The following is a 126,536-nucleotide window of genomic DNA, read 5'->3' as shown; positions in this document are numbered from 1 at the left end:
CTCCTGGCCGCAATGCATACTACAGCTCCCAGTATATATCGCCGCTTGCATCTCCTGGCTGCAATGCATACTACAGCTCCCAGTATATATTGCCGCTTGCATCTCCTGGCTGCAGCGCATACTACAGCTCCCAGTATATATTGCCGCTTGCATCTCCTGGCTGCAGCGCATACTACAGCTCCCAGTATATATTGCCGCTTGCATCTCCTGGCTGCAGTGCATACTACAGCTCCCAGTATATATTGCCGCTTGCATCTCCTGGCCGCAATGCATACTACAGCTCCCAGTATATATTGCTGCTTGCATCTCCTGGCTACAATGCATACTACAGCTCCCAGTATATATTGCCGCTTGCATCTCCTGGCTGCAGTGCATACTACAGCTCCCAGTATATATTGCCGCTTGCATCTCCTGGCATGCATTGTGGCCGGGACTGTGCTTTTACGGTAGGATTCTGGTTGGTTGAGATAGTGAACATCACATGGAATGTGGGCTTTATGAGTAGCCCTCAGTAGGTAAACAATGGTGTAACCCCTGGCCTCCCAACAGCATACTGAGATGCAAACCTCACGTATGGCGGATTCATTAAAAAAACATTTTTTTTCTTCTGCACTGATGCTCGGTGTACTTTCAAGTGTACAAGCATTTATACTTGGGGCTTCCTCTAGCCCCTCGAAGCTTTTGTGCTCCCTCGCTGACCTCCTGGGCTGCTTTGTTCCTCTGCTGGCTGGAATGGGTAAAGCCATGACTGGGCGCAGTCATGATCCAATGTGTATACCTGGCTGCGTGCCCCCCCAATGGTGCTTCTGTGGTCCGTAGCACACTGTACCTGCGCAGAATGCTCCTAGCCACAGGAGTATGATCAAGAATGTGCATGGCTGCAGATTTCCAGCACTCCCAGACTACCGAGCTAGACAGTGGAAAAATGGGCGGGACTGGGATGATGAGGAAGCTCAAAGCCTATAGGGGCGCTGGAGGAAGTACTCAGGTAAGTATAAATGCTTGTAGTTCTTTGGTTTCCTTTAGGCCTCTTTCAGACAGGAGGCTGAACTGTGCGCTTGTTGGGTAGTTCAGTCTCCCATCTGCTGCCAGTCAGGGCATTTCAAGTACAATTTAAACACAATTGCTGTGGTTCTTAGATGACGTTTGTCAAGCGCTAACATGCAGCGGTGTTACGCAGCAGAAGAGCACCGTGACATGTTGAGTCTGAGCATGGCTGTAGCCACGCTTAGATCTGACTCCAGTGCTGATACCGAGGCGCTAACAGGTGCCCATCTGGTGCTGGAGAGCAGCTGACAGGCAGTGAATGAAACTCCTGTCTGAAAGTGGCAGTTTATGGTATTTCTGTGGGGGAATACAACTGCTGCTATTTAGTGGTAAACCGGTGCAGAGGGGCTCCTGATCTTCCAGGACCCTAAAGGCTCATACACACATTAGACCAAAGTCTTTGGAAAATGAAAGATCACAGCCCAATTTTACCCCCTTCCATGTAGTATGAGAGCCATACTCTACAGTCCAGGGGCCTCAAATTCGCGGCCCGCGGGCCTTTTGCGGCCCTCGATACAATATTTTGTGGCCCTCGCCGGCAAAAGCTTCCTTATAGTTTGCTTCAGTGCTCTCGTAATCTGCCGCATCCCCGCTGCTAAATGAGGGCTGCAGAGCCCCCAAATCGCCCGGGGGGCAATCCGCTGGCATTTCCTGGAAGGGGCAGAGCTTTCAGCTTCAGCTCTGCCCCTCCTGACGTCAATCGCCGCACGGATCCCCGCCTCTCCCCGCTCCTCTCTGTGAAGAAAGAGTGAGAGGGGCGGGCAGAGGCGCCGCGATTGTGAAATTCCTTATGCGGCCCAGCCTTATCCTGACTTTGCCTCCTGCGGCCCCCCAGGTAAATTGAGTTTGAGACCCCTGCTCTACACAGTCTATTCTATGGAGCTGAACTCCCCATCAGACAGAAATCTTAGCAAGATGCTGCACACATTCAAAAGATCAGTATCTACAAAAGATCTGTTCCTGCAAAATGCATTCATAGTCTATGAGATCTGCAGATCCTCATACACACCTTATGTAACAGACATTCATCTGCAGATTTGAAGATCCATCCTGGTGGATCTGATCTGCAGATGAATGTCAGTTAAACAAGGTGTGTATGAGATCTGCAGATATCATAGACTATGAATGCATTTTGCAGGAACAGATCTTTTGCAGATACTGATCTGTTGCATGTGTACAGCATCTGTGTGTGCAGCATCTTGCAAAGATTTCTGTCTGATGGAGTTCAGCTCCATAGAATAGACTGTGTAGAGTATGGCTCTCATACTACATGGAATGGGGTAAAATTGGTCTGTGATCTTTCATTTTCCAAAGACTTTTATCTCAAGTGTGTATGTAGCCTAACCACTCCCCTGGTCAATGAAATGGTAACCATTCTCTGATGTCAATTTTGTGCTAATTGTATGCAATGTTTGCTGCTTAGAATTGGACCAATAAAATATAGTCAGTTTTTGTTGAAGAGCTCCTGACTAGGGGTCATCAATGATAAGCAAATAATTCTAAGCTGGTGCAGGATTATGCAAGTTTTACATACAAATCTATGAATCTTGAAAATGGACCATGACCTTGGCAGAATTAATTTGTCCCATTTCCAAGCTGCATATATTTGCATATAAAATTGCATGATTCTGCTTTAACTTGGTAGTATTTACAACTTATTGCCCCTCCCTACTACTGCATTGGGCTCTATTCATAAAACATTTGCAGTAAAAAAAATCTTGGAGGGAAAACACTGCATCGGTATTTTACACTTTTGTGTGCTAATTCATATAAATGTTTACACTTGCGATAATAGGTCGGGGAATTCCCGCACTAAACTAGCGGTGCTGCTGAGTTGATACATTTTCTCCTGCAGAGACAGGTTAGTATAAAGGAGGCAGCCCCAGCATCCCTTTACATGTGCATTTTTCTGCCTCTCCTCCTGAATTTGCACTGAATCTATTAGTCTTCCTAATCAATCTATTTAATTGCTGCAGCTTAGAAGAAGTTCCAGAATTGTTACACATGCAGGCTTTCTGATGTGACATTTATCTGAAAACAGGTACCCAAGGGGTTAAAAAAAAACCACAGCCTTGGTATTCCGGAATGCCTTGTCTGCTCTCCTCTCACTGCAGCTGCCTGGGAGGTCTCTCTCCATTAGCTTGCCTGTATGGCTGGCTTATAGCCTTAGGCCACATACACACATCAGACTATAGTCTTTGGAAAATGAAAGATCACAGACCAATCTTACCCCCCTTCCATGTAGTATGAGAGCCATACTCTACGCAGTCTATTCTATGGAGCTGAACTCCCCATCAGAAAAAAATCTTTGCAAGATGCTGCACACACAGATGCTGTACAGACACAAAAGATCAGTATCTGCTAAAGATCTGTTCTTGCCAAAAATCCATTCCTGCAAATTGCAATGATGGTCTATGAGATCTGCAGATCATCATACACACATGATTTAACTGACATTCGTCTGCAGATCTGCAGATCTGAAAATCCATCCTGGTGGATCTGATCTGCAGATGAATTTCAGTTAAATCATGTGTGTATGATGATCTGCAGATCTCATAGACTATCATTGCAATTTGCAGGAATGGATTTTTGGCAGGAACAGATCTTTTGCAGATACTAATCTTTTGTGTCTGTACAGCATCTGTGTGTGCAGCATCTTGCAAAGATTTTTTTTCTGATGGGGAGTTCAGCTCCATAGAAAAGACTGGGAAGGTATGGCTCTCATACTACATGAAGGGTGGTAATATTGGTCTGTGATCTTTCATTTTCCAAAGACTATAGTCTGATGTGTGTATGTATAATAAATTATATGACGCCTGGGGTCCGGGTATGTTTGATTCTTCATTGCTGTATTGGTAAAATCAATTTATCATGCAATACACAATATCAACCCCTTCACCCAAGCTATTGCACCAATCCCTTTAAATATATGGAGTGCCCCGCTAGCATTGACCTTGTTGTGCTTATAGGAAGCACTAGCCCTCAGGTAGAGCGTCCTTAACTGATATCCTCTATGATTGATCAATCATGCATTTAACAGTTCATACTGCAGTACCGCAAGCCACATCATACATAGAGGCATTGGACAATGCAGTTGTGTCCCGGAGTGCGGCGGTGAGCGGTAACAGTGAAGGGGTGTTGTCATCAGAGGGATGGACCCAATTGTGGTGAGCCAGGAACAGTTCACAAGCGGTGATGGAAACCGGCAGCATTACTAAAGAAGCTAAAGGGGCATACAGACATGCGACTAAAGTCGTTGGTAACGAACGACTAACGATCGTTTATAACGACGATCGTTACAAAATAACCGCTAACGATCGTTAAGGGTAACGATCAGCGACTGAAGTCGTTGCAAACTGGAAATCCGTCCTGGCGGATTTTTTGTAACGACGATCGTTAGCAAAAGTACATGTGTATGCTGATCGTTACAAAAACGATCGTTCGTTAAGTACCGTACATGCGCAGACAGAGAGAGAGAGACAGAGAGATGTGTGTATATATATATGTATATATATATATATATATATGTACGCAACTTCCTCTTTCCTACTGGCCATTAACAATGACGTTCGTTCCGGGTTCATTGATCTGAATAACGTTTAGCATACTAGATGCGCTGTATCATACGTTCGTCACTTCCGCATCGTTCGTTCGGAAACGATCTGATCGTTTCCCACTTTCAACACCTCTTTACTAACGACCTTTTCATTTCTCTCCTTAATTGATCGTTCGTCGTTGCTTACGAACGATCGTTATCGCATGTCTGTACGTAGCTTTAGTCCCGGGCAGCGTGAGTAAGAGCATGCTTCAAAAACAGAAGACACTCAATCTTCTATACTGCAGTATGAACTGTTAAATGCATGATTGATCAATCATAGAGGATATCAGTTAAGAACGCTCTACCTGAGGGCTAGTGCTTCCTATAAGCACAACAAGGTCAATGCTAGCGGGGCACTCCATATATTTAAAGGGATTGGTGCAATAGCTTGGGTGAAGGGGTTGATATTGTGTATTGCATGATAAATTGATTTTACCAATACAGCAATGAAGAATCAAACATACCCGGACCCCAGGCGTCATAATTTATTATAAGTAATATTGTGTGCAGCACAAACAATAGGAATGTTAATGATGTGTGTATGTGGCCTTATCTAAACAGCCGTGTTTCTCCGCTCACATTCCACCTGTTCTCATCTTTATGAATTAACCTTCAGTGACATGTGGTGATCTCCGCACAAGGCGGTAATTTCCAGCACTGCACAGGAATGTCAGATTTTCATGCGGAAACAGCCTTTATGAATGCCCACTTTGCTAACTGGTTGGGAAAGTCAGCTGTTTTGAGCGGAAAACTTGCAGTAAAATTTTATGAATAGAGCCCATTGTGGGCGTTCCTGCCCCCTGCACACTGGTGGGCGGGCTCCTTAGCTCAGCCTGTAAGCTGTTTTCTGACCACAGACCATCAGTCTGTCAGTGTGTAAGTTCTTGGGGGTTTTTTTGGTAGGGGTAGGTTATCAAGAAGAATACATGGTGGATAATGACAGGTCAGATATCTAATATAATAAAACCCCTGTGTCTCTGCGTCCTGTCCCTGTGCGTGTGTTTCCCTGCTTCCAGACCTGACAGTTTGCTGTCCGAGAACCTCACTGCATTGTGGTAAATAACAGCCTTTTCCAACTGCCAAGCATGCAACTTCTCCCTGTGTGCATATACTGCAGACAGCGGTGGAGGACGGTCGAGCGGAACACGTCTGCTCGCGTTGCTGGGAAGGGGGGGAGGGAGAGCGCCTGTAGCTTAGCGCCCATTTTTTTTTTTTTTTTTTTTTTTACTAGTAGATGTATAATATACTTTCTATTGGTTTTAGATATTCCAGGCTTGCATATTTGTATGTAGGGATGAGCAGGCAAAATTCTCTAACTTGATTTTGTAATTTATTTATTTATTTTTTTTCCTCCAATACCAGTTGCTTGGCAGAGCTGCTAATTAGGGGTGGTCAATCAGATGCAAATCAGTTTGAGTTGGTGCAGTGTTTGTTTTACCCCTGTAATATCTATATCTGTTATTAAACCTTTAATGACTGCCACCTGTAGTGATCAGTAGTTATTGCTAAGGCAATAGTTTTGGGACCCAGTGCTGTACAGATGCATTGCTCTGACATTACCTAGTGATGCATCTGTACAGCACTGGGGCACCTGACCTGTTGCCCTAGCAATCACATCTGATCACCACTGAAACTGGAAAAGTGGTTTGTGCAACTCCCCCCCCCCCCCCCCCCCTCCCTCATCAATACTGTTCACAGCATGTTTTGTATTGACATGTATAACCGTCAATACCGCTAGGGAGGTTAACAAATATATATTATCTCTATCTGGAAATTGTTTGGACCACTGATGGACAAAAATCTCCTAACCAATCATCAGGTTAATTAAATCTCTATCTGATTTTTGGATCCATTCGATCAATCTGATTGAATTGGTTAGATTTTCAGATTCCTGAATGCTTATGTGAAGAATTGATTGTAAACAATCGTCTGGCAAATTGTACCATTATTGGTCACCTTTTTAAAGACTTGCTTATCCTCACTTAAAGGGATACTTAAGTCAAGGGGGGAAAAAATGAGTTTAACTCACCTGGGGCTTTCCTCAGCCCCCTGCAGCCGATCGGTGCCCTCACAGCCCCGCTCTGATGCTCCTGGACCCGCCGGCGGCGACTTCCGGTTCGGCGACAGGCTGGGAACGCGGCTGATTTTCCGCGTTCCCAGCCGCTGCTATCACTCTCTATGCTGCTATAGCGTATATATATATATATATATATATATATATATATATATATATATATATATATATATATATATATATATATATATATATATATATATATATATATATATATATATATATATATATATATATATATATATATATATATATATATATATATATATATATATATATATATATATATATATATATATATATATATATATATATATATATATATATATATATATATATATAATATATATGCTATAGCAGCATAGAGAGTGATAGCAGCGGCTGGGAACGCGGAAAATCAGCCGCGTTCCCAGCCTGTCGGCGGCTGTCGCCGAACCGGAAGTAGCCGCCGGCGGGGACAGGACGATCGGAGCGGGGCTGCGAGGGCACCATCCAGCTTCGGGGTGCTGAGGGATGCCCCAGGTGAGTAAATGTCATTTTTTTTTTTTTTTTTTTTTTTTTTTTTTTTTTTTGACTTAAGTATTCCTTTAAGGGGTGAAGCAAGTACAAATGACGCCTGAGGTTTTGGCGTTGCCATAGGCCGTAACAGGAATTACAGCTAAAGTGTCACTCAGACAGTAATTTGGGTGCCGTCAAGGCCAAATTACTTTAATAACCATGTAATAAAATGTGGCTGTCAGCAGTAGCTTGCAGCCAGGTTGCGCATTTCCCCACTGTCCACGGCGACCTGGAGGGGGAGTGATAATGCCACCAGAATGTTTGCAGTAGGCGGGTGAGCAGTTTCTTTACCCTGCGCCCAAATGACCTGCTGGCTTAATTTATATGTGCGTTAAGGGGTCCACCTGCCACCACCTCACTCCCCCCCCCCCCCTCCACTACAGCTTATCATAAAGGCCACAAGGGGGTGCTAAATGTAATGGGGCCCTAGCCAGGCATCCTCCGCTGCCTGGATCCGCCGGTACCGGGTACCGTAGTTTCGGCCAGTCGGAGTCAGCATGCGGCCAATTGTCTGCATCACCGGGGCTCCCTTCATATCCTTACGCGTGCGGCTGCATACTGCGCTGCCGCATGCATAAGGGTATGGCGGGAGCCCCTGTGCATGCGGAAAATTGGTCGCGTCCACTGGAAGTGACGAGACCCGGTATCAGCGATAGAGGCAGCGGTGGATGGCGGCGTGGGAGCGATCCAGGCTTTTGGGGCTGGAAGAAGCCCCAGGTATGTATAAAAGCTTTTTAATTTTTTTTCATTATCGTTCATCTCTGGTTCCCTTTTAATCTGATTCTATGTAGTAATGAATGTGTACATTCAATGTAACTTTAAAGGCCCAGTGTCACAAACAATACTGTCAAGTCAAGCAGTGACGTGTACAAGCGCGCAATTCACCAGGATTTTTTCATTTGTGGACAAAATGTATAAACTTCCTGAATCAATCCTGTGCCTGTACTGGTGTTGGGATCAGGGCCGGGCCGAGGCATAGGCTGGAGAGGCTCCAGCCTCAGGGCGCAATGTAGGAGGGGGCGCACAATTCATTCAGCTGTCATTCCTAATTGTGTTTGAAGCAGAAATAAATAAGAAAAGGGGATACATAGCAGTGACTGCAAGCCAGATAACTAGATATTAAGGTGTTGGGGAGGTTGTGGGCCCTGAGGACCTCTTAGTCTAATAGCAATCAGTGTGTGACGGCTGGGGTGGGAGGGATGGAGGGGCGCACTTTGGTGTCTCAGCCTTGGGTGCTGGAGGACCTTGTCCCGCCTCTGGTTGGGATGCACTACTGCTGTGCAGGGGGAGCATAATCACCCAGCTGATTCATGTATGCTCCCCCAGCCTACATAGACCGTTCTTAACCAGCGCTGCACTTGGAGACTCCTAAGTGACTCAGCTGGGTGAGAGGCTGGCTATGCTCCACCTACACAGCTGGAGTGTGTCCCGACGCCAGAACAGGCACAAGATTGATTTCATGAAGGTTATTTTCCGCACCACAAGTTTAAAAAAAAAAATAAAATCCTGGTGACTTGCAGTAAACATCACTACTTGGCACACATTTGTTATTGACATTGGTCCTTAAAGTAAACCAAAGACTAACAAATAGAGGGAATTGATACTTGCCCAGGCCTTCCTCCAGCCCCATAAGCACATGTGAGTCCCTTGCCATCCTCCCCGCAGTCTGCTGTTCAGCTGCAATCAGCCCCGGTAAGAGGCTCAGTCGTGTCAGTCCTGATCTATTGCACATGTGTGGAAGACCCAGACTGGACCTGACTGAGCCAGTTACTGGGGCTGAACGGCAGACTGCGGGGGTACAGCGAGAGACTCGGATGTGTTTATGGGGCTGGGGGAAGCCCAGGATAAGTATAGATTAGTTCTATTTGTTAGTCTCTGGTACACTTTAAAGGGACACTGTAGGGGGTCGGGGGAAAATGAGTTGAAGTTACCCGGGGATTACAATGGTCCCCCGCAGATATCCTGTGACCGCGCAGCCACTCACCGATGCTCCGGCACAGCCTCCGGTTCACTTCTGGAATTTCAGACTTTAAAGTCTGCAAACCACTGTGCCTGCGTTGCCGTGTCCTCGCTCCTGCTGATGGCACCAGGAGCGTACTGCGCAGGCCCAGTATGGTCTGGGCCTATGCCGTGTGCTCCTGGTGACATCAGGGAAAGCGAGGACATGGCAACGCAGGCACAGTGTTTTTCAGACTTTAAAGTCTGAAATTCCAGAAGTAAACCGGAGGCGGGGCCGGGGCATTTACCCCCCCCCCCCCCCTACAGTATCCCTTTAAGGAAAGGGACACACTTGTCTTTCAGTTTTCTGAGCATGTTTTTCTGCATGCCATGTGTGTTTGTATGCAGGAAAAAGTTTTTTTTTTTTTTTTTTTCCCTCCTCCCCACAGCCGCTAATGTAACTGTTAATAATTCTGCAGGATGATTCTGCAGTTTTCTTTATTTTTTTTTCACGCGCAAAAAGCGCATTGTGAACTAGCCATTGATTAACCAGTCCCTCAGAACTCATTCAGAAAACATGCATGAAAACAGTTGTGTCCCCTGCCTCAAGGCTACTCGCACTAAAGACCCATACACACGGGGTACGGCCATCGCCGCAGCCACGTGGCACGCCCGTGTTGCGGCGACAGGTCGCCCGTGTTGCGGCGACAGGTCGCCCGTGTGTATAAAGCGTGCCCCCGAACCGTCGCCCATCGGAGCTGTCGCCAGGCGATTGACATGTTCAATCGCCGGCTACAGCTGTCGCCACGACTTTGCCGGAACTGTCGCTAGTCCCGCGTGAGTACGCGGGCTAGCGACAGGAGACCTATGCGAGTGAATGGAGCATCCGGCCGGGGGATGCTCCATTCACAAACTGCTTCCACACGCGAGACGTGTGGACAGCTGTCAGCAGGGAGCTGTCGTCGCTCCCTGTTCATGTGCGCATGCTACGGGGGACAATTGTCCCCCGTGAGTATGTAGCTTAAAGGGATACTGTAGGGGGGTCAGGGGAAAATGAGTTGAACTTACCCCGGGCTTCTAATGGTCCCCCGCAGACATCCTGTGTTGGCGCAGCCACTCACCGATGCTCCGGCCCCGCCTCCGGTTCACTTCTGGAATTTCAGATTTTAAAGTCTGAAAACCACTGTGCCTGCGTTGCCGTGTCCTCGATCCCGCTGATGTCATCAAGAGCGCACAACGCAGGCCCAGTATGGTCTGTGTCTGCGCAGTACACTCCTGGTGACAGCGGGAGCGAGGACACGGGCGTTCAGGCGCAGTGGTTTTCTGACTTTTAAAGTCAGAAATTCCAGAAGTGAACTGGAGGCGGGGCCGGAGCATCGGTGAGTGGCTGCGCCAACACAGGATGTGTGCGGGGGACCGTTAGAAGCCCTGGGTAAGTTCAGCTCATTTTCCCCTGACCGCCCCCCCCCCCCCCCCTTACAGTATCCCTTTAAGGCATTGTGACATACGTTTAGGCTCGGTTCACATTGAGTTACGTTCTGCTCTAATGAGCGGCAGCAATGCTTTCCCAATGGGAAAGTTCACATTGGTCCGCTCCTGTTCCGCTCATCGGAGCAGACGTTCCCGGCATGTCGGGACTTTGCGTTTCCGCTAACGGAACGGCAGCGCCGGAGCCGGTGCGCTCCAATGTGAAGCTGCCCTTACAGTTGCACTGAAGCATATTTTTTAACTGCATCTAATTGAATGTCACACTGCATGTAATGTGCAATGGAGCTTTCCCTCAATTGGTGGTATGTTTTAACCAGGGCTGTGGAGTCAGTACAAAAATCCAGACTCCAACTCCTCCGTTTAGGATTCCTCTGACTCCTCTAATTTGCATATTACAATCTTGTTAATTGAAAGTATGTAAAATGAAATTAGTCCATTAACTACCAACTATTAGGAATTTTAAAAGACAACTGAAGTGAGAAGGATATGTAGACTGCTATATGTATTCCCTTTAGTCCTAGGCTAAAACTAGTATTTGTGAAAGATACAGACCGGAACAAAGAACATCTATCAGGCCCTAGGCAATGTAAGTTTGGGTACATGTAAGAATGATGTGCAGGTACTCTGCAGGGGAATAAGGAGATTCTTCCTCTATTACACATTCTTCCGGGACAATCTGAACAAGGTTTATGGGTGATAGATAACACCTCTGTGTTCAATGTGCATAACATTCTCAGTGGATTCCCTGCAGCTCTGTGGGGAGTGCATATGTAGAGTATAGTACTACTGTGTAACAAAGTAAACCTGAGACCGATGAAATTAAAGTTTTTTTTTTTTGTTTTTTTTTATACATACCTGGGGCTTCCTCCAGCCCCCTTCAGGCTGATCAGTCCCTCGCTGTCCTCCTCTGCCACCTAGATCTTCTGCTATGAGTCCAGGTACTTGAGGCAGTCTGGCGTAGTGCGCATGCACACACTCCGCCACCAGGAGCGTACTACACCTGCGCAGCACTATTGCGCAGGTGCAGAATGTTCCTGGCTGTGGGAGCGGCACGCGGCCGGACAGCGCTGACTGGCTGAATTACCAGGACTCATAGCAGAAGATCCGGGTGGTGGAGGACAGCGAGGGACTGATTAGCCTGAAGGGGGCTGGAGGAAGCCCCAGGTATGTATAAAACTTTTCTTTTCATCCATCTCGGGTATCATTTTAATTCGTAGTCACCAAACCAAATTCTAACATATCAAAATATTTGATTTCATGAGCAAAAGGAGTGCATACATTTGCATAAATCGACATTGGCGCATATTTATTTCCATCTCATTGACGTCTATATTAGTGACACTGCTATAGTGTGTGTGTGTGTGTGTGTGTGTGTGTGTGTCTGTCTGTCTGTCTGTCTGTCTCAGGCCGAGGCATAGGCTGGAGAGGCTCCAGCCTCAGGGCGCAGTGTAGGAGGGGGTGCACAATTCAGTCCGCTGTCATTCCTAATTGTGTTTGAAGCAGAAAGAAATAAGAAAAGGGGATACATAGCAGTGACTGCAAGCCAGATAACTAGAGATTAACCCTCCTGGCGGTTTGTAAAAATCCGCCAGGGGGCAGCAAATACCCCACCACACACACACCCCAACACACACACCCCAACACACACACACACACACCCCAACACACACACACACCAACACACACCACCACACACACACAACCACACACACCCCACCCCACCACACCCCACCCCACCACACCCCACCCCACCACACCACACCCCACCACACCACCACACACCACACCCACACCCCCCCACACACCACACCCACACCCCCCCACACACACCCCGCCACACACACCCCACCACACGCCACACACACACCCCACCACACGCCACCACACGCCACACACACACCCCACCACACGCCACACACACACCCCACCACACGCCACACACCACACACACACCCCGCCACACGCCACACCACACACCACACACACCCCGCCACACACCACACACACACACACACCCCGCCACACACCACACACACACACCCCCCGCCACACACCACACACACACACACCCCCCACCACACACCACACACACACACACCCCGCCACACACCACACACACACACACCCCGCCACACACCACACACACACACACCCCGCCACACACCACACACACACACACCCCGCCACACACCACACACACACACACACACACACACACCACACACACACACACACACCCCGCCACACACCACACACACACACACACACCCCGCCACACACCACACACACACACACACACCGCCACACACCACACACCACACACACCCCGCCACACACCACACACACCCCGCCACACACCACACACACACCCCGCCACACACCACACACACCCCGCCACACACCACACACACACCCCGCCACACACCACACACACACCCCACCACACACACACCCCACCACACCCCACCACACCACACCCCACCACACCACACACCACCACACACACACCACCACCACACACCACACACCACCACACCCCACACCACCACCACACACCACACACCACCACACACACACCACCACCACACACCACACCCCACCACACCCCACCATGCACACCCCACCACACGCACAACACACGCACACACACACACTTTCCCTCTTTAAAAAAAAAAAAAAAAACTTTCTCTGGAGTGTAGCAACATGGGGGTCTCAAAACAACTTTCAAATGACCTGAAGACAAAGATTGTTCCCCATCATGGTTTAGGGAATGGATACAGAACGCTGTCTCAGATTCCAGCTGTCTGTTTCCACAGTTATGAACTTAGTGAGGAAATGGAAGACCACAGGCTAAGTTCAAGTTAAGGCTTGAAGTCGCAGACCAAGAAAAATCTCAGACGGAAGCAACGAATGGTGAGAACAGTCAGTCAACCCACAGACCAGCACCAAAGACCTGCAACATAATCTTGCTGCAGATGGAGATGATGTGCATCGTTCAACCATTCAGCGCACTTTACACAAGGAGATGCTGTATGCGAGAGTGATGCAGAGGAAGCCCACAGCACAAACAGAGCCGCTTGAGATATGATAAAGCACATTTGGACATGCCAGCTTCATTTTAGTATAAGGTGCTGTGGACTGATGCTAAAATTGAGTTATTTGGGCATAACAAGGGGCGTTATGCATGGAGGAAAAACACAGTATTCCAAGAAAAACATCAGCTACCTACAGTAAAATATTTTGGTGGGGCTGTGCGGCCAGTGCAGGGACTGGGAATCTTGTCAATGTTGAGGGCGCATGGATTCCTCTCAGTATCAGCAGATTCTGGAGACCAATGTCCAGGAATTAGTGACAAAGCAGAAGCTGTGCCGGGGGCTGGATCTTTCAACAAGACAACGACCCTAAACGCTGCTCAAAATCCACTAAGGCATTCATGCAGAGGAACAAGTACAACATTCTGGAATGGCCATCTCAGTCCCCAGACCTGAATATAATTGAAAATCTGTGGTGTAAGTTAAAGAGAGCTGTCCATGCTCGGAAGCCATCAAACCTGAATGAACTAGAGATGTTTTGTAAAGAGGAATGGTCCAAAATACCATCAACCAGAATTCAGACTTTCATTGGAACCTACAGGAAGCGTTTAGAGGCTGTAATTTCTGCAAAAGGAGGATCTACTAAATATTGATTTCATTTATTTTTTGTGGTGCCCAAAATTATGCACCTGCCTAATTTTGTTTAAACAATTATTGCGCACTTTCTGTAAATCCAATAAACTTCATTTCACTTATCAAATAACACTGTGTCTCTCCTATATGATATATTTAACTGACTTTTTTATTGTTGCAACCAACGATTTATATAGGAAAATCGTGACTTAAAAAGGTTGCCCAAACTTTGGCATCCCACTGTAGAACACAAGATGGACTGACTAATCCCTCTCTCCACTGCTGTGTATATTTTCCTGTGGTGGGATCTCTTTTCATTGGCTGTTGGGTTTGTTCAACATGACGCCCACTTCACTCTTCCTGGCAAAATTTGGCACGGTTACTGGCTGTCTCTCTTTGACCACCCGTTTAACAAGATGCCAAATGAACCTTTTTTTTTTCCCATGTGTGATATTTATGAAACAAAGGTGAAACTCTATGTGGGTATACTGTATGCTGCTGTTCTTATTCATTAGAGAGGTGTATGATTGGCCCCACATTTATTCTGCAGCAGGAAAATAAGCCCACAAATACAGCCAAAGTGATTAGGAACCATGTTTAGCATAAAGAAGTCTTTGGAAGTGATGGTTTGGCCCCCACAGAGACCTGATCTCCACATGGAGTGTGCCTGGGATTACATGGAGACAGAGGTTAATTTCTCCATTGATGATTGGAACAACCTACCAGGTGAGCTCCTTCAAAAACTGTAAGTGTACCTAAAATAATTGACGCTGTTTTGAAGGCAAAGGGCGGTTACACCAAATATTGTTGAAGATTTCTTGTCTGTTTGTTCACTGCATTATTTTAAATGATAAAAAAAAAATAAATCCCACTTGGATTTATAAAAATTAATTTGTCAGCAATTTTTTTTTGTTTTTTTTGTTTTACACCTGCCTTAACCACTTCGGGACCACAGTCTTTTCGCCCCTTAAGGACCAGAGCCTTTTTCTCCATTCAGACCACTGCAGCTTTCACGGTTTATTGCTCGGTCATACAACCTACCACCTAAATGAATTTTACCTCCTTTTCTTGTCACTAATACAGCTTTCTTTTGATGCTATTTGATTGCTGCTGCGAGTTTTACTTTTTATTATATTCATCAAAAAAGACATGAATTTTGTCAAAAAAATGACTTTTTTAACTTTCTGTGCTGACATTTTTCAAATAAAGTAAAATTTCCTATACATTTGAGCGCGAAAGTTATTCTGCTACATGTCTTTGATAAAAAAAAAAACATTCAGTGTATATTTATTGGATTGGGTAAAAGTTATAGCGTTTACAAACTATGGTGCCAAAAGTGAATTTTCCCATTTTCAAGCATCTCTGACTTTTCTGCGCACCTGTCATGTTTCATGAGGGGCTAAAATTCCAGGATAGTACAAATACCCCCCAAATGACCCCATTTTGGAAAGAAGACATCCCAAAGTATTCAGTGAGAGGCATGGTGAGTTCATAGAAGATTTTATTTTTTGTCACAAGTTAGCGGAAAATGACAGTTTGTGACAAAAAAAAAAAAAAAAAAAAGTTTCCATTTCTTCTAACTTGCGACAAAAAAAAATGAAATCTGCCACGGACTCACTATGCTCCTCTCTGAATACCTTGAAGTGTCTACTTTCCAGAATGGGGTCATTTGTGGGGTGTGTTTACTGTCCTGGCATTTGGGGGGTGCCTAATTGTAAGCACCCCTGTAAAGCCTAAAGATGCTCATTGGACTTTGGGCCCCTTAGCGCAGTTAGGCCGCAAAAAAGTGCCACACATGTGGTATTGCCGTACTCAGGAAAAGTAGTATAATGTGTTTTGGGGTGTATTTTTACACATACACATGCTGGGTGGGAGAAATATCTCCGTAAATGACAATTTTTTTATTTTTTTTACACACAATTGTCTATTTATAGAGATATTTCTCCCACTCAGCATGGGTATGTGGAAAAATACACCCCAAAACACATTATACTACTTCTCCTGAGTACGGCGATACCACATGTGTGGCACTTTTTTGCACCCTAACTGCGCTAAGGGGCCCAAAGTCCAATGAGTACCTTTAGGATTTCACAGGTCATTTCGAGAAATTTCGTTTCAAGACTACTCCTCACGGTTTAGGGCCCCTAAAATGCCAGGACAGTATAGGAACCCCACAAATTACCCCATTTTAGAAAGAAGACACCCCAAGGTATTCCGTTAGATGTATGGTGAGTTCATAGAAGATTTTTTTTTTTTGTCACAAGTTAGCGGAAATTGATTGTAATTGTTTTTTTTCACAAAGTGTCATTTTCCGCTAACTTGTGACAAAAAATAAAATCTTCTATGAACTCGCCATTCTCCTAACGGAATACCTTGGGGTGTCTTCTTTCTAAAATGGAGTCATTTGTGGGGTTCCTATACTGCCCTGGCATTTTAGGGGCCCTAAACCGTGAGGAGTAGTCTTGAAACCAAATGTGGCAAAATGACCTGTGAAATCCTAAAGGTACTCATTGGACTTTGGGCCCCTTAGCGCACTTAGGGTGCAAAAAAGTGCCACACATGTGGTACCGCCGTACTCAGGAGAAGTAGTATAATGTGTTTTGGGGTGTATTTTTACACATACCCATGCTGGGTGGGAGAAATATCTCTGTAAATGACAATTATTTGATTTTTTTTACACACAATTGTCCATTTACAGAGAGATTTCTCCCACCCAGCATGGGTATGTATAAAAATACACCCCAAAACACATTATACTACTTCTTCTGAGTACGGCGATACCACATGTGTGACACTTTTTTGCAACCTAGGTGCGCTAAGGGGCCTAACGTCCTATTCACAGGTCATTTTGAGGCATTTGGATTCTAGACTACTCCTCACGGTTTAGGGCCCCTAAAATGCCAGGGCAGTATAGGAACCCCACAAGTGACCCCATTTTAGAAAGAAGACACCCCAAGGTATTCTGTTAGGAGTATGGTGAGTTCATAGAAGATTTTTTTTTTGTCACAAGTTAGCGGAAAATGACACTTTGTGAAAAAAAAAACAATACATATCAATTTCCGCTAACTTGTGACAAAAAATAAAATCTTCTATGAACTCATCATACACCTAAAAGAATACCTTGGGGTGTCTTCTTTCTAAAATGGGGTCACTTGTGGGGTTCCTATACTGCCCTGGCATTTTAGGGGCCCTAAACCGTGAGGAGTAGTCTTGAACCCAAATGTCTCAAAATGACCTGTGAAATCCTAAAGGTACTCATTGGACTTTGGGCCCCTTAGCACAGTTAGGCTGCAAAAAAGTGTCACACATGTGGTATCGCCGTACTCAGAAGAAGTAGTATAATGTGTTTTGTGGTGTATTTTTACATATAACCATGCTGGGTGGGAGAAATATCTCTGTAAATGACACATTTTTGATTTTTTTTACACACAATTGTCCATTTACAGAGAGATTTCTCCCACCCAGCATGGGTATGTGTAAAAATACACCACAAAACACATTATACTACTTCTCCTGAGTATGGCGATACCACATGTGTGACACTTTTTTGCAGCCTAGGTGCGCTAAGGGGCCCAACGTCCTATTCACAGGTCATTTTGAGGCATTTGTTTTCTAGACTACTCCTCACGGTTTAGGGCCCCTAAAATGCCAGGGCAGTATAGGAACCCCACAAGTGACCCCATTTTAGAAAGAAGACACCCCAAGGTATTCCGTTAGGGGTATGGTGAGTTCATAGAAGATTTTATTTTTTCTCACAAGTTAGTGAAAAATGACACTTTGTGAAAAAAACAATAACAATCCAATTTCCGCTAACTTTTGACAAAAAATAAAATATTCTATGAACTCATCATACACCTAACAGAATACCTTGGGGTGTCTTCTTTCTAAAATGGGGTCACTTGTGGGGTTCCTATACTGCCCTGGCATTTTACGGGCCCAAAACTGTGAGTAGTCTGGAAACCAAATTTCTCAAAATGACTGTTCAGGGGTATAAGCATCTGCAAATTTTGATGACAGGTGGTCTATGAGGGGGCAAATTTTGTGGAATCGGTCATAAGCAGGGTGGCCTCTTAGATGACAGGATGTATTGGGCCTGATCTGATGGATAGGAGTGCTAGGGGGGGTGACAGGAGGTGATTGATGGGTGTCTCAGGGGGCGGTTAGAGGGGAAAATAGATGCAATCAATGCACTGGGGAGGTGATCGGAAGGGGGTCTGAGGGGGATCTGAGGGTTTGGCCGAGTGATCAGGAGCCCACACGGGGCAAATTAGGGCCTGATCTGATGGGTAGGTGTGCTAGGGGGTGACAGGAGGTGATTGATGGGTGTCTCAAGGTGTGATTAGAGGGGGGAAATAGATGCAAGCAATGCACTGGCGAGGTGATCAGGGCTGGGGTCTGAGGGCGTTCTGAGGTGTGGGCGGGTGATTGGGTGCCCGCAAGGGGCAGATTAGGGTCTAATCTGATGGGTAACAGTGACAGGTGGTGATAGGGGGTGATTGATGGGTAATTAGTGGGTGTTTAGAGGAGAGAATAGATGTAAACAATGGATTTGGGAGGTGATCTGATGTCGGATCTGCGGGCGATCTATTGGTGTGGGTGGGTGATCAGATTGCCCGCAAGGGGCAGGTTAGGGGCTGATTGATGGGTGGCAGTGACAGGGGGTGATTGATGGGTGGCAGTGACAGGGGGTGATTGATGGGTGATTGACAGGTAATCAGTGGGTTATTACAGGGGAGAACAGATGTAAATATTGCACGGGCGAATTGATAAGGGGGGGGTCTGAGGGCAATCTGAGCGTGTGGGCAGGTGATTGGGTGCCCGCAAGGGGCAGATTAGGGTCTAATCTGATGGGTAACAGTGACAGGTGGTGATAGGGGGTGATTGATGGGTAATTAGTGGGTGTTTAGAGGAGAGAATAGATGTAAACAATGGATTTGGGAGGTGATCTGATGTCGGATCTGCGGGCGATCTATTGGTGTGGGTGGGTGATCAGATTGCCCGCAAGGGGCAGGTTAGGGGCTGATTGATGGGTGGCAGTGACAGGGGGTGATTGATGGGTGGCAGTGACAGGGGGTGATTGATGGGTGATTGACAGGTAATCAGTGGGTTATTACAGGGGAGAACAGATGTAAATATTGCACGGGCGAATTGATAAGGGGGGGGTCTGAGGGCAATCTGAGCGTGTGGGCAGGTGATTGGGTGCCCGCAAGGGGCAGATTAGGGTCTAATCTGATGGGTAACAGTGACAGGTGGTGATAGGGGGTGATTGATGGGTAATTAGTGGGTGTTTAGAGGAGAGAATAGATGTAAACAATGGATTTGGGAGGTGATCTGATGTCGGATCTGCGGGCGATCTATTGGTGTGGGTGGGTGATCAGATTGCCCGCAAGGGGCAGGTTAGGGGCTGATTGATGGGTGGCAGTGACAGGGGGTGATTGATGGGTGGCAGTGACAGGGGGTGATTGATGGGTGATTGACAGGTAATCAGTGGGTTATTACAGGGGAGAACAGATGTAAATATTGCACGGGCGAATTGATAAGGGGGGGGTCTGAGGGCAATCTGAGCGTGTGGGCAGGTGATTGGGTGCCCGCAAGGGGCAGATTAGGGTCTAATCTGATGGGTAACAGTGACAGGTGGTGATAGGGGGTGATTGATGGGTAATTAGTGGGTGTTTAGAGGAGAGAATAGATGTAAACAATGGATTTGGGAGGTGATCTGATGTCGGATCTGCGGGCGATCTATTGGTGTGGGGGGGTGATCAGATTGCCCGCAAGGGGCAGATCAGGGGCTGATTGATGGGTGGCAGTGACAGGGGGTGATTGACGGGTGATTGACAGGTGATTGACAGGTGATTGACAGGTGATCAGGGGGGATAGATGCATACAGTACACGGGGGGGGGGGGGTCTGGGGGGGGGTCTGGGGAGAATCTGAGGGGTGGGGGGGTGATCAGGAGGGAGTAGGGGGCAGATTAGGGACTTAAAAAAAAAATAGCGTTGACAGATAGTGACAGGGAGTGATTGATGGGTGATTAGGAGGGTGACTGGGTGCAAACAGTGGTCTGGGGGGTGGGCAGGGGGGGGTCTGAGGGGTGCTGTGGGCGATCAGGGGGCAGGGGGGGGGGAAATCAGTGTGCTTGGGTGCAGACTAGGGTGGCTGCAGCCTGCCCTGGTGGTCCCTCGGACACTGGGACCACCAGGGCAGGAGGCAGCCAGTATAATAGGCTTTGTATACATTACAAAGCCTATTATACACTGTTGCAGCGGCGATCCGGATGCCAGTAACCCGCCGGCGCTTCCGAACGGCCGGCGGGTTACGGCGAACGGGGGGCGGAGCCAGTCCCCGGCGGCTGATCGCGTCACGAATGACGCGATCGCCGCATAGCCACTCCCGCAGCCGCCCCCGCCGATGGGCGTATTGCGGTCGTTTGGGCCCAGACTTTGCCGCCGCCCATCGGCTGGGGGCGGTCGTTATGTGGTTAAACTTTAGCACACTACTGTGTATATGCAAATGTGTAAAATATTGAATTATTGATACAATTTCAACATATTCCATATAGTTGGAAATTACACACATATGTAGAACAGAACAGAACAGAACAGAACAGAACAGAACAGAACAGAACAGAACAGAACAGAACAGAACAGAACAGAACAGAACAGAACAGAACAGAACAGAACAGAACAGAACAGAACAGAACAGAACAGAACAGAACAGAACAGAACAGAACAGAACAGAACAGAACAGAACAGAACAGAACAGAACAGAACAGAACAGAACAGAACAGAACAGAACAGAACAGAACAGAACAGAACAGAACACGCGGTCCGCTGCGTCGGGGCCCCAGGCCTCCGGCCTGTGGGCCCCTTGCAGGACCCGACCCGCGGTCCGCTGCGTCGGGGCCCCAGGCCTCCGGCCTGTGGGCCCCTTGCAGGACCCGACCCGCGGTCCGCTGCGTCGGGGCCCCAGGCCTCCGGCCTGTGGGCCCCTTGCAGGACCCGACCCGCGGTCCGCTGCGTCGGGGCCCCAGGCCTCCGGCCTGTGGGCCCCTTGCAGGACCCGACCCGCGGTCCGCTGCGTCGGGGCCCCAGGCCTCCGCTTTTAAATTGGCTAAAAATGTGTAGGGAACAATTCCAGTGAGCTTCCTCTACTTTTGGAGCAATTGGATAAGTGTGTCACCCCCGGTATGTTTGTTAAAGGGAACTTGAAGCAAGTGGTATATTATGGCTGCCTTATTTATTTTTCTAAACCAGTTGCCTGGCTGTCTCTGCTTATAATGCTTTTAGCCATAGACCCAGAGCATGCATGCCTTGCAGCAGATCAGGTGTGTTTTGACATTGTCAGATCTGACAAGATTAGCTGTATGGTTGTTTCTGTTGTGATTTAGACTTTACTGCAGCTAAATAGACCAGCAGGTCCGCCCGGCAACTGCTATTGTTTGAGACGAAATAACACAACATGTTTAGTGTCTAGAGTTAAGAGAGTAAATGGCATGGCCTCGAGTCTCCTCTTAGGCCCGTTAACTGGGCCATGTGGGTGAAGGGTGGTAACGGCCGTCTAGCTACTTGTACTGGAGGGTTAGCTGGTAACAGCCACCCGGCTACCTGTGCTGGAGGAGAAGGTGGGGGCTGCTGCTTTTCAATTAGGAGGAGAGATACAATCGCTGTGCTGTGTGTGGAAGGAATCCATTCCTTTCTGCTGATAGTGCCAGACCACCTATTTGCTTTCTGCATGACCTGTACTTTTTTTGTGTCCCCTACAGCTCTAGAAGCAGACCTGAGCGCTTTATTTAGCCTGCAGCCATAGTATTCCTATTGTGTGGGGGTCGGGCCTGGCGTAGTTCTATCCTAACACTACAATGTATCGTTGTGTTTAGTGTATAGTCAGTACATAAATCTCTCTATTCCTCTGGGGTCACATGGTGTCTGATCTCTCCTCTCTGCAGTAAGTGTAGCAGTAATGATGATTCGGTCCTGTCATACACCAGCGTACGCAGTAACAGCTCCTACCTGGGCAGCGATAAGATCAGGTGACCTCTCATTCTAATGTTTGTAACAGGGCTGTGGAGTTGGAGGAGTAGTCGGAGCAATTTTGGGTACCTGGAGTCGAAGTTGGAGTCGCTAGTTTTATAAACTGAGGAGTCTGAGTTGGATGATTTTTGTACTCCACTCCACAGCCCTGATTTGTAAACAGGCTTACCCCATACACACGCTCAACAAAAAGTCTTTTAAATGCACAATTTTATAAAACAAATTGTTTCCTATTGTTCAAACAACTGATAAGACCCAGCTCAAGTCAATCCAACTGTTGCAGTGACTTGAGCTGGGTCTTATCAGTTGCTTGAACAATAGCAAACAACCTTTTTGGTTTGTTTCAGCAAAAGTTGTTTGATAATTGTGCATTTAAAAGACTTTATTGTTGAGCGTGTGTGGGCCTTTAGTGTTATAATTGCAGGAAATGTTTTTCATCTATTCTACCACTTAACGACCACCTAACGCCGATAGGCGTTGGCAGGTCGCAAGTGCTTTCCCATGGAAACAGACGTTCGTTCGAGCGGCCTTTCCATGTCCGTTCATTGAGGGTGTCTCCGTGAACAACCTGCGAGCCTCCGATCGCGGCTCGCAGGCTAAATGTAAACACGGGGAAGAAATCCCTGCTGTTTACATCATACGGCGCTGCTGTGCAGCAGCGCCATAAAGGAGATCGGCGATCACCCGCCTCTGGCCGGGGATTACCGGCATCTAATAGGCTGAAGCCTATCCTAGGCGGCGCAGGATGGATTTCCATCCTGCGCAGCCCATACCGAGAGGGAGGGAAGGGCAGAGAAGGCGGAAATCACTGCGGACGGGGGCTTTGAGGAGCCCCCCGCTACTGGCAGCAAGCCTGCAGCGATCAGACCCCCCCCCCCCCCCAGCAGGACCTCCCCCTAGTGGGGAAAAAAGGGGGGGGGGAGTCTGTCTGATCGTCCTAGCACAATCCCGATCTGTGCTGTGGGCTGGAGAGCCCGCTCAGTACAGATCACCGCAGCAGAGCCTGGTCCTTAAGTGGTTTAAGGACACCCGAGGTGAAAATAAACAAATGAAATAAACAATTGTATTCATCCTCCTTCTCCTAAATATGAATTTTTATTTATATTCCACAGTTTTATTTTATATTTAAATCTACTTTTTAATTTTATTTTATTTTTTTTTTATCGTTTTTGCTCAATGACACATTCAATGAAGTATGCCAGAACTAACTATTGACCCTTTTTATCTCTTTCCAATTGCAGTGATATGAACAATGAAAACATGCAGTTATGTTACAGACAAGGCTAAGGGTAGACAGTCATACACGGGTGCTGGGATACCCCTTATCAAAATCCGAATTGATCCAGATACCCAGATATACCGATCGGATATCAGAATCCGAACTTTGCCGTATCCGCGTATACATGGATATCCGAACACATTATCCAGGTGGATTCGGATATCCGGATAGAAAACCGGAAGTGGCCTTTAAATTGCTTCTAAAACGTTTTTTAGGGTAAATGAGGCCTGTAACATCATGGTTTGTGTTTTTGTTTTTTTTAAAGGGAAACACTAATTATGTGGAAACTTAAAATAAAAAATGGCGGTAAATTAACATCAGGACTACGTTCCAGACAGCGGTCGTGCAGCACACATTGGGCTTGATTCACAAAGCGGTGCAAACTGTTTAGCACGAGTGTGCTAAACAGTTAGCACATGAAGTGCCGTTCGTGGACTTTTTTTGTGCGCGCAAAAGTCCATGAATGGCACTTCACGTGCTAACTGTTTAGCACACCCGTACTAAACAGTTTGCACCGCTTTGTGAATCAAGCCCATTGTGTCCAAAGTTCAACCACACAACGGGGACATCAGTTTTCAGCTCAGACATCTCAAAAAAAAATGAAAGCTATTGTAGTGGCGTAATGGCTGGTGGCAGTGGCAGGCTATTGTGGTGGCAGTGGCAGCAGAAGATATAGTTCTGTATGGACCCTGGTGGTGTGGTGGGTACCACAGACAGGAGCAGCAGGAGTAGGTAGATGCAGCTATTGTAGTGGCATAATAGCTGGTGGCAGGCTATTGTAGTGGCGTAATAGCTGGTGGTAGTGGCAGACTGGCAGTGGCAGCAGAAGATATAGTTTTGTGTGGACCCTGGTGGTGGTGGGTGCCACAGGCAGGAGCAGCAGGAGGAGAAGTAGGTAGTCATGTAGATGCACCCTGGTGGTGGGAGCAGCACAGGGAGCAGGAGACAGGAGGAGGAGGAGAAGTGTAACGTGTGGCAGGCTGCATAGATATTCCACCATGGCACCTAGTTTTTGTACCATGGCACAGTTAATACATTACAAAGTAGAGGTTCCAGAAAGCGGTCGTACTGCCACAGTTGGGGCCTCCCCACAACTCGGGCAGCACAGCTATCAGCCCAGACACCTCCCAAAAAAATTACACAGCAATTGTGTTTAGATAGACCATGGCACCTAGTGTGTTGGTACCAAGGCTGTAAAATTTTTTTTTTTAACCAGGCTTATTACTCAAGACGGAGCCTGGAGGTTGAGGTGGTAAAGTGTGGTAAGGCAGGCATAGTGATTTCCAGCCACTTCATTTCCCCCTCTTGCCAACAACAGGGGCCAGGAATTCACCAACCACCCAAGTCTGATTTATTTTCATCGCAGACTGGGTGGACAGACGAGAGCGATTCTCATTGACCACGCCACTGGCCGCGCTGAAGCACCTCTTGGGCAGCACGCTGGAAGGGGGGCAAGCAAGGATTTCCAGGGCATACTGCTCCAGCTCACTCCAAATATCCAGGTGCTTGACCCAGTAATCCAAGGGGTCTACAGGAGTGTCGCTGTCAAGCCCGCTGTAGGATCCCATGTAGTCTGTTACCATCCGGGTCAGTCGCTGGTTCTGGTTTTGATAGCCACATGCTGCTGCAGGCACCTCCTCAGTTGGCAGCTGTACCGGCGTGGCATACAGCGCCTTTGTGAGAGACAGCAGGTTTGATGGGCGCTTCTGCTGCTGGATGCAGGCACCTGCTGCTGTGCTGCCTGGACTGTGACAGCAGGGGGGGGTGGAAGTATGGGGGAAGGCTTCCTCCAAACGCTGAACCAGGGACCGCTGCAAGTCTCTCATTTGACGCACAAGTCTCCTTCTGCAGGCAAGAACTGATGCAGCTTCCCATCAGGGTGCTGCATCAGGGTGATCAAGATGTCCTCCCGAGCATGCATCTGCTTCATCCTTGGGTCACTGCGCAGGCACTGCAGCATGTGCGCTGCCATGGGGAAGAGGGCTGCCATCTCTGCTGACACATAATCTACTCCCCCAGTGCGGTCCTCCTTGTCACGGTCAGTTACCTGTTCAGGCGAGGCGGCTGGCACATACGGGTGCTGCCAGTCATCCTGGGGGGTTTCGGCGGGCTTCCTCACGGGGCGGCCTGTCGGTGCTCTCCAGCGCGCGTTGCGTTGCACGACGTAAGCATTGGCGTATCAAGACGCGGATGTGAGCGTTGTGTGCGCGCGCAAGGGGTAAACTGTTTTATGCATGTCTCTGGTTGTTGTGCGCGCGTGTGTGTGCGTGTGTTTGCGCATGCGCGTGTGCGCATGCGCGCGTTTCACGTAGTGCTGCGTGCGCGTGACGCGCGGAGTTGTGCGTGCATGACGCACTGCGCTGTGTGCGCGTGACGCGTTGCGCAGTGCGCGCCAAACGGCCTATAAAAGCCTGGAGAGTGCAACACTGCGGTGCTGTAGTATTGCAGCAAGTTTGCACTCCTGTGACGTGACTTTGAGTCTGCCCGTTTACTTGTTCCTGATTACTGATGCTGAACCTGGCTTGTCTGATTACCTGCTCTGGCTTTGACTTCTGCTTCGTCCGACTACCTGCTTTGTTGCTGACCCCGGCCTGTCTGAGAATCCGATTTGTTACCGACCCATTGCCTGTCCGAGAACCTGCACTGTTGCCGACCTCTGCCTGTTTACCTGCTTACCTGCTCACTGGAATCCAGTCTGTTCCTGCTACCAGCTACAAGCTGAGTCCTTGCACTACCCGACTCAGCCTGCGGGGGCGCTTCAGTTCCAGTGTGGTCCCGCCATCGGTTCTGTTAGCGCTCCTGCCCTTTGTTCACTGGCCGCCTCTGTACCCATTCCAGGGCTACCAGTTAATAAGTCGCAGGGGTTGCTGTCCTCAGCACATCGGTCTCCTCCCATCAAGGTACGTGACAGAATACTACAGCCAAGAGATGGAGACCGCTGAGGCAGCAAATGTGCTGGGTACCCTGTGCAAACAAATATCAGCATTAACGGAAGCTATCAAGGAGCTGCAAGCTGGCCATATACAATTGGAAGGCCGAATTAATGCTATGGCTAGTAGCAACCCTCCTGTAACCTCTCCTCCCGCTCCAGCAGTTTCCCCCAATCCAGCTCCAGCGGACTCGGCATCTAGATTTACCCTGCCTGCCCCGGAACCACGTGCACCACTCCCAGAACGCTTTAATGGTGACCGATCCAAGTTCCGAGCTTTTCAGCACTCCTGCCAGTTATTTTTTGCTTTGCAACCTCGCACCTTCACCGAGGAATCAACTAAGGTGGGGTTCGTGATATCGTTACTCCAGGGTGAACCCCAAGCTTGGGCCCATCAATTAATGGATCAAAAACATGCATCACTGGCTACGCTCCAACTATTTTTTGAAACCATGGCGGTGCTATATGATGATCCTCAACGCTGTACCACGGCCGAGTCAGCCCTTCATAATCTGCGGCAGGGACGTCGGGCCGTGGAAGAATATACCTCTGAGTTCCGCCAGTGGGTACCCGACACGAACTGGAATGAGTCTGCACTTAAATTTCAATATAGAATGGGACTCTCGGATTACATCAAAGATGAACTAGCTCGTACCGGCATCCCAGCAACCCTAGATGAGCTTCTACTCACAGCTATCCAGATAGATAGACGTCATCGAGAGCGGCAGATGGAAAAAGTCGGTAATCCCACCAATCGATCTATCTGGGTTCCTAGTGTTCCTGTTTCCACACCTGCTAGTTCACCTCAGCCTGACCAACCTGAACCGATGCAACTGGGAATTATTCGACCTGCTCTTTCTAATGAAGAAAGAACAAGACAACAGCATCTGTGCTTTTATTGTGGCGGATCTGGTCACTTCATCAACAGCTGTCCAGTACGGCCATCTGGTAAGGGAATTTCTACCAGTTTCCGAAAAACAGGTTTTTCCAACTCAGTATCTAACCATTTCTCTATCCCTGTTTGTTTCCAGCTGCCCGGAAGAATCCTTGAAACCACAGCTATCCTTGACTCAGGAGCATGCAGTTGTTTTATGGACATTCATTTTGCCACTACCCATCAGATACCAGTGCAAGACAAGAAAGAGCCTCTTCATATTCATCTGGCTGATGGAACCACCATCAGCTCCGGACCCGTTGTTAAGGAATCAGTCCCAATCAACACTTCCATATGTAATCAGCATTGTGAACTTCTCAAGTTTGATCTGGTTTCATCTCCAGTATGTCCTGTAATTTTGGGGTTACCTTGGCTCAGGGCCCACAATCCAACTATAGACTGGTCTTTAGGCTCAATCTCCTTCAACTCTGTTTATTGTGGCATTTGTTGCTTTTCTGCAGAGGGCTCATTATCATTACCCACTGGCTCATTATTATGTACATCATCTCTACAAGAAATCATTCCAGAACAGTATCACGCATTCTTGGATGTATTCGATAAAAAGAAGGCCGATCAATTACCTCCACATCGGCAATATGACTGCCCTATAGATTTACAACCAGGAGCAGCAATTCCATTTGGAAGAATGTTTCCACTCTCTGAACCAGAACAAGAAGTTCTCAAGCAGTACATTGAGGATAATTTAAAAAAAGGCTTCATTCGTCCCTCAGCCTCTCCTGCCGGCGCGGGAATTTTTTTTGTTGAAAAAAAAGATGTCATTACGTCCATGCATTGACTATCGTGAGCTGAACAAGGTTACAATTAAGAATAGATATCCACTGCCACTAGTTCCAGAGCTCTTTCAAAAGTTACGTGAAGCAAGAGTTTTTACCAAGCTGGATCTCAGGGGCGCATATAACTTGGTCAGGATTCGAAGGGGAGACGAATGGAAGACAGCCTTCAGATGTCGTTTTGGTCACTTCGAATACTTAGTCATACCTTTTGGACTATGCAATGCGCCAGCTACATTTCAATACTTCATTAATGATGTTCTTAGAGAATTCATCGACCACTTTATCATCGTGTATTTGGATGATATTCTAGTATTTTCCCCTTCCCTAGAAGTTCACAGAACTCAAGTTTGTCAAGTATTAAATCAGTTAAGAGTAAACAACCTGTATGTGAAAGCAGAGAAATGCGAATTTGAGAAGCAAGTCATACAGTTCCTTGGTCTCATCATTTCATCTGAAGGTTTCACCATGGACCCACAGAAGATCCAATCAATCCTTGACTGGCCGGCTCCTAATAATAAGAAGGCAGTACAAAGATTTGTGGGTTTCGCAAATTTTTATCGCAGGTTCATAAAAAAAATTTCTGCAATCATTTTACCTATTACACAGCTCACCCGCCAACAGGCGCAGTTTCACTGGTCCACAAAGGCACAAGCTGCCTTTGATCTATTAAAGCAGCAGTTCACCTCCGCTCCAATCCTGAAACATCCTGATCCAGAGTTACCCTACACCTTGGAGGTAGATGCATCAGAATCAGCTGTTGGTGCAGTATTGTCACAGAGACATGGTCCCAAGGCATTGCTTCATCCAGTGGCATTTTTCTCGAGGAAACTTACAGAGCAGAGAGGAACTACGATGTAGGTGATAGAGAGCTTTTAGCGATCAAGGTGGCATTGGAGGAGTGGAGGTATCTATTGGAGGGTGCTACTCACACAATCCTGATATTCACGGATCATAGGAACCTGGAGTACCTAAAGACGGCAAGAGACTCAACCCCAGACAAGCCAGATGGGCATTATATTTTTCTCGATTTTCATTTCACATTACCTACCGGCCTGGATCAAAAAACATTAAACCCGACGCCCTGTCCCGCATGTTTCCAGATGATGACTCAAGGACTTCACCTGATACAATTCTGTCCAGTCAAAATTTCCTTCTCATTCAACCAGCTTTGGCTGACCAGTTACGCCAAGTATCCATGGAGCTTCCTGCTAAACTCAAGACTAAATTAGTTCAGAAGGATGGTTTGTGGTGGTACAAGGACAAGGTTTACGTACCTGAAGAATCTCGTGTTACAGTTCTTAAACTGTGTCATGACCACTGTCTAGCGGGTCATTTTGGAGTATTCAAGACTCAAGAGTTGGTACAACGTAATTTCTGGCGGGCTGGTCTTAAGAACGATTGTAGGAAATACGTCGAAACCTGTCGAATATACAACCAATGCAAAGGATCTAAGCTCAAGCCCTGGGGTCTACTGGATCCATTGCCTGTTCCTCCAAGACCTTGGTATTCTATATCAATGGATTTTATCGTAGAGCTGCCATGTTCAGATGGATTCACCACAATATTTGTTGTTGTGGATCGATTATCCAAAATGGCGCATTTCGTGCCTATGCAGGGGGCTCCATCAGCCAAGTCGACTGCATCAGCGTTTGTGAAGGAAATCGTCAGACTTCATGGAGTTCCATGTGACATCACTTCTGACAGAGGTACACAATTTACCTCCCATTTCTGGAAAGCCCTCTGCAAACTGCTAAACATACAGCTCCACTTTTCATCTGCATATCATCCCCAATCGAATGGCCAAACAGAGCGCACAAATCAAACACTGGAACAGTACCTCAGATGCTTTATAACCTTTTCTCAGGATAACTGGTGTCAGCTACTTCCATTAGCAGAATTTGCATATAACAACTCCATACATTCTTCCATTCATCAATCACCCTTCTTTGCTAATTATGGTTTCCACCCATCTTTTCTGCCTAATCTGACAAGCGAAACTTCAGTTCCTGCTGCTGGAGAAATGGTTAGGTTCTGGTCACAGAATAACAAGATCCTTCAAGACACTATGTCACGTGCTCAGGAGGGTTTTAAGAAGAAGGCTGATGTTCACAGAAGAGGTGATGTGGAGCTCAAGGAGGGAGATTTAGTATGGCTTTCCACGGTTAATCTGAAATTGGCTTGTCCATCCCGGAAACTTGGTCCCAAGTTCATTGGTCCTTTTCCTATCAAGAGGAAGGTGGGTCAAGTAGCTTATGAACTTGTATTGCCAGCTACTCTTAAGATTCATCCAGTTTTTCACGTGTCGTTACTTAAAGAGAATCTGTATTGTTAAAATCACACAAAAGTAAACATACCAGTGCATTAGGGGACATCTCCTATTACCCTCTGTCACAATTTCGCCGCTCCCCGCCGCATTAAAAGTGGTTAAAAACAGTTTTTAAAAGTTTGTTTATAAACAAACAAAATGGCCACCAAAACAGGAAGTAGGTTGATGTACAGTATGTCCACACATAGAAAATACATCCATACACAAGCAGGCTGTATACAGCCTTTACTTTTTGAATCTCAAGAGATCATTTGTGTGTTTCTTTCCCCCTGCATCTCTCATGCACTGAGGTTTCAGGCTGCTCTTTTCTTCCTGCAAACAGCTTTGCCCTTGTCTCTAATTCCTCACTATGTGAAAGCCCAGCCAGCTCAGAGGAAGATTTATCCAGCTTGTAAAAGATAAGAGAGAAGAGAGAAGCTGCTCTAATCTAAATAACACACAGGCAGTGTGCATAGAGGGGCCTGAAGGGGGAATTCATAGCAGAACCACAACACTGAAGAACTTGGCTGCGTGCGCGTGACGCGCGGAGTTGTGCGTGCATGACGCACTGCGCTGTGTGCGCGTGACGCGTTGCGCAGTGCGCGCCAAACGGCCTATAAAAGCCTGGAGAGTGCAACACTGCGGTGCTGTAGTATTGCAGCAAGTTTGCACTCCTGTGACGTGACTTTGAGTCTGCCCGTTTACTTGTTCCTGATTACTGATGCTGAACCTGGCTTGTCTGATTACCTGCTCTGGCTTTGACTTCTGCTTCGTCCGACTACCTGCTTTGTTGCTGACCCCGGCCTGTCTGAGAATCCGATTTTGTTACCGACCCATTGCCTGTCCGAGAACCTGCACTGTTGCCGACCTCTGCCTGTTTACCTGCTTACCTGCTCACTGGAATCCAGTCTGTTCCTGCTACCAGCTACAAGCTGAGTCCTTGCACTACCCGACTCAGCCTGCGGGGGCGCTTCAGTTCCAGTGTGGTCCCGCCATCGGTTCTGTTAGCGCTCCTGCCCTTTGTTCACTGGCCGCCTCTGTACCCATTCCAGGGCTACCAGTTAATAAGTCGCAGGGGTTGCTGTCCTCAGCACATCGGTCTCCTCCCATCAAGGTACGTGACAGAATACTACAGCCAAGAGATGGAGACCTTTCTCTCCCACTTCCAGCAGAGCATAGAGGGCCTTGTCCAGCATGCACACCCGGGCACCCACTCACACAGTGGCGCACGGTCCCGGCTGACCATGTTGGTGGCCTCCAGGAAGGGTGCCAGCACCAAGCACACCACACCATTTTGCCCCACTCCACTCAGCACTGAAGATGATGTCTGGGAGGTGGGTGGTGCCGGTCCTGAACACTGTGGTGGCTTTGGCCAGGTATTGGTTGACAGCCTGCCTTTGTTTAACCAGACGATCCAACATGGCCAGGGTGGAATTTCACTGTGTTGGAACGTCTATGATGAGACAGTGCCGGGGCAGGTTCAGTTCCATCTGCATGGCTTCCAGGGATGCTGAGGCACCACCCAAGCGACGGAAATGACCCACCGTTTTCCTAGCCGCTTTCAACAGGGGGTCCATCCCCTGGTAGATGCTCAAAAAATTCTGCACCACCAGGTTCAGGACGTGGGCCAGACAGGGGATGTGGTTGAGGTCTCCCCGGTGGATGGCAGCAACAAGGTTGGCCACATTGTCGGACACCACCTCTCTGACTCTCAGGCCTCTGGGGGTCAGCCAACTCCTCTTCTACTCTTGGAGTTTGGCCAGGACATGGTCTGCTGTCAGTCTGTGCTTCCCCAGGCTGACCATCTCCAGCAGTGCTTGGCAGTGGCGGGCCTTCACACTGCGGCTGAGGCAGGGGTGTTCGGCAGCAGGTTTGCCGGAGGGTGGAACCGGATTAGAGGAACCTGCTGCACTTCCCCTGACCCTGCTGCGGGGTGGCACAACCCACTGGCTTGATGAAGCTGCTGTCCCCTCCTCACCTCCTTCCACAAAACTGACCCAATGAGTGGTAAAGGACAGGTAGCTGCCTGTCCCAAGCCGGCTTGACCATGAGTCCATGGTCACATGGACCCACTCCTCCAACACGTTCCACATTGGCCATCGTGAAGAGATGCAGTGCTGGGATGGCTGTGCGGGAAAAGTAGTGCCGGCTGGGGATAGGCCAATCCGGCGATGCACACTGAAGGAGCGCATGCATGTCGCTCCCCTCCTGCACAAAGGAGTATGGGAGGACATGGCCCGTGCAAGCAGGCCGTTCAGCTGGCGGATGCGACAGCTGCCAGGAGGCTGAGCCTTGACAACAAATGACTCGCTCAGCAGGGTCTGGTGGCGTTTTTTGCTTGCACGGGATGAGGAGAAGGGAGCAGAGGAGACCGCTGAGGACTGGCTGCCTGAACAGGCCTCAGTGTCGGCAGGAGTGGCAAAGGGGGTACTGGTGGTGCTTTTTGTCAGAACACTGCCCGCGCCAGCTTCCTTTAGCCTATTTAACTCCTTATGCTCAACATAATGCTTTTTTGCCAGATGGTTGAAGCTGGAGGTGCCGTAGTTGGAGGGGTTGCAACCTCTGCTCAGCTTCATCTGGCACACGTTGCAAGTTACAAACGGGCTGTCCACTGAGGGCAGATCAAAGAACTGCCAGATTGGGGATAGAAATTTGCCCTTACGCCCTGAATGAGCTGCGTTGTTTTTTTTGTTTTTTTTTCTCCCTGCGGTGGTTGGGGCCTGGGGTTGAGTGGTGCGGCTGGTGGTAGTGGCAGAAGATAATGCTGCAGGCTGTGGGTCCCGCATTCTACGCCCACTGCTGCTCCTGCCAATGTCAGCAATGCTGATCCTCCTTGACAGACCCACAGACGCATTCTCCTCCTCAGAATCAGAGCTAACATCCCCCTCCCGTGGATGGTAGTCTTGGTCCTTCATCTCGTCATCATTATCAGCATCATACTTCCCCCCCCCCCCCCCCCCCTCCTCAAACAACTGCTGGGATGTTGCTAACCTCCCCCCCCCCCCCCAAACTCCTCTTCTGCTGACACATCAGGCACGGACTCCCCCCAACAATCACCGTCACCATCTGTGACTCCTCAACATACCCCATTGCGCCCAGAATATCCTCCTCAAACTCATTGGTAACAGCCCTGATTGCGCTCGCGATGCCTGGAGTAAAGAGCATGCTGACTGAGGGTAGGCTGCCCGCTGGGGTCGACATGATGGCCGACGAGTCCCCATGCACTGCTGGGCGGCTGCAGCTTCTCCTGTGAACAGGAGTGGTGGTGGAGCTCTCTGTTGTACAGCTGGTGGTGGCTTTCTCGTCCACCATCAGCTGCATCACAGGGTTGGCGTCTTTCTCCTCCAATTTGTGGCACCGACCCTGCTGAAAAATGGCAGCTACACGCTGCTGCGCCTCTGCAGCGTGACTCCCCCTAACAGCTGGGCGCCCAGTGCGTCCACAGCCAGTGGCTAGCGGTGGAATGGACACTGGTGCGGCAGAACTGCTGGTGGTGACGGTGCCAGCAATGTTCCCTCTCTTCTTGGCCTTGCTGCCCTGCCCCTGGCTGCCAGTGCCAGCAGACAAAGGCCTCAATTCACTAAGATCATGCTGGAGATACTAAGGCAAGAGATAACTTACCTCCACACAGTGAGAGAGTTATTTTATCTCTTCATTCCTTAAGTTACCTCCTCTGTAGTTAATTTACCTCCTCTGTAGTTTATTTACCTCCTCTGTAGTTATTTTCACAAGCAGTTAATAAACAGCCTGTCTTTAACTCTGGAGTTATTTTAAGGATTGAAGAGTTAACTTAAAGACTGAAGAGTTAACTTTAGGTTTGCCTGAGGTAAAATGTTTCCAGAATACTACATGCCTTATCACCATGGTGATAACTCTAGAAGAGTTATTAAAGACAGGAGATAAGCTTAGTGAATTGAGGCCATAGTGCAAGTTTGTGTGATGATGTCGCCAGATGGATGTGGGGTACTTGCACTTTATTGAAATCGGTGTTGGACTTTAATGAATCTGCATGGACAGCAGAGTAGAACACAGTGTGTACACGAACTGTCTATCTCACACACACTGACACTCAGAGTCAGCAGCACAGCAGAAATGCAGTAATCTGTAGTAGCAAGCTAACACAGACAGTACTACTCTAACAACTAGCACTGCAGTACTAAACTATGAAGAGTAGAGATCAGCAGCACCATGAAGATGGGTACTTTCCCTTGTCTAGGATGTCACATGTGCAGCCTGATTTTTAAGGGAGATAAGTTCAGGCATCCGTCTAAAGGTACCGAGTTCAGCATACGTAGACTTTATACAAGTGATTCTTCATATGTAGTTTATGTATTAAAATGCCCATGTGGGCTGTTATATGTGGGAGAGACCACCCGGCGTCTGCGTGAACGTATCTCCTCGCATAAATCTGCTATCAGGGCCGGGAATATGACTCCATCTGTCTCGGCCCACTTTACTCAATTCCACCACTCTATACCACAGCTCCGGGTACAGGTTATAGATGGGGTTCCTGCTCATTTTAGGGGTGATGGGGAAAGAGAATTATACTTAGGCGGAAGGCGGGTTGGATCAGGTAACTGGGTACTCTGGGAGGGGGTGGACTCAACCGTGAGTGACTTTTCCTTTTGCATTTCAGGGCCCGTTTCCACTATCGCGGTTTCCGCCACGATTCCGCAGAGTTTCCCCGCGAATCGCACGGGGAAACTCTGCCATAGGGGATAGTGGCGCCGCGGCCGAATCGCTTGCGGGAGCGATTCGGCCGGAACCCCCCGCAGAATTCGCGGCAGAGGCTGCGAATCCCATAGCCGTGCATGGCACGGCTCATGGGATTCGCCTGCGATCCCACCCACCCGCTCAGTGACGGCGTGCGTCTGCGAGACGCACGCCGCACTAGTGGAAACGAGCCCTAAATTGGATAGAATGTGTATATATTGTGCCTCTGCTTGTATGTGTGTGGTTAGTCATACTGGTGTTGATTGCTGGGTCCAGGTGTGTGTGTGTGTTTCCCCTACTGGGCTACACTATTAGTACACTGGGAGTTGCTGTTTTCTGATGTATGATTCTCTTTATTACTATAGTACTTTGTACATCTGGTACCATGTTGAATTATTTTGAGAGGTCTTTTACCTATTATGGACCCTCAGCTCTACTATACCACAGCATTTCGGCCTTTTTTTCTATTTTTTGTTTAATGTTTTTGTCTTTATTAGTATTTTATTATGATGTTATTGCGTCTGTACGCGTCGGTTTGCGTGTTTATGCGTTTTGTTCTCATACTTGAGAGCAGATGTACGGTTCCATATCGGTTTTCCGCATTGATTTGCGCGTACATTTCTACGCATCATCAGGATGGTTTTACGCATGGAAGCGTCTGACATCATGACGCTCAGGTTCTGTTTTTTTTGTTTCCTTTTCCGGTTTCCGGCGGCTCGCATCTTCCATTGCCCTCTGGGAGATTGGGAGGAGCAATACGACTAAGCTGTGGTTCCCCATCAGGTCCTCCTGGGCTGGTGAGTGCTGATTGGTCCATATGGGTCTGACACTTTTTTAAAATTGTGCTGTTGCAACAGCTACTCATTTAAATATCTGTCTTTCATCAGGTCCTCTCATTATGCTTTGTTCTATGATTGGACACTGGTGTTTACATGTATCCTGGTGTTATGATTGGTCCATGTGACCTTATTGAGAATGTATATAAATGCTAGTGGTTGTTGTTTCTCTTGTGTGAGCCTATACAGCTTGAGGAAGGAGTTTATCTCCGAAACAGCGTCTGTCGCTGTCCCTGGGCTTTATCTTTTATGCAATAAAGAGCTTAAATATACATCTTCGTGGTGCTGCTGATCTCTACTCTTCATGCTTTGGGAGCTGCTGAACTACAGCGCCACATCAGCCTAGCACACGTCTACCCTCACTAGGGTGCCTGTCTAGTGTGGTGTACTAAATAACTACAAATACAGTAATCCTATTCCCTAAACTGTACTGTAGTTAAGGCTAATAGCACAGGCCTGGCCTGTGTGCACAAACAGCAGACACAGACACAGACTAGCAGAGCTGCTGCAGCAGAGACTGTCACACACACTAACTAAATACAAACAAAATACAAGCTAACTAACTAAACAACAATCCGAGTATTGTAGTACAGGTGTTAATGTGCAAAAACGCTAGGTTTAACACAGTAGAAAGCACTTGCTTTAGCCAAACAGCACTGGAGATGTCTCTCAGTGAGCAGTCACAAAGCAAGGACGAGTTCCTTCAGCATGGCCGCCTCTTTATATACAGGGGGGGCTGGCCAGAGTTCTCCCTCTGTGATTGGTTGCTAGGGCTTCTGCTGGGAGCCCTCTGATTGGCTCAATGACCTCATGGACGTCATCTCCATGGCTTCAGTACCCGGATTTGGATATCCAACAGATATCCGACCAGATATCCGGGTTGCGGATAAATATCCGCGTAGTGCTATTCGGATTTGCGAAGGAATCCAGAAAATGCACACAAAACAGTCAATTGTGTCCCCTACTTCAAGGCTAGCCACACTAGGGCAGACAGATACATTTACAGTTGCATTGAAGCATACTGTTAAATGCTTATAAACTGCTTCATAGGTAATGTGCAATGGAGCTTCCCTTCCATTGGTATATTTGTACAGGATACACAATGTGAGTCTTGGGCTTGTCCATGGCATGGAGGGGGAGGAGTTAACATTTGGGGAGGGGTGGAGTTAACTAGGGAAGATCAATGAGATGCAAATGTCTCTTAACATTTAAATGACTTGTAATTGCATTAATCCTCCTGAAGAAGGCTAACGTATTATAGCTGAAACGCGTAGAGGTTCTCTTGTAACTGAACAAGCCGTTTCTGGAGCATTTAGGAACTTAACTGGCTGCAATAGCGCTTAGCGACCATTTGCACATCAAAGGATCCTATTGCTTTAAGGTGACGTCACCAGAAAGAGCAGCTTACGGCTTGCTGGAACAGACAGCGGGCGTCACGTTGAACCTGCCAGCAGGAAGTGACCTATGCGACCAAGCATTGCCGAGAGCTGAACGGAAAAGGGAGCTCTGAAGTACCCGGCTGAGTTTACAGCTTGAAGATCGGGGAGAGGAGCTTCTAAGACATAGAGGTACATAGTTTGCTGTAAAGCCACGCTTGAAAAAGCGCTTGTAAACGAGACGGTCAGCACATACTAAACGGGCTGAACCCACTGAGGCTGATCTATGCATTGTGACTTATAAAGTCTTAAAAGGTGCTTGTGTGAAAGACTGACAGCACATATCAAACGGGCTGAATCCACTGAGGCTGAGTGATGCACTGTTGGAACTGACACCTGCCCATTGCACAAAATTGATCAACTCTTCTCATGAATAGGATCTTCATACACAATCTATTTTTGGAATAGTTGCTGGAAAGAAAGAAAGGAAAAATCTTTTTTTATCTATGCTCCAGGGATCATATGCCACTAAGGACTACCAACAAGCTATCTAGAGTCTAAGTGTAGATTTTAATTTGTTCAGGTTGGGAAGAGGTTTTTAATACACCTGATGAATGTATGGTATGATTGCTAATACATACCTCCCAACATTTTAAACTAGGAAACCGGGACACTGGCCACACCCCTAACCACACCCCCTAACCACACCCCCATCAGACGCCTACCATCGTTTTTTGAAGATTTTTTTTTTTAATTTATATTATGCCCTTATATATTTTTTTACTAAACATACCCTCATACACCCTGCCCGTGGGTGGGGAGGAGGGTAAGGGTGCCCGTGGGTGGGGAGGAGGGTCAGGATGGGTGCCACTGCAAAAAAAAAATGATCGAGGCGCCAGCCGCACCTATATGGTATGCGGGATGCGGCCATAGCATTATTACCTCCCTCCCTCCTTCCCTTGAGATCTGCCCCCCTGTGTCCCCGTTAGCAGAGTGCGCAGCGAGCGGAGCGGGCTGTCATTACCTGCGTCCATGCACGGGTACCGATGTCTGCATCCAGCTTCCTGCTTCCTGTGACGTCACAGGAAGCAGATTGAAGCTGGACATCGGTACCCGTGCATGGACGCAGGTAATGACAGCCCGCTCCGCTCGCTGCGCACTCTGCTAACAAGGACACAGGGGGGCAGATCTCAAGGGAAGGAGGGAGGGAGGTAATAATGCTATGGCCGCATCCCGCATACCATATAAGTGCGGCTGGCGCCTCGATCATTTTTTTTTTTACTCGCTGCCCACTGCCGCCCGGGACTTGGGGGGCTCATACCGTGACAGCGGGAGAGCCCCCCCAAATCGTGACAGTCCCGACGAGATCGGGACGGTTGGGCCCTATGCTAATAGCCTGAAAGGCATGAGTGTTTTGTTATAGGTGTGGTTTTAGTATATTTCCTATGTACATGAGAATTTTATAGATTATGGCTACTTGCGCACCAAGACGTTGCGTTAGGTGCTACGTTAAGGTCGCATAACGTGCACCTAACGCATCGTATGGTACTGCAAGAGAGGACGGTAGAGTGAGCCGTGTTAGGCGGCTCTATCCATATAAGGTCTCCCAGAGTGGCGCTGAATGGCCGGCGGGACCACGTGATGCGGAGCGAGACACTCCGCATCACGTGGTCCCGCCGGCCAATCAGCGGCCGCCAGTGCAGTGAATATTAAGTAGTCGTGTGCGGCTACTGTAGCAGCATCTCCCCGCCTCCTCTCACCCCCCACTGCGCATGTGCAAACAGTCTAACGCGGCTATAGCCGCTCTAACGACGTAGCATGCTGCACTTTCCTAACAACAAACAGCGTTACATGTAACGCAACGTGGGCAGTGTGAACAGCCCACTTGTGTTACATTGCTGTGCATTGGGGGAACGTTACAGGCGCACTAACGTGCGCCTGTAACGACCCTGTGTGTAAGCAGCCTAAATCATGATCATTAGCGCGTGTTCCTTTTTTATTAATTGTTTATAGTTGTTTTTGAGGGTTCTGGGATCCCCTCTTTGGAACGTGCAGCTTAGGTGTCCTAGTCCCCTTAGCGCCAACTTCTGCTAACAAAATGTAAATGACTTGTAAATGTTATATGCAGCTTGAAGTTGTACCAATCAGAATAACATTCTGTCAATTTTTATTTTGTACAGATTCAAGCTGTATAATTTTCATGAAATCTGAATGTTAGAATAAAATATTTGTATCTCATGACGGTAATCATTCCCAGAATTCACACACAACAGAATAAACCATAGAAGAAATCCCAGCCATGCCAAAACCACTCCGCTGGTGAGTCTCAGGAGGAAGGGAGGAGCAAGTGAGATCTCATGAAACGCAGATCTGTGCTGATAACACTGTTGCCATGCATTTAGCTATGATAGGCAGATTTCAGCATGAAGTTTTCTCAGGAATCCGTCCGCAGCTGTTCCCCAGTGTGTAAATGTACCCCCTGTGTGTGCGCATTTATACATGACCTGTCCTGTGTCGTCCACCACGCCGATTTCCATCCATCTTCGGAATTTGCCGCTCTTCCATACACACCACGGACACACGGCATGCAGTGGGTGACGTCACACAAGCATTGTGTGCTATGCGCTGGCGGCATGTATGGAAAAGCGGCGCATTCTGAAGACTAATGGACACCGCGTCGTGGGCGACATAGGACAGGTCATGTATAAATGCGCACACACACAGGGGGTACATTTACACACTGGGGAAAAGCACCCGGGATTTCTGTTGTGCCTGTTGCTCATCCCAATATCACTCGCCATGACCGCTGTGCACCTGATTGGCCATTGCTGACTGACATCTTGCAGCATGTTCAACTGGGCATGCTGTTGGTGGCACTTTTTGTCCCCCCAATTTCATAATTATGGACGGCTGCTCATCGCGGACTAATTACGAGTAACCACGGTGGTTACTCATGGTTCAAATGAGCTTTCATTGCTGTGGCTAGATGTGGCAGGGTTGATTACCCATAATGCCGCTCTCCGGCCAGCATTTCAATGAGCTCACAAGTGTCCTGATGGACGCGTTGCAAGCCTCGCTATGGAGCACTTCCTCCTTCCGGCTACGCGTCCATTAGGACACTTGTGAGCTCGTTGAAACGCTGGACGGAGAGCGGCATTATGGGTAATTAACCCTGCCGCATCTAGCTGCTCAGCTGCAGAAATTAAAGCTCATTTGAATCACGAGTAACCACTGTGGTTACTTGTGAGTAATCTGTGATGAGCATCCTTGATTATGGAATTGGGATGGTCGATAGCTGCGAGATGTGTCATGTATGGGTACCTTTTTACTATGTTGCAATCTCTTCCTGGCTCTGTCTACCTCCTTACTCATAGAACACAAGATGGAGTGACTAACCCCTCCCTCCACCCTTGTATATATGTGCTGCCTGTGGTGGGATCTCTTTTCATTGGCTGTTGGGCCTTGCTGTGCTTTCTGTTGGGTTTGCTGAAGCTGATGCCCACTCCACTCTTCCTGCCAAACTTTGGCACTGTGAGGCCTCATTTCCACAAACAGTTAATAGTAGGGATGGGACGACGAATCCGGCGAATCCACGAATCCCTCGAATATCAGGAAATATTCGAGATTCGTGGATTCGAATCCCGACGCCATTTTCTGATCGCCGAATCCGCCGCATCCCGACGCTGCATCGCCGCGCATCCGCCGCTTTACCCGTCCGCAATTGTCCTCCTTCCTCCCCCTGCAGCCTCCTCCGCTCGCCCGCCGCATAAATAAGAGGAAGCAGCCTCTCACCTCCAGCGTGGAGCTCGGAGCGGCAGACCTCCTCCAGACTTCCTTATTTCCCCTAGTGACCGGCTCTTACTACGCGTCATCAGTAAGAGCCGGTCAGGTGGCCACTAGGGGGAACCAGGAAGTGAAGGGAGAAGTCTGCCGCTCTGGGCTCCACGCTGATGCTGGAGGTGGGAGGCTGCTTCTCCTTATTTATGCAGGGGGACGAGTGGAGGAGGCTGCGGGGGGAGGGAGGAGGATTACCCAGCTACCTATACTGCAGCCCCTCATAGCCTGCTACCTATACTGAAGCCCCCCATAGCCTGCTACCTATACTGAAGCCCCCCATACTGAAGCCCCCCGTAGCCTAACTATACTGAAGTCCCCCATGCTGAAGCCCCCCATAGCCTGCTATCTATACTGAAGCCCCCCATAGCCTGCTACCTATAATGAAGCCCCCCATACTGAAGCCCCCCCATAGCCTGCTAACTATACTGAAGCCCCCCATAGCCTGCTAACTATACTGAAGCCCCCCATACTGAAGCCCCCCATAGCCTGCTACCTTTACTGAAGCCCTCCATACTGAAGCCCCCCATAGCCTAACTATACTGAAGTCCCCCATACTGAAGCCCCCCATAGCCTGCTATCTATACTGAAGCCCCCCATAGCCTGCTACCTATACTGAAGCCCCCCATACTGAAGCCCCCCATAGCCTGCTAACTATACTGAAGCCCCCCATACTGAAGCCCCCATAGCCTGCTATCTATACTGAAGCCCCCCATACTGAAGCCCCCCATAGCCTGCTACCTATACTAAAGCACCCCCATAGCCTGCTACCTATACTGAAGCCCCCCATACTGAAGCCCCTCATAGCCTGCTAACTATACTGAAGCCCCCCATAGCCTGCTACCTATACTGAAGCCCCCCATACTGAAGCCCCCCATAGCCTGCTACCTATACTAAAGCACCCCCATAGTCTGCTACCTATACTGAAGCCCCCCATAGCCTGCTAACTATACTGAAGCCCCCCATACTGAAGCCCCCCATAGCCTGCTAACTATACTGAAGCCCCCATAGCCTGCTCACTGTATTAAAGCCCCCCCGGAGCCTGTTACCTATACTGAAGCCCCCCATAGACTGCTAACTATACTGAAGCCCCCCATAGCCTGCTACCTATACTGAAGCCCCCCATAGACTGCTACCTATACTGAAGCACCCCATAGCCTGTTACCTATACTGAAGCCCCCCATAGCCTGTTACCTATACTGAAGCCCCCCATAGTCTGTTACCTATACTGAAGCCCCCCATAGCCTGCTACCTATACTGAAGCCCCCCATAGCCTGTTACCTATACTGAAGCCCCCTATAGCCTGCTACCTATACGGAAGCCCCCCATAGCCTGTTACCTATATTGAAGCCCCCCATAGCCTGCTAACTATATTAAAGCCCCCTATACCCTGCTACCTATACAGAAGGCCCCTATACCCTGCTGCCTATACTGAAGCCCTCCATAGCCTGCTTCCTATACTGAAGCCCCCTATACCCTGCTACCTATACTGAAGGCCCCTATACCCTGCTGCCTATACTGAAGCCCCCCATAGCCTGCTACCTATACTGAAGCCCCCTAAACCCTGCTATCTATACGGCCCCTATACCCTGCTGCCTATACTGAAGGCCCCTATACCCTGCTGCCTATACTGAAGGCCCCTATACCCTGCTGCCTATACTGAAGGCCCCTATACCCTGCTGCCTATACTGAAGGCCCCTATACCCTGCTGCCTATACTGAAGGCCCCTATACCCTGCTGCCTATACTGAAGGCCCCTATACCCTGCTGCCTATACTGAAGGCCCCTATACCCTGCTGCCTATACTGAAGGCCCCTATACCCTGCTGCCTATACTGAAGGCCCCTATACCCTGCTGCCTATACTGAAGGCCCCTATACCCTGCTGCCTATACTGAAGGCCCCTATACCCTGCTGCCTATACTGAAGGCCCCTATACCCTGCTGCCTATACTGAAGGCCCCTATACCCTGCTGCCTATACTGAAGGCCCCTATACCCTGCTGCCTATACTGAAGGCCCCTATACCCTGCTGCCTATACTGAAGGCCCCTATACCCTGCTGCCTATACTGAAGGCCCCTATACCCTGCTGCCTATACTGAAGGCCCCTATACCCTGCTGCCTATACTGAAGGCCCCTATACCCTGCTGCCTATACTGAAGGCCCCTATACCCTGCTGCCTATACTGAAGGCCCCTATACCCTGCTGCCTATACTGAAGGCCCCTATACCCTGCTGCCTATACTGAAGGCCCCTATACCCTGCTGCCTATACTGAAGGCCCTTATACCCTGCTGCCTATACTGAAGGCCCTTATACCCTGCTGCCTATACTGAAGGCCCTTATACCCTGCTGCCTATACTGAAGGCCCTTATACCCTGCTGCCTATACTGAAGGCCCTTTATACCCTGCTGCCTATACTGAAGGCCCTTTATACCCTGCTGCCTATACTGAAGGCCACTATACTCTGCTGCCTGTACTGAAGGCCACTATACCCTGCTGCCTATACTGAAGGCCACTATACTCTGCAACCTATAGTGAAGGCCCCTATACCTTGCAACCTATAGTAAGGGCCCCTATACCTAGGTAGCTATACTGAAGACACCTTTACCTAGCTACCTATACTGCGGGCACCTATGCCTGGGTACCTTATACTGCGGGCAACTATACCATGGATCGCACAATTCTTATGCGCAGGATTCGTTAGATTCGGGATTCGAAAGGTTCGAGATATTCGAGAACCTTTTTAGATTCGGATTCGGATTCGAAGAAATTGTGGATTCGTCCCATCCCTAGTTAATAGGCAGTGAGATTTCTCTCAAACTCTTCCTGAGCACACAGTTCAACTGCCCCTGGAAAAGAGGCCTGAGGGCCCGTTTCCACTTGTGCGGTGCGAATTGCCGCGGTAAAAATTCGCATGCAGATGCGAATTTCGCATGTGGGTGTATGCGAATGACGCTGTATGCGAATTTAACCATGGTAGTGCCGGTGTGCTTTTCCATTGATTTCCATGCGAATTTGCATGAAAATTCGCATACCAAAGCCGCAGGCGATTTCCCTATTAAATACATTAGCGGCGATACACATGCATTCCACACGCAGGCGAATTCTGAGAGCTCTGCCGTGCAGAAAAATCCTGCACAGAAAAACGCTCAGGAAAACTGACAAGTGGAAACAGGCCCATTCACTTGTATTGGCTATGCGAATCTGTATGCAGGAAACGCATGCAGATTCGCGATAGTGGAAACTGGTCCTTACTGGATGTTGCTTTGACCACTAGTTTGGCAAGATGCCAAGTGAGGCTTTTTCATGTGATAGTTCTGTAATTGCGAAAGGTGAAAATCCTGTACGTGGGTGTATGCTTTTCTCATTATCCATCAGAGAGCCGTATGATCGGACCTAAATGTATTCTGCAGCAGGACAATGATGCTAAACATACAGCCAAAGCGATTGAAAACTATCTTCAGCATAAAGAAGTCCTGGAAGTGAAGGTATGTCCCCTGCAGAGACCTGGGCCTTGATTCACTAACCGGCACTAACGGTGCACTGATGCACCGTTTAGGTTGCATCCTATGCGACCTTAAGGTCGCATCATGTACAGTATAGCGGGTGCGGGGTGCAGTGCGCAATGTAGCTTTGTTCATCTTTTAGTGTGCACAAAGCTACTTAAAGAGAACCAGACATGAAGCACCCTCTTGTATTTTACCTTATAAATCAGTGGGAACATGACAGTAAACACCTAATCTGCTCTTTGTTTCATTGTTCTCTGTTTAATCTGACTGTTATCACCTCTGATAAGAATCCCCGACTGAGCACTCAGTCTAGCTTTGCTACGGAAAGATTATAGCTGAGTCTGTCTTCTCTGGTGTCTTTTCAAGCCCAAGCCTGCCCCCTTGTGGCTCTGCTGCCTATGACTCAGCTATAATCATTTCCGGCAAAGCCAGACTGAATGCTCCCTCGGGGATTCTTATCACAGCTGATAACAGACACTTTTAGCAGTGAGAATGAAACCGAGAGCAGGGTAGGTGTTTTCTCTAATGTTCCCACTGATATATATGGTAAAATACATAAGGGTGCTTCGTCTCTGGTTCCCTTTAAGGCACACTAACCTCAGATAAGGTTAGCGCTGTAGTTTGTGCCCACTAAGTGATAAGGCACAGTAACCAGCTTAGTGCCGGTTAGTGAATCGAGCCCTGATCTCCACATGGAGCGTGTCTGGGATTACATGAAGAGACAGAAGGATGTGAGGAAGCCCACAGCCACAGAAGACCTGTGGTTTATTCTCCCAGATATCTGCAACAACCTACCGGCCGAGTTCCTTTGAAAACTGTTTGCCTTCAAAACGGCATCAATTCTTCTAGGTACACTTGCAAAGTATGGTCACACCAATTATTGATAAAGATTTCATCTGTTCATTCGCTGCATTTTTATTTTTTGTTGAATGATGAAAATAAATACTTGCGTCTATAAAAGCATTCTTTGACAGAATTTTTTTTCACACCTGCCCTGAACTTTAGTACACTACTGTGTATATGTATGTGTTTGTATATATGTAAATGTGTAAAATTATTTTATAAAATGTGTGTAGATATAGATAGATAGATATACACACACCACGTACCACACACACACCATACACTAAACACACACACACACACTACACTACACACCTGTATGTATACACAACACATGCGTGTGTATATATTTACATAACTCAGGTTTGTATATGTGTGTAGGAAGTATGTATACACTGTTTGTGCATATGTAGATATAAATACATATTTTGTATGTGTAGATAGTGCTGCCCATAATTATTCATACCCCTGGAAAATTTTGACTTCAAGTTACTTGTATTCAACCAGCAAGTAATTTTTTTTTGACAGGAAATGACATGGGTGTCTCCCAAAAGATATGACGATGTACAAGAGCCCTTCTTCAGGGAGGTACAGTACTGGAAGGAAAAAACTAAGACAACCAGGAGCCCAAATGGCGCAGTATATCATGAGTATTAAGTATTGGAAAATACTTCTATAGAAATGTACTCACAAAGGTGGGTTGCACCAGGGGGCAACCAACCACTTTAGGCACGTGGAGTGTCTTAAAACCTGACTCCACTCAGGTTTCCCACTCAGTCGCTCTCTTAGCAAAAAACCTGCCCTCCTTAGGTGGGTGCGCAAGGCCCCCCTCCAGGAATAGGTACATTAGAAGGTAAAGAGGCGCCTAATGGATATAAAACACTTTAAAATCAATAAAATGAAAAGGATTGAGGTGGCTTACCTCATAGATGACAAACTCATTTTAGGTAAGGAAGTTTAATAGAATAATAAGCACAGAATACGTGTTTCGTGGGTCTATGCCCACTTCCTCAGGCCATAGTGCCTTAATAGTCTATATGCCGCACTTGGGGTCCCTCAAGTGCGGCATATAGACTGTTAAAGGAGAACTGTAGTGAGAGGTATATGGAGGCTGCCATATTTATTTCCTTTTTAAGCAATACCAGTTGCCTGGCTATTCAGCTAATCCTCTGCCTCTAATACTTTCAGCCATAGGCCCTGAACAAGCATGCAGCATATCAGGTGTTTCTGACAAATTTAGACAGATATGACAAGATTAGCTGCATGCTTGTTTCTGGTGTATTTCAGACACTTCTTTAGGCAAATAGACCATCAGGGCTGCCAGGGAACTGGTATTGCTTAAAAGGAAATAAATATGGCAGCCTCCATATCCCTCTCACTACAGTTCTCCTTTAAGGCACTTTGGCCTGGGGAAGTGGGCATAGACCCACAAAACACGTTGTCTGTGCTTCTTATTCTATTAAACTTCCTTACCTAAAGTGACTTTGTCATCTATGAGGTAAGCCACCTTAATCCTTTTCATTTTATTGATTTTAAAGTGTTTTATATCCATTGGGCGCCTCTTTACCTTCTACTGTACTTCCTTAGGGAGGGGAATTTTTCTTAGCATAGATCTTCGACGCATATATGCACATCCCTATCTTTGGGCCACTTCAAAAGTATGAGATTTGCAGTTAGGTTGGGTTCCAGCATCCATCATTTTCAGTTCCAGGCTCTTCCCTTTGGGATAGCTCCGGCTCCTCGCATCTTCACAAAGGTTCTGGCAGAGGTGATGAGGGTGCTAAGGCTTCAGGGGATCTCCATTATCCCTTATCTGGACAACATGTTGATCTATGCGCAGTCGGAACAGGTTCTGGCGCACAGGGATCTAACTGTCACAAGCTTACCTTCCAGCGACAGGTCCTGCGACCGCTCTGCCGTGGTCCGGGCGAGCAGCGGGACTGCCACGCTGGAGTCCTCTGGCGACATCCCTGGCTTCCCTCCGGCGGTGTCTTCCGGCTCGCGGGCGACCCAAAGGTTGCATCGCGCGAGTTCTAGTGAGCCTTATAGGCTCAGGAGGAGGATTTAGGATGACAGCAGGTGATGTCATAAGTGACATCACCTAAATGGAAGTGGCTACTGATTGAGGAGTTTTGTATTTAAAGAGAAACTCCGACCAAGAATTGAACTTTATCCCAATCAGTAGCTGATACCCCCTTTTACATGACAAATCTATTGCATTTCACAAACAGACCATCAGGGGGCGCTGTATGACTGATTTTGTGATGAAACCCCTCCCACAAGAGGCTCTGGTACCGCGGTACTCTGGGCAAGCTGCCACAATGTAACAATGTTCACAGACAGGAAATGGCTGTTTACAGCTGTCTCTAACGGCCAAAACAGCTAGGAGCAGCTTACATAATCTGCCCACAGTAAAAATGTCACCATGTAATAAATGTCAGAATGTGAATCTGGGAGAGGAAAGATTTTACAATGAGCAAACACTGACTAAGTCCTTTATACATAATTATGGTGAAAATGAAGCACTTTTTTATTACATTATTTTCACAGGATTTCCTCTTTAAATCCAAGAGCATTCAGTGCTCGCTGACCTTGATACTAATCAGTTCGCTGGTTCTTGGTCTAGTTAGCTACTTTGAGCTACATTAATATATTGTGTAGACACACACTATATATATATATATATCTTCTCAAAAAATTAGCATATTGTGATAAAGTTCATTATTTTCTGTAATGTACTGATAAACATTAGACTTTCATATATTTTAGATTCAAATATACACAACTGACGTAGTTCAAGCCTTTTATTGTTTTAATATGGATGATTTTGGCATACAGCTCATAAAAAACCCAAAATTCCGATCTCAAAAAATTTGCATATTTCATCCGACCAATAAAAGAAAAGTGTTTTTTAAACAAAAAAAGTCAACCTTCAAGTAATTATAATCTGAGAGGAAAAAAGCAGGTTGGCAGACGTGCGCGAAACGGCCGTCAGGCTTAAGCACCCAGCACCCACCGCACCACTACAGGTATCCTACCAGCTACTTGAACTTTGTATTTATATTGTATCACAGCGCTCACAGCCTGTTTTTGCATCGCATGTATCATTAATTTATTAGACAATAAATACAGCTTTCAGCAGTGCCGGTTTCTTCTACTTCCTGCCTCCTCTGACACTTCAAGTAATTATGTTCAGTTATGCACTCAATACTTGGTCGGGAATCCTTCTGCAGAAATGACTGCTTCAATGCGGCGTGGCATGGAGGCAATAAGCCTGTAGCACTGCTCTGGTGTTATGGAGGCCCAGGATGCTTCGATAGCGGCCTTAAGCTCATCCGGAGTTTTGGGTCTTGCGTCTCTCAACTTTCTCTTCACAATATCCCACAGATTCTGTATGGGGTTCAGGTCAGGAGAGTTGGCAGGCCAATTGAGCACAGTAATACCATGGTCAGTAAACCATTTACCAGTGGTTTTGGCACTGTGAGCAGGTGCCAGGTCGTGCTGAAAAATGAAATCTTCATCTCCATAAAGCTTTTCAGTTGTTGTGATGACGCCCGGCGGATCGCTCAGAAACCGCCGTATCAGTCCGCCGACAGTGCGTACACACGCCGGACTGTCGTTGGAATGCCCACCCAGTGGGAGGTGACGACGGACCCGTCGTTGCCTCCAGTCCGGTGTGTGTACGGACCTTAAGTGACAAGATATACTCCGTACAATGCTGCGTAATGTCGGCGCTATATAAACAATAATAATAAATAATTTTTGTCTATGGGGGGTAACGCATCTGCCCTGGGCTCAAGTAGATCATCATAGCGAACACTGCACAACCTGCTCCTGCTGGTCACATATGATTTGCTGGGGGAGACACAACCTAAAACTGATAGAAAACTGATGCAAAACTGACAGGACTGGACTGGACTGGAAATGTACAGATTTATGTGTGAACCAAACCTAACTGAACGTGGTTTATTGCAAGCTTTTGACTTTCTTCTTGAGGCATTATACAGAAGGGGATAACGATTATAGAATATACCGTAACATGATGTAATGCAGTATAATGTAATCTTCCTCATGGCTGCTCAGAAGTAGGAATGATCGATGAAATGAGAATTTTTCTGAAATTATGCAAATTTCTATGCAAATGTATGCAGTTTGAAAACGGACCAATCAATTTAAACCCAGGTTTAAACTGATTGGTTCATTTTTAGAGATGGCCCGAACGGTTCGCATGCGAACTTATTCGCGCAAACTTCCGTGGTTCGCGTTCGAACGAACGTGAACTTTATGGTGGTTCGACACGCCCGCTATATTACATCATTAGGGTCAACTTTGACCCTCTACATCACAGTCAGCAGATACAGGGTAGCCAATCAGGCTACACTCCCTCCTGGAGCCCCCCTTATAAAAGGCAGGCAGCATCAGCCATTTCACTCACTCGTGTGGCTGCAGTAATTGGAGAAGGGAGAGAACCTGCTGACATAGGGAAAGCTTAGTTAGGCTCTTGTGTTAGACTTATTAGCTTGCTCCTTGCTGATACTTATTGCTAAAAAGCACCCCTCAACAGCTCTTTTGAGCGCTAATGTTGTTCTTGTGATCAATTTTTTTTTGTGTGTGTTCCATACACAGCCTTGGTAATTCTTACTGTGTGTGCCACTGCCAGGCCCAGCACATTCAGTGACTACCTGTGTGTGTGACAGGCAGCTGCACATTTGTAATAACAATCACTGCATACCCACCTATTATTATTATTTATTGTATTTATAAAGAGCCAACATATTACGCAGCGCTGAACATTAGGTTACAGACAATATTTAGGGGTGACATACAGCAATATGACAATACAGGATACAAGAAAGACCAGATCACACAGCACAGTATGAGTACCAGGTAATGCTTAGTCAGTCACTGGAGGGGAACATGGAGATTAGGCAAGTTAGGTTCACTCAAATGCATAGCTCCCAACTGTCCCTTTTTGGGAGCCCTGTCCCTCTGTCCCTTTTTCATCCTCATTTGTCCCTCTTTCAGGACTTTGTCCCTCTTTCTATGTAAATATGTATATTAATATGCTAAAAATGTGTTTAATTGACTCTAAACTTTATTTCCATCCTTTAAATTAATATATTACTAATTTTAAAATGTTACTATAAAGGAAAATTAACCAAGATAGAAAGGACCAGTGTGGTTTGAATTATAAAACAGCATATTTTTCTTATGAAATCTTTATGGTATGTGTGACTAGGGGCGTGGTGGGGGGCATGACAAGGGGTGTGACAGGGGCGTGGCTTAAGTGTCCCTTTTTCTCATCTCAAAAAGTTGGGAGGTATGCAAATGCATAGCATGGGTGCACAGTAATGGAGGTGCATGATCAGGTAGGACACAAAAGGAGGAGGACCCTGCCCAAAGGCTTACAATCTAGAGGGAGGGGTAGGGACATGAGAGGTAGGGGACCAGAGTTCAGCTGTGGGTTTAGAGCAATTGTGAGGGGTGGTAGGCCAGAGTGAAAAGGTGAGTTTTGAGGGCCTTCTTGAAGGTGTTGAAGGAGAGGGCTGCCCTAATGGGTGGAGGTAGGGAGCTCCATAGTGTTGGAGCGGCTCTTGAGAAGTCTTGGAGGTGTGCATGGGACTGGGTGATGCGGGGGATGGTCAGGCAAAGTTCATTGGAGGAGCGTGTTGTTGTTGTTCAGTGCACCTACCCACCTACGTGACCACACCTGTTCAGGGTACCTGTGTGTGTGTGACAGGAAGCTGCACATTTGTAATAACAATCACTGCATACCCACCTGTTGTTGTTGTTCAGTGCACCTACCTACCTACGTGACTGCACGCAGTGTCACTGCACCTGTTCACGGTACCTGTGTGTGACAGCTGCACATTTGTAATATCAGTCACTGCATACCTGTTCACTGCACCTGTGTGACCGCACGCAGTTTTATATACCAGTCCGTGCATACCTGTTAACTGCACCTGTGTAACCGCACATTGTTGTACCAGCAGTCACTGCAACCTGTTCACTGCACCTGTGTAACTCTACATTGTATTAGTCAAGTCAGTGCATACCTTTCACTTCATCTCCCCCCCCCCCCCCCCCATTATGGACAAAACAAGAGAAAAAGCCAGAGGCAGGCCACCCGGCAGGTCTGTTCGAGGTCGCACTGTCGTGATTTCGTGCGGCTCTCGACCAAAGTACAGTGTTCAGAAGAACACACGTGCCATCAACCCTCAATATTGTCAGGACGTAGTTGACTATTTAACACAAAACGCCTCATCTTTCAGCTTCTGCACGGAATCGTGACATATCTTCCCCCTCCTGCTCTGATTCTGGCACCCCACTTAACACTCCGTCTGCAGCCATCCCGAAAGTGCCATCATCACAGGGCTCAGCAGTGTGGACATTTTTTTATGTGTCTGCCTCAGATGAGAGCAATGCCATCTGTACTCTCTGCCACCGAAAATTGAGCCGTGGAAAGACCTAGACCCACGTAGGGACAACTACCTTACGAAAGCACATGATTACAAAGCACAAACTGCAATGGGATGACCACCTGAGGGAAAGCAGCACACAAAAGCAAATCCACACACCGTAGTGTAAGATACCAGGCCACAATTATTTCTCAAAAAAGGCGATACCTAAACTGTACCGTGATGTTGAAAGGCAAGTGGTGTCATCTCTGGCACACAGCGGTGGGTCAAGGGACCATCTGACCACGTGGTCTGCAAAGCACAGTCAGGACTCTCCGAAGACTAAAACAGTCCCCACACACAGCATCTCTGCCCGACTCAAGACTAAGTCGGTCCCCACACAGCATCTCTGCCTGCAGGCCGCTATAATCATTTTTCTGGTGCGTGTACATGCCTGCCTAATTTTTCTGGCTGCACTGCAGCTGCACCAACAAAACAAAAGGCCTGTACATGTGTCAATTCCCCTTCGCGATCATTACCTTGCCGCGGTGAAGGGGCTTGCGTATCACAATGAAGCAATGACCGGCTACATGAGTGTGTCGGTGGAGGGGGGCACACCTGACCCAAGAAGATAATAAGGTCGCTGCTTCATTGTGGACAAACCAAATTCGATCAGCTGGACACTTAGTCACTGTTGCTCTTTCATTCAGCTACCTCAGCCCGACCATATGGGCTTGAAAACCGCCATTGCCTGCTGTTTGACGGCATGATCGCCGTCTATTTACTTGTACAGCGCTGCAATCAGCAGCAGCGCTGTACTGGGGACAGTCGTGTGACACCACTGTACTGGGGACAGCCGTGTGACACGGCTGTCCCCCTGGGAGACAAGAGAGCATGATTGGCTGGGTGCAGGGAGGGAGGGAATAACAAAAAACGAATTTTTTTTTTTATAAAAACGGAGATATATCTATATTTATAAAAAAAAAAAAAAACTTTGGGGCGATCAGACCCCACCAACAGAAAGCTCGGTTGGTGGGGGGAATCACTCATGTGCTGTGTTGTGCGGTCCTGCAGCTTGGCCTTAAAGCTGCAGTGGCCGTTTTAGTTAAAATGTACCTGGTCTTTAGGGGGGTTTACCACTGTGGTCCTCAAGTGGTTAAAGCACTTTAGGCCTGCTATTTAGCAATAAAATTTGATTTCTGCCCTTAAACCCTGCTGTGTGTAAAATCCGGATTATAATTTGCATATTTAGTAGGTGTGCATTGTGGGTAACCACAAATGTTCATTTATAACTGAATTATTGCAAATTTCCTTCTGTTTTAAGAAGGCAATTACACCGACTTTTGGTGTGTATCCCACTCCGCCATGCCCCCCTCCAGGTGTTAGACCTCTTGAAACATATTTTCCATCACTTTAGTGCTTCATTGTGGACAGACCAAATTCGATCAGCTGGACAGTCACTGTTGTTCTGTCATTGAGCTACCACAGGTAACTGGTATTGCATAAAAGGAAATAAACATGGCAGCCTCCATATGCCTCTCTCTTCAGTTGCCCTTTAACCACTTCACCACTGAGGGGTTTTACCCCCTGACCACCAGAGCAATTTTCACCTTTCAGCGCTCCTTCCATTCATTCGTCTATAACTTTATTATTACTTATCCCAATGAAATGAACTATATCTTGTTTTTTTCGCCACCAATTAGCCTTTCTTTAGGTGGGACATTATGCCAAGAATTATTTTATTCTAAATGTGTTTTAATGGGGAAATAGGAAATAATGTGGGAAAAAATTATTATTTTTCAGTTTTCGGCCATTATAGTTTTTAAATAAAGCATGCTACTGTAATTAAAACCCATGAAATGTATTAACCCATTTGTCCCGGTTATAAAACCATTTAAATTGTATCCCTATCACAATGTTTGGCGACAATATTTTATTTGGAAATAAAGGTGCATTTTTTTCAGTTTTGCATCCATCCCTAATTACAAGCCCGCAGTTTATAAAGTAACAGTGTTATACCCTCTTGACATAAATATTTAAAAAGTTCAGTCCCTAAGGTAACTATTTATGTTTTTTTTTTTATTGTATTTTTTTTTTAATTAAAAATAAAAATAAAAATTGGAGTGTGGGAGGTAATGAGTTAATTTAGTGTGTAAATGTAATGTTTGTGTATGTAAAATGCTTTTAGGGTGTAGTTTACTATTTGGCCACAAGATGGCCACAGAGTGTTTGTTTACATGCGACCTGTAAGCGTCCGGAAGGATGCTTACAGGAAGCAGGAGGAGGCTGGGAGATTCACAATGATCTCGCTGTTTCTGAAAGAAGCAGCAGATCATTGCGGGGGCTAGATCAACGAACGGGAATGGATTTTCCCGTACATTGATCCCCGGGCGAGCGGGCGGCAGCGTGCACGAGCGGCGGGTGCGCGCGCACGAGCGGCGGGAGCGCGGACAGCGGCGGTAGCGCGGAAGGTACGGATTTCTCCGTCCCTGGTTTTTTAGGTGGGAAAAAAGGGACGGAGAAATTCGTACCGCCGGGGGTAAAGTGGTTAATACTGAGGTTACTCTGGCTACCCACTACTAAGGTGCATCTGTAGCTACCTATGACGGGCAGGGGAAGTAAGGGAGAAGTGACAGCTCGGACAGCCAGCACATTTGTGCTGTAGTTTGGCGGTTTGTGAAGGGTGAAGTCTAAGGTGCCAGGACATCTGTGCCTATAGGCTCCTTTGATGTAAATCTGGGAGTCAGAGCACCTGATCTGCATGCTTGTTCAGGGGCTGTGGCTAAATGTATAATTAGAGACACAGGATCAGCAGGAGAGTCAGGCAACTGGTATTATTTTAAAAGGAAAAATCCACATCCTTCTCAGTTTAGGTTCCCTTTAAACATCAGGTGTAAGTGGCAGTTCCTGTCTAAGTCAAACAAATCAAACAAATTGTCTAAGTCAAGACTGGGTACAGCCCTACAGTGTGACCCTTACTGATAAGAAATTACAATCATAAGACACTTTCCTGGCAGAAAATGGCTTCTGAGAACAGGAAAGAGATAAAAGGAGCCAATAGTTCATAGATTTTAGCTCTGGCATACTTCAATGAATGTGTCATTGAGCAAAAACAATAAAATAGAAAAAATGTAAAAGGTAAATTTTAAATAAAACTGGGGAATATCTTAAAACTATTTTTTTAGGAGGAGGATAGATTCAATTATTTCATTAGTTTATTTTCACCTCGGGTGTCCTTTAATCCCGTGCTCCCCAACCCTGTCCTCAAGGCCCACCAACAGTGCATGTGTTGTGGAAATCCACAGAGGTAGTTAATCAGCTCTGCTGAGACACTAATTATCCCACCTGTGCATGTGTGTGGTTTCCTGCAAAACATGCACTGTTGGTGGGCCTTGAGGACAGGGTTGGGGAGCTCTGTTTTAATCCATCTCTGCTACATGGAGGTGGTAAAACTGGTCAGTGATTGTCCAATCACAATCGAGGCTACTTTCACACCAAAAAGTTGCGTTTTAGGGGGCGTTATGGTCGCATAACGTGCCCCTAACGCAATGCATGGTGGTGTTGGATGTGGACGTCATAGCGAGCCGCGTTGTGCAGCTCACTCTGGCGTCCGTGATGCGTACTCTTGGACGCATGCGGCATCACGTGGTCCCGCCAGCCAATCACCGCACAGAGCGGCCGCTCCAGGAAGTAAACACTGCACTCGTCACAAAGTGCAGTGAATATTAATTAGCCATGTGCCTGGCCGCTCTCCCCTCCTCCCCAGCATTACTGAGCATGTGCAATTAGTCTAACGCGGCTCTGCCGCTTATAAAGTACTGCATGCAGTACGTTGTCTTGACGTCTTGCGTTACAATGTAACGCAACGTGGGCACTGTGAACAGCCCATTGATTTTTCATTGCTGTGCGGTGGGCTGCGTTACAGGCTGCTCTAATGTGCGCCTGTAACGTCCCACTGTGAAAGCAGCCTTAATGTGTGTAGCAGGCTTTAGTGCCCTTGATTATAAGCCTGTCGCTGAGCACCTCTAGAGCAGATTATCTGTTCCCGCAGAGTGAAATCACCCAGAATGCCTCACAGGGGGGTGTCTATAAAAACACAATAAACAGCCAGATGTGAAAGAGACATAAAATAATCAGTTTTTATTGAATTCCAGTACAAAGCAGCAATACTTGTCTTACATTATTGGTGGCAATAACACAGTATGAAGATATCACACAAGCTGGGTCAGGCAGACGGACAATCACACGGCACCCGTGGGTGCTCCATCATCTCTCCCCGTAGCCATTACAGCCCTGCCACATTCATTCATCAGGAAGTACCCCCGATATCGGCTACTCCTCTGGGCTCATTCCATGGGGTCACTAGATAAGGCCACTCGGGAGAAATCACTACACTTACATCTGTATATATTCCGATAGAATGAGCTCTGTACAGTGCTGGCCAAAAGTTTTGGGAATGGCACAAATATCTGGATCTCCTAAAGTTTATGGCTTCAGTGTTTTTAGATCCTTTTTTTTTGCGTTCCCTCTGTGGTGTGTTTAAGTATAATTACAAGAATTTCCTAAGTTTCAAAAGATTTTATTGACAATCACATCAAGTTTATGCAAAGAGTCAATATTTGCTGTGCTAGTCCTTTTTCAAGACCTCTGCAGTTCACCCTGGCATGCCGTCACTCAACTTCTGGGCCAAATCCTGACTGATGGCAACCCATCTCTTGAGGATTGACCAGTAATTCACAATTGGATTAAGGTCTTGGGAGTTTACTGTCCATGGACCCAAAATTTCAATGATTTGTTTCCCGAGCCACTAGTCATCAATTTGGCCTTATGGTGCGCCATCATGCTGGAGAAGGCATTGTTCTTCTATATAAAAACAATACCTGCGCCAAAAAACAGTAAAATACCGTAATTCTTTATTTAAGAACCAATCAGAATAAATTAATTACCAATCAGAATAAATTAAAATTCACCTAATAGATGCTACTAAAGGAAGAATGACACCTTAATGTTGGATAAAATCATATTGATACTACCACCAATACACTCCTGTATGATTCCACACTCTGGCGGTTTCTATCTGCCTATATTGCTCTATCAGGATGTCACCGAGGCTCACTTATACGTAATGGTCCAGGAGAGCCCTGAGGAAGGTAGGCGTGCCTACCGAAACACGTCGGCTGATTGGCTTTTGTGAGTGGTGACGTCACCCGAAACGTCCGGTAGAGTACGCCGGAGGTTTGCCAATCTGTTTGGGTCCGGACTGTGGAAAACGGCGGAAGCTTAAGCCGTAAGAACGCCCGGGTGAGTCTTCGGCCGGGACTCATTACCGTTGGAAGATTAGAGGAACTCCGATGTCTGCAAGTTACGGGAACTCTGATATTCTCTCCCCTCTCCTGGACCATTACGTATAAGTGAGCCTCGGTGAAATACACCCCCGCAAGTATCAATGATTTCTATTTACTATTGCAAGTTTTACTGAACACAGTGGATGAACGTTTAATAGTGACTGTGAAAAGTGATATATTCTGCAGAGCATACAGCTGAAGAAAGAGGATATATTGACAAGAGGATTGTGATCTATTAATGAGAACTTTTTAAGTGGACATCCTGATAGGGCAATATAGGCAGATAGAAACCGCCAGAGTGTGGAATCATACAGGAGTGTATTGGTGGTAGTATCGATATGATTTTATCCAACATTAAGGTGTCATTCTTCCTTTAGTAGCATCTATTAGAATAAATTACCAATCAGAATAAATTAAAATTCACCTGATTTGGTTCTTAAATAAAGAATTACGGTATTTTACTGTTTTTTGGCGCAGGTATTGTTTTTATATATAATTCTCTTACGTAGGGGTGGAGGGCTTAACCCCTTTTATATCTTGCAGCCTGATTTTAAAGTTAATCTGAAGCGCTACAACTATAAACACGAAGGCATTGTTCTTCACCAAACTGTTCTTGCATGCTTGGAAGAAGTTTCTGTTGGAGGATGTTTTGGTACCATTCTTTATTCATGGCTGTGTTCTTAGAGAAAATTGTGAGTAATCCCACTATCTTGGATGAGAAGCAGCCCCACACATGAATGGTCTCAGTATGCTTTACTGTTGGCATGAGGCAGGACGGAGTGTAGTACTCACCTCTTGTTCTTTGGACAATCATTTTGCCAGATGCCCCAAACATTCGGAAACAGGCTTCATCAGAGAAAATTGACTTTACCCCAGTCCTCAGTAGTCCAAGCTCTGTACTTTTTGCAGAACATCAGCCTGTCCCCGATGTTTATCTTGAAGAGAAGTGGATTCTTTGCTGCCCCTCTCGACACCAGGCCATCCTCTAGAAGTCTTTGCCTCGCTGTGCGTACAGATTCACTCACACCTGCCTGCTGCCATTCCTGAACAAGTTCTGCACTGGTGGCACCCCGATCCCGCAGCTGAATCATCTTCAGGAGACGGTTCTGGTGCTTGCTGGGCTTTCGTGGGCATCTTGAAACTTTCTTTACAACAATTGAACCTCAATCCCAACCTCGAATCTCCTTGAAGTTCTTGGTGATCCAATAAATGGTTGATTTAGGTGCAATCTTAGTAGCTGCAATAACCTTGCCTGTGAAGCCCTTTTTTATGCAACGCAATGACTGCATGTGTTTCCTTGCAGGTAACCATGGTTAATAGAGGAAGAACAATGATTTCAAGCATCACCCTCCTTTTAAAGGCATCCAGTCTGCTATTCTACACTGGGGACTTTTGCATGAGAGGGTGCTCGAGTTTAGGAGAAGGGTAGCCTGAGGGAAGATAGAGTTCCTGTGCCTGGGGGTTCTGGTGGAGATGGTTCTGAGAAAACGAACAAAGGGGAGGCAGTTGAAGTAGTGCCTGGTGGGGGGAGGAGGGAGGGGTCGTTTAGTATCTTGTTTGCTCTGGACCTCAATTGGATGGTGTGTAGGAGGTCCAGGGGTGACCCGATGACCTTCTCCACAGTGTTGTTAGCTCTTAAAGGATACCCGGGGTGACATGTGAAATGATGAGATAGACATGTGTATGTACAGTGCCTAGCACACACATAACTAGGCTCTGTTCCTTTTTTTCTTTCTCTGCCTGAAAGAGTTAAATATCAGGTATGTAAGTGGCTGACTCAGTCCTGACTCAGACAGGAAGTGACTACAGTGTAACCCTCACTGATAAGAAATTACAACTGTAAAACACTTTTCTAGCAGAAAATGGGTTCTGAGAACAGGAAAGAGATAAAAGGGGTCAATAGTTCATAGATTTTAGCTCTGGCATACTTCAATGAATTTGTCATTGAGCAAAAACAATAAAACAGCAAAAACTTAAAGTAGATTTAAATATAAAATAAAACTGGAATATCTTAAAAAGTCATTTTTAGGAGAAAGAGGATAGATACAATTGTTTATTTCATTCGTTTATTTTTCACTCTGTGTTGTGCCATTCTAAAAACCTTTGGCCATGACTGTATAAACTGCTCTAGTTTATTATCACAGGTGTATAAAGTGGCAGTGGGACTTGAATTTGCCTCTTCTGCTGCCCTGATCCAGAGGCACTGCTGGGGAGGCATTGGCTGAGGGAGAGGTAGCTAGATTTCTCTGAACCCGGACAGCTCAGTACCCGACTAATGGTGCATACACAAACAATCAGTGTCACCTGTAATGATCATGGCTCAGCTATAAAGGTGACACTGCGAGGAACAAGCACTGTACAGACTTGCAGCCCAGCTACGACCCAGCGGCATGTCCTGTGCAATGGAGAGGGGATGAGTGGCAACAACAGAGCAGCTACATGATGTCAGAGGCAGCTACACACGTGATTGGCCGAGACAGCTGTGAATGACTGCCTGGACCGAGTTCCCTGCAGCGTGTGTGTGAGGCTGAAGGCACTCTGCGGTCTGTGGTTATTGCAGTCAGGTCACACTGACAATCACATAGAGCCGTTGGAGAAGGGAGCGGGGAGGATGAGCAGGAGGTGCCTCTCTTAAGGTAAACAACAGGACTGGTCCAGCTTGGCCAGGCACGGCAGCAGCCAAGGCCACCAGTATCTTCAGATGCTTGAATACACTAGGCTTTCACCCAAATCTTATCGTGAGCAATTGTTTCCTGCTACCAAATTCTCAGGTGTGTGTTTAGCTAAAAGCGGAGAGGAGCAGAGAGCAGAAACCGCCATGTGCTCATTACACAGGAGCCAGCATCCGTCAGCAGCATGGCCCGGAGCCTGGGGGAAGGTGAGTATACCTGGATCTCGCACAGCGGATTCCGCTTCCTGCCCTGACAGCCAGTTTGATGGCCACATAAACATTCACATTCCATCTCCCATATATGTCCTCTGAATTAGAATAATTATGTCATGTGATTTGTATCAGGATTGGGAGACGCAGCAGCAGCAGGAGGAGGAGCCTCAGCGGACGCATTTTACGCCATGTTGTGCACCGCCCCCGCCTTCCTCATCAGCCGCTCTGTCAGGGGGGAGTTGGGCCTCATGGCGTCTCTTTCAATTAAAAGGCATCTGTAAAAAAAAAAGAATGAGAATTAATCGGTAATCTGGAAGCGTAAAGATTAGACAGCGCAGATTTGTTTAACGCAGTGTAAAGTCACCAATCCCATCCCAGCTTGTGGGAGACAAACAGGCGCGTAGCAATAGAGGGTGCAGAGGGTGCGACTGCATCAGGGCCCTTGAGCCAGAGGGGCCCTTCCTCAACTACAGTATTAGCTCTCTATTGGCCCTGTGCTCATAATAATCACTTCTATAGATACTTTGAATATTGGTAATCATTAACAAGCTGTTCTCCATCCCCTTCTTGCAGCTCTGACACTGTAGTTGCCATTGGCAGTTTTGGTGCACCGTATCACTTACTATGTATAAAGTGCTTGGGGGGGCCCAATGTAAGACTTGCATCGGGGCCCACAGCTCCTTAGCTACGCCACTGGAGACAAATCACTTTGACTATATTACTATCGGCTCACACAGACTGGTCAGGTTGTACTGGATTGTCTCCGATTGGCTCTAGCTCTGAGACTGCAGCGATGCACGCAGCCCCGGATTTACTTCACAGGATTGTATAGGCACAGATGTTCTGGTGCTTTAGACTTCACGCTCCATGAACCTACAAACACCTGCCAAACCGCACTGCAGGTGTGCTGGCTGCCCAGCTGTCACGCCTCCCTTACTTCCCTTCCCATCACAGGTAGCTACAGGTGTCCCTTCGTATTAGATAGACAGAAGTACCCTCAATATGCTCCTGACTGAAGGGGGATCTTGTCTGTGGAATACAAAGAGCAGGGTGAGTAACCTCTCATTTACACGCTCGTCGGGAGACTTCATAGGGAAGAATGGAGGGAGGGACTTGGGGAGGGGAGTGAGCCGCCCTTCCATCATTAGGTGCCTGTAGGCAAGTGCCTACAGTACCTTATGGTAAATACAGCCCTGGATGCATGAGGAGGATGGACATACCTGGCCAGATTCTGGTGGGACTTGGAGCCGCTGGTCATGGCTGCTCGGATGAGGACCTGGCTGAACACATCTCTCTGGAGAACACAAAACAGTGATCATCGTTAGACATGCTGCGTGTTGTGACACGTGACTAGGGCCGATTTTACACCTGATTTTTGCGTTGAGGTTGGGATGGGATGCCCTTTCCGCATCCCACCGCAACACAAAACATGACAAACCTATAACCTTGCGGCAGAGTGCGGCAATAGGGTCATATGCATAACCCCGCCCCCCCGCTCAGTGACGTACTCCATGCTGGGCGGGAAGTACGTCACTGGGATTCCCGTCAGTCCGGGCATGCACGCCGCGCTCCATCGATTACACTACATGCATCACCCATAGACTTTCATTACCCCAAGCACCGTACCTGGAGGCGCTGTTGCCCTCACATCAGTTCGGATCCTTCCGGCGCACCGCAACAGACCGCAATAAGTGTAAAAATATCCATAGACTTTCATTGCTTTGTGGCCGCTTGCGCCAAAACAGGGTAAGGCAACGCAGGTTTAGTCTGCTAGTGTAAAAGCGGCCTCAATACAAGACACGAGTGGCTTCCTGGAAGCGTCACTGCATAGTTCTGCATTATAATATATAACCTGAAGGGAAAAGAGAGTGTACCTTGGGAAGGGGCTTCCCCTGTCCTCCTCCGCCAGCCCGGTCCAGCGCTGGGACTACCTGAAAAAAAGCTTGCGGACAGCTTGTGCAGGCGCACTAGTACAGAGCTGCTCAGGTTTGGCTATTTCCGCCCGGGAGGGTGCAAGTGCGCATGCGCAGGGAGGCCAATCTTTGTGGGCTGCCAGCGATGGAACGGGGCTGTGGAGGAGGACGGGAGAAGCCTCTTTAGGATCCAGAGGCTTCCTCCTCCTGAGGTAAATATCCATTATAATAGTCCATTATCCATTATAATAGTCACCGGTTAAAGGGACACTGTACAGGGGTCGAGGGAAAATGGGTTGAACTTACCCGGGGCTTCTAATGGTCCCCCGCAGACTTCCTTTGCCCGTGCAGCCACTCCCCAATGCTCCGGCCCCGCTTCCGGTTCACTTCTGGAATTTCACACTTTAAAGTCTGCAAACCACTGCGCCTGCGTTGCCGTGTCCTTGCTTCCGCTGATGTCACCAGGAGCATACTGCACAGGCCCAGTATGGTCTGTGCTTGCGCAGTACACTCCTGGTGACGTCAGCGGGATTGAGGACATGGCAACGCAGGCGCAGTGGTTTTCAGACTTTAAAGTCTGAAATTCCAGAAGTGAACCGGAGGCGGGGCCGAAGCATTGGGGAGTGGCTGCGCGGGCACAGCATGTCTGCGAGGGACCGTTAGAAGCCCCGGGTAACTTCAACTCATTTTTCCCCGACTCCCCCCCCCCCTACAGTATTCCTTTAACTTTAAAAGGTTCCTGGAAGCAAACTTTGATAATAATGATACTTACCTCAGCAGAGGGAAGCCTATGGATATTCAAGGGGCTTCCCCCGCCCGCCTTGAGCTCACCGCTCCAGCGCTGGGACCCCGCTGAACCTATAGGGCTGGTCAAATAGGTTTGCGTGGCCACACTCCTGTCTGCGAATGAGCATGGTCGCATTGTGCAAGAAGGCCCGCACCTGCAGAGTGGCTTTAAGCCGCTCATGCACAGCTTTTACCTCCATGCACAAGGGGCTCCATGCCACTGCGCAAGGGGAGGGGGGCGTCAGATCGCCTGCGCAATGCAGCTGCACTCGTTCACAGACAAAAGAGCGTCCGCAGAGATGGACAGGGTCCCGGCAACCAGCAGTGGGCTCAAGAAGGATCAGAAAAGCCTCAGGAGGATCCCTCTACTAGGTAAGTATCTAACAAAGCGGACCTGAACTCAGAACTCCTCTCTGCTCTAAAAGATACACAAGCATAAAAACCTTTAACCACTTGAGGACCGCAGTGTTAAATCCCCCTAAAGACCAGGCCATTTTTCCATAAATAGGCCACTGCAGCTTTAAGGACTCGCTGCAGGGCCGCACAACACAGCACACAAGTGATTCCCCCTTTTCTCCCCACCAACAGAGCTCTCTGTTGGTGGGGTCTGATTGCTCCTGCGTTGTTTATTTTTTAGCAATATTTATGTTATTATTTTTTAAATAAAAGTGCCTTTTTTTTTTATTTATTTTACATTCCCCCTCCCTCCCCCCCATCAGCCAATCACTGTGATTGGCAGCGGTTCACGCCTGAGCCTACCAGGGAGACCGCCGTGTCACACAGCTGTCCCCAGTACAGTGCTGCCTTAGATCGCAGCGCTGTACTAAGTAAAGAAGACGGCAGTTTCGCTGTCTAACAGTCTCCCAGCGGCGATCGCTGCTGGGAGACTGAAGGCGCGTGCGATCTCCTGCAATCCCTGTCCCCAGGACCTTACACCGATTAGCGTTAGGCGGTCCTGGGGCTGCCGCCGCGTCCACGCCAATTCTTTAAGTGGTTAAACAAAAACATTTCTTTGTTACAGCTGGTACAAATCGTGCAATAAATCTGCACTTTCTACTTCCTGATTCATGGAAGCAGACATATTGTGTACAGCCTGTGCTTTCAGATGGGCTAATCTGCCATAGGCAGTCATGTACACAGGAGAGAGTTCAAATTACAACTTGTGATTAGACACAGATGAGGGGGAATCAGAGAGGCTAAACTCTCTGAATACATACAGGGTGCATTTCTCTCTGTTTTCCTTCTGTCCTGTGCAAGAGTTCAGGTCCACTTTAAAGGACAACTGTAACAAGAGGGATATGGAGACTGCCATATTTATTTCCTTTTAAACAATACCTGTTGCCTGGCAGTTCTGCTGATCCCTTGCCTCTTATACTTTTAGCCATAGCCCCTGAACAAGCATGCAGCAGATCAAGTGTTTCTGACATTGTCAGATCTGACAAGATTGGCTGCATGTTTGTTTCTGGTGTTATTCAGACACTACTGCAGCCAAATAGATCAGGAGGGCTGCCAAGTAACTGGTATTTAACAGGAAATAAATATGTCAGCCTCCATATTCTTCTCACTACAGTTATCCTTTAACAAAAAAGAGAAAAAAATATCACAGGTTTGCTTTAAGAGAAGTTCCCCATCTTAACAGGAAGTCACAAATACACATCTGTCAGCCAATCACACAGCTCAATGCAAAACAAATGTCAGACCGCAGCCATCTAAAGCTGGCCATATAAGCACACACACTTTCTGCTGATGTCGCTAACCAATCGATCACTTCTGATCACTATCTGATCGGATTATGATTGATCACTTCCACACGCAGTACATCAATACTTGCAGAAAATCTATCAGACTAAAGTGATGTACTGTTCAATGCGGTGCCAAGCTAGCTACGGCCCATTGATCAACTACTGCTCCTGGCAGTTTCAATCAGGATGATAGAACCGGGACAATCGATGCATGCCTTGATTGTTTAAAACGCTTCCTGCCCCTCCCCAACGTGGCCACGGGTCTGTCCTCTGGGTTGGTGCAGAGTCCAGGGTGGAAGTGTGACTTAAAGAGAACCTGAGGTGTGTTTAAAGAATGTTATCTGCATACAGAGGCTGGATCTGCCTATACAGCCCAGCCTCTGTTGCTATCCCAAACCCCACTAAGGTCCCCCTGCACTCTGCAGTCCCTCATAAATCACAGCCATGCTGTGAGGCTGTGTTTACATCTGTAGTGTCAGTCTCAGCTGCTCCCCCGCCTCCTGCATAGCTCCGGTCCCTGCCCCATCCCTTCCCTCCAATCAGCAGGGAGGGAAGGGATGGAGGCGGGGACTGGAGTTCTGCAGGAGGCGGGGAGAGCAGCAGACTGACACTATAGAGATAAACACAGCCAGCTTTGACAAGCTGTTTGTCAGCAGAGTGGCTGTGATTTATGAGGGATTGCAGAGTGCAGGAGGACCTTAGGGGGGTTTGGGATAGCAACAGAGGCTGGGCTGTATAGGCAGATCCAGCCTCTGTATGCAGATAATATTCTTCAAACCCACCTCGGGTTCTCTTTAAGTGTCAGCATCTTTTTATCAGATGTATAACAGTCTCAATTTAAAGTGGACCTGAACTCTTGCACAGGACAGAAGGAAAACATAGAGAAATGCACCCTGTATGTATTTACAGAGTTTAGCCTGTCTACTTCCCCCTCACCTGTGTCTAATCACAAATTGTAATTTAATCTCATTCTGCCACCTGACTGCCTCGGCAGGGCAGCTAATTGGTAAACACAGGATGTTACAAATATGTCTGCTTCAATGAAAGTAGACACATTGCAGATGTATTGCAGGATTTGTAACAGCTGTAACAAAGAAAGGTTTTACATTAACCTCCTTAGCGGTAACCACGAGAGTGAAAAAAACATGCCAGGAGCGGTATCCCCTAGCTCAGTGATGGCTAACCTTGGCACTCCAGCTGTGACAAAACTACAAATCCCATCATGCCTCTGCCTCCCCAAGTCATACTTGGAGCTGTCTGAGTATTGCAATGCCTCATGGGACTTGTAGTTCCACCACAGCTGGAGTGCCAAGGTTAGCCATCACTGCCCTAGCTGAACTCGTGATAGCCGCCTGAGGTCTATGCAGAGCAATGTGTGCAGCGGGCGTTTATCACTCACTTCCCGGGGGATCCCGACATGCTTCTTCCTCTCCTCCGAGGCTCTACTTCCCACAGTGAGATTCCTGTCTTATCATGACGACAGTCGGCAATCTCACTACAAGGTTACAGTGCCACCTGGAGGATGGAGGGAAAACTGCAGCGCTGGATCCCAGGGAGGTGAGTGCGTGCTGAGCTGCTGCAGATCTCCTTAGACCCCGGTTTTAGGGTCTAAAAACATGCAAAAGAATTGTACCGCTCTTAGACCCTAAAATCCAGAAAGAATCATACCACCAAGGAGGTGAAAGGTTGTTATGCTGTTGCTAATCTTTTAGGGCAGAGAGGAAGTTCTGAGTTCAGGTCCTCTTTAAGATGACAGTTGGCAGATATTGTGCAGTCTGGCAGACTGTGTCGTTCAAATGTCGATGTCCCAGAGTATGTGTGCATTGTGCATGCCCTTGTTTGTGCTGTGCCGACTTTAAAGGGGAACTTCAGCCTAAACAAACATACTGTCATCAAATTACATTAGTTATGTTAATTAGAATAGATAGGTAATATAATCTTTTACCAATCCTGTTTTAAAAGAACAGGCAAATGTTTGTGATTCATGGGGGCTGCCATCTTTGTCATGGGGGCAGCCATCTTTTTGGTTGAAAGGAGGTGACAAGGAGCAGGAGATACAGTTCCAACTGTCCTGTGTCCTGATCACCCCTCCCAGCTGCACACGCTAGGCTTCGAATGTCAAATTAAAAATGTAAAAAAAAAAAATTGCACCAAAACAGCAGAACGAGAACAACAACATCAGAAATCCCATCATGCTTTGCACAGCATAAGGGGAAAACTGCCCGGGCAGTTTTCTTCTGTGCAGCTAAACTGAGGCTTGTATCAGAGAAACAAAGTTCTGATGCTGTGAAACTGTTAAAGAAAAATTAAGCCTTTTCAGTGCTGCTGAGTCGATTTTTAGTCCGGAGGTTCACTTTAATCTAGTGTGTGTACAGACCTTTAGGCTCAGTGGGGATAACAGTCACATGTCCGTTATCAATACTCTTTACTAGACGAAAAAAACATTACCTGAGCATTGCTGCCTCCGATGTCTACAATCTGGTACCGAATTGGATACATCAGCTGTACGGCTTTCTCACAATTGCCGCTGTGAAATTGAACAAGTGCCTGAGAAAGCGGGAGGCCGAGGTGATGGAGGAGGGAATGCTGATGATTTTCACCTGGTGATCTGAAACACAGAACAATCTTCTCATTTATACTGGCAGCACAAGAGCGGTAATGCTTGGAATACACTGTACAATCTGTAGTTATACTGGCAGCACTAGAGCCGTAATGCTCGGAATACACTGTACAATCTGTAGTTATACTGGCAGCACAAGAGTGGTAATGCTTGGAATACACTGTACAATCTGTAGTTATACTGGCAGCGCAAGAGCAGTAATGCTCAGAATACACTGTACAATCTGTGGTAATACTGGCAGCACAAGAGCAGTAATGCTTGGAATACACTGTACCATCTGTAGTAATACTGGCAGCACTAGAGTGGTAATGATGAGAATACACTGTACTGTCTGTAGTAATACTGGCAGCACTAGAGCAGTAATGCTTGGCATACACTGTACAATCTGTAGTAATAAGAGCAGCACTAGAACGCTAATGCTCAGAATAGGCTGTACAATCTGTAGTAATACCGCCAGCACTAGAGCGGTAATGCTCAGAATACACTGTGCAATCTGTAGTAATATTGACAGCACTAGAGCAGTAATACCGGTACTCGGAATACACTGTACACTCTGTAGTAATACTGGCAGCACTAGAGCAGTAATGCTTGGCATACACTGTACAATCTGTAGTAATAAGAGCATAGCTAGAGCGGTAATGCTCAGAATACACTGCACAATCTGTAGTAATACCGCCAGCACTAGAGCGGTAATGCTCAGAATACACTGCAATCTGTAGCAATATTGACAGCACTAGAGCAGTAATGCTCGGAATACACTGTACACTCTGTAGTAATATTGGCAGCACTAGAGTGGTTATGCTCAGAATACACTGTACATTCTGTAGTAATAAGAGCAGCACTAGAGCGGTAATGCTCAGAATACACTGCACAATCTGTAGTAATATTGGCAGCACTAGAGCGGTTATGCTCAGAATACACTGTACAATCTGTAGTAATACTGGCAGCACTAGAGTGGTAATGCTCAGAATACACTGTGCAATCTGTAGTAATACTGGCAGCACTAGAGCAGTAATGGTAAAGCTGCATGCAGTTTACAATAAGTAATGTATATGGGTGACATGTAGCACACACTGCAGGTCTCCTGTAAGACTCAGCTACATACTTAGCGATCTCCTCCATGGTTTCCAGCAGCCGCCCCATCATCTCATTGTCCTCTGCGCCCAGGGCGGACATCAGGAAGTGCAGATCATTGAATACCAGCATGTGGTCATCCACGTGCTTCTTTGTAATTGGGGTGAGATTTTTCCATCTGTTTCCCACGTCCACACCTGGGAAAGCAAGAGAATATCACCTGAATCATTCACAGGGAGAGTACAGTGTGCTTTATAACATTCTTATAATATATTTATACTGGGTGCTGAATGCGGTATGTGAATAAAATAAATATTAAATATTACAAATAAACATTTTTTTAAAAATTAACTTTGTATTATTCTGTAAGCAGAACATTCCGTGGACGTGGGCCCTGCAGCACGGAATGATTCACATGAGATACGCTGGCCATACACTGATCAATATCAGCCAATATGACAAATGGGCAATCAGGGAGAGTCAGAATGCCTGATCTGCATCACTGCAAGGTGAACACAGGCTTAGGCCTCTTTTCCATGGACTGTTGGGCTGTGTGCTCAGCAAGCAGTTGCCAGGCAGCAGTGAGCAGTTACCAGGCAGCAGTGAGCAGTTACCAGGCAGCAGCAAGCAGTTACCAGGCAGCAGCAAGCATATGTGGGAGTCCATGGACAGTTGATAGGCATTTCAATGCCTATCAACTGTCCATGGAAAAGAGGCCTTACTTCAGTGCATACCTGCATGACATCAACTCCCATCAGGCGCTTGTAGGTATGGATCCTCTTTGCCTGGTCATCCACCACAGAGAAGTCCATTGTGATATCCTGTGCTTGTGACCCAGCCACAGATGACTGGAGAGTTCCTCAGAGTCCACAATTGGATTAAAACTGGAGTTTTGACGAAGTCTGTTGAAGCTAATCTGATTATATTTCAAATTGGTTGTGGGAAATACCGAAGAGCTTCATATGATTTAAAGAGGAACTCCAGTGAAAATAATGTAGTAACAAAAGTGCTTCATTTTTTACCATAATTATGTATAAATGATTTAGTCAGGGTTTCCTCATTGTAAAATCTTTCCTCTCCCCGATTTACATTCTGACATTACATGGTGACATTGTTACTGTGGGCAGGTTATGTAGCTGCTCCTAGCTGTTTTGGCGGTTAGAGACAGCTGTAAACAGCTATGTACAATTTTAGGAGCACTTTTGTATATACAGAATGGAAAATGTAGTGGGGTCGAGATCTACCATGAAGTCCTTCGCGATCTACCTAATGGGCACCCCTGATTTAAACGCTACATCCACCTGGTCTCTGAGGTGTCAGCTATTTGGTGAGTGAATACAGTTATGGGGGAGCGGTGTGTGTGCTCTCACTGTGCAAACACCCGTCACCTATCACCCATCACTTGGTTTTTCATTGCATGTTCTGTTTTCAAACCGTATTACACTATTGTGAGCTTTCACTCCTATAGGACATGTGTGAAGAGCGCAGCAGGAAACCTTTTTGGTTATGATTTTATGTTTAGACACTAATTTGGTTATGACCTCAGTATTCAATCCATAAGGCCTCTTTTCCACGGACTGTTGATAGGCAGTGAAATGCTTCTCAAACTGCTCACTGCTGCCTGGTACTGTAACTGCTCGTTGCTGCCTGGTAACTGCTCGTTGCTGCCTGGTAACTGCTTGCTGAGCACACAGCTCAACAGTCTGTGGAAAAGAGGCCTTAGACTGTAAGGCCTGGAACCCACTGAAATCAGCAAACGCAAAACGCAACCGCTAGCGTTTTGTCTGAGCGGTTTGCAAGCGGATTCATGCGCGTTTTTGGTCGTGTTTTGCAACATTGTATTTTTTTGCCCAGCGGGTGCGTAGCGTTTTGCGTTTTTATCCTGATTGGTCCTGTGAATTATTTTTAATTTTGTTACAGTGTGCTGAACCGCAAAACGCTAGCAAAACCGCTCAGTTTAGGTTTTGCTGAGCGTTTCTGCTAGCGTTTCAATACTTTACATTGAAGCGCTAACGCTCCCAAAATGCTGCAGGTCCTGCGTTTGCGTTTCTGGGAAACGCAAACGCTCCTGTGGAAGTTGCCCCATCCATTAACATTAGCCCAGCGTTTTGGCAAACTGCTAGCGTATCGCAGTGCTGCCAAAAGCGCTCCTGTGGGTTCCAGCCCTTAGGGCTCTTTTCCATGGGCAGTTGAACTGTGTGCTCAGCAAGCAGTTACCAGGCAGCAGTGAGCAGTTACCAGGCAGCAGTGAGCAGTTGTGAGAGTTTGAGAGGCTTTTCACTGCCTACTAACTGTCTGTGGAAAAGGGGCCTTATTGTGATCTGGAAGTGCAGTTTTCTTTCTTTATGTATTAAACAATACTAGTTGCTTGGCTGTCCTGCTGATCTCTTTGGCAGCAGTGGTGTCTGAATCACACCAGAAACGAGCATGCAGCTAATCCTGTCACACTCCAGTCAGAGCACCTGATCTGCTGCGTGCTTGTTCAGGGGCTATGGCTAAAAGTATGAGAGGCAGAGGATCAGCGGGACAGCCAAGCAATCTGCATTGTTTAAAAGGAAGTAAATATTGAAGATTCCAGCAGAGCATTGCTCTCACTTCAGGTGTACTTTAAGGCTGCTTACACACTAAGACTAACGTGCGCCTGTAACGCTGCCCCAACGCACAGCAATGTAACACAAGTGGGCTGTTCACACAGCCCACGTTGCGTTACATGTAACGCTGCACGTTCTGCCGAAAGTGCAGCATACCATAGCATTACAGCGGCTTAAGCCGCGTTAGACTGTTTGTACATGCTCAGTCATGTTCAGTCATGTTGGGGAGGAGCGGAGAGCGGCCAGGCACATGGCTAATTAATATTCACTGCATGTTGTGACGTGCAGTGTTTACTTCCTGGTGCGGCTGCTCTGTGCGGCGATTGGCCGGTGGGACCACGTGATGCCGCATGCGTCCAAGAGTACGCATCACGGCATCACGGACGCCAGAGTGAGCTGCACAACGCGGCTCACTCTGATGTCCACATCGAAGAGCACCAGGCCTTGCGTTAGGTGCACGTTATGCGACCTTAACGTAGTACCTAACGCAATGTCTTGGTGTGCAAGTAGCCTTAATGTATGCAGCTTGGAAATGGAACAATCACATTGCACCTTAATGGATTCAATGGGTCCATTTTCAAGCTGTCTCCATAATTTTCATAATCCTGCATCAACTCGGAATATTTTGCATAGATAATGGACGCTGCCTAGTATATACTTGTGCCCTCCAGACACCGGCAGACCCATAGCTGATGACCAGGCTGGGCAAACAAGGCTCACCTTCCATCTGAAGGCGGTAGAGAAGTGAGGAATTGTCCACCATATCCAGCATGCTTCCACTCTTGGAACATGAGGGGGCGATCTAAAGAAGAAGACACCGTTGGTAGCATCATCTCATTCGGCTGATAGGTAAGAACACTGCTAAGCTTCTGTACTGGTAATATGTACAGGAGGAAACAGGCCACACCCTCATCACCTCCTACCTGGACTACTGCAAGGCCCTTCTGTGTGGCCTCCCTGTGAATTGAATAACCCCCTAGTGTGTCCCCCGCTGTCCCCTACATAGTGTGTACCTACCCCCCTTTAGACTGTCAGGGTCCTCCTCCGCTTGTGTATACTTTTTGATCCTGATCATTATGGTGCACTCATCCCATGGAGCGAACGCTGCCACTGCAATGCAGGAGACTTGGGCGCAGCAGTAAGTAACGTTGGTGCCGTCAGAAGACAGAGCTGAAGTTACTTATAAAACACTATAATTCGGCCCCCAGCAATTGCTGGAAGCCGAATTATTTCATTCCCCACCATCCATGGCGGCCTGCAAGGGCCATACTATTTAAAATCAATGGGAATTTGTGCAGCAGCAGGATTAGCCATACCGGCTGTATCCTGCGCCCAAGTCTCCCGTGCCGATTCCTCTCGTACGCCCCATAGAGACCTTCACTCCATTGTGTACACGAGTCTCGCCTCACACTCATGCCATTCTGCTGTGCTGTGTGATCTTGTATTCTTGTATTGACCTAGAGCTGTCTGTATATAAGAGGCATACAAAGCTTCCGCACTTCTCATGTTGTCAGGTTTCCAAATATACCGGTAGTGAAATTAATTATAAGAGATTATAGGTTAAAGAGACTTAGAGCTTGCTCCCCAGCCGCCGTCCTTCGCTGCCCGCATCTTTCGGGTACCGGGTCCCGTCACTGACGTCAGTCGGGGGCAAGCCTACGCAGGAGAAGTGCGCCCTCTACGTAGCTCTCTAGTGGCTGCTGGAGAGATACGCCAACAGCGCAATTCTCTTACGTCAGACTGGCTCCGAGTGACGGAAGTGACGGGACCCGGTACCCGAAGCTGCAGGCAGCGGAGGACGGCAGGGTGGGAGTGATCCGAGCGGATGGGGCTGGAGGAAGCCCCAGGTATGTGTAAAATCGTTTTAATTTTTAAGCTCTGTTACACTTTAAATAATTAAGAAATAGGTATTTTTATCTTGTTTACGCAATTTAATACTGAAAAATCTGAATCAATGACATTTAGAAAGGATAAATCATTTTACCTGATCAGACTGCTAAATAAGGTTTTTCTGTGACCGTTCACCAGGTATACGTGACGATCTTAATATTTAAGCAAATCTTAAAAGTCTCCCTGGCTATTGATTCAGATGTATTGACACAGCTCAGCCTCGGTCAGCTTGAAGTTAGAATATAGTAGAAACGAGACATAAGGAATATTTTGTATGCAACTTTCTTTCCTAATAGGAATAATATACCTAGAGTGTTTCACATATATTAATAATAAACATTATTTTATATTCTAATATATAGATGATAGAAATGAAATAGAATTATTCCATATAGACCATATATCAAAGAGAATTCTGAAGTTCTCCACAGACACAAGAAATGGCCTAGAGTGTAATGTTTAACTCCTATTGCTGTTCGCTGGCCAGACAAACACAAGTGGGCTTTCTACGGACAGAGTTGCGTGTTTGTTAAGGCTTAGGAATCGAGCTAGTGTTGGCCACTTTATGGTTGTCCAAACAGAGCCATAATTATGAGTTAACCAGACTTGGGAAATACCAGGTGAAGATGGCCTTGTGGGATAGTTGGTTTTAGTTGGCTGTGTATTCACAAGTATTGTAAGGTATTAAGAGAGTATACTCATTGTTCCATCTCAAGGGAAATGTAAACATAATATTTAACGCTAAGTTATGAGGTTAGAGGTTATTCTTCATTACAGATACTCTCAGAATCTAATACAAGAGTACCCCCTGCTGGCTAATAGATACATTAGATATAAAAAAAAAATGGATCCCATTTTTTTTTTATTTCTGGATGTGTATTAAGTTAAAAGAGTTCTGTGTGTGTGCGTGTGTGTGTGTGTGTGTGTGTGTGTATACAGTGTGTGAGGTGTGTGTGTGTGTGTGTGGGTGTGTGTGAGGTGTGTGTGTATATACAGGGTGTGTGTGTGTGTGTGTGTGTGTGTGTGTGTGTGTGTGTGTGTGTGTGTGTGTGTGTGAGGTGTGTGTGTGGTGTGTGTGTGTGTGAGGTGAGTGTGTGTGAGGTGAGTGTGTGAGTGTATGTGAGTGTGAGGTGTGTGTGTGTACATATACAGTGTGTGAGGTGTGTGTGGTGTGTGTGTATATATACAGTGTGTGAGGTGTGTGTGAGGTGTTTGTGAGGTGTGTGTGTGTGTATATACAGTGTGTGAGGTGTGCGTGTGTGTATGTATACAGTGTGTGAGGTGTGTGTGTGTATGTATGTATATACAGTGTGTGAGGTGTGTGTGTGTGTGGGCGTGTGAGGTGTGTGTGAGAGGTGTGTATGTATATACAGTGTGTGAGGGGTGTGTGCGTGCGCAGGTGTGTGTGTATATACGGTGTGTGTGTGTGTGTGTATGTATATACAGTGTGTGAGGGGTGTGTGTGTGCGCGTGTGAGGTGTGTGTTTGAGGTGTGTGTGTGGTGTGTGTGTGAGAGGTGTGTGTGTGTGTGGTGTGTGTGTATGTACCAATCTATACAATGTGTGAGGTGTGTGTGTGCGCAGGTGTGTGTGTGTGTGGTGTGTGTATATACAGTGTGTGAGGTGTGTGTGTGTGTGTGTGTGTGTGTGTATATACAGTGTGTGAGGTGTGTGTGTGTGTGTGTATATACAGTGTGTGAGGTGTGTGTGTATATACAGTGTATATACGTAGCGTGGATCGGGGGGGTTGGCCCTAGAGCTGTGCAGCCGCCCCATCGCGGCTATGCGGACTGCGCAGCCGCGGCTACAGGAAGCGGCCATTTTACGAGAGGCAGGAGAGCCCGACCCGGGCCGTGGGGTCGGCAGCTGGCCCGGGGGGCTAATGAGCGGGGGGACCCGGCTGATCGGCACGGAGGGCGCGGACGGCGTCCTCCGTGCCTTAAAAGATGAGGCAGGTGATTAACTTTTTTTCTTAATTTCGCCTCGTAAGTCCTTTAACCTCCTTGCCGGTTATCCCGAGCTCAATTCGGGGTAACCTGCGCAGGAGGATTTTTCAGGGCCGCTTTGCATAATTTTTTTTTCTGTTACAAGCAGCTAGCACTTTGCTAGCTGCTTGTAACATTCGATCGCCGCCGGTCGTCGCCAATCCGCTGCTACCCGCCGCGCCCCCCCTGCCCCAGACCCCTGCGCAGCCTGGCCAATTAGTGCCAGGCAGCGCTGAGGGGCGGATCGGGATTCCCTGTGACGTCCTGACGTCCATGACGTTGGTGACGTCATCCCGCCCGGTCGCCATGGCGACCGGGGAAGCCCAGCAGGAAATCCCGTTCTGAACGGGATTTCCTGCTTACTCTGATCGCCGAAGGCGATCAGAGTGGGTGGGGGGATGCCGCCGCTCAGCGGCTATCATGTAGCGAGCCCTCGGCTCACTACATGATTTGAAAACAAAATTCTCCCTTGCCAGGGAGAATTAGACCGGCAAGGAGGTTAAGGTTGGACATTTAATATAGTAAGACTCCTCCCTATTTTTTTCTTTGTAGGAGGTCTTAGCTTTTGATTTTAACCACTTAAGCTCTCAGTCATTTTCACTTTATGCATCCGAGCAATGTTCACCTCCCATTCATTAGCCTATAACTTTATCACTACTTATCACAATGAACTGATCTATATCTTGTTTTTTCCGCCACCAATTAGGCTTTCTTTGGGGGGTACATTTTGCTAAGAGCTACCTTACTGTAAATGCATTTTAACAGTAAGAATAAAAAAAAAGTGAAAAAATTAATTTGTCAGTTTTCGGCCATTATAGTTTTAAAATAATACATGCCTCCATAATTAAAACCCACGTATTGTAATTGCCCATTTGTCACGGTTATTTCACCGTTTAAATTATGTCCCTATCACAATGTATCGCGACAATATTTTATTTGGAAATAAAAGAGCATTTTTTCAGTTTTTCATTCATCACTATTTACAAGCTTATAAAAAAAAAATAGAGCGAAATATTTCATCTTTACATAGATATTTAAAAAGTTTAGACCTTTAGGTAAATATTTGTGTTTTTTTTTTTTTACAGTAATGTTTTTTTGTTTTTTTTATTAAACATTTTATGTGGGCATTTTTGGAAGGCTGGGATATAAAAGTGTTTTATTTGGGGAAATATTTGTGTATGGTAATGTTTTTTTACTTTTACTTGTAGTTTTACTTTTTGGCCACAAGATGGCAATCTCGATTTTGTTTACATGACGTCACTCTAAGCGTACAATGTACGCTTAGAGGGACATAGCTTCAGAAAAAGCGAAGCTTCCGAGAGAAGCTGTCGCTTTTTCAGCGGGGGAGAGGAATCAGTGATCGGGGTCCATAGCCTGATACATTCCGTGGCTACCGAATCCACGGCCGGGAGTGCGCGTGCGCCTGTCCTCGACGTTTTTATACGTCAAGGAGGACAAAGTGGTTAAGACAACTCCTGTTTAACCCATTCGCGTTCCGTCGTTTTCACTTGAGAAATGTTCACCTCCCATTCATTAGCCTATAACTTTATCACTACTTATCACAATGAACTGATCTATATCTTGTTTTTTCCGCCACCAATTAGGCTTTCTTTGGGGGGTACATTTTGCTAAGAGCCACTTTACTGTAAATGCATTTTAACAGGAAGAATAAGAAAAAAAACCGGAAAAAATCATTATTTCTCAGTTTTCAGCCATTATAGTTTTAAAATAATACATGCCTCCATAATTAAAACTCACGTATTGTATTTGCCCATATGTCCCGGTTATTACACCGTTAAAATTATGTCCCTATCACAATGTATGGCGACAATATTTTATTTGGAAATAAAGGTGCATTTTTTCCGTTTTGCATCTATCACTATTTACAAGTTTAAAATAAAAAAAATATAGAAATATTTCATCTTTACATTGATATTTAAAAAGTTTAGACCCTTAGGTAAATATTTACATGTTTTTTTTTTTTTTATTGTAATGTTTTTTTTTTTTTATATTAAACATTTTATTTGGGTATTTTTGGGAGGGTGGGATGTAAAGTATAGTTTTATAATGTAATTGTGTGTTGTTTTTAATTTTTTTTTACTTTTAGTTGTAGTTTTACTTTTTGGCCACAAGATGGCGGCCATGAGTTTGTTTACATGACGTCACTCTAAGCGTAACACACGCTTAGAGTGACGCAGGGGGGAGGCAACGGCCAGAAAAAGCACAGCTTCCGAGAGAAGCTGTCGCTTTTTCAGCGGGGGAGAGGAATCAGTGATCGGGCACCATAGCCCGATACATTGATTCCGTGGCTACCGGCTGGGAGTGCGCGTGCACGCACGCGATCGGCCGCGGGAGCGCACGGTACCGCGCATGGTTCCTGGACGTAGTTTCTACCTCCAGGAACCAAAATAGGTTAGAGGAGCCTTACTTTTTTTTTTTTATTACTTCTGGTTATAGTTTATATGATTGTATCATAAAACGCCCGACAATGTACTTACATAATTATCAAACAGAGTCAAAGCCGCTTCATATTCACCCTGCAAGAGAGAGGGAGAGAGAGATAGAGAGAGACCCATACATTAATCAGATCGCAGCGTGGACCACACCCCTTGACACTACAGAGTTTTCTTAACTGAGACGGCAATTCCTAATAATCTCATGGCGCCCTGATTGACAGACGGGTGCCATGCCTGACCAATCCCCTACCAACCTACAGCCACTGCTGCCCATCCGCTTCTCCGGACCGTGACTCAGACCTCAGATCAGCCTTGCCTGAAGAGAGATAAGAGGACACACACTACCCACTAATACGAACCACTTCTAGTGCGGAAGTGATGTCATTAGTCATTTCCTCTAAGTGAAGTTGGGCGGGTAGTGTGCGATCTCTCCTCTCCGCTGATCTGAGGTCTGTGAGTAATACAGTGGCAAGCAGCCCTCCCACCCCAGTCAGCAACCAAAGATCACCCAGATGTCCCTCCCACCCCACCCAGCATCCAAAGAGCACCCATATCTTCCACCCAGCCAGCACCCACCCATAAAGCACCCAAACCTCCCAGTCAGGACCCAGAACTGCCATTCACCCCACCAGCACACAGTTCTGCTTTAATGAATGTCCTTGAGCTGTGGTCTGCCGTCCTTACCTTCTCGATGTGATAGAGAGCCCAGTGCCAGTAGTTATGGCACGCCAGCATGTCTGCACTCTGTGGGGAAACACAAGCAATGCAAACAGCTGAAATCTTACAGTTTACAAAGATAAATAACCAGAATTTTTTATTTTATTTTATCCAGAACAGTAAGGACTCTTCTCCTCAGGTGGCTAAACTTTTGTCAGGTAGTTGCCCCAGCAGTTGGCCACAAGCAACGTTCGGCTGCAATTCTATGTGTTCTGTAACACTGTGCAGGATGTGACACACGGCGGTATGGTCCAGTGCCCCCAAAAAGTATCTTGTAGCGTCTAAGTCTAGGAAGGGTGGGGGGGGAGTTGTCTGTCTGGCCAGTGGGCAGCTGACAGGCAGTGAATTTACCATTTTCAGCATCTCGGGGAAAAGAGGCCATAAACAGTTTAACAAAACTCATTTATTTGAAAACATATCATTATAAAAAGCTATGACTACTCTAGTTTGAAAGTTCCATAGAAAACTCAATCAATCTTCGTCCCCCTGCTTGGCGATACCATATCCTGCACGTGGAGAGTGACCAACACACGAGATTGTTATTTGATGATTTGGTGTAAAAGGCGACTGCTGTTGGCTAGCCACCACCTCCATAGAATAGGACAGGCTTCTCATCTGTAGCCAAGCAGCATGTCTTCACGGCGATTGTTCATACAACTGTTGCCCAAAATGACTAGCTGATAGGTAGGGAGTTACGTTGGAGGTCAGATGGAGAGCAGTTGGAGGGCAGCTGGATAGGAAACTAGTTAGAGGGAAATTGAAGGACAGTTGGAAATCAGTTGGAGGACAGTTGGAGAGCAGTTAGAGATGAAAGTTGTTACAGGACAGTTGGAGAGCAGTTGGGGGATAGTCGGATGACAGTTGGAAAGGAAAGCTACATACACACGTTCAACAAATGCACAACGTGCACACGACCACCCGCACGACCTGACATACCACACGACCTGTATGTCCACATGTCCAGACGGATAAACGACCAACTCATTTACATACTGCGCACGTAAGCGGAATGATGGGCTACACATTGAAAACAAGTCGTTTACAAGTCATTCAAACGTCTTGTACACGCACATCAACTGCACGATATCAGACCAACCGTCGTGTGCATAGGACCGACAGTTGGATCACTCGAAACACCTGTTATCAGTCGCTCGTCAAGTATTTTGCACGCGTACAAATGCCTGATTGTCGACCAACAGTCTAAAACAGACTAAAGTCAGACGACAATCAGGCAGTTTGGTTGAGCGTGTGTACGGGTCTGAAGGCAGTTGGTGAGCAGTTAGAGGGCAGTTAGACACTTGGACGACAGTAGAATGGCCATTTAATTGCCCACAAAACCACAGAAAAACTACCCATCCTGTCCACAAGTGGTGGGCGCAGCTGAGGATAGTTGCAGCACAGCAGCATGCAGTGTTTGTGTTATGTTCTCACTTGCTGCGTATGCATGTGTGCTGCCAGTTTTCAGCATTATAGATGGGGGGGAGGGGGGGGGACTGGGGTTAGAGCTTCCTTGTTACTGCTAGGTGCCTAAAAAAAATGCTTGGAAATTACAAAGACAACGATGTGATGTAAGCCAGTCAGCTCCTCAGCACCCACACCTATGACACCATAAACAAACACAGGCTATCCCGATACCCTCAGCCAGCAGCAGTGGGGATAACCAGCCTGGCCTTACCTTCCAGTTATTCTCGGTTTGCTGCATGAAGGAAAGTCCCTTCTCTATGTCTGCCTTCATCTCATGTACGTGGGCGATGGTGTGGACAGACCAGGCGTCCGTCCGCTCTACAGCCAGAGCCTAGCGGGGGACAGAAGAGACAAGAGTGACATCACAGACTGAAGCGCCATTTCACTGTATAGCATTTTCCCCCCAATGAAATGTACAGAATGGAGAGACAATAAAGAAGACCTGTCACCACCAGAAGCGTGCTGCGCCAGTTACCTTATCAGATAAAACATCTCTGCTTTACTGTTAATTTAGTGTTTTATTCTCCTATAAAAGATTCACTCATTACTTGTAGTCTACTGTATATGTATGGCAGATGCATATAATCAAAATAACATTATACATTTAAAGGACCATTCTAGCGAAAAAAGCAGTTAAAATCCGACAGAACCGACAGGTTTTAAACTACTCCATCTCCACATGTGGGATTCTCAGGGTTTTCTTTCTTTTTTTTTTTTTTTAAAGCATTTCCTCAACATGTAGATTAGGCCAGACAAGTTCACTCAGATTCATAGGATGGGTGTACGGTAATGGAGGTGCATGAACAGGTAGGAGACATAAGGAGCAGGACCCTCCCGAAGGCTTACAATCTAGAGGGAGAGGTAGGGACAGGAAAGGCAGGGACCAGAGTTCAGCTGCGGGTTTAGAGAACCAGGGGGGGGGGGGGGGGGGTAGGCCAGAGTGAAAAGGTGCACTTTGAAGGCCTTCTTGAAGATGTTGAAGGAGAGGGAAACACTAATGGGGGGAGGTAGGAAGTTCCATAATGTTGTAGCAGCTCTTAAGAAGTCCCGGAGGCGGGGGGCAGTCAGGCAAAGTTCACTGGAGGAGCGGAGCGAACGGCTGGGTGTGTACCTCTGAGTCCGATCGGAAATGTAGCTTGGGCAGCTTTTGTGGACAGATTTGTAGGTCAGACACAGTATCTTGAATCTGATTCTGGACTGGATAGGAAGCCAGTGGAGGGATTCACGGAGGGGATCCGCCGATGGTGGAGCGATGGGAGCAGTGAATAATTCTGGCTGCAGCATACATGACGGCCTGCAGCGGGGCAATTCGGGTCATAGAGAGACCAGACAGAAGGGCATTGCAGTAGTCAAGGCGGGAAATTATAAGGGCATGGGTGAGGAGTTTGGTGGTGACAGAGGTCAGGAAAGCGCGGATATTGCAGATGTTCCGGAAGTGGAAGTTGCAGGACTTTCTGGGGTTTTAGATGTGGGGAGTGAAGCAGAGTGCGGAGTCCAGGGTGACACCCAGACAGCGGTCTTGAGAGGTAGGGCCAATGGTAGTGTGGTTAACAGTGACATTCACATCTGGGAGGGTCAGGGATGGTTGGGGTGGGAAGATCATAATTATGTTTTTTCCAGGTTTAGTTTCAGGAACCTAGCGGACATCCAGGAGGAGATGGCTGATAGGCAGGAGGAGACCTTGTCCAGGACCCAGCCTTGGGGGACTACCACTGGGTGGTAGTTGGGGGTGGACAAGGACTCATTGAAGGAGGTCCTGAAGCAGTGCTTGGAGAGGTAGGAAGAGAGCCAGGCCACGGCAAAGCTAATCAATGCCCATGGATTATTGATAAAGCACATTTAGTATAAGCACATTTAACCACACGTCAGGTAAAAAACATGCTAATATAAAGTGTGAGATATTAAGGGGTTTTTACCTCACTGGCCACTTGTAAAGCTTGGTCATAAAAGTTTGTTTCCAGAAGTCCAAACGAGTACATGCCTCTCACGTAGCTGGGGGAAACAGAGATCACATGACCATTTTGTGTGCAAGGCTGGCCATGCACCGTACAATATTCTGCCCAATTAGACGTGCGATTAGACAAAAACTTCTAACTGGGCAAAAATGTTAGTTTTTTGTTTTTCTGATCACACAATCAAAATACAGAACAACAATGTATGTTTTTGGTGATCGCCGATCCCTCAGGGCTCGTTTCCACTATTGCGGTGCGGAATCGCCTGGATTCCACCGCTGATGAAATCGCATGCGGATGCGATTCCGCATGCGTTTTTTGCCGCGAATTCGCATGCGAATTCGCATAGGTGAGGGTATATGCGATTTTAACCATGTCACTGCCTGTGTGAATTTACATTGGTACCTATGCGAATTCGCGGCAAAAAACGCATGGGGAAAACGCATGCGATTTCCCTATTAAATACATTATGTGCGATTCGCCTGCATTCCACACGCAGGCGAATTCTGCAGGGTGTTCCGTGCAGATTTTCTCTGCACAATAAAACGCTCCCGCAGACGCATAAGTGGAAACAGGCCCATTCACTTATATTGTCTATGCGAATCCGCATACGCAAGACGCATGCGGATTCGCGATAGTGGAAACGGGGCCTCACACTGCTGATCAAAAACATAGTTGTTTAGTGGATGGCTGGCTTATGAGTGTGAAAACACATCCAATCTTGATTGGCCAATTCTACCTCCTCCATGTGGTATGAGGCCTAACTGATTTTGAATACTATGGGCAGTGTAGCTGAGTTCCCAAATTACATGTCCCTCAATGTGTGGCTTTCTTGCAGCTGCATGCAGTTCCTGTGCTTGTGTGGGTTTCCTGTCGCTGTATGCAGCTTCTATGCTGTCCCTATGCTTGTGTGACTTTCCTGTCGCCGCGTGCAGCTTCTATGCTGTCCCTATGCTTGTGTGGGTTTCCTGTCGCTGTATGCAGCTTCTATGCTGTCCCTATGCTTGTGTGACTTTCCTGTCGCCGCGTGCAGCTTCTATGCTGTCCCTATGCTTGTGTGGGTTTCCTGTCGCTGTATGCAGCTTCTATGCTGTCCCTATGCTTGTGTGACTTTCCTGTAGCTGCATGCAGCTTGTATACTGTCTCTATGCTTGTGTGACTTTCCCGTCGCAGCATGCAGCTTCTATGCTGTCCCTATGCTTGTGTGGGTTTCCTGTCGCTGTATGCAGCTTCTATGCTGTCCCTATGCTTGTGTGACTTTCCTGTCGCCGCATGCAGCTTCTATGCTGTCCCTATGCTTGTGTGGGTTTCCTGTCGATGTATGCAGCTTCTATGCTGTCCCTATGCTTGTGACTTTCCCGTCGCTGCGTGCAGCTTCTATGCTGTCCCTATGCTTGTGTGACTTTCCTGTAGCTGCATGCAGCTTGTATGCGGTCTCTATGCTTGTGTGACTTTCCTGTCGCCGCATGCAGCTTCTATGCTGTCCCTATGCTTGTGTGACTTTCCTGTAGTTGCATGCAGCTTCTATGCTGTCCCTGTGTTTGTGTGGCTTTTTTGTAGCTGCATGCAGTTCCTGTTCTTGTGCGACTTTTCTGTCACTGCATGCAGCTTGTATGCTGTCCCTATGCTTGTGTGACTTTCCTGTCGCTGCATGCAGCTTGTATCCTGTCCCTATGCTTGTGTGACTTTCCTGTCGCTGCATGCAGCTTGTATCCTGTCCCTATGCTTGTGTGACTTTCCTGTCGCTGCATGCAGCTTGTATGCTGTCCCTGTTTGTGTGGCTTTCCTGTCACTGCATGCAGCTTGTATGCTGTCCCTGTTTGTGTGGCTTTCCTGTCACTGCATGCAGCTTGTATGCTATCCCTGTTTGTGTGGTTTTCCTGTAGCAATTAGTTTTCTTACATATCTGAAAAACATACTGATAACAGGGTTCCCTGCAGGATTAACTCTTAGTTAAGGTGGGTACACACGTCAGATAAAAGTCTTTGGAAAATGAAAGATCACAGACCAATTTTACCCCCTTTCATGTAGTATGAGAGCCATACCTACACAGTCTATTCTATTGAGCTGAACTTCCCATCAGATAAAAATCTTTGCAAGATGCTGCACACAAAGATGCTGTACAGACACAAAAGATCAGTATCTGCAAAAGATCTTTTCCTACAAAATGCATTCATAGTCTGATATCTGCAGATCTCATACACACCTTGTTTAATGGACAATTCTCTGCAGATCAGATCCACCAGGATGGATCTTCAGATCGGCAGATAATTGTCTGATCTGCAGATGAATGTCCGTTAAACAAGGTGTGTATGAGGATCTGCAGATATAGACTATGAATGCATTTTGCAGGAACAGATCTTTTGAAGGAACAGATCTTTTGCAGATACTGGTCTGTTGAATGTGTACAGCATCTGTGTGTGCAGCATCTTGCAAAGATTTCTATCTGATGGGGAGTTCAACTCCATAGAATAGACTGTGTAGGTATGGCTCTTATACTACAGGAAGGCGTTAAAATTGGTCTGTGATCTTTCATTTTCCAAAGACTTTTATCTGATGTGTGTACGCACCTTTACAGTCTTCATTTCGGTTGCCATGGAGAGCAGATGGCGGACATAATTAGTTCAGGATAATGATCCTCCCTCCGTATCCCGGATTCTGGAAGTGTGCTACTCCTCCCCCTTGCCCCCACCCCCCAGCAAAGCTTCCATCACTGACAGTGTATACATAGTGCTGCGATTCCTATTAGTGGCACTTACCTGCTCAGAGGGGTTTTGGGGGTCCAGTAGGGAAGAACTCTGGCGACAGAATCTCGCATTGCTACTTGTTCGCCGAGGTAGAAATAACTATCATGCGCAAACTTCAGAGCCAAAACGTCCAGCGGGTGATTGTGCAGAATATCTTCCCACAGCAAACAGGCCTTCAGGAGATTTCTGTAGGGAAAGGTTTTTACAGCAGAATGTAATCTATTGCGCTGTCTCTCACACATCAGGCGACTTGGCGGCAAAACTACTATCCGCTTATTATAATTGAATCGGATGAAAATCGGTGCCGCCAAGAGCATGTCCGATAGACGATGCAACCATTTGCGGGCCGAAATTGGACACGTGTCGATCAGACATGCTGGAAGATGTGGCACAAGAAGGAATATCCAGAGTACTACAACAGTAAAACACCAATAATATACACAACAGCGCTTACTGCAGGAAAAAGCATACCGTATATACTCGAATATAAGTCGACCTCACGTATAAACCAACTCCAATATTTGACCCTTTTAAAGAGACACTGAAGCTTCTTAAAATCCCACTTTTTATTAAACATTTACTATTAGCACTATCAGCCCTGCTAAAATGCTGCATCCCCGTGGTAGAAAGCGGTTTACAAACCCCCCAAACACCGGGGGAAAATCCACGCGTTTCCTGGTCGTGAATTTTGCTGCCCGGAGAGGCAGAGCTTTAAAGGAGTCATCAGGGGAAAAAATTAGTAAAATAAGTGCTACTTACCAGGGACTTCCTCCAGCCCCAAGCTCCCAGCATGTCCCTCGCCGCAGCTCTCCCCGCAGCCGTTCGCTGCAGCGCCATCCCGGTCCCCGGCGATGACGTCAGGGCGACCTCCAGGTCGGCCTGTACTGCGCCTGCGCGAGCGGTGCTGTCAATCACCGCCACGTGGGCCGGAGCGGACTGCGCCGGCGCAGAACTGACGTCATTGCCGGTACCGGGATGGAGCTGCGGCAAACGGCTGCGGGGAGAGCTGCGGCGAGCGACATGCTGGGAGCTGGAGGAAGCCCCCGGTAAGTAGCACTTATTTTATTAATTTTCCCTGATGACTTCTTTTAAGCTGCAGCTCTGCCTCCATTAGCGTCAATCTCCCGTGGATCTCCGCCTCTCCCCCGCCCCTCTCAGGGAAGTAAGACTGAGAGGGGCGGGAAGAGGCGGCGATCAGCGGGGATTGACGCTAGTAGAGGCAGAGCTACTGCCCTAAGCTCTGCCTCTATGAGGAAGCGCACCCTGCATTTTCCCACTGGGATTTGGGGGGTTTGTAAACAGCTTTCTAAAAACGGGGATGCGGCTTTTAGCAGGGCTTATAGTGCAAAAGTTAAATGTTTAATAAAAAGTGGGATTTTAGGAGACTTCAGAGTCTCTAAGCTGGAATGTTTAATTGACTCAAGTATAAAGGTGCGTACACACATGCGACTATAGTCATTTGAAACGATCGTTCCCCGATCGTTTCAAAACGACGATCGTTTAAAAAGAAGCAACCAACGATCATTAAATCTAACGACGGACGAGCTAGATCGTTAAAAACGAACGATCTAGCTTGGCGGATTTTTACCAACGACGATCGTTTGCAAAAGTAGTACATCGTTGGAAACGGTCGTTCGTACTAGGCTTGAAATGCGCATTTCGCTATTTCTTCATGAAACTTTATGCGCAAGCGCAATAGTTGCTTTACGTGATGTAACGTTCGTTCTAACGATCAGATCATTACACACATTTTAAAACTAACTTTACTTAGGTTGTTCTTTCATCAATTAAAAGTTCGTTCGTCGTTCTCAACGAACGATCGTTGTCGCATGTGTGTACGTAGCATAAGTCTATCCAGCAAAGTTAATGGCTGCATTCGGGAATCAGGAAGCATTAACAGCTGCACTGCATAGAGTATTTTCAGCCATTAACACCTCCCGCCCCCATCCCTTAAGTGCAGCCAATAACTCTTCCAGGCCCCGTAAGTGCAGAACTTATTCACTCCTCCTCCTGCAGCATAGTATCTTCCCCCTGCCCCTTCCCTTGTTAATTGTGAGTCTGTGACCAGTGTTTTCTGGCATTTCTTTTATCAAGAAAGTGTCACCGCTGGGTAAATTGCTGCAAATGGGAATGTTACTAATAGTACACACATTATTCAGTGTTGCCTATGACTCGTGTAGCCTGTACATTTATATAGTGAGTCAGACCTAAATTTCTAGACCTATAGTCGAGTATATACAGTAAATCTAATAACAAAAAAGAGCCCATTGACACACAAATCAGTAGCAAAATTTCAAAAATCTTTATTAAAATCGCTCAATAGTCATAGAAACCAAAACATGTAACAAAGCACTTTTTGTGCTTTGCTATTCATTATACATAAGCTTGGCATTCTGATTTTCTTATAGTTTTGATACATCCCCAACTCTTGTTTCCCCCCATTCCTTTAGATCAGGGGTGTCAAACTCAAACACAAAATGGGCCGAAATTGAACACTGGGACCTAGTCGTGGGCCAACCTCAATACCTACTGGTTACCCTCCTCCTTTATAAAGTTCCCTGGTGTATAATGGCCCCACTCCAACCCCTATATAGTTCCCTGGGGTTTTTGTGCCCCCCCCACCCTCTATACAGGTCCCTAGTGTTTATTGCCCCCCCTTCACCCTCCCCCTATAGAGGTCCCTAGTGTTTAGTGCCCCCCTTCACCCTCCCCCTATACAGTTCCCTAGTATTTAGTGCCCCCCCTTCACCCTCCCCCTATACAGTTCCCAAGTGTTTAGCTGCCCTCCACCCTCCCCTATACAGTTCCCAGGTGTTATTGGCTCCCCTCCAATCCCTATACAGTTCCCTGGTGTCTAGTAGTCCTCACTCCCCTATACAGTTCCCTGGTGTCTAGTAGTCCTCACTCCCCTATGCAGTTTCCTGCTTTTTAGCGCTTTCCTCCCACCTCCCCATATGGCTTCCATGGTGCTTTAACACTTACCCTATAGTATAGCTTCCCTGTTGACCTAGAGTGGGCCAAACATAATGCAAAGTGGGGAAACCACTTGAGGGCCAAATTTAATGGCTCTGAGGGCCAGATTTGGCCCACGGGCCGGAGTTTGACGTGTATGCATTAGATTGTAAGCTCGCAAGGGCAGGGCTCTCTCACCCTTTTGTGTCTTGGAAATCATTATACATTTTATTTATGATGTTACTTTTGTCACTGTCATTACTAATTCTGTATTTTGTCACCAATTCTGTATTTTGTTTTTGTACATTGGTGTATTCCATTTGTCTGTATTATGTATTTGTCTTTATTACTTTGTACAGCGCCACGGAATATGTTGGGGATTTATAGATCAATAATAATAATAAATACACTGCTACTATTATTAGCAGGACCACGATTATTTCATACATTTTACTTTTGGCTGCTTTGTGTTGATCTTACAGATCATTTATACATATAACCACCATCGTACAGCTCTGACCGCCATTTTTATTTTTCCAACTACCCCCCTCACCCACCCACCCCCCCGCCTCCTTCCCATCCCCTATTGCTTTGCTGCATGTTTTTGGTTTTATGACTATTGAGTGATTAATAAAGACTTTTGTATTTTGCTACAGATTTGTGCATCTATGGGCTCTACTTTTCGTTGTTAGATTTATCCTGGAAGATGTGGGCTGACGTGCTCCATCGGGTGCGCGTTAGAAACGGCATGCGATATCGGGACAAGCATCAAACGTGACAGAGCCCCCGGTGCCGTCCTCCCCAGTGTAAAATAACAGTGTATGAATCCTTTACCCGTCTGTGTCTGCCACTGGCTCCACCTCCGCCCTTTTCCTCACATACACACGCCCCACATGGTTGCTGGAATAACATGGGCGTTTACATGTGCCCACATTACGCCGGCAACCATGTGGGGCGCGTGTATGTGAGGAAGAGTGGGGAGACGGTAGACACCGATAGTGGGGACAGTATCGAGGAGCGGCGAGGCAACGCCACAAGGCTGATTCCCAACAGATTCCATGCTGAAATCAATTGGGAATCGGCCTGCAGTGCATCAGCAGCCGACAGATCTCTCCGATTAAATTCGATCAGAGACAAATTTGTCTCTTGGTCGAATAGCCCATCTTTTGCTAAATGTATGGCCACCTTTACACCTGCATCCCTTGCACCCCTCCCTCTTTCAATAGTAGCATAGGATGGGGAGAGGCTTGTCAATGCTTGTGCCTCCTATAGAGGGTGGAGCCTAGTCATTCATGTTGGTAATCCTGCAAAAACGATAGGTGAACAGAAGCTGCCTGGTTGGACATAGGAGGCTCACACGCACCCTCTGGCGAACGCCTCCACTGCTGCCACATGCAGACTTTCCCGCTCTGTCAGAGTCTGCTTCTGGGCCAGGTCTGACATGGTCTTCAGATTCATCTGCAGTTCTTTATCAATCAGCGGCGATCGTCCCGTGCCGATCAGATCCAAACCGTTAGCGATCACATGACCCAACACTACAAGAAACCAGGAAACAGAAGTCAGGATATAGATATATATACACATACACACACACATACATGATCTAAGTTCATACATGCAGGTTCCTGCTCTGCTTGCTCAGACCTGATCTGTGGCTAATGGAGCTCTGGGATCAGCTGGTTGTGCTGCGATTTGTTAGAATATATACATAGACGGGAAGCTTGATCATGTGTGGGCTTGTGTACATGGGAGGCTTGCCACGTGTGAGCTGGTGTAGACATGAGGCTTGATCACGTATGGGCTTCTGTACATGGGAAGCTCAGCCACGTGGCCTAAACAGTTCAAGGACGCCTAAAGTGAGAGGGATATAGAGACTGCTATATTTATTTCATGTTAAACAATACCAATTTCCTGGCTGTCCTGCTGATCTCTTTGGCTGCAGCAGTGTCTGAATCCCGCACCCGAAACAAGCATGCAACTAATCCAGTCACACTTCAGCCAGAAACATCTGATCTGCTGCATGCTTGTTCGGGGGCTATGGCTAAAAGTATTAGAAGCAGAGGACAATCAGGCAATGTGCGTTGTGTAACAGGAAATACAGTAAATATGTCACCCACATATCCCTCTCACTTCAGGTATGCTTTAGGGCGCTTTTAGGCCTCGTTCACACCTAAAAACGAAAACGCAAGCATTTCACGTTTTTGTGCGCTCCCCCCCTCCCGACGCTCCACTGCATGCCGTGTTTTTGGTAAAAGCGCTTTTTTCCAGAGCAGCTTTGTCATTCACTCCCTAACGCAAGTCAGGAAGTGAACTCTGACCTGGAAAAGAATAAAAATAATGAATTTATTCTAAAAACCGGTTTTGTGAGCGTTTAGCGCTCTTCCTATACCTTCCATTTTAGCAAAAGCACCCCAAAAATGGTACAGGCAACGCAACGTGCTGATATGAACCTTCTCATAGAGCTTCATTGCACAAGCCTTTTGTGGGCGATTTTGAAAATCGTCTGCGCTGGAAAAAAGGGCAAAAATAAACAAACAAGCCCTCACTCTCAACGCTGAAAAACAGATGCATTTTAACTGATAAGTTGTTCCATAGCAGGGCATTGTAAAAAGCTTTCAGTTAAAACGCATAGAATGTGAACTGACCCATAGAGAAACATGGACACTGCACATTATCAGCAGTGTGAATGCACCCTTAATGTATACATTCAGAATGCTCATGAATGCAGATCTGAACTGTTTAGGCTTCTTTAAAACTGAAATAGAGTATAAGATTCCCAAGCAAAGGGCTAAACATAGCATTGCATAGCTTAGGAATCAGATAATGACTTTTCTATGCAAATATTTTATGACTAAAAAGCAGCTTAGTAGCATCACTAGTGACTGCTGCTGCTCAGATTGCATCATCCTGCTGTACAGACTGCAAGGGGGCGGAGCACAGACGCAATCTCTTGCAAGACTGCAGCCTATAGCACAGACATGCTGTGATACAGGAAGTGGCTGGTGTCTGGCCTCCTGTCCATTTTACAAGTGATTTAACTGAAATGAATAAGGGAAATTCTCTGTAGACAGGCATAAGCGCTGCAGCTGAGCGGTGCACTGATCTGTCTAACATTCGGTATGGCGAGGGTCTGTAATTCAGGATTCTGCCGCTGTAGAACCTACCAAATTCCGGATCGGCAGATTTGATTTTGGACAGACATCCTTCAATCCCTCCAAACGATGCGTCATTGGTCCATTTGACATACTGAAAGGAGAAGAGAATGCCACAAGATAAAGTCACTGAACTTAGCACACCTGACAGATACACAGCAATAAACATAGCACATCATCATATGACGCACAGAATCCTAACACTTATTGCATTTGTTCAAACGATCATTAAAGATATTTTTAGTAAAGTGAATCGGCCTCCTCATTTCCTCTGCAAAGCAGCAGCTGGACTATACAGGAGGCAATCGGGAAAATCCCTGATAGGAGGAGCTAGCACAATAATGACTCATCAGAGTGCTGCTGCTCTCCACCCACCAATCAGCATGTAGAATAATCTGCTTAGTGGAGAGCCCAGCACTAAATCTATACCCTAATTGGGAAAACTGTTACCTGAAACAATTATGACAGCTTTAGGTGGCATTTATGCCAGGTGTGAATTCAGCTCACGCTGGGTGCCCACTACAGATCTCACATTAGTCAATTTTAGAAACGATTTTATTTTAGAGTCAGCAATTTGTAGAGCGATTAGTGATTGAGATTGTCATTTTTTTTTCTTGTGGATCTGGGTAGTAAAATCTGTGCACCCGGCTTAACATGTTAACACGCATTCTGTTATTTCCAGAGGAACTGAACGTGGTGGTGGTGGTGGTGGGGGGGGGGGGGGGGGGGGGGGGGAAGGGTCCCCGAATTCCCAAATACCTGATATAAGATGGCATCAAACATCTTACAGGCCTCATTGTTGGTGGTGCTCATGGACATCCCAGCATCCTGCCAGGCCTGCATCAAAATATATAAAGAGACTTGAGAGATTACATGGGCAAAAATCCAACACACAAAAAACGTTAAAGTGATATGAAACGCAGCATCTCCCCTTTGCTCTAAAACATTCTTTACAACATAAAATGTACTAAAACAAATAAAAAAATTGTAGCAGAACATCATTCAAACAGTTGTTCTTCAGTGGAAAAGCTTCTTGCTTCTGTGAGCAGCTTCTGGCTGCATCCGAAGAGGCGATAACATTATCTTTTGTTTACATTCCTTTGTCAGATACATTTAGTAAACATTAACCAACTGCCAAAACTGAGCTGTACTGAGATGAAAAGCAGAAAGAGCTGAGAAGTGATCACTAGAAAGATTTTATGCAATAAAATGCAATGGCAGCTTTCAGAGCAGATACACTGTACTTTGGGAATTTGTACAGACAATATTACTTGTGCACAAAATCAAATATACCGTAATAACTGTATGGGTAATAAAAAGTGGCAAACACATTTTTATTGAATGTTGTGAGAGTGTTATCCCACTTTAAGCGCTCAACAAAGCCAAAGCATGAGACGTATATGGAGGCTGCCATATTTATTTCCCTTTAAACAATGCACACTGCTTGGTAGTCCTGCTGATCCTCTGCCTCCCGATACTTGTAGCCATAGACCCTGAACAAGCATGCAGCAGATTAGGTGCTCTGACTAAAGTGTCATTGGATGTGCATGCTTGTTTCTGGTGTGTGATTCAGAAACTACCACAGCCAAAAAGATCAGTAGGACAGCCAGGCAGCTGATATTGTTTAACAGGGAATAAATATGCAAGCCTCCATATCCCTTTCTGTACTTTAAAGTGTACTTTAAGGGCTTATTTCCACTAGTGCGGTATCGCAGCGGAGGAAATCGCATGCGGGTGCGATTCCACATGCGTTTTTTGCTGCGATTCCGCATAGGTAAGGGTATGTGCGATTTTAACCATGTCACTGCCTGTGTAAAGTAACATTGATTCTTATGCGGAATCGCATGCGAAATCTCGGGGAAAACCGCATGCAAAAACCACATGCGATTTCCCTATTAAATACATTGAATGCGATTCGCATAGCGGTGTGCGGGGAGCGAATTCTGGACGGCTCTGCCGTGCAGATTTTCCCCGCACACAAAAACGCCCCGCAAAACGCACAAGTGGAAACAGGCCCATCCACATATATTGGCTGTGCGAATCCGCATGCTGATTCACTATAGTGGAAACGAGCCCTAAAGTGGACCTGAACTCAGAACTTCCTCTCTGCTCTAAAAGATAAGCAACAGCATAATAACCTTTAACGAGAATGTCTGAAGAGAAGTGTAAATATATATATATATATATATATATATATATAGATATAGATATAGATATATATAGATATAGATATAGATATATATATATATATATATATATATATATATATATATATATATATATATATATATATATATATATATATATATATATATATATATATATATATATATATATCTATATATATATCTATATATATATATATATTTACACTTCTCCTCAGACATTCTCTTTAACCATTTCACCACTGAGGGGTTTTACCTCTTGAGCACCAGAGCAATTTTCACCTTTCGGCGCTCCTTCCATTCATTCGTCTATAACTTTATCATTACTTATCACAATTAAATGAACTATATCTTGTTTTTTTCGCCACCAATTAGGCTTTCTTTAGGTGGGACATTATGCCAATAATTATTTTATTCTAAATGTGTTTTAATGGAAAAATAGGAAAAAAGTAGGAAAAAAATGTATTTTTCAGTTTTCAGCCATTCTAGTTTTTAAATAATGTATGCTACTGTAATTAAAACCCATGAAATGTATTTGCCCATTTGTCCCGGTTATAAAACCGTTTAAATTATGTCCCTATCACAATGTTTGGCACCAATATTTTATTTGGAAGGAAGGACGGAAGAACGCTTGGAGGTCGCATTAAACAGAAAGTTACTGTTGCCATCTTGTGGCCAAATAGTAAAACTACACCCTAAAGCATTTTTCACATACAAATACATTACTTATACACAAAAAAATAACTCATTACCTCCCACACTCCATTTATTTTTTTTTTTGGTAATTAATTTTTTTTTTTTAATTTACAATTTAAAAAAATACATAAATAGTTACCTTAGGGACTGAACGTTTTAAATATTTATGTCAGGAGGGTACAACACTTACTTTATAAACTACGGGCTTGTAATTAGGGATGGACGCAAAACTGAAAAAAATGCACTTTTATTTCCAAATAAAATATTGGCGCCAAACATTGTGATAGGGACATCATTTAAACGGTTTTATAACCGGGACAAATGGGCAAATACATTTCATGGGTTTTAATTACAGTAGCATGCATTATTTAAAAACTATAATGGCCGAAAACTGAAAAATACATTTTTTCCCACATTTTTCCTATTTTCCCATTAAAACATACTTAGAATAAAATAATTCTTGGCATAATGTCCCACCTAAAGAAAGCCTAATTGGTGGCGGAAAAAACAAGATATAGTTCATTGCGATAAGTAATAATTATTTTATAGACGAATGAATGGAAGGAGCGCTGAAAGGTGAAAATTGCTCTGGAGCTCAAGGGGTAAAACCCCTCAGTGGTGAAGTGGTTAAAGCAGAATGGACAGCCATGCTATCCCAGGAAAAAAACAACCACACATATATAAGTAGATAAATACTTGTTCTACTTGCATAACACATGCATTATACTGTCCACATTCAGTGAATTTTATACAGAAAAAAAAAAACCAGTTCCAGGCATTTTCCATGTTTACTGCCTCTGAATAAAGCCAATCCTGATATTATTTCCTCCCTTAGGCCTGGTGCACACCAAAACCCGCTAGCAGATCCGCAAAATGCTAGCAGATTTTGAAACGCTTTTTCTTCTTTTTCGGTAGCGTTTCAGCTAGCATTTTGCGGTTTTGTGTAGCGGTTTTGGTGTAGTAGATTTCCTGTATTGTTACAGTAAAGCTGTTACTGAACAGCTACTGTAACAAAAACGCCTGGCAAACCGCTCTGAACTGCCGTTTTTCAGAGCAGTTTGCGTTTTTCCTATACTTTACATTGGAGGCAGAAACGCCTCCGCAATCCAAAATCTGCAGCAGCCCGGGAGTATGCGTTTCTGCAAAACGCCTCCCGCTCTGGTGTGCACCAGCCCATTGAAATACATTACCCTAGCAGATCACAAACCGCAGCAGAACCGCTCTGGTGTGCACTAGGCCTTACTCTTTTTTTTTTTTTTCTCCTGCCTGAAATGGTATATGCATAGCTAGCTCTCATCCCCACTGAACTCTATATAAACGGCACTGTCATATCTAGCTTGCTTTGTAAACACCTGTGAGCACAGCATAGATTCAGCGGCTTCTGCAGAGGGGTGGGGTGTATTTCCCTTCTCAGCCTCGTGTCACACTGCACTGCCCTCAGCCAATCAGCAAGGAGCAGGAATGTGGGAGCGGAGATAACAAGCTTCCCTTTCCTCTGCATTGCACCAGAATACAGACAGGCTGACTGAGATATTACAGCAGAAACATTTATGACTATACTGGAATGCTTGCAATGCAAGGTCAGGATGTGGACTACATAATAAACACAGAGCAGTGGGTAAATGGAATTTGATTTTATGACTGGCAATCTCGCTTTAAATTTATTAGACGTCAGTACTACTGACTCCACAGACCTGTTGTGAATGCTGCATTTCTGAGACCAGCTGCAGGAGGGATTATTTATCGGTTTCCAGAAGGAGCCGCTGTAGTTATAATACATATAAAAGTGCGCCGTGCATTTGCGATATTGCGCAGATCCTCTTGTGTGTGTGTGGCGTGTGGGAGATCAAAATAATTCACTCATTCTTCAAACGATATCAGCTGCTCCGTTTCCAAACACTCTCTACAGCTGTCTGGTGATGTGATCAGCAGAGAGACAGGAAGTCATACATCTAACAATGATGGGCAGATTCGACCAAGAGACAGATCGCCCTCTGATCAAATCTGATTAGAGAGACATCTGTCGGCTGCCCACACACTGCAGGCCGATTCTCAATCAAATTCTGCATGAAATCTCTCGGGAATCATCCGCGTCTGCCACATGTGTGCATTTATACAAAGCCTGTCCTCTGTCGCAGTGCCCATCCGTCTTCCAAATCCACCTCTCTTCCATTAGGTGTATACATGCTGCCGGCGTGCTATGCGCCGGAGACGTGCATAGGACTAATGGAGGAGCGTCGGATTTGGAAGACGGATGGGCACTGCGACACAGGGCAGGTAATGCATAAATACACAGGTACACGCACATTTACACACTGCCGTGTTCTCCCCAGGCTCTTTTAGGCGGGTGCTCCACCCGGCTAGTTTTGATGAGCACCCGGCTGTCATTGGATCACCTCCTCCTATGCTGTAAGCAGAGTTGCTTACAGAAGCGCCGGCCCTGCATTCTCTCATATTGCTCCACCCGGCTACTTTTTTATTCCACCCGGCTGGAAAAAATGTATGGGGAGAACACTGCACTGGGGAAGCAGCATCGGGTCCACGGCACCCGCACGCACCCGATCGACCGTGACGGCCTGACATCTTGCAGCATGTCTGATCGACATGCTCAACCTGAAACTGGTGGTATCGTCAATCAGGCATGCGCTTGGCGGCACCGATTTCCATCCGATTTGATTAGAATAATGGAATCGGCTGCTCGATAGGCCGCAACGTCACCTGATGTATGGCCACATTTACAGCTTCAGGGACAACAGTGTTATATTTCACACCAATGGAGTGCTGGGCTCTGCCTGGCAGAGGGCATCATTTGTTGACACAGGCATTGTGGTAACACACCGGAATACTCCTGACCAGCAAACACTTCTACAGCTATACTGGAGGTCACATGATGAGGATCGTCAGCACCCGGCTGCCACTCAGGGTCCTTTTACACTATATCAGTTGCTGTCAATTATAACTGAAGTAACAACTGATGTGCAGTGAAGTAACCATGTTTCATTATGGCCTCTTTCACACTTTGCACTAAAAAAAAAAAAAAAAAAAAAAAAAAAAAAAAACTGAAGCTTTTCACAATGCACTGCTATGGAGAAAAAAAAAAAAAAAAAAAAAAAAAGACCAAAATCGAAACTTTTAAAAAGCATTTGCACACATACAAATAAAAAGTACATTTCTTCCAGAGTAAAATGAGCCATACATTACTTTTCTCCTATGCTGCTGGTAGGTAGTAGAAATCTGACAGAACCCACAGGTTTGGACTAGCCCATCTCCTCATGGGGTATTCTCATGGTTTTGTTTAGTTTCAAGAGCACTTAGCGAAAGGTAGTTGCTCTGTCCAACTACCAAAAAAAGTGTGCAGCGAGCAGGGAGGCTGGCCAGCATCTTTTTATAAATCATTTTCAGGGAATGTCTTTATAAAGAATAAAGGTCATGCTGAGAATCCCCTATGGAGAGATGGACTAGCCCAAAACTTGTCGATAATGCCAGTTTTTTTACTACCTGCTGAAAGTGACAGCAACATAGGAGAAAAATAATTCATGGCTCTAGAAGAATGTACTTCTTTTTCGTATGTTTACATGCATTTTTCGATTTTCATAATAGTGTTCCTTTAGGCTACTTTCCCACTAAGACGTTGCGTTAGGTGCTACGTTAAGGTCGCATAACGTGCACCTAACGCAACGCATAGTGGGGTTGTAGCTGGACATTACATTGAGCCGCGTTAAGCGGCTCTTCACACATCCTGTGATGCCGTGATGCGTACTCTTGGACGCATGCGGCATCACGTGGTCCCACCAGCCAATCGCCGCACAGAGCGGCGCTCCAGGAAGTAAACACTGCACGTCACACAGTGCAGTGAATATTAATTCGCCATGTGGCTGGCCGAGGAGGGAAGACCTCATCCTCCAACATTACTGAGCATGTGCAAACAGTCTAACGCGGCTTAGCCACGCATAACGCACAGCATGCAGCACATTCAACTGACGTCCTGCGTTACAATGTAACGCAACGTGGGCACTGTGAACAGCCCATTGATGTTTCATTACTGTGTGGTGGGTGCACTAACATGCGCCTGTAACGTCTCACTGTGAAAGCAGCCTTAAAGCCAATGGGTACCGCTATAAAAAAAAAAAATCAGATACTCACCTAAGGAGAGGGAAGGCTCGGTCCTAATGAGCCTTCCCTCTCCTCTCCCGGTGCTGCGCTGGCTCCCCCGTTCGCGTCCGCCGCCGCAGGGACTTTGGAGATCTTCGGGAGCACTCGGGCTTCTGAAGACGGGCCGCTCCATACTACGTACGCGCGAGCGCGTCATAGAGGGAGCTCGTGTATGCGTAGTATGGAGCGGCCCCGTCCTCGGGAGCCCGAGTGCTCCCGAAGGCTTCCGAAAGCTCCCTTCGGCATGCGGAAGTGGCAGTATTTGACCGAACTGGCCGAATACTGCCACGGGGGATCCTGCGCGGGACCGGGCATCGGGAGAGGAGAGGGAAGGCTCATTAGGACCGAGCCTTCCCTCTCCTTAGGTGAGTATCTGACTTTTTCTTTTTTGAAACGGTAAACATTCACTTTAAGTGTAAAAAGACCCTTTACCCCCCCCCCCCCCCCCCCAGTTCCTAGAGAAGAGGTAAGGAGGCACTTCGTTTTTTTCCACACCGCTTCTGCAGTTTAGCTTAGTCGTGTGATATGTCAGGTGTTGTGGTTCATCTGAGGCTGTATTTACCGAATCTGAAGACCTGCCAAGGATCAGATGATTATTACATCCTGATATACAAAACCATTAGGCCTCTTTCACAGTGCAACGTTAAAGTCGCATGTTAGAAAATGTTTTAACGTTACGTGGACTAACGCACAGCAATACTAAGTCTGTGCAACATTCACAGTGCACACGTTGCGTTTGTGTGTAACGTGCAGCATTATTAGAAAGTGCTGCATGCTGTGCGTTATACACGTTATTAGCTGCGTTGGACTGTTTGCACATGCTCAGTAATGACCTGGAAGCATACTTTTCATTGCTTGTATACCCTACTGTATGCGATGATAACAGGGCATAGAGTTGCGTTGTGACAGTTTTGGGACGTTGCGTTGTTATTTTGCGTTGCGACTTTAACGTCGCATCAAAACGCAACGTCCAACTGTGAAAGTAGCACTAAAGTCTACCTGAGCCGAAGCTCAGGGACCCAAAACCAGATACTTACCTAAAGAGAACAAAGTCCAAGATTGACTAGCACACCAAAAGCAATTTCAGCTGTCAGCCGAGTTTTGTGCCAATATGTAATCACAGGAGGTTAACCCGTTCTGTGCTGCCAGGAAACCAGGACGTAACCACACTGTAGCATCTCTGCAGTGGAAGAGCTCTAGGAGCTCTATAAGCTGTGACAAGGAAATGTTTTTCTTGAAACTAAAATACTCTCACACGGAGATGAACTTTCTGGACAGCGCCATATACATCCGGGAAGGTGGGGGTTGTCATCCTACAAACGTCCTATGTACCACAAACCAACAGACCGTCCTCCCGACAGGGGTAACAGAGATAAACACCTGGATTTACATGGATTTATTAAACAAGGATACAATCCTCTAATGGCCGAGGCCCAAATCAAGAAAGCTAACATCACCCCTAGGACTCTACTCCTGAAATACAAGCAACACCAGGAAAAGAACCATATCCCACTGGTGGTTACCTACAACCCCCACCTGGACATCTTAAGAAAGATTGCAAAATAACTTCATGCTATTTTAAATAAGGATCAGAGAATGAGAAAGATATTCCCTGCACCTTCCCTCCTGGCATATCAACAGCCACCCAATCTTAAACAGATGATTGTCAGGAGTTCTTTGAATATGCCAAAACAGAATGGAACATCACCCTGCCCACAGAAAAGATATGAGACCTGCAAACACATCCATTCCTGTATACGGATACCAGGTAAACAACAGGAATACAAAGTACAAGGCACTTTTTCTTCTAATCTGGTATACATGATCATGTCTTGTTTCTCTCAGTAGGTGAGAGAAATAAGACAAACTCTACATGTGGATATGAACCACCATAGGTACACCATTTACAAGAAAAAAATAAAGCAAAAACCATTATACTGATCTCCCAGTGCCCACACATTTCTGCTCAAGTGGCCACAGTTTAAGGGATCTTCTCATCACTGTATTAAAGAGACTGTGTAATAAAAAATCCTCTGGGGGAAACTAACCTCAGGAGGGGGAAGCCTCAGGGTCCCAATGAGGCTTCCCCCTCTGTAGCTTGGGGGGAATCCAGCGCTGGCTCCCCCGAATCCTCCCCCGACAAGCGAGGATGTATTTAAAGAGGAACGCCAGTGATTTAGTCAGTGTTTGCCCGTTGTAAAATCTTGTAAATCCCTGATTTACATTCTAACATTTATTACATGGTGACATTTTTACTGTTGGCAGGTGATGTAGCTGCTGCATGATTTTTTGGCAGTTGGAAACAGCTGTAAACAGCTATTTCCCACAATGCAGCAAGGTTCACAGACAGGAAACTGCCAATAGTACGTATTTTTCTTGTGGGAGAGGTTTCTTGTGGGAGGGGTTTCACCACAACATCAGTCATACAGCTCCCCCTGATGGTCTGTTTGTAAAAAGGAAAAGATTTCTCGTGTAAAAAAGGGGGTATCAGCTACTGATTAGGATAAAGTTCAATTCTTGGTCGGAGTTTCTCTTTAAGTTGCTGGGATCCAGCGCAGGCGCAGCAGCGGCTGTTCGTTTAGGCTAGGTGGAAATAGCCGAACCCGATCGCATCCGCTCTACTGCGCAGGCACAAAAGGACAGCGCAGTAGAGCGGCTCGATCGGGTTCAGCTTTTTCCACCTTAACCTGAATGAAGAGCGGCTAGTTCGCCTGCGCAGGATTGCGGTTGGTAAATATTTACCTCGCTACACTTTGGGGGTCCCGGCACCTGAACGGAGGAGGACGGGGGAAGCCTTGTTAGGATCCAGAGGCTTCCCCCTCCCGAGAGAAATACCCCCAGAGGGTTTTTTTTTTCCCATTACAGGTTTTCTTTAATGGATGGCTTCAAATCTCACAACGAAAGACTAACAAGAGAGACAAACTTTATACGTTGGTTCAAAACTGTAGATGAACGTTTAAACGAGGATTACAATTTCTTGTGCAGATACGATGGGTTTTAAATACCAGAATTCTTTTTAATTTTTGTGCTGGTAAGATGGGTCTTAAATTCCACAATTCTGTTTCAGCCTGGCTAAGTTACGTCTGAACGATTTAGGATGTCTCCTCAATACACAGAGTCTGGGGTACGTGTGCAGAGCAGGTCCGAGCATTTAAAAACAAAACCGATCTACTTACCTGGGGCTTCCTCCAGCCCTTGGCAGCCAATATGTCCCTCGCCGCAGCTCCGGTGTCCCGGGATCCCCTCCGTTGGAGATGCTGACCTCACCAGGGCGGCATCTTCTGTGCCTGTGCGAGGACGCACCACTCGCGCTCCAGTGGCTGGGAGCATTCTGCAGAGACGCAGAACTTCTGCGGCAAATGCACCAGGCCACGTGAGCACGAGCAGAAGTTGCCAACCTGGTGAGGTTAGCTGCGGCGAGGGACATATGGGCTGCCAAGAGCTGGAGGAAGCCCCGGGTAAGTAGATCTGTTTTTTTTTCTATGCTCAGATGTGTGGTCTTTTCTTTTTGTCATAAATTAGCTAGCATCCCTGCGAGACCCTCCTGATGTTGTAATTAAAGAGGAGTTGTCAGCCATACTATCTCAGAAAAAAAAAAAAAAAAAAAAATATTATATATATATATATATATATATATATATATATATATATATATATATATATATATATATATATATATATATATATATATATATATATATATATATATATATATATATACATATATATACATATATATACATATATATATATATATATATATATATATATATATATATATATATATATATATATATACTTATATATACTTGCTCTACTTACATAACAGATGTATTGCACTGTCCATGTTATGATTCCTGTGTATTTTATAAAGGAAAAGTAGAGAATCCTATTCTAGACCACGTGTCGAACTCCAGGCCTGGAGGGCCAGATCCATGCCAGTGTTTAGGGTGGACTGAGAAAGAGAGGAATGTGTTCTACTTTATGGATTCAGACCCATTAATTAATTTGAGCTGTGTCAAAAATGTGTGAGGACCTCTGCCCTCGTAGGACCGGTTTGACATACCTGTTCTAGACAGTTTCCATATTTATTGTGGCTATTTTGAAGCCAGTCGTGATGTAATATCCGCCCTTAGTCTCCTCTGCCTGATTTGCCCTCCCTTCACTATAGAACAGCGATGGCGAACCTATGGCACGCGTGCCAGACCCGGCATGCGTAGCCTTATCTGCAGGCACGCTATCGTTGCTCATCTGGCCACCGTATGATTGCATTAAACTGGCCGCGGCGTCTAGCAGATGCCGCGCCAGTTCATAGTCCGCAGCCCCGCTCCAGCCTGCATAGTCTTCTGGCAAGGCTACAGGAAGATGGCGTCCGAAGCCCTGTACTGGAGACTATTTGTGTCCAGGGCTTCGGGCGCCATCTCCCCGTAGCCCTGCTATTCCATTCAGCGTGGGAGATTGCAGGAGCAAGATCGTCCGGGGAGCTGCACAGCAGAAGCCAGCCGGGTGAGGGGACTTCTGTCAGGTGAGTAAATTCTTTTTTTTTTTTTTTTGCAGGTGAACAGCTGCCCTCATTGCGTTTATTTTCTGGTAAAATGCTGCCCTCATTGCATTTATTTTCTGGTGAAATGCTGCCCTCATTGCGTTTATTTTCTGGTGAAATGCTGCCCTCATTGCGTTTATTTTCTGGTGAAATGCTGCCCTCATTGCGTTTATTTTCTGGTGAAATGCTGCCACATTGCGTTATTTCCTGCTGACATGTTGCCCACATTGCATTTATTTTCTGGTGTGTGGGGTAACTGTTGCTGCATTTATTATTTAATGGTCATAGTTGGCTATATTTGCTGCTTTGGGGTTACGATATACTAATAAATAGCATCACACAGTTTCTGCACACCCATGATGCGAATCCTCGTTTCACTACATCATGGCGGAAACACTGCTTTCTTATGCCTCGCTGTTACATCATTATGTTAGCTCCGCCCATACAATGTCATGGCTATGCCCATTTTTCGCAAACCCTCCGCCCGTGTTGAACCCAGAAAAATCTGGTCACTGTAGGTTTGAGGGCCTGATATTTGTCATGTCTTGTGAGGGGGGGGGGGGGGAGGGGTTATTTTGTTCAAATTGGCGCATTGGCACTTTACGAGAGACAAGAGACTTTTGAGTTGAAGTTTGGGCACTCGGTCTCAAAAAGGTTCACCACCACTGCTATAGAAACTGCATTGTTTCAGCCTGAGAAATTTTGGCCAATCAGAAAGGAACAGAGGTGTGGGAGGGGAAAACAGGAGGGAAAGTGGCTTCAGCCAATCAGGCTGCATTAGTTAAGTCTGAGGGGAAGTAGAGAATCAAAAAAGACATCCCAGCATGCCCTGCAACTTCTCTTTTGTGTACCGAATTTTCTGTGTACCAAATAAGAGTGATGTAAACTGGGGAACGATCATTTATCAACAAGAAAAGTAATAGTCTGATCAGCATCCTTATTACTTGTTTACCACATCAAAAGATTTGATTTTATGCCCGACAGTTACTCTTTAAGGCATCCAATGACATTTATTTATGCTTGCAGAACAGCGTATCTCCATTTAACCACTTACCATCCCCCAGGACAAGTAACTATGTCCCTGCAAATTCCCTCTTCTCCTTGCAAGAATGTAGCTATTACGTCCCTTGACACTGCACACTCCCGCTCGCCACCCCACCCCCCGGCACGTGTTCCCACGCTTATCACTGCTGGTTGTTAGACGGGAAATGAATGAATGGGAAAACCATCCCAGCGGCCGCTGAGAAGTAACGTAGAAAGTGCACTACACTTGCACAGACTGGCCGAAGTAACGGGACCCGATAATGGAGCTGTAATCAGCGGAGGACGGCGGTGTGGGAGTGGTCTGTGCACATGGGGCCGGAGGAAGCACCAGGTATGTATAAAACGGTAAGTATTCATCATCTCTGGTACATTTTAATGGCTGTGTGTTGAGTTATGTTGATGGAACAGGAAATTGACATTTTTATACAAGCTGTACACTGACTACTTTACATGTGTTTTGTACCAAAATGTCATATTTGCAGTGTTGTATCACAAAAAGATATAATATTTACTGAAAAGTGAGAGGTGTACTCACCCTGCAGTCTCTCTGCCCCTCCCCCCATGCACTCCCCCTGTAGTATCCTTGTCCCCCCACCCTGCGCTCTCTCTGCCAGCCCCCCATGCAATCACCCTGCAGCTTCTCTGTCACCCCCTCCTGCACTCACTCTGCCCTCCCCACCTGCATGCCCTCTATCCCCCCCCCCCCCCTGCACTCCTCCTGCAGTCACTCTGCCCCCCCACTTGCACCCCCCTGAAATCACTCTGCCCCCACCTACAGTCACTCTGCCCCCCACCTGCACCCCCCTGCAGTCACTTTGCCCCCCCACCTGCACCCCTCTGTAGTCACTCTACCCCCCCACCTGCAGTCACCTTGCCCCCCCACCTGCACCCCCCTGCAGTCACTCTGCCCCCCCCACCTGCAGTCATCTTGCCCCCCCCACCTGCACCCCCCTGCAGTCACTCTGCCCCCCCCACCTGCAGTCACCTTGCCCCCCCACCTGCACCCCCCTGCAGTCACTCTGCCCCCCCACCTGCAGTCACCTTGCCCCCCCACCTGCACCCCCCTGCAGTCACTCTGCCCCCCCACCTGCACTCCCCCTGCAGTCACTCTGCCCCCCCCACCTGCAGTCACTCTGCCCCCCACCCCCAGTCACTTTGCCCCCCCCCCCACACCTGCACCCCCCCTGCAGGCACTCTGCCCCCCCCACCTGCAGTCACCTTGCCCCCTCCCCCCACCTGCACCCCACTGCAGTCACTCTGCCCCCTCACCTGCACTCCCCCTGCAGTCACTTTGCCCCCCCCCACCTGCAGTCACTCTGCCCCCCACCTGCAGTCACTTTGCCCCCCACCTGCAACCCCCCTGCAGTCACTCTGCCCCCCACCTACAGTCACTCTGTCCCCCCACCTGCACTCCACCTGCACTCACTCTGCCCCCCACCTACAGTCACTCTGTTCCCCCCACCTGCACTCCACCTGCAGTCACTCTGCCCCCCACCTACAGTCACTCTGTTCCCCCCACCTGCACTCCACCTGCAGTCACTCTGCCCCCCACCTACAGTCACTCTGTCCCCCCACCTGCAGTCACTTTGCCCCCCACCTGCAGTCACTCTGCCCCCCACCTACAGTCACTCTGTCCCCCCCACCTGCAGTCACTCTGCCCCCCACCTACAGTCACTCTGTCCCCCTCACCTGCACTCCACCTGCAGTCACTCTGCCCCCCACCTACAGTCACTCTGTCCCCCCCACCTGCAGTCACTCTGCCCCCCACCTGCAGTCACTCTGTCCCCCTCACCTGCACTCCACCTACAGTCACTCTGTCCCCCCCCACCTGCACTCCACCTACAGTCACTCTGCCCCCCACCTGCAGTCACTCTGCCCCCCACCTACAGTCACTCTGTCCCCCCCCCACCTGCACTCCACCTGCAGTCACTCTGCCCCCCACCTACAGTCACTCTGTCCCCCCCCACCTGCAGTCACTTTGCCCCCACCTCCTGCATTCACTTTGCCCCACACATGCAGTTACTCTGCCCCCCGTGCACTCACCCTGCAGTCTCTCAGGCCCCCCTCTGTCATGTTGCTCCTCAGTCTTCCTCTGCAGTTATTAGTGTGCCTCAGCAGTCAGCTAGCTCTGGCCCGCCCCCTGGTGGGAGGAGCTGTGAATGGCGGGGGAGGAGCCGGCAGCTGGAGAGGAGAGGTAGGTCGGTCGGTGTTGATTGTGAATGTTCGGTATGGGGTCACGTGGCGGGACAGGCAGTCGGGACACGCCGTGGAGGGTGCCGGGGTCGCGGGCTGCCACATCTATACACGGAAATGCTTCAACTGAAGGACCAACAGCGCGTATTGTGGCTTGCCAGAAACCAAGATGGCTGACCGGCGTCTTCCCTTTTGCACACTCAGCGCGGCGGCCATGCTGGATTCTGGCACAGAGAGAGAGATAGGAATGTGTAAATAATAACCTCTGTGGCTGTCCTCCTTTGTACTAGTGGCAGACCCTGATTAGCGGTGGAGTGGGCGTGATTTACTGGTGAGGCAATGCGATGGGCGTGGCCTGTTGGTGAGGCGGGACATTTGTAACTGGTATAGGGTTGCCAGGTCGGCTGATGGAGAAAACCGGACAGGGGGTGGAGTTAGGGGCGGAGTCAGAAGCGCACTTTTATGTAGAGTGGGGCTAAGCAATGGGCTTTTTAAAAAATGTTTTTTACAGTATTTATATCGCACTGACATCTTCTGCAGCACATTACAAAGTACATAGCCATGTCACTAACTGTCCTCACCAGTACATGCACATAAGAGACCACTTTTCACCAGTAAATGCACATAATAAGAGACAGCTTTTCACCAGTAAATGCACAAGCATTACACGTAGCAACGTCGGGAAGCGCGGGCTCGGGGGCGGTACTTAAGCTGGCGTAACTTACGCCGCGTAAGCTGGCTGGCTGTGCCTTTGACTGACAGCCAGGCAGCGAATCAGCGGTCGCGCAGCGCTGGCGGACGGGTGGCGGGCCTGTTACCCAAAACTGTATTTCAATTGCTGTAATCGTGTTGAGAGACAGCAGTAACATAAGGTTTGACAAGCATGATGTGTGACAGCGTGCTGCTTCTATACAACACCCCCCGAGCTTTGTGTCCCCATCTCTCACTATCTTCCTACCTGTTAGTGCTGGCCCCTGTAGCAGATCCGAAGTTGAACGCCATACTGCTGGTGACGAGTCCTGCACAGTTTTGCCGAATTACAAACTGCAGGAAAACCCCGCTCCCACCATCAGGAGACAGCCTGACTACAGACACTGCGCATGCGCACACAAGTTAGCGCGGCATGTCGTACATCACCATGTCGCAACTTCGGAGCCGTACAGGCCGCCATGTTGGAGGCGGATCTCAGTATTGTGATGTGATGACAAACAGGGGCGGTGCCATATCCACAGTAGTGCTTCCCGAATCCCTATTGCTAATCGGGCAGAATGATCTCTGTGACTCCGAAACGGCTGATGAACGGATGTTTCGGAGTTACTGGCGGCAAGTGGCAAAAGGCATAAAACCGGACATCTTAATTGTCCGGTTTAACATGCCTTTTTGGACAGGACACAGCGGCCAAAAACCGGACTGTCCGGTCTAAAACCGGACACCTGGCAACCCTAAACTGGTACCGAAGTGAGGTGACATGATGAGATGGACATGTGTATGTACAGTGCCAATCACACTAATAACTATGCTGTGCTCCTTTTTTTCTTTCTCTGCCTGAAAGAGTTAAACATCAGGTATGTAAGTGGCTGACTTAGTCCTGACTCAGACAGGAAGTGACTACAGTGTGACCCTCAGGGTACGTTTCCATTGGTGCGGTGCGACTCCAGTGCGGAAAACGCATGTGCGATTTTGCATGCAGATGCGTTTTTCCATGTGATTTTGCATGCATTTTGTGGCCAAACGATTTTAACTATGTCAATGCTGGTGTGCTGTTTACATTGTTTTTACACGAAAACGCATGCATTTTTTCCTATTTAATTACATTGTATGCGATTTTATGAATTCTGATGGCTCTGCCGTGCAGATTTTTTCTGCACAGAAAAACACTAAGAAATCCTGACAAGTGGAAACAGTCCCATCTACTTGTATTGGTTATGCGAATCCGCATGCAGAAGATTCGCTCTAGTGGAAACGGGCCCTCACTGATAAGAAATTCCAACTATAAAACACTTTCCTAGCAGAAAATGGCTTCTGAGAGCAAGAAAGAGGTAAAAAGGGGAATCTCTTATCAGTGAGGGTCACACTGTAGTCACTTCCTGTCTGAGTCAGCCACTTACATACCTGATATTTAACTCTTTCAGGCAGAGAAAGAAAAAAAGGGCATGATCCCGTGTTCTTATCTCAGGTCCTCTTTAATGTAATATTCATACAGCAGAGTCCGGACCCTTTCCCACTTTGCATTTTAGCAAGTTCCTAATTTTTTTTTCTGCAATTGTGATCTCAATTTTGCTATGCAATGCAGTGCATACCAAAATTGCGGTAAAAATAGTTTCGAGGCACAATTGCACTTTGGTAAAAATTGAACCGCGGTAGTGGAAAACACCTACTGCGATTCCTATGTTATTTAGCAAAACCTATCGATTTAAAAATCGCTAGCGATTTGTGATTTTGCGATGCAGCATCGCAAACACTCACAGTGGAAAAGTGCCCGACCAGAAAGCACACTTACCCGGCATCAGCCAATTCCTGTGGGTGCCGGATAACAGGGACTTAGCTGTATTGAACCTTCATGTGGTTTTCAGTTTTTTTATGGCCCTGATCATTTCTCATTCTTTGCAGGATTAGGTAAATGAACGCAGACTCGCCTACTGTAGCCGTATTTGTTCTGTAAGCACACAACGTTCTCTCACCACGGTTGTAGATGGATCTGGAAGAGCCCCATCCCGCAAGAGGAATCTTTGAGTGTGGGCTGTGCGGATTATCCGTTCCGTATACTTACTTTGGCCAGAAGCCGCCCAGCACACAATCAGTTATGTAAGTAAGACCGATTGTTCCTCCATTCATCATGTCCACCATGTCTTTCACTGATCCTATCTGGCATCTTGTATCTCGTGCGCCAGTCACAGCACAGAAATGTAATGAACTTTGGCAACAAATGCGTTTAAGTAAAAATTAGATCTTTATTTAAAATGATATATTCTCATGCCAAACAAAAATGTTCCTAGAAATGATTGCAGAGTGGAAAATCTCCATCACGCCTCCAGCCTGGTGAGATAAGTTTTTAGTTATGGGCTGAACATCTCGCAATGTATGGGCAGATTGGACCAAGATACAGATCTCTCTCTGATCGAATCTGATTAGAGAGAGATCTGTTGGCTGCCCATACACAGCAGGCCGATTCCTGATCAATTTCTGCATGAAATCTCTTGGGAACCGGCCTCAGCTGTCCAGATGCTCATTCTGCCTCATTTGCGTCCCACGTGTCCGTGGCACTTAGGGCTCTTTCACATCTAGAACACAAATAGTCTCCAGTACAGGGCTTCGGACGCCATCTTCCCGAAGCCCTGCTTTGCCTGCCGGAACCTGGAAGACTATGCAGGCTGCTGGAGCGGGGCTGCGGGCTATGAACTAGCGCGGCGTCTATTAGACGCCGCAGCCAGTTCATTCAGTAGTACGGTGGCCAGAGTCCCGAGGCCGGGACGTCCCGCGGCTAAAAGCGGGACGTTTCCCGGGACCTCATGCAGCCTGGGACAGCGGACTCCGAAGGCGGGACGCGTCCCGGGTAAAGCGGGACGTATGATCACCGTAACTTAGCTGAAGGGATAGCATTGGTTCCTTGATGATTGATTTATGAAAGCATTTGCATGAGAGCGTGCAGAGGATTTTGCCATTTTGTTTGCCACACCCCCTTTAGCACCTCCCTACTATAGATAGATAGATTTATATTTATACCCTAGCTTGAGGGGAGGAGCTTGGATTCTGCGGGTGTTTTTTTTTTTTTTCTGCTTTTTTAATGCTCACAGCTGATTGCTGGCAGGGGTGTTTTAGGGCATTGAAGGCCTCTGTACACACACTGGATTCTGGGCAGATACGTTCGTTATCAGCTGCCTTGGACAATGTTCATGTAGCGTGTGTACAGAGCTTTGTTTCATTGAGATAAGTGTTTAGCGGGACAGATACAGGCAGTATTCACAGATCTTCAGAAGATGATATTGATGAGTCATTGCCTGGGATTCAGACAGGGCATGTAAAGATTAGCTGGCGTTACCCAGGTAGTGTAACCCACGTTATACATACAGTGTATATGCTGATGGTACAATATTTGTTACTGGCTGAATGTATATGCTGTGAGTTAAGCCTGGTACACACATCCAATTTTGATTGGCCAATTTTACCACCACGTAGTATGAGGGCCAATAGACTTTGAATACTATGAACAGTTCTGTAGGTAAACCATCATACTGCATGGAGGTGGTGAAATTGGGCAATGATTGGCCAATCAAAGTTGGATGTGTGTATGCACACTTACACTATCTGAGTATCTTGTATGGAGTTCAGAGTATAAGTGTTCCCCTACTTATGAGCGACTTGCTGATACGAACGTCGCAATGAAGTCATTTTCGCAACAGGGAAGTTTGAAGAATCAGCTTAAAACTTCCCCCGAGTGTCGGCGCATGTCGCCCGCAGCAGTGCTGGACTCACCTCCAAACCAAGTCCAAAGCTGTCCGTCCTCCCCTCTCCACCACCTGTCTGTTCTTGTGCACGGCATGCTTCCTGTATATCAGGGGTGCCTCTAGCCATTTTGTCACTCCAGGCGGGACAACCTGTGGCGCCCCCCCTCCCCGCGGCCCGCGCCGACCACCCCTCCCCATTGTGCCAACCCTTATCTCCCCTCCACCCACACAAACACACTCACGCTATATTATACTATAATGATTAAGTTCCACATTTTATCTTTTTTCTTAACTTTTCATGTTTTATATCTAACATGTTCCCCACAGATCAAATGCAGATATGTCAGCACAGATCAAATGCACATAACACATCCCCAACAGATCAAATGCACAAAACACATCCCCCACAGATCAAATGCACATAACATGTCCCCCACAGATCAAATTCACATAACATGTCCCCCACAGATCAAATCCAGATATGTCCCCCACAGATCAAATACACATAACATGTCCTCCACAAATCAAATGCACGTAACATGTCCTCCACAAATCAAATGCACGTAACATGTCCTCCACAAATCAAATGCACGTAACATGTCCTCCACAGATCAAATGCACATAACATGTCCTCCACAAATCAAATGCACGTACCATGTCCCCCACAGTTCAAATCCAGATATGTCCCCCACAGATCAAATGCACATAACATGTCCCCCACAGATCAAATCCAGATATGTCCCCCACAGATCAAATGCACATAACATGTCCCCCACAGATCAAATCCAGATATGTCCCCCACAGATCAAATGCACATAACATGTCCCCCTCAGATCAAATGCAGATATGTCCCCACAGATCAAATGCACATAACAGGCTTGATTCACAAAGCGGTGCTAACTGTTTAGCACGGGTGTTCTAAACAGTTAGCACGTGAAGTGCCGTTCGCGGACTTTTGCGCGTGCAAAGTGCCGCGATTCGCGCGATCGCGGACTTTTTCACGCGCAATTTGCGGCAAATTTAACACCCGTGCTAAACAGTTAGCACCGCTTTGTGAATCAAGCCCCAAGTCGTTAATCTCATTGGGTGGCTCACCTCCTCTTCCTTCAGTATGGCTGCACAGTAGCCACACAAGCACGCCTGCGAATGTGCAGTAAGCCAGAGCCGTGGGCTTCATGCTACTGCACATGTGCGGCCGTGCTTGTGTGCCTACTGCACAGCCACGCTCATAACAGAGGACGAGTGCGACACTGATCTGCAGGGGGCCCCGCTCAGCGACGGGGGACATTATACTACCTCTAGTGACAGCTCACTACACCCCCAGTGACAGTTCATAGCCCCCAGACACAGCTTACCGCTACCCACAGTTTACTGACCCCTGCACTATGAAGGCTAACTATAAGACATTGTTGGGCTGTTTTAAAATGACCCAGAGATCACAAATTTCAAAGTTTTATACTTCCTCCAGCCTCTTAAGAATGAATACATCCCTCACCGTCCTCCCGTTGCCCTCCATTCAGCAGTAATCAGCCCCGGTAACTCGCTCAGTCGGGTCCAGTCTGAGTCAGCCGGGGTCTTCTGCACATGCGTGGACCTTCTGCACATGCGCAGAAGACCCCAGCTGACGTCACTGAGCTGAATACTGGAGCGGATTACTGCTAAATGGAGGATGGCGAGGGACGCATCCATGCTTATGAGGCTGGAGAAAGCCCCGGTAAGTAAAAAAAACGTAGTTCGTGATCGCTGGTGCACTTTAAAGTGGACCTGAACTCAGAACGTGTTCTCTGCTCTTAAAGAGACTCTGAAGCATTATTAAAAATTACTTTTTACCTTATATTCAACATGGGCATGTTTGCCCCAGCTAAAACGCTGCTATCCTGCGGCATAACGAGGGGTCTTTACCTCCTAAATACCCCCTGCAAAATCCATTACCTACTTGGTCGTAGATTTTGCTGTTCATGGAGGCAGAGCTAATGGCTGTAGCTCTGCCTCCATGCACGTCTATCAGCCGGCGGATCTCCACCTCTCCCCCGCCCCTCTCAGTGAAGGAAGACTAAGAGGGGTAGGGAGAGGCGGCACTCAGCGCTGAGAGGCAGGGCTGCGGCCATTAGCCCTGCCTCACACGGAAGCGCTCCCCGGGCACCATGGCGGGGATTTGGGGGGTAAAGATCCCTCGTTCAGCCGTGGGAGAGCGGCGTTTTACCTGGGGCAAACATGCTCATGTTGAATATAAGGTAAAAAGCAGTTTTTAAAGTTGCTTCGGAGTCTCTTTAAAGATATGCGACAGCATAAGAACCTTTACATTGAACCTGAGACGAGTCTCAGGTTCTATACTTACCTGGGGCTTCCTTAAGCACCGTTAGGGCTGGTCGTCCTACGCAGTCTCCCTGGGTGACTCCTGTCATCTGCAGTTTTCTCTGAAAACATAGGTGAGTCGCGCTGCATCGCACATGTGCGGCCCCACCAGGTGTGCTCCCGTCGCTGTACTTGTACTGCGCAAGCGCAGATAGCTCACCTAACGGAGCGTGACTCGGCCAGTCAACTGCGGGTGACAGGAGTCACCCAGGGAGATGGCAAGGGATGAGCGGCCCTAATGGTTCTTAAGGAAGCCTCAGGTAAATATTGTACCAAAGATGCTTCTCGTCTCTGGTACACGTTAAACAAAAACATTTCTTAGTTACAGGTGACACAAATCTAAAAATAAATCCGCACTGTTTCTACTTCCTGCTTTCATGAAAGGAAAGCAGACATATTGTTAACATCCTGTGCATTAAAAACAAATGAGAGGCGGATTAAACAGGAGAATATATATATATATATATATATATATATATATATATATATATATATATATATATATATATATATATATATATATATATATATATATATATATATATATATATATATATATATATATATATATATATACAGGGTGATACAAGGTGCATTTGTCTGTTTCCTTCTGACCTGTGCAAAAATTCAGTTCCACTTTTTAAAATGTATTTATTTTTTTCCTAGGATGCAGCTTACCTTAGGCTGCCTGCACTCAAACTGCAGCCAATTGTTTGGGAACGGGAAGGCGGGGGATACACGCGCACACACACCCGCAGCGGCAGGGCCAAGAGGGGGAAAGGGGGCACAGTCAGTGTCTCGGTGGTCTCCCAGTATCTATCCAGCGCCAGCGGGATAGTCATGTTGCCTTGAGGTGGTGGGCGGAGTTAGAGGCGGCGCCGCACGGACGCAGAACATAAACCGTGCGGCTGCTGCTATGGAGGGGGCGGGGCAGACGATGAGGGGGCGGGCATAGAGGCGGCGGCACGTGGTGTAAACAAACCACGATCCCTGCATATGACAGGACAGAAGGAGGCAGCGCAGCTAAAAGTAGCGGTGGTCAGCCGCAGTCTCCCCCGCGACAGCGCCTACCTCTTTCATGCCGCTCCAAGCCGCCGCTTGTACCGCCAGGCGGTAAAGGCGCCCCTGCTGTATATCATGTGACATAAAGGCTGTAGGAGGCGGAGTGGCTAGATGGACAGCGCTGGACTTGGGCTGAAAGGTGAGTTCACTACTGCTGCTGGGAGAGAGGGGTGGGGGGGGAGGGGGCAGAGGAGGGACAGAGGAGACAAAGACACAGGAAACACAGAGGCACTGAGGGGATGGATGCACAGAACAGACACAGAGGAGACAGACGGCACTGTGGGACAGAGACAAAGAGGAGCAGAGGAAGAGAGGCACAGACTAGACAAAGAGGGACAGAGGTGACAAAGACACAGAAGGGACTGATGCACTGAAGGGACAAAGGAGGATTTCTCTATTAGTGTTTCTCTGTTTGCTTTCAGACTTTTGGAGGAATGTTTCATCATGATGGATCCCTTCACCCCTGACAAGGATAAATTCCTGGTTCTCGGCTCGCCGTGCAGCGTGTGTAAGCGGACGGTCTGCGTGGGCACGGTAAGGAATCTGCCTTACATAGATCTGATAGGATGGGAATTAGATTGGTTCAGTTTTGTGAACCGCCTCCTCCACCCAGAGGTCAGGTGACACAGAGGTCACATGACGTAGACATTGGTCAGTGCAGGGCGTGGCATCTTTTGCTTTCTCATTATGAAAGTGCTGAATAGATGAAACATGTTGACCGGAGACTACCCAGAAATACAGAGGGCTTTTGTTCATCCCCCATGGGGACTACACCACACAGGTAGACAGCACATTTGGGTCAATATTGGGGGGGGGGGGGGGGGGGGGGAGAAGAGGGGGGCACCACAGGCTTGTGCTGAACGTGAACCTAAGATGAATTCAGTTGTTATATTTATACTTACCTGGAGCTTCCTTCAGCCCCATGAGGTGTGTGGGCTCCCTTGCCTTCCTCTGTGGTCACTCCGTGGTTTCCTAATATCCCCAGGCCGGATTTAGCTCACAGGATCCTATAGGCACAGATGTCCTGGCACCCCAGACTTCACCCTCCATGAACCTACAAACCCAGCAGAACTGCACCACAAGTGTGCTGGCTGGCCCAGCTGTCACTTCTCCCTTACTTCCCTTGTCATAGGTAGCGACAGGTGCTCCTTAGCATTAGGAAGCCAGAGGTACCCTCAGTATTAAAGCAGACCCAAACCAAATATTTTTTTAATTCAAAATATTTAGTTGCACCACTCTGACACATACAAACATAAATAAACACTCCTTCAAGCCTATGAGCATTTCAGTGCATGCTTTTCACCCTTCTCTTTTCATAACTAGGGTTAAACAGGTGGCAGCCATTACTTCTGAGCTTAGTAGGAGATTTTAGATCATGGGTGTGTTTGTCATCAGCTACCCTCCCTCACAGGGGCGTCGTCTATGTGAAATCTCACACAAGCTGTGAGCACGTCCCCTGTGACATCATCAGTAGCAGCCTGTGTTTTGTTTTTGTTTTTTATCTCCACCAGTCTGCCGGATTCTGTCCCAGCAATATGAAAAAAAGGGAGGGGTTCCTCCAATAAATGTAAAATATTTAATATCTGTCATCATGCAGCTGAAAAAGTTCGAAAATGTTCGAAAATAGATTTTATTTCTGAAATCTTGTATTTTTAATTTGGGTCCACTTTAAAGGATACCACAACTGAAATGTGACATAATGAGATAGACATGTGTATGTACAGTGCCTAGCACACCAATAACTATGCTGTGCTCCTTTTTTTCTTTCTCTGCCTGAAAGAGGTAAATATCAGGTATGTAAGTGGCTGACTCAGTCCTGACTCAGACAGGAAGTGACTACAGTGTGACCCTCACTGATAAGAAATTCCAACTATAAAACACTTTCCTAGCAGAAAATGGCTTCTGAGAGCAAGAAAGAGGTAAAAAAGGGGAATTTCTTATCAGTGAGGGTCACACTGTAGTCACTTCCTGTCTGAGTCAGGACTGAGTCAGCCACTTACATACCTGATATTTAACAATTTCAGGCAGAGAAAGAAAAAAAGGAACACATCAGTTATCTGTGTGCTAGGCACTGTACATACACATGTCTATCTCATTATGTCACATTTCAGTTGTGGTATCCTTTAAGTAACTAGTGGTGCCCCAGACTGAAGGAAGAGGAATGCAGTCAGTGGAATGCAGAGAGCGCTCATCATTTATGCTTTGCTTGAGATTCTGCATAGGAAAAAAGGGAGGGAGGCACTAGGGGGAGCAGAGTAAGCCGCCTTTCCATTATCAGGCGCCTGTAGGCACATGCCTATATTGCCTTATGGTAAATCCGGCCCTGAATATCCCCCAGTAATCTGGCCAGACGTTCTACACATGCGCGGCTAGGCTGCATGTGCACCCAGATCATGTAGGAGCAGAACGGTCCCGGGCACCGGGGCACTGGCCAGATTACCAGGGGATATTGTTGTCTACCACAAGTAGTCTACACTACAGCACCTATTAGCAGACTACTCGGGTGGGGCTGCTAATAGGCGAAACCGTATAAAGGATTCGCTGGATGTAAAATGGTCCATTCAAGCTTTCTAACACTGGTGGGTGCTAAGGGTAATTGGATCAGGCGATAATATCATCGCCTGATTTTAGGACTGATCAGCGCTTAACGCTGGCGAGCAGAGGCCATGATGCCACCTGAATCACACAATGCAGGCAGTTTTTGGACAGTTGGTGTTTGCAGGTAGTGTGGCCACTTGGCACCTGACTCATCTCTGCTCTCCCACCCGCCTTCCTGGCACCACACACACTACCCTCCTCATCCACGAATCCTCATTCAACCGGTGGCACCTGCTGCCCTTCCTTATGACATCATAGGGCATGGTACGGTAAAACCCCAGTCTGATAAGTGATCAAGAGCAGTGATTTGCCCAATGTCGGTGCCGTGGTCCCGCCCTCGAGAACACCAGCAACAGTTAGCAAAAAGAGCAGCAGGTGGCTGTGATTGGCCGGTATGGTGCCAGCACCCCTGCCTGATTGGGGCGTGCCAAAGCTTCCCCTCTGACTGAACATGGCGCTCTCGCCAGTGAGAGGGTTTATATGGGGGTTATATAGTGTATGATATGTGGTGTATACAATATATTTTATTATATTGGTGTTTTTTGGGGGGGAGGGGGGGGAGCGTCCTCTAAAGATTGCTTCAGGTAGCAGTAAGTCTAGAACCAGCTTAGGCCCATGATGTCTTTGCTGGGATAGCGCTAGAGATAATAGACGATTGCAGCAGTAGAGAAATGACACGTTTTGGTTACATTTCGGTCACACCGCTCTCTCTGCTCTCCTCCAGGACTGCAGCCTCTTCTACGCCAAGCGATTCTGTCTGCCTTGTGTGACGGAGAATAAAGGCGAATTTCCTCCGGAGATTCAGCAAGATCTGGAGAAGAGGAAGGCCCAGACCAAGTGATGAGAAACGGCCGCTGTGGGGTCCGTCACTCCGCAAGCCGTAATTCCAGCTTATCGGCAGAAGATTATAGAACTAAGCAATAATAAGTCTTCACAGTTGGGAATATTTTTTTCTTTTGGAGAATTACTGAGAATTGGAGAATTACTGGATTTTGAAAATTCTCACTTTATGTGGCGGGTATAAAGATTCACCCCTTCAACAAAGTCACATGTTGTTGTTGCCTTGCAGACTGAAATAAGGACACACAAAAATATTCTAGTTGGATTTACTCCATGCAGCTTATAACAGCCAAGAGACAGATACGATAACAACAGCCATTCAGAAACAAAATAAAAAAAGAACAGATTTGCTGAGATAGATAACGTGTCACGCCGTTGCAACGGTACTTTGTGGAACTACCTTGGGCTTTAAAGAGAACCAGAGACGAAGCAAGCACCCTCATGTATTTTACCATATAGATCAGTGGGAACATTAGAGAAAACATCTACCATGCTTTCTGTTTCATTCTTTACTGCACAGCTTGTTTCCAATCAGCCCTGATAAAATCCCTCACTGAGCATTCAGTCTGGCTTTGCTCAGGAATATTTATAGCTGTCTGTGTTCTCTCGTGTCTTCAAGTCCAAGCCTGCCCTCTGCTGGCTCTGCTCAGGAATCATCATAGCTGAGTCATTATAGCAAAGCCAGACTAATTGCTCAGTCGGGGATTTTATCAGGACTTCTAACAAGCAGGCTGATCAGTGAAGGATGAAGCAGAGCGCAAGGTAGGTGTTTTCTCTAATGTTCCCACTGATATATATGGTAAAATGCATGAGGGTGCTTCATCTCTGGTTCTCTTTAATCACAGCGTTGAGCCTGTTGGGATATTTTCTACCATCTGTACATAACTAGGCTGTGAGCTATTGCAGGGCTGTGGAGTCAGTACAGAAATCATCCAACTCCAACTTGTCAGTTTATGAAACCTCCGACTCCACAGCCGTGGGCTATTGATCCACTTGTTTACAGAACTGCTCAGGCTCCGGCACATTGGATGGTGACTATTGGTGCAATCTTCAGGTCATTCCTCTGATTTTCTCTGACTGGGCCACACAAGGACATTTTCCTCCTTCCACCATTGTGGAATATCTTCTGGCTGAACGATTGCGCTAAGTTTTCTGGTCGCCAGTGATACAGCAGTGTCACCCTTTGAGGGCGCTCTCACAGCAGCATTTTGATTTTAAAGGATACCTTAGCCCATGTAAGAATTCAAAAACGGGGGAAGCAGGCATGTGTAGTAGGCTCTCCTCATGCCCATCGCGCCCCTGTTCTCCTCCATCCCTCTCCCTTAACCACTTTACCCCCGCGCGTACGTATTTCTCCGCCCCTTTTTCCATCCTTTAAAAACCAGGGACGGAGAAACACGTACTTTCCGCGTTCCCGACGCTGTCCGCGCTCCCGCTCGTAAACACGCCGCCCGCCGCTAGTAAAACCGCCGCCGCCCGCTCGCCCGGAGATCAATGAACGGGAAAATCCATTCCCGTTCGTTGATCTAAGCCCCACAATGACCCGCTGCTCTCCTATGGGCAGCGCGATCATTGTGAGAAGAAACTCACGTGTCCAGCCTCCTTATTCTTCCTCCAAGCTTCCGGAAGGAGGCTTGGAGGTCGCAATAAAGCAAAAAGTTACTGTGGCCATCTTGTGGCCAAATAGTAAACTACACCCTACACATTTTTCACATACAAATAAATGACTTTTACACACAAAATTAACTCATTACCTCCCACACTCCCCATTTTTTTTTTTTTTGTAATTAAAAAAAAATTCAAAAATTTACAATTAAAAAAAATACATAATTAGTTACCTTAGGGACTGAACTTTTTAAATATTTAAGTCAAGAGGGTATAACACTGTTACTTTATAAACTATGGGCTTGTAATTAGGGATGGACGCAAAACTGAAAAAAATGCACCTTTATTTCCAAATGAAATATTGGCGCCAAACATTGTGATAGGGACATAATTTAAACGGTTTTATAACCGGGACAAAAGGGCACATACATTTCATGGGTTTTAATTACAGTAGCATGCATTATTTAAAAACTATAATGGACGAAAACTGAAAAATAATTTTTTTTCCCCCACATTTTTCCTATTTTCCCATTAAAACACATTTAGAAAAAAATAATTCTTGGCATAATGTCCCACCTAAAGAAAGCCTAATTGGTGGCGGAAAAAACAAGATATAGTTCATTTCATTGCGATAAGTAATGATAAAGTTATAGACGAATGAATGGAAGGAGCGCTGAAAGGTGAAAATTGCTCTGGTGGTCAGGGGGTAAAACCCCTCAGTGGTGAAGTGGTTAATGCCTACGGATGGTGCACTATGCGCAGGTGCAGCCCGGGGGAAGCACGACCTTGATTTTGTGGCCAAGAGTGCTCCGCGCATGTGCACTGCGTCGTGATGCGCATCACTGGGCAGCACCTTCGCCTTGACCCTCCCGACAAGGAAGTAGCTTCAAGGGGGGGGGGGGGGGCAGTAGCCATTGAGGAAAATGAGGGGAGCGGTGGACATGAGGAGAGCTCTGCTCCCCCGTTTTTGAATTTTTACAAGAGCTAAGGTATCCTTTAAGAAAACTTGCTGCCTGTACCATTTTTAGAGTTTTTTTATTTAAAGGAATGTGGGTAATTCCTTTAATAATGGCTCTGAAAATCACTTTGCAAATTTCCGATTTATGGTGGATGACTTGTATGCAGCTCAGTAAGGCCTCTTTTCCACGAACTGTTGAGCTGTGTGCTCAGCAAGCAGTTACCAGGCAGCAGTTGTGAGAGTTTGAGAGGCATTTCACTGCCTAGAAACAGTTTGTGGTAAAGAGGCCTAAGAGTATGAAGCGTGAGCGCACTGCTGACCGATAATGACATCACGCTGGAGAAGGACGCAGCTGCCTGGTACTTCCTGTTTATGTAAAATAATCCTATAGATCTGGGCCAGATCAGTATCAGTTTATCTCAGCCTCTGCTGCAGAACGTTTCACTTCACTTTGAGCATAAAATGCGATGAATATGTAGATAATACATTTACACAGCCTTCAGTCAAAAAGTCCAGATATTATTTATTTTAAGATCTAATATTATATTGCAATAAATGTACTGTATATTTTTATGGTAACAGCTACACCTGGTGAAAAGACAGCTCAAATTAACATGGAATTACTATTAACTACGTTATTATTACTATTAATAACGAATTTATGATGTGAATATGGAGGAGCAGAGGTATGGGTATTTGTCCTTTTTTCAAGCGCAGACGATTTTCAAAATCACCCACAAAACGCTTGTGTAAGGATTCTCTATGAGAAGGTTCATATAAGTGCGTTTCGTCCATTTTTGGGGCAATTTTGCTCTAATGGAAGGTATAGGAAGAGTGCTAAACGCTCACATAATCGATTTATGCGGCGATTGTATTTATTCTTTTCTGGGTCAAAGAGTTCACTTCGAAGTGACAAAACGGGATCGTTCTGCGTGATAAGCAAAGGTTATCACGCAATTTTCACGTGAAGCGTGATCGTGTAATAACCTTTGCTTATTACACAACGTAACGCTGTTCACTTGCAAGGCTTTGCATGCGGCAGCTCGCGTGATAACTGCTGTGATAGCAGTTATCACACTTTTGTGCACCAGCTCTTAGTTAATACACTCTCATACCCGAGCAGGGGTGGGAATCCCACCATAAGCCTCATTAGTGGATGTACTTCCTTCAAACGTGTGTCATTCTCCTTATACTACGTACACACTTGCGATAACAATTGTTTACAAGGAACAAAAGTTACCAGACGAACAATATTGGAACGATTGAAATGCAACGATGGGATGCAGCAATCATCATACACATTTTAACAATCGTTCTTACAGAAAAGAACGATCAGAGGGAAATGTTGCGTACATATTTATATAGAATTTAAAAAAACAACCACACAAACATCGGGTTACAATAGATACAAATATATGATCATTAACTTGCAAACAAAGTTTATTTGAAATGTGTAATGTAACAATCTTTACAGGCCACACTAAACAGGAAGTACGGAAGATGGGCACAATACAACGCAGGCGCATTGGCCTTTGTAACGATCGTTCTCGGCAGATAACTTTACACACTATAGTTTTGTAACGATTGTCGTTCAATATGATCCGTCCTGTTGTATTTTCTATTGTGCCGATATCGTTCGTTCATCGTTGTACTTAAAGTGTAACTGTCGGGTATAAAATAAAAAATCAATTCTTTATTTTTATCTGGTAAACAAGTAATAAGGATGCTAATTAGGCAATCCAAAGTTAAAATCTGTTACTTTTCTTGTTGATGAATGATCATTCCCCAGTTTACCTGACTCTTCTTTAGTACACACAAAATTTGGTACACAAAGGAAGTTGCAGGGCATGCTGGGTTGTCCATTTTTGCTTCTCTAGTAGAGAAGCAAAAGACAACCCAGCATGCCCTGCAACTTCCTTTTTGTGTACCAAATTTTGTGTGTACCAAATAAGGCCCCGTTCACACTTGCGGTTCTCTGCCAAACGGACCGGATGACCGTACGGTTCTGATCCGGATCCGATCCGGTCAGTTTGCATCAGGTGTTCATCAGGATGCGATCCGGATCCGTTTGGCAAAAGATAGTAGAAAAGGAATAAAAATGTTGGGGTCTGGGAGGTCAGCAGAAGGTAGACCTGTGGAATCAGGCCCTCCGCTGTTTAGCACTCACCTCCACCTCCGACATACTGCCAACATCTCCAGCACGTTTAAAATCACTGCTGCTCCACTCCAAAATGCTTGCCCATGTGTCCCCATCCAAAATCGCTGCTTCAATACGCATAGGAAGTGGGGTAGAACATCCGGATTTTTAGCCAGTGTGTTGTGCGCTCTCCGGTTCTCATTGGTTTGTATTGGCCGGATGGTGCAGTCCAGCTCCGCTCCGGATACAGCTGCCGGAGGAGCCGGACCAAAAAATAGCGCATGTTGGGTCTTATGCCGGAGTCCGGATCCGGTCCGGACGAAACGGACGCAAGTGAACGGACGCATAGGCTTTCATTGCTATGCCGTGCGTCCGTTCTGCATGCGGTCCGGCTCCGGCACGGCGATTCCGGACGGCGACCGCTAATGTGAACCGGGCCTAAGAGTCAGGTACACTGGGGAATGATCATTTATTAACAAGAAAAATAGAGATTTTAACTTTTGAATCGCCTGGTCAGTCTCCTTATTACGCGTTTACTAGATAAAAATAAAGAATAGATTTTTGATTTTATGCCCGACAGTTATACTTTAATGATCGTTTGGTAAAGTTCTTTACCCGATTGTCGGCAGACCGATCGTTAAGCTGCTGTTTCAAACGACCATAGTCGCAAGTGAGTACGTACCATTAGACAAATAGTTTCCTGATATTCTGACATATTTCACTATTAGCTCCTGTTTTAAACTCTCGTGTTTTTTTTCCCGGTTCCTGAATTGTCCGGGTCCATCCTCCTCCAGGCTCAGCTTCATGAACATCTTGAAGCTTCATATTTTTCTGCTGTAAATATACTGAACTTTAGAAATAGACTTTTTATATAAAAATCCAAGTGTTGTGAAATTCTTTCAAGATAAACTGTCATCTAAACATTTTACTGTTAAAAAGGAAAAGAACTCCACTATGCCTCTATACAGCGATTACTTTGCTGAGTGAAGGTGTAGATTTTGCCTCCTTAAAACAGAAGGTATTTGCGATAATTCAGCTTAAAGTGATCCTGAGTCAAAGCTCAGGATCAAAACCATATAGATACCTCCAACGTTGCTGTGACAGCACTCCTCTTGCAGCCTAAGGCTGGTTTCACACCAGGACGTTGCGTTTTAGGGGACGTTATGGTCGCATAACGTGCCCCTAACGCAACGCCTGGTGCTCTCTAATGTGGACGTCAGAGTGAGCCGCGTTGTGCAGCTCACTTTGGCGTCGGTGATGCCGTGATGCGCACTCTTGGACGCATACGGCATCACGTGGTCCCGCCCGGCCAATCGCCGCACAGAGCGGCCGCTCCAGGAAGTAAACACTGCACGTCACTGAGTGCAGTGAATATTAATTAGCCATGTGCCTGGCCGCTCTCCCCTCCTCCCCAACATTACTGAGCATGTGCAAGCAGTCTAACACGGCTCTGCCACTTACAAAGTACTGCATGCAGTACGTTGTGTAATGGTGCAGCGTTACTAAGTAACGCAACGTGGGCACTGTGAACAGCCCATTGATTTTTCATTGCTGTGCGGTGGGGTGCGTTACAGGCTGCTCTAATGTGCACCTGTAACGTCCCACTGTGAAACCAGCCTTAAGCTAAAACAGAAAACAGAACCGCACATAGTGCATTACTGCAGTCTCAATCAGCACATTTCACCCACTTCACCCAACACGTGCACAAGTGATATCAGTGTGCTCCACTCTTAGGCCTGGTGCACACCAAAAACCGCTAGCAGATCCGCAAAATGCTAGCAGATTTTGAAACGCTTTTTCTTCTTTTTCTGCAGCGTTTCAGCTAGCATTTTGCGGTTTTGGGAAGCGTTTTTGGTGTAGTAGATTTCATATATTGTTACAGTAAAGCTATTACTGAACAGCTACTGTAACAAAAAACGCCTGCAAAACCGCTCTGAAGTGCCGTTTTTCAGAGCGGTTTGCGTTTTTCCTATACTTTACATTGGAGGCAGAAAGGCCTCCGCAATCCAAAATCTGCAGCAGCCCGGGAGTATGCGTTTCTGCAAAACCACTCTGGTGTGCACCAGCCCATTGAAATACATTACCCAAGCGTATCCGCAGCCGCAAGCGGATCGCAAATTGCAGCAGAACCGCTCTGGTGTGCACCAGGCCTTAGTGAGAAAAAATCCCTCCAGTCTAGCAGCTCACCAGATGGACACCATCTCAGAATCCAGGTGGGTCTAGGGTGCAGCCTTCAAGCAGCTAGCTATCAATCACAGCCTTCACGCTTGCTTTTTCATATAGCCATATGACTCCAGATTTAATGCACAATTCCACAAGTAAAACAGTTTAAAAAACACATAGCGTAATCCAGTTTTAAAATCACAGAGGCCTGCGCAATTCAGCGCACTCACATGAATAGATGAATAGAGGGCATCTCGGGCATCACAGCCCACCAATATCGTTCACTCTTGTAGCGGCACCGGTGTCCCGACACTCCACTTTCCTTCAATGTGTGCGTACGAACTCCCCGCTACCCAGTGACATCAGCGCTCCATATAGATACCTGAAAAGAGGGAAGCCTCAGGATCCTATTGAGGCTTCCCTGGCTGCTGCAAAGCCCCCTGTTGCAGAGCATGCCCCCCCCCCTTCACATAAGGGCCACACAGCTCATCTTCCGGCAGTGGGTCCGCACAGTATCTGCACAAGCATTATCGCTAATCTTCTGGGGGGCCTCACTCAGCAACGGTGGACAACACAGCAGGGAGGAAAGCCTCAATAGGATCCTGAGGCTTCCCTCTCTTTAGACAAGTATCTCATTTTTGTGTACCCGAGCGTCAGCTCAGGTACTCTTTAAAGAGACACTGAAGCTGGAAAAAAGAATTATAATTTCTATGTGTAGTACGGCTAAGAAATAAAACATTAAAGTGAGCATCCGGACTAAAAATCGACTCAGCAGCACTGAAAAGGCTTTGTGTTTCTTTAACAGTTTCACAGCATCAGAACTTTGTTTCTCTTATACAAACCTCATTTTTGGCTGCACAGAAGAAAACTGCCCGGGCTTTTTTCCCCTGATGCTGTGCAAAGCATGATGAGATTTCTGGTTTTGTTGTTCTCTTTCTGCTGTTTTGGTGCAATTTTTTTTTTTACATTTTTAATTTGACATTTGAAGCCTAGCGTGTGCAGCTGGGAGGGGTAATCAGGACACAGGATAGTTGGAACTGTGTCTCCTGCTCCTTGTCACCTCCTTTCAACCAAAAAGATGGCTACCCCCATGACAAAGATGGCAGCCCCCATGAATCACAAACATTTGCCTGTTCTTTTAAAACAGGGTGGGTAAGAGATTATATTACCTATCTATTCTAATTAACATAACTAATGTAACTTGATGACAGTATGTTTGTTTAGGCCGAAGTTCCCCTTTAAGAGCAGAGACATAAGTCTAATATTGTTTCCAGTTTAGGAAGCGTTAAACTCCAGTTGTTATCTATGGAAATAAGCCATTGAGCTCCACTCACAGAGAGCTCTGTCTACTGAAGGTTGTTATCTCAACTGCTATATTGTTTTTTTCTTCTGCACAGGACAGGTCAAAAGTTCAGTCTGCTCTGTAAAAATCATTTAGAATGCTGAGTAGTATGTAAACTGCAAATATTAGAGAATGATGCATTGTTATTAAAAAAAAAACAACAACTATATAACTGAAAATAAAAATATGAGAATATTTTCTTTGCTTATAATATTCTAGTAATTATCCGTACTACACAACCAATTCATTATATCATAATTTTTTTCCGCTTAAAGGACTTACGAGCTGAAGCAACAAAAAAAAGTTAATTACCTTAGCTGAATGTCAGACCTCAGGGCAGACGGATCGTGCCTCCCTTGCTATTTGTAGACGCTCTGTTATGTTAATCCAGCTATCATTAGTGGCCCCGACCCTGGCCAGGGTCGCCATAGCTCATGACGATTAGAATCGCCGCTTTAAAACTCCTCTGTCTACAGCCCTGGGAGCGCACATCGTTGCTCGGTATACTGTTATACGTCATGTGGGCGTCACCACATGACAGCCCACATGACTGACTGCACTTCGAGCCGGCCGTGCCCCTTCAGCACAGAATATCACCGCTGAGCGAGGGAGGACGTTACCTAGCTACAGGACTTGTTTACTGCAGATTTGCAGAGTACTTTATTTTATTCAAATCTGCAGTAAACAAGTCCTGTAGCTAGGTAACGTCCTCCCTCGCTCAGTGCTGGTATTCTGTGCTGAGGGGGCACGGCCGGCTCGAAGTGCAGTCAGTCATGTGGGCTGTCATGTGGTGACGCCCACATGACGTATAACAGTATACCGAGCGACGATGTGCGCTCCCAGGGCTGTAGACAGAGGAGTTTTAATGCGGCGATTCTAATCGTCATGAGCTATGGCGACCCTGGCCAGGGTCGGGGCCACTAATGATAGCTGGATTAACATAACAGAGCGTCTACAAATAGCAAGGGAGGCACGATCCGTCTGCCCTGAGGTCTGAAGGTGCGTACACACATGCGACTATAGTCGTTTGTAACGATCGTTCCCCGATCTTTACCAACGACGATCGTTACAAAAAACGAACCACCGACTATTAAGGCAAACGACGAACGAGCCAAATCGCTACAAAAGAAAGTTCTGTCTCGGCGGATTTTAACCAACGACGATCGTTTGCAAAAGTAGTACATCGTTGGAAACGGTCGTTCGTACTAGGCTTGACATGCGCATTTCACTATTTCTCCATGGAACTTCTCATTTTTATGCGCAGGCGCAATAGTTGCTTTCTGTGATGTAACGTTCGTTCTAACGATCAGATCGTTACACACATTTTAAAACTACCTTTACTTAGGTCGTTCTTTCATCAATTAAAAGTTCGTTCGTCGTTCTTAACGAACGATCGTTGTCGCATGTGTACGTAGCATAACATTCAGCTAAGGTAATTAACTTTTTTTTGTTGCTTCAGCTCGTAAGTCCTTTAAGTGTCTCTTTAAGGCCTGTTTCACACTGGAAATTTAGTGGCAAACGGATCCGTGAAAACTGATCTGAATACCAGTCGATCGGATCCGTTTTCACTCCGTTGCCGTTCAGCTGCTTCTGTTCCGTTTCCCCACATCTCCCTCAGACTCCCATCACCAAAGTGGATTTTGCTCCTTAGAACGGTCCATTTCTTCACCAGTATGAAGAAAAGTTCTTTTTTTTTTCATTGCCCCCAATGTAGCGCTTCAGGATATGTTTCTGTTCCGCTGGGCTCAACGGTCCGGAAAAATGGCTGCAGGAGGAAACTTGCAGTCGGTTCAGCAGATCGTGCGGAATAGATCAGTTTGAACAA

General features: G+C 46.8%; 2 protein-coding genes across 12 annotated transcripts; one reads left to right on the top strand and one right to left on the bottom strand.

The window, feature by feature from the left end:
• Nucleotides 1-59,538: 59,538 nt before the first annotated feature.
• On the bottom strand, nt 59,539-105,543 carry TTC38 (tetratricopeptide repeat domain 38). Of its 3 annotated transcripts, none has more exons than XM_068278215.1 (14): nt 105,470-105,543; nt 91,173-91,250; nt 90,426-90,507; nt 88,625-88,796; nt 84,322-84,495; nt 81,527-81,602; nt 79,822-79,941; nt 78,114-78,173; nt 77,472-77,510; nt 71,820-71,901; nt 68,540-68,705; nt 67,263-67,422; nt 61,594-61,667; nt 59,539-60,648 (listed from the first exon to the last, which is right to left on the bottom strand). In XM_068278215.1, the coding sequence occupies exons 2-14, from the start codon at nt 91,230-91,232 to the stop codon at nt 60,555-60,557; spliced, it is 1,359 nt and encodes a 452-aa protein (XP_068134316.1). In that variant the 5' UTR covers nt 91,233-91,250; nt 105,470-105,543; the 3' UTR covers nt 59,539-60,554. The 3 variants fall into 3 exon arrangements, with proteins under 3 accessions (XP_068134316.1, XP_068134315.1, XP_068134317.1); XM_068278214.1 differs by lacking the exon at nt 105,470-105,543 and adding an exon at nt 105,057-105,358; XM_068278216.1 differs by lacking the exon at nt 105,470-105,543 and adding an exon at nt 103,549-103,556.
• Nucleotides 105,156-116,869, top strand: CDPF1 (cysteine rich DPF motif domain containing 1). Of its 9 annotated transcripts, none has more exons than XM_068278221.1 (4): nt 105,156-105,207; nt 107,817-108,011; nt 113,491-113,602; nt 116,391-116,869. In XM_068278221.1, the coding sequence occupies exons 2-4, from the start codon at nt 107,899-107,901 to the stop codon at nt 116,505-116,507; spliced, it is 342 nt and encodes a 113-aa protein (XP_068134322.1). In that variant the 5' UTR covers nt 105,156-105,207; nt 107,817-107,898; the 3' UTR covers nt 116,508-116,869. The 9 variants fall into 9 exon arrangements, with proteins under 9 accessions (XP_068134322.1, XP_068134321.1, XP_068134326.1 ...); XM_068278220.1 differs by having other exon boundaries at nt 105,159-105,207; nt 107,823-108,011; XM_068278225.1 differs by having other exon boundaries at nt 105,166-105,207; nt 107,899-108,011.
• The last annotated feature ends 9,667 nt before the right edge of the window (nt 116,870-126,536 follow it).

This window comes from Hyperolius riggenbachi, chromosome 3, assembly GCF_040937935.1.
Source record: "Hyperolius riggenbachi isolate aHypRig1 chromosome 3, aHypRig1.pri, whole genome shotgun sequence".
Classification (NCBI taxonomy): Eukaryota; Metazoa; Chordata; class Amphibia; order Anura; family Hyperoliidae; genus Hyperolius; species Hyperolius riggenbachi.
Note: the sequence above shows the minus strand (reverse complement) of the source record. Positions and strands in the feature narration are given on the sequence as shown.

Excerpts from the sequence above, each read along its gene's own strand:
- CDPF1 (XM_068278217.1), top strand. The coding sequence starts at position 105,614 with ATGGAGAAAACCGGACAGGGGGTGGAGTTAGGGGCGGAGTCAGAAGCG. Across the intron at positions 105,671-107,898 it reads AGTCAGAAGCGCACTTTTAT|ATGGATCTGGAAGAGCCCCA; the intron begins GTAGAGTGGGGC and ends CCACGGTTGTAG. Across the intron at positions 108,012-113,490 it reads CCCAGCACACAATCAGTTAT|ACTTTTGGAGGAATGTTTCA; the intron begins GTAAGTAAGACC and ends GTTTGCTTTCAG.
- TTC38 (XM_068278214.1), bottom strand. The coding sequence starts at position 105,086 with ATGACAGAGGGGGGCCTGAGAGACTGCAGG. Across the intron at positions 91,251-105,056 it reads GGGGCCTGAGAGACTGCAGG|GCCTGGCAGGATGCTGGGAT; the intron begins GTGAGTGCACGG and ends ATTTTGATGCAG. Across the intron at positions 60,649-61,593 it reads TCCCACCAGAATCTGGCCAG|ATGCCTTTTAATTGAAAGAG; the intron begins GTATGTCCATCC and ends TTTTTTTTACAG.